The 144,179-nt window shown below is 46.8% G+C and overlaps 1 protein-coding gene and 1 pseudogene across 7 annotated transcripts; both read left to right on the plus strand.

Annotated features, from left to right (window-relative positions):
* The first annotated feature begins 26,375 nt into the window (after positions 1 to 26,375).
* On the plus strand, positions 26,376 to 27,309 carry LOC148119945 (small ribosomal subunit protein uS5 pseudogene; annotated as a pseudogene).
* A 14,735-nt stretch (positions 27,310 to 42,044) lies between these two features.
* On the plus strand, positions 42,045 to 102,365 carry Ctdp1 (CTD phosphatase 1). Of its 7 annotated transcripts, none has more exons than XM_048418983.3 (13): positions 42,049 to 42,508; positions 50,956 to 51,039; positions 51,656 to 51,749; positions 52,131 to 52,259; positions 54,708 to 54,858; positions 58,193 to 58,283; positions 60,172 to 60,338; positions 61,407 to 62,450; positions 64,134 to 64,275; positions 65,630 to 65,839; positions 77,878 to 78,040; positions 88,379 to 88,566; positions 101,562 to 102,365. In XM_048418983.3, exons 1-13 carry the CDS (start codon positions 42,195 to 42,197, stop codon positions 101,701 to 101,703), a joined length of 2,919 nt encoding a protein of 972 aa, XP_048274940.3. In that variant the 5' UTR covers positions 42,049 to 42,194; the 3' UTR covers positions 101,704 to 102,365. The 7 variants fall into 7 exon arrangements, with proteins under 7 accessions (XP_048274942.3, XP_085532497.2, XP_048274941.3 ...); XM_048418979.3 differs by having other exon boundaries at positions 61,425 to 62,450; XM_048418981.3 differs by having other exon boundaries at positions 61,428 to 62,450.
* The last annotated feature ends 41,814 nt before the right edge of the window (positions 102,366 to 144,179 follow it).

Below are 144,179 nucleotides of genomic sequence, written 5' to 3' on the forward strand. Positions count from 1 at the left end.
AGCCTAATCTAGAGCCGAGCACTGGGACTTTCCTGCTGTGAGCATCCCTGAGCAATGCCGACTGTCTCACCCGCAGAGAAGCTATTTCTGGGAAAGGAGAAACAATCAATTCTCTAAAAACACCCAGGATCCAGCCTTGCTTCCCCTTTCAAAGAAAGAACAGAAGTTTCCTCTTCCGTGTTCTTGTGGGAACCAATGCAGGTGCAGGGATGTGCGAGGAGCCCTGCTGGTGGTGACAAGGCCAGCTAGTCTGCCGATGAATAATCCCCAGAGTCACCATGTGACAGCCTGAACCCTGACAGTCCACTACCGGTAGACAGTGGTTAACACTGCAGTGGGTTCTTCCTTCCTATTGGAACTGGGGTTGGGGGCCAATTTTTCTTTAACAAATATCAAGAAAAGCAAGACGAAAACAGGAAGGGGGGTCTGCAAGCCCCAAATCAAACATCCATAGCATATGGGATGTTCCATGTATAGCACGTAAGATGTTCCCTCTACATTGTGTAGGATGTTACTCGAGTAATGTCTTTTAAGGATTCTAGAGGTGGAGAGATGGCTCCATCAGTGAAGTGTTTGCTATGCAAGCTTGAGGACCTAAGTTCAGACCCCAGCTGAAAAGCTGAGCAAAGAAACACAGGACCAGGGAGCTGGAGAGGTGGCTCAGTGGTTAAGAGCACTGGCTGCTGTTCTAGAGGTCCTGAGTTCAATTCCCAGCTACCACATGGTGGCTCACAGCCACTTGTAATGAGATTTGGCACCCTGTCTGGTGTGCAGGTGACCATGCAGGCAAAACACTGTATATATAATAAATAAATCTTGAGAGAAAAAAAAGAAACACAGAACCAAAATCCCCACACCGAGGAGTTAGAGACTAAAGAATCCCTGGGGCTTGCAGGCCAGCCGGTCTAACAGAATCAGGGGAACAGAAGGTTCAATAAAAGACCTTGTCTCAAAACTTCAAGGTGGGGAGAAACTGAAGGAGACAATGTTGACCACCCACTCGTACATATGCCCACGCGGTGAGATTTGGGGTGTTCTCCAGCAAGCAACACAGGAGCCATTTCAAAAGTTTGTTTGGAAGCTCATAGGATTATTCTCATGCCAAGCAGCTAAGATCTGGAGTAACAGGGCTTCCTGAACCTTCTCATTTCTAGATCTCCAAAAGCCAGTGGTATTTCGGAGGCTCATTCCCAGTGTAGGCACAAGACTCTGGATCCTCATTGTTCTTACCATATACTCAAGAGGTAAATACTTACAGAGGTAATTGTCAGTGTCTTCAAGAGCTCTCTACAGCAGCCTTATCACAGAACACAGGGAAGAACCCATGCTCTAGGCTTGCCCACATGAGCCTTGCCCCTCCACATGGACTTGGGTGCCAGCACGTGAGTCCCAGGAAATTTACACCCTGAGCAGGGGCATGCAGGCACCATAACTCAACTCCTTTCTCACCTGGGCAGGTTAGGGACAAATCTACGATGCCTGGAGTCCCATACCACCATTGTCCTAGGAACGGAGCAGGGTCCTTCTGACCATGGCCGGACAGGTCCCCTGCCTCTTACTTTTCACACAATAGCCTGCTTTGCCCATGAAAACCCACGATGCAACAGACCGTTTATGCATTTCCTCTGGTTTTGAGCCTCATTTTCACTCCGTTTCTTCTGGTTACAATTTATTGGGTTTTGTCCATTTGTGTGTTCTGCCTGATGTGACCTATCTCTCATCTTTTCTGGAGTTAGTCCAGATATAAAACATTTAGTCACATTAGTTGACATACATTCTGGTTGTCCCCACCTTGAAACAGTCACTTCAAGCTACCACGTCCTGTGCAGATATTGCCCCGTACTTCAGGAGCAGAGGCTTCTTTGCTTGTGCTCCAACTCACAGAAGGTCATAAAGATGCAGGGTAGCCTCAGTGGCTGAGCCAGTCCCACACCACCTCCCTCCACAGCTGGAGAAGAGGTAGCTGATGCAGATCCCAGCAGTGTCCGCACCATGTACCCTGTGTTGAAGGCTGCCATCTGAAAGCTAAGTATAACCTATTACATTCATGGCCACAGCTGTCAGGGTCTAGAGATTTCCACCCACTTCTGGGTCCACACTCGAGAGAAGCCCTGTGTTTAGAGAGCCTAACAGGCAGGTGGCAGCTGGCTGCCCCTGAGACTCCCAGGCCTGCTCCTAGGGAAGCTGCCTGCCAGTTGCTGTGTCCATTTGCTCAGCTGGCCATGTGGAGGCAACAGAGGGAACTGAGAGATGCCTGATTGGCGAGGTAGCAAGTGCAGTGACCGTCCAGCGGAGGCTCTCATTTGTCATGTCCAAATAAGCAGGTGCCACTCTTCCTAACGGAACCCGAAATCACAGCCTTTCCTCACATCTTTCTTCTGCCTGATTTGTGACAGCGGAGTGGGCCAGTGAGGTTTCTGTGAGGTTATACTATCCTTGAGGGAAGGAGGGCCAGAGAGCAATTCAAGAGATTGGGGCACAAGGGAAAGTCTGGTAACACCAAGAGCTACCAGAATAGGCTCACATGCCCCTTCCCAGACCAAGAGAGTGAAACTTCAGTAGAACAGACAACACAACCTCCTAACAAGCATCCAGTGTAAACTCAGGGCCCCCACCCAGCTCAGGTGTGCCCAAGGACTGTTACCACAAGTGAGCCCCAGACCTTGAGAACAACAGAGGGGTGCAGCTTTCTTCTCTGTCCCATTGAGGGAGGCTGGTCACCTGAGAGACACAGGCTGGAGGCTGTTGCCCAGCTGAACTTGAAGGATGCTGAGCAGACAAAGGGGCAGAAAACCCCAGTCTAGCAGAGATCTCTGCTGTTTCTCTGCCATGATTTCTTTTTTGTTCTTTTGTGTGTTTGTTTGTTTGTTTTTCAAGACAGGGATTCTCTGTGTAGCTCCAACTATAATGAACTCACTCTGTGGACCAGGCTGACCTTGAATTCACAGAGATTCGCCTGCCTCTGCCTCCCAAGGGCTGGGATTAGAGGAAAGCACCACCCTGCCTGGTTCTGTCATGTTTTAACTATCCCAACATGATCACTCTTGCCATGAGCCACACCCTCGGAGCACAAAGGCCTACTTTTAGCTCCAAATATAGGAGTATGTCTCCATGCAAATCTCAATGTCCTTACTTGCATCTAACCAAGGTTTTCTACACCTGAGGAATGTCTCCACAGGCATTAGCATCTGTGGTTGCACCTGTGAAGCCTCTGGGCAAGACTACCCTTAACTTACCTTAATGCCGAAAGTTCTACTAACTGATTATTTGCTGTGGAGACCCAAACTACAACCAGCCTGATGTACGCCTGCCATCACTAAATGGAGGCTGGCAAATGGCCAGACACCCAGGGTGTTAAAAATACCTGTTATTAATGGGCTGGTGTTAATCTGTGTCTTTAAAACAAGTAGTACACTTTTACGAATTTGAAGGCTACGGAGCTTGGTGTGTATATATTTGGGATAGTGATATCATCTTGGTTAACTATTTATTCCCTTGATTAAGGTGAGGTTTCCCTCTTTATCTTTTCTGATTAGTCTGACTTAAAGGATCAAGAAGCAAAATCCTTTCGTCTGTTGTCTACAAGAAACACACCTCAACTTTAAAGGTAGACACCACCTTAGAGTAAAAAAATGGAAACAAGTATCCCAAGATGTGTTTCTTGTAGACAACAGATGAATGCACACTGTTTCTTGATCCTTTAAGTCAGACTGTGCCTTTTGATTGGAGTATTAAAGCCATAATATTTAAAGTTATTGTTGAAGAGCTTATGTTAACTTCAGTCACAGTGCCCGGAGTCTCTGACTCCTGCAAACACCAAGACATCACCTCTAAGCCTGGCCCAGGCAGTCTCGCCAAGCCAGAGCAGCAAGAGCACAGTCAACGGCCCCAGCCTCTTGTCTGCCCCAGGACAGACATTCAAACAAATACAACTTTGTCAAGGAAGCTGGCCAGACCAAATGGAGTCCCGAAATACAGACAGCACCTGAGCAGAGGAAATACAAATACAACCAGGTGTGAGACGTGAAAACCCGAAGCAACTGAAGGAAGCAGGAGGTGTGGGAAGAAACCTTTACCTCGCTGCCCAGATGGGCACCACAGCCGTGCAGCGCGGAGAAAAGGCTGCGCTCTCATCAGAGCGCGCAAACACACACAAGAAATCCCTGAAAGTCAAAGTGATGATGGGGAAAGCCCACAAGAGCTGACACACGAAAGGAAAAGACACCCAGATCCATAAGGGAGAAGCCCTGAGCGGCCATGAATGGTTCAGACAGACATTCCAGGAAAGGCCCAAAGATGGAAAAAAGAAACCACCAACCCAGAAGCCATGAGAAATTTTATGGGACTAATGGGCTCATCCCTTGGCAGAAAGACCTAAAGGGCTCCACTATGGATGAAGGCCACACACTCATTCTTTGTGGAAACCTGCAGATCTCCAGAGACAGTGGGACACACCGTGGCTTCGAACAGCTCCAGAGCATTCCCGGAAGCTAGCAGATGTGGTATGACCTCACATCCCAGATACATCCACCACCCAGACTGTCTGTCTAGCTCCCTGCAGGGCAGGACAAGGCTTATGTCTGTATCTCCTGGAGGAAACCATGAAATAAGAGGCTTTAGCCACACCCAGCAAGCCCAGGATGCTGCGCACTAGTCATGAGATGGGAACATGACAGAGCAGGTCAAACAGAGGAAGTCAAAGGGTGGAGGAGGGTTGAGGCATTGAGTATTGGGATTTGAGGCCCGGGGAGTCTAGGCATATGGGGGGGGGGGGATCTTTAGAGCAATGAGACTGGCAAGACATATTGGACAGGATAAGGGAGGGTTTTTTAGCAAAGAGGTCCATTAGTGCCTATGCAGAAAGTAACATGAACAGGAAAATAAAAATGCTCACTCCCAGAGAAGGAAACGCCATTCTGTTTGCTAAGTATTTACTGTTTACAAGAGGATGCAGACGGGGCAGGAAGAGTAGGAAGGAGTTGACCTTTTCTCTTCAATCAGGGGAAGAAAACACATAGCATTCACCTTACAATACAGGCTATGACTGGGTTGTTTTTGTTTGTTTTTCAGGCAGAGTCTTGCTGTCCACCCTGCCCAAGCTGGTCTTGAACTTGAAATCCCCCCCATCTCAGTCCCAGAGTAGCTGAGACCTCAGTACTCGACTTTATGGTCAATTATTAGGGACCCCAACTGTTAGAAACGAAACAGCACAGACTCAGGAAGAATGTCCTAAAGGAGGAGAGCCGAGGCTGCTGATGCAGAATGTTCCATAATAAAGACTAATCACAACATCCAATATGGCCCTTATGAGGGCCTGTCCCAGCAGAGGGTGTGGGCCCAGGAGAAGGGCGTGTTCCTCGAGCACCATAGGCGCTGGCAGTTCCCAGTACGGGTAGCAGCAACATGTTTCTCATGCCAACTGTGGGGCCTTCGTGGAAACTGTGATTGTCCTCACTGCTTTCTCACAGTCCCTAGGAATGGGAGGTGCTGCCTCCCTTGTGTAAATGTAACCTTGGTTTCAAAGTCCTGCTCGGTCACAGACTTGGTTTAGAAAAAGCATCGTGTGAACTTTGTGGGATCTGCAAGCCTTCTTCTGGGGCCACGTCCTTATCAGCAAGGGGTTTAAAGTCCATAGTTGGGGCAGGAAGGCACTTTCTTGAGATTCTACAATGTGGGCAAAGTGGATGTGGTGCCTCGTCTTGGCCCTATTGTGCCCCTGGCATCAACCATTTGAGCAAAATCCAAACTTAGGTTTACGGCTCACACCCACCTGGAGCAACCACTTCTGGCAAATCACAGAGCATTTGCTGGGCAGTGCCTGAGTTTCCTAGCGTTAGAAGTGAGAGCAGGTGCTTTAGGCCAACAGGAAATAAAAGGAGTTGTAGAAACAGGCAGTGTAAGGCTTGAGCACTAAGTCTGAGGCTTGGAGCACTGAGAATCTGAGACCTGGAGCACTGAGAATCTGAGACCTGGAGCACTGAGAGTCTGAGACCTGGAGCACTTAGTCTGAGACCTGGAGCACTGAGTCTGAGACCTGGAGCACTGAGTCTAAGACCTGGAGCACTGAGTCTGAGACTTGGAGCACGGAGAGTCTGAGACTTGGAGCACGGAGAGTCTGAGACTCAGTAAGTTCTAGCTGTAAGTCACCCTTCACTAGGGGAACCAGGGAACTGCGTCAGGACACAGCCTATGCTTGCTGTCTTGAATGCTTTGGGGCCATCTTCACCCAGTAAACTCACTGGGACTGACACTGAGTCACACACAGTGGATGGGTGCACCACGTGAGCGTGACCTATTGTGCATACGTGCCGTAAGCAGTTTGCTCAGGGCAGTGAAGTACTTCTTCCGGCAGCACCTGGCCAAGTCATTCCATGAGTAAAGTTCCCTTAAGTCACAGGTAAAGCCTCTGACTGTGACCTTTCAAATCAGGGAACACTCAGGTAAAACTATTAAGGAAAGAAGACAACGTTTCCTTGGGTGTCTATGACCTTAAAAATGGAATACAAAATCAAGAAGTCATTTTCTTAATAGGCCAACCTGTCGCAGGCTTGGGAATGAGCTGACTGCAAGCCACATCCCATTGTGGGTGCCCTGAATGCTCGGGGCAGCCCATGTTCTCGGTTCTTGAAGGATCTGGTGCCCACACGGCATCGGATGTGGCGTGCTGGCCACTGGTCTGGTCTGATGGCTGAGAGCTGCGGTGTCCCCATCGGGTCTTCTTCTTTGCTCTCAGGAAACCCTGCAGTGGCCAGAGACTATTTTTACTTAAGAGCTGACTCACAGAGAATCTAGGCCACCTAAAACGTGCACTAGTGTGGCTTTGGTGGTGGGATGACCCCCAATCAAAGACTCAGCATAGCCAACCATAACTGTGCCACGCAAGTTCCCATTAAAACACTTTTTCTGGTTTCCTCAGAAAAACCAAGCCAGGTATGATCCAAATTTTGGGAAGCACATGAAAAACAGAAAAATGAAAAAAAAACTAGGTGCTGCCCGCTGAAACATAGCTCATGTTGCCATTTTATATATGCACTTCCAAATGTGTGAGTGTGAAGATGTGTGTGTGTGTGTGTGTGTGTGTGTGTGTGTGTATGTGTGTGTGTGTGTATGCTGAAGTCAGACGGCCAGGGTCAGAAGCCAGCCAGAGCCTAAATGGACTTAGGTGAGATGGTTTCTCTCCAAATGCTGGTCTCCTGAGTGTCACTTGGGGAGATAAGGGAACCTCTTTGTGACTTCAATGTGGATCCTACACATGGGTGCCTGCAGCAAGACTCAGCACCCAGAAGGTATAGAGCTAACATACACACTGTATGGACACCAAGCCTGATCTTTTCGCACACAGTCTCATCATATCCCATGATAGTACAGACTTTAACAGTGTGTGCATGCAGTGTGGGAACATGTACACCTGCTCCTTTATATTTGAGTGAACATATATGTATGTCTGTGACATATGGAGGTCAGAAGTCAACATCAATCATCTTTTTTCGGTCACTCTCCACTGAATCAGTTTCTCCAACTGAATCCAGAGCTCACTGCTTCATCTAGACTGGCTGGCCAGTAAGCTCTGGGGATCCATCCACCTCCACCCTTCAGTGCTGGGGTTACATACGTGTGTCATACCTGGCTTTTTATGTATGTAGTGGGCAAGTGAACTCAAGTCATCATGCTATGGTGGCAAATGCTTTACCAACTGAGCCTCCTCCCCAAATGGAAAACATGATTTTAACCCGTGATATTCTTTCCTACCTGTTGGAATTTCATGCTGTTTCTAATTATAATGACACTCTTAGAATGAGGGGTAAAAATCCTGTTGTGGATAAAGCATGCATATGTAGTTGTGTGTGTTACACCAGCCCTGGGACCCCACTGAGGAGCATCCTTGACGCACTGCCTGCCCATTCTTGCCAGCTCCCAAAGCTAACAGAGCTTCATATTCAAAAGCAAAGCCAAGTATTAGGCAGGGAGTTTGGGATCAAGGAGAGAATTTGAGGCAGTGTTGCTCATTCTCCCGGGAGACTGCTCCTGTGTCTGCACTTGTCCAGTTCTGGAGCACTGGCCTCCTTCCCAGGACTCTTCAGGGAGCTCTCTCTCCTCAGACAACAGTCCTAGTCCTTTAGGACCAGAGTACAGCGAGACACCGTTCCTTGCACATCAGGAACTCAAACAGTACACAAGGACACAAATCAAGCAACCTCCGCCTCTTGGCAGCTTTTTCTTCTACTTACTGCAGACTTGGATCTTACCTATGCTGACACATGTCTGACTTAGCTCCTGATCCGTTTTGGACTCAGGAAAAATATAAATTATTAACACAAAATAATTTTGTGTTAACAAAATTTGTGTATTAACACAAATTTTATTAACACAAAGGTAGTGGGTGTTAGAAATGGTGACATGTAGTGGCACTCACCCAGCTGAGGCAGCAGAGACCTGCAGATTGGGGGCCAGCCGAGGAGGACAGTCTGGGCTGGGAACTGAATGAGTGTGTTTCATGAGTGAGCGGAGGTCCAGTGTGGCATGGACCATCTCTGAGCTTTAGTCCTCTCCCCGTGGCACAGTTACCATCCTCGGGGTGCTGAACCATGGACTGTCACCTTCACAGAGTTCAGGGAGATAGTATTATATTATCTTGGAGTTTGATAGGAAGTTAACACTGTGTTCCATATTTCTACTTAGACTTCAAACCTTTAAAAAAGGTTAACATTGCAATGAAATCTTAAGTACTTGATGAACTTTCATAAGCATAAACTACCTGAAATAGAAAAGTAAAGTATAATAAATTACACAAGAATTCATCACAAAAAAAATACAGTTCTAAAAGAGGAAACCTAATATGGCCCACTTGGCCTCAGTCCTCTGTGAGTGACCTGACCTTTGCCAGCATGACCTTCCCACAGCTAGACACCACAAGATGAGTAGATGGAACCCAACTTCTGCATGAGGCAAGTGTGCACCTACTCCAGCACCTACACAGCTCGGCTCACCAGAGAAACAAGACCTACTCCAGGGAAGGAATTCCAGACCGCTTTCCAACAAGGCAGCCAGAAGTCAAAGCATGAGGAGCAGCCTTGGTACAATGGTAGGTCCCTTCAAATGCCATTGTGGAATACCGCCTCTCCCTGTGTTTAGAGCAGGTTTTCTTCCTGTAAGAACTCAATCACACACAGGAAGTATGTGTTCCTTCTCGCTCCATTTATCCTTAATCAACCAGTCACTCAACAACTACTTGCCATGTGCTTTTTAATGTGGATCTGGAAAAAAATGCAAAAAAAAAAAAAAAAAAAAAAGATCACTTGTCCTCAACCTTTTTGTCATCAGGTAGACCCTGATGGCAGAACAGAGTGTTAGGGGGCAGCTTAGAACGGCACGCCTCTTTCTGGAGTACTGGGTGTACCGGTAAGTCTTTATTTGTAAATACCTTCTTTATGCTTTCTGTGAATGAGGAAACTGTCAAGAGCTGACTCTTCCACAGGCCCTTCCCCTTTGCCTGGCAGCCATGATCAGGGAGTTGTCAGCCAAGCAAACCTATGACTACCAGCCAGATTTCCCTTGTGACACCCAGATTGTACTGAACACAATGTAGCTGTGGTTCTCAACCTGTGGGCCGTGACCCCTTTGGAGCCAAAGGACCCTGTCACAATGGTCACATACCAGATATCCTGCATATCAGATATTTGCATTATGATTCATAACAGTAGCAAAATTACAGTTATGAAGTAGCAATGAAAATAATTTTATGACTGGGATCACCACAGCATAAGGGACTCTGTTAAAGGTTGCAGCATCAGGAAGGTTGGGAACCACTGCTCTGTGGTCACTCTGAGGTCACTCCTGCAGTTGTAGAGGACAGCTGTTCTGTCTGCTGGAGACAGCTCCAGAGAGCCCATACTAGCCTTGGAAAGAGTGAGCTAAGCAAGATGGGTCTCAGAAAACTCTAGATGGCCATTTCCCCCTGGCCAGAGGAGGGTCACTTTCCATTGTGATCCAGCAAAAGCCTGTGATTGGTGCAAACACAAACCTTCATTTGCGTGAGGGACTTGCCATGGGGGTGTGGTGAGACATTTATACTTACCCCGACGTAGCAACTTCAGGCCCAATGAAAGGTTTGTCTAGAGTGGTCTTTCTTTCATTGCATTTGGTCTTTATCATTTATAAAGACAACTGACCCCATAACATAGGGAAAGGACTACACAGATAGCAACCCAGCAGTGAAGGGGCCAAGGTGGAAGCAGCCTCTACCCCAGAGTCAGCAGCAGTAGCAACAGACAAGGTAAGGGCAAATAAAGAGTTCTGGAAAGTGGCCGGGGCAGAAACGATGAAAACAAAGGCAACAGAGCCAGCCAGATCTGTGAAGAGCTAAAGTCGAGAAATCTCAGGCCCAGGTCACTATGAGTGCCCACACCTTCATCGCTGATGGTCTCAGACACCATTGGCTGAGAGTTGTGACGCTTGTCAAGAGCCGACGATCCAAACACTTGAGCCTGACAGTTGGAATACTGGCCCTGATGGAGCTGAGTGGAGCAGCGCCTGATGTGCAGGCAGTGCTGGTGAGTGGCCTTGCTGCAGAGACAACTGTCTGATAAAAGCATTTTAAGGAAGGGTTTGTTTGGGGACACAGTTCAAGGGTACAGTCTGTCGTGATAAGAAAAGTGTGGTGGTCGGTCCATAAAGCATCTGGTCTCATTACATCTAAGCACAAGGTGTCTCAACTCACTTCCCAAGTTGGATTCAATCCAGGACCCCAGCCTGTGGTATGGTGTCTCCCACGGTGAAAGGGAACCTTCTCATCTCAACTAACGTAACGTAGACAACCCCTTACAGGACTGCTAGGCGCTTGTTTCCTATGTGATTCTAGAGCTAATCTTGTTGGCAATCAAGATGAACTACTACACAGGCCCTCTATGGAAGAATAAGGGTGTGGAAAATGAAGTTTGGGTGGTGCAGGTCAGCATCAGGCACAATCGTCAACCTCCCCCTTTCAATGACCATCCTTGGAGCCATTATGATTAAAAAAAAATTCCCACAGACTTCTCTGTTGAGGAAACTGAGTCTGTAGAAGCTGGTTCAACATCTGCACCATAAGATGGGGAAGACAGATACTAACCTCAGCATCTCAGTGTCCTTGTGAAGAAGGAACCACACTCTATCCAGCAAAAGAGGAACTGTGAGCTTGTTTGCTTTATATCACTCAAGGGACACCAAGTGGCAGGGAGGCATCAGTGAAGGGTTGAGCAATGAAGTGATTAATATTCAGGTGATTATTCCATGGGGAATAGTAGATCCTGGGAAATGGGGACTCTAAGACCCACTGCAGCTTGTATTTCAGGCTTAGCATGTTGGAATTCCCAGCCCCTGAGAGGTGAATCCCCAGGGAATAGGTAGGATCCCTAGGGGAGCTACAGAAAATAGACAGGTCCCCAGGAAATAAATGGATCCCCAGGAAATAAGAGAATTCCTAAGGAACAGGTATGAGCCCCTAAAAACAGGTGAATCCCCAGATAACAGGTGGGTGCCCAGCACTCTGTGCCAGTTCTGGTTGGTTGAGGGCACTCTGGTCTTGGGACCTGTGTGGCACAGTGACTTTCCCTTCTGGTCCTGCTAGTGAGGAATTTTGATGACTGGTGGCCTCCATACCGCCGCCGACACACACACACACACACACACACACACACACACACACACACACACCCCAAGCTCAGCTTTCTCGTCTTTAGATGCTGAGGGGAAGGAGAATGTGCCCACCCTGTTGGGTCAGGATCAGCATTTCCAGTGTAGCGATAACCAGACGAGCAGCAGACCCACCGTTTCGTCAGTAAAATCAATCATTTTCTTTTTCTGCCACCCCATTTAAAATTTATAGGCCCGAATGAACATTTGAATCAATAGGACAGGCAAACTCAAAAACTTATTTTTACTAGAAAGGTTTCTCGTGGAAAACAGAAATGTCTGTTGTTATTTCCCCATACGCAGCAGCTAATTCTTTCTAATTCAAAATATGTGCAGCTGGGATGTTCCTGGGGCGGCACAAACTCCCAGGCCCCAAGCAAAGCTGCTTCCAAGACTGTCATCTGTAAACTGAGCCCTGAGATGCTGAATCCAGCTCAGTAGAGCCAGGGCTCCTCCCTGGCCTGTGGTGCTGGGACTCCTGCCCTGGTAACCCTGCCTGGTCCACCCTGTTACCCCTTAACACATGCCCACGGACAGCTCACAGATCCCAAACCAGGACTATGGATACCTCAGCCCAGCACCTCCTTAGCCAAGACTTCCCACTGCTGGATGATGGAGCTCAGTAGTGAAAGTCAATGAGAGAGGATGGACCCTGCCCTCTGCCTGCTAGCCCCTCTCTTCAGCCATCCCAGAAATTGTCCCAAGCCTGTCACCACCCCCAGAGTCTCTACCACTAATCACTGACGTGCCCACCATGCTCCCAGTGTGCCCCGTCACACTTCAACCCACTTGTCCTGCCCTGATGGGTACCCACAGTTTACCATGTTGTTATCTTTTTCCTTTAGATTGGGGTACAAGTACCCTTACCACCTCAAAACTGGATGGGCTACTCTGTGATGAGAATCTTCAAAAGGTTGGTTACCTTTTGTATATGTGAACTGAGCTTCTTGTCCCCAGTCCCAAGCGCTGTCCTCCCAAAGACTGGACCCCGATAGAGCGAGGCTGGCGGGTCTTTGGATCTCCCTTTACTCACGTGGTGCCTTTAGAAATGGTCTCTTCTGATGCAAATAGATGTGTATCTATCATCCTGCACGAAACTGAAGTCCAAGTGAATCAAAGACCTCAACATAAACCCAGATACACTGAACCTGACAGAAGAGACTGTGGGGAATTGCTTTGAACACATTGGCACAGGAGACAACTTCCTGAACAGGGCTCCAATGGTGCAGACACTAAGACCAACACTTAATAAATGGGACCTCATGAAACTGAAAAGTTTCTGTAAGGCAAGGATGACATCAATAGGACAAAACAGGAGAATCCCCTTCAGAAAAGTCAGAAGATCTTTCAGGAAAAGATCTTCACCAATCCTGCATCCAACAGACGGCTGATTTCCAAAATATGTAAAGAACTCAAGAAACTAGACATCAACAAACCAATAATCCAATATAAAAATGTGGTACAGATCTAAACAGAAGAATCTCAAAAGGCCGAAAAATATTTCAGGAGATGTTCAGTATCCTTAGTCATCAGGGAAATGCAAAGATGACTGAGATTCCACCTTACACCTGTCAAAATGGCCAAGATCTAAAGCACAAGTGGCAGCTCATGCTAGAGAGGATGTGGAGCAAGGGGAGCGCTCCTCCATTGCTGGTTGGAGTGCAAGCTTGTCCAGTCACTTTGGAAGTCAGTGTGGCGATTTCTCAGAAAACTGGGAATCTATCTACCTCAAGACCCAGCTATACAACTCTTGGGCCTATACCCAAAGGATGCTCAATCATACCATAAGGACACATGCTCAACTATGTTTATAGCAATGTTATTTGTGATAGCCTGAGCCTGAAAACAACCTAAATGTCCCTCAACTGAGAAATGGATAAAGAAAATGTGGTTCATTTACACAATTAAAAGTATTATTCAGCTGTTAAAAACACGGACACTGGGGAATTTGAAGGTAAATGAATGTAATTAGAAAAAAAATCATCCTGAGTGAGGTAACCCAGACTGAGAAAGACAAACATGGCTTGTACCACGCATACGTGGACATTAGTTTTAAATTAAGGGAGAACTATGCTACAATCCACAACCCAGAGAAACTAGGTAACGAGGGGTCGGGGGGGGCACCTGGATCTCCCTGGGAAGGGGAAATGGAAGAGATTTCTTGAGTGGATTGCAGACAGGTGGAAATGAAAACAGGAGCAATCAGGGTGGGTGGAGGTTGGAAGGGGAGAGTACCGGAAGAGATGACTGGAGAGTGGGGGGTGGGCAGGTATTTCAGGGGCAGGTAAAAACCTGGTGCAGGAGACTCTCCCAGGAATCTACAAGGATGAGCCCAGCCAAGCAACAGCAATAGCAGATCCAAAGCCTGAACTGACCTTCTTCTGTTACTAGGAAAAACTTCCAGTAGACAGATTGGGATGCCGGCCCAGTCACATGACCTTCAACCTACAGTCTGCCCTGCCTATGGGATGTACTGCCTATGGGATGTACTGCCTTTGGGATGTGCTCTGGGATGTGAAGATTTGCTAGAGCTTGAGGGAGTGACCAACCAATGACTGATCTAGCCTAGAACCCATGTCAGGAGAGTAAGCTCACCACTGACACTGTCTGGAGTACCAGGACCCAGAGACTGGATGATCCAGAGACCTAGGGTAGAACCAAACATGACTGGAAGGAAAAAAATGTCAATGTAATGCTGCCTAATGATATTCTGTTATACTCATAGACTGGTGCCTAGCCCAACTGTCACCAGAGAGGCTTCACCCAGCATCTGATGGAAACAGACGTAGCCAAATATTAGGCAGAGCTTGGGGAACCCTGCAGAAGGTGCGGGGGGAGGACTGGGGGAGCCAGAGGGATCAAGGACACCACAAGGAAATCCACAGAATCAACTAACCTGGGGCTAACTCATAGGGGCAAACAGAGACTGAACTGGCAACCAGGGAGCCTACACGGGACTGACCTAGGCCCTCTGCATATACATTACAGTTGTGTAGCTTGGTCCTCTTATGAGACTCCTAATGGTGGGAACAGGGGCTGTCTCTGACTCTTTTACTGGCTTTTAGAATCCTACTCCTGCTGTTCAGTCTCCTTGCCCAGCCTCAGTCCATGGGGAGGTGCTTAGTCTCACTGCAGCTTGATGTGCCATGTTTAGGTGTTACTCATGGGGGACCTGCCCTTTCCTGAACAGTACCAGAGGGCAAGTGTACTGGGGGTGGGAACAAAAGGGGTGGGGGCTGGGAGGGGAAGAGGGACAGAAGCTATGACCGGGATGTAAAATATATAAATTTTTTTAAAAAAGAAATGGCCTCTTCTGCTTTGTAGGGTTAGAAGGCGGCCCCACGAAGGGAAGAGGAACCACTGTGATCTAAAGCCATTGCCTGTGTGACCACTTCCTCTCCCAGAGAGGACAGATTTCCTGAGTCTCCAATGGTGTCAGGGTCAGAAGACAGAGACACACACAGGGATCCATTTGCCCTCCCCTCCTATAGCAGGGACATTTCCTCTCTGACCAGCAGAGCTGCCTCTAGACAGTCAAGTATCTCTGGTGCCTCATTCTGAAGAAGGTGCCCCTCCTGTCCCCAGCGCAGACAAAGGATACCCACTGAGAATCAGTACTCCACGGCCAACAGCAAGCTTGGAGTACTCCACTGCCTGTGCCTAGGGCTTTTAAAGTCAATGGATGTCGCTGGACCCACCCGGTTAGGCACTCAATTAGTCTCGCAGCCTGGAGCCTAGATGTACCAACATGAACCCTGATAGTTCCAAAGACAAATTCCACAGCCAAAAAGATCGAGCTCATCAGTTCTACAATAGGCAGAGTCCCGAGCTATGTATAGTTAAGAATGTGGCACCAACACACAGTCATTAAAGCCTGCCACCACCTCAGAAATCACCAGGATGTCTTTCTTTGATCAGTTGAGATTCAACAGGTTTAATTCCTGCTGGGGACAGGACACTGGACGGTGCTCCCATGCACTCCTGGCCTACAAAAGCAGTGCTCTTAACAAAGCTGACTCTGTTCCCTGTCCCCAGCCACCACTGGAAGAGACTCAGACACTGGGTGGTGTGCACTGAATCCCTGGAGGGCCCTGCTTTCAATGCCCTGGGGCTGTGAGTACCATTCTTGGTCTTTAAAATGCCGGAGGCTGGGGTTAAAGCACCACCATTGTGGACAAGAGGATGTGGTCCATTGTTCCTCTTTAGGAACAGAATAGCCAGCAGAGACTGGAGCTTGTCCCAGACTTGTGCCGCACAGAAGAAAGAGCCCCTGGTCCACAGCCTCAGCCAACGGGAGCTGGGACGGTCAGACTTCACCGGGACAGGAGACAGCAGTGAGGAGCTGAGGCAGAATGCCAGAGACATCTTCGGGAAGGGCACTGCCTCCTAGATGTGAATTTGGACAATGCGGTCCAGGCTCCCAAGGCAGGGTCCTACAGACGCAGAACGTTGACACGCCAACCCTGGGGCCGCCCGCTGTCAGCCACACTTTCTTTTCCTGTGGCAGTCGGGGTGGTGAAGACAAGTCGTCTCTAGAGACAACCTCAGACTTCTGTTTTCCAATTGGAAACAGCGCTACTGGCTCTAATTTTCTGTGAAATTAACCGACTCTCTCTATTTCTCCTCCAGCGCTCGGGCTGCCATCCTGTGGGCGACAGCGGAACAGGCGCCAGGAGCCGGTTTCCACTGGAGGAGGTGCATCGCTCTGGGAAGGCTCTAAGCACCCATGGGAAGAGTTGCGGTCCTCTTGGGCCCTGTAGGCTGAGCCTGGGCAGAGCATCTCACACAGTGGTGATGGCCTCCGACTGATGTATTGAAGACCCCAGGGGAGGGCTCCCTACCTGACCCTACAGAGTCCAAGTGAACTGGGTTCTGTGGCAGCCCTAGAGAAGTAGTGCGATACAGCCAGGCTCGCAGCCAACCCTTTGAGTCACCCAAGGCTTTAAAGGTTCTAAAATTCTTGGGCAGTGGGGTTCTCATGAGATGTCTGGGAACCAGCTTCAGAAAGAAACAACACCTGCCCGGGAAAGGCAGGCAGGTGTCTTCCAGAGGTGCAAGCCAAGGTTTTGCATGCCAGTCTTTGTGGTAAACTGGAAGGGTTCTATTGATTCGGTTCCACCAGTTCTGTCCTTCTCCGTCGTCCTTACAGTGCAAACTCTGCCACTGTGTCGAAAATTTTGGCTTAAAAGTTTAGGTTTGGGTGTTCTTGAGAAAAAGCATCACAATGTAGCCCTGGCGCCCCTGCGTCCCAAGTACTGAGATTACGGACATGAACCATCAAGCCCACTTAAATCTGTTTATAACCATTAGCTCTTCAGCTAAAACTTCTAAGTAGTTCTGTTTCTCAAGAAGTTTGCCGTGCGGTTTTTTTTTTTAAAGCTTTTAATTTAGTTTAAGAAAAATGAGCCGCTCACTCTGCATGTTCAGCCCCTGCTCCCTGTTCCAGGGTGTACAGAGTAGTAGGGGCTTAGAGTCCATGTTCAGGGGACTATCTGAATGCCTGACCATCCAACAGTCACACAGGCAATTGAGACCCCTCCAGAGGGAGCAGAGCTTACGGACAATCTTTCTGCCTTATTCTCTAACCCCCAGGATTTTATCACTTGGAAAACAGCCAGAGATGGGGGTACAGTGGCTGGTGCTGATCTTTGTGAAGGCAAGAGGATTATTGAGAGATCAAGGCAAACCTGAGCTGTCTAGTAACGTTTCAGGGTAGCCTGGGCTACAGAGTGAGACCCTGTCTCAACCAGAAGTAAATCAATCCTTCTCATCACTGATAGGGCATTCAGGGTCTTTGTTGAGTTTGGTTCAGTGGCCTATGTCTCCTATGGGCCTCCTGCTGGAAAACTGGCCATGACTGTAAGTGTTGTGGGTCAGAACATGGCTTTGATGGTATACGGGAACAGGCCATCCCTTCCAAATGCTTGCCACTCACTGACTTCATCTCCAAGTCCACACACAACGCCCTCCATCTCTCAGAAGCACGTAGGGCAAGCATGGGAGGAAGCAAATATCAGTGCAAAATGGACAACCCCAAGAAGGACCAAAAATGTTGACACAAGGAAAAGGAAGTCAAGACCACAGATTTTGATTGTTTCAAAGTCATGGAAGAAAAGAAACTGATGAACAGAATAATCAAAAATAAAGTTAAGAAATACCAAAAAGAGGCAATGCTGAAAGCTTCTCCTGAACACCTTCCCCCTCCCCGAAACAAAAAAGTGTCAGTTGCCCTATGGTGATAATAACAATTGGCTATAGCAACTGTGGCGGCTGCTGCTGCTCCCACTGCTAGACTATCAAGTGATAAGGGCAATGGGAACAGCAAAAAGGTCCCTGCCCAGAAGGCTACAGTCCAGAAGTCTGTGACTCCTCCAAAAACTCAGAAGGGTCAGAATATTCCAGCTCAATAAGTACCTGCTCTGAAGACATCTGGAAGAAAGCCTAAGACATTTTTTAAGAGGAATGGGGGTTCTTTTGGCAATAATAATAATAATATTTAGCTAGAGTGGAACACTCAGAATTCTAAAACCAAGTCACGAAGGGCTAGCCTTTCCTGGAATGGAAAGATTAACCTTCGGTTGTTTTGAAAACTATGCTAAAATATATAGGCTGTCCGGTTTTCCACCCTAACTAGCTCTAGGCACACAGTTCAGCAGTGGGTGTACATCTACATGACTATGTCACCATTACCGTCGCCCATAGAACTCTTCCTGTTGTGTATAGAAGAAACTCTGTCCCCATTATCCTCTGGCTCCCTGGACCCCTCAGCAGCCACCATGCCACTCTATCTATGAGCTCGGGGAAATCACATATGTGTGCCTTTTTTTGGTCAGGCTTGTCACAATGCTCTCAAGGCTCAACCGTGTGTTGCCTGTGTCTCGTGTCTTTCCTTTGTAGGGAGGAATGCTATTCTGCATTGTGTGTTTGCCCACTCAACCGTCGGTCAACAGTGTTTGGTTGCACCGTGGCTACTGTGAACAGGAGAGTAGACAACTCCATAAACCCCAGGCTTCATTTCTTTGGGTCTGTCCTCAGTCTGCACTGTATCTTAGTAAACGATTTTATCTTTCCTTAAGCCGTTTTGCAAATTCTTATATTTATTTAGTTGAGGTGTATCTGTAATAAATATTTTTCACAGTTGTAACTATAGATACCTCTAAATGAGGTTTCTGCTGATGAATACTCCAGGTCTTAAGAGAAAAATGGAATGGAGGGAAGGAAAAACAAAGGGAGAGAGGCAGGCAGGTCGGGGAGGAAGTGGATGTGTAAAACCCTGACCCACATTCCAAGGCTGAGCTCTGTCAGACTTCTCCTGCGGTGACCCCTCCCCTTTCTCCACCATCTAAAGCCCCTTCCTTTCCACTCTCCTGTGGCCCTGTTAGGACAAGTCAGGTCTGTCTAACTTCCATTCAACCTTGGGCTCCTTCCCTTCTCTGAAACTGTCCACTGATATTTTGGGAACATGAAGGCACCCGCTCTCAAAATCCATCCTCTTCACTAAGTAGGGAGGCACAGGTCTCGTTTGGAGGATGTGGTAAACAGAGAAATAAACTCCACGCTGCCCGAGCAATAGTTGAAGACACAATTGTGCCCCAGTGTGGTGACAGTTAAGAATGCAGACCCGAGAATGCCCATCAGTGCATCAGGACGGGTGTCTGGAGTAAGGGAGTGACAGCCATGTCCCACCAGCTCCCTGAAGGCTGTGGCTTGTGTGGTGCCTAAGATAAGACGCACCGAGACCAGTGCTTGCTTATCCATCGACTCGGTACCTCAGTAAATGTTTCTAAAATGTCTTTTCTATTCGCCCCCAAGCACTGTGGGCAGATGCTTAATAATAGGACAGACCCTCTATGAAATGGCACTGTGCAATGACGTGGCTGTCCACATACACACGAGCGCAGCGTCAGAACTCCTACCCCAGAACCTGCAACTGTGCTGAGGAGTCCCAGCCGACCCACATCCCTTCCATCTCTGCTTCTCCCAGAGAAAGCGGGTGGCCGCCCTGCCTGAAGGCAGCCACACGCAGATGTGCGTGAGCAAGGGCGGAATAATTCTGAGACAGGGTAACCAACTCAGAGAAAATCTGGAGATGACCCAAAGCTGACGACTTTTGGTAACCTCTTTGGTAAGTAGTCATATTGACTGTTCAGACTGTCTGTTTCTTCCAGGAGAAAATGAGAACTAGTAGAATAATATGACCTCTCGTCGCTAAAATCGAACAACCCAAGAGCCTTGGGAGCTCACACATGCACACTCACATGCATGCATACATACACACACACCTTTCCATGGCAAAGGGGAGGCAGTTGGGGTCAAAAAGAGGCCTCCCTGCTCCTCCTAGTCCTGACGTGGAGTGAAACTGGGGAACCCCAAGAGATTTACTAACCTGGCTGTCAAGTTTTGGAGAATCTAGCTAAGCCTCAAGGATGACTGTGTAGCCCACAGATCCTGCACCACCCCCGCTCTGCTCCTACTGAGCCCCCAGTGACACCCATAACTCCTAGCTCCCAAGGATGGGTCCCTAATTCCATAAAGAGCCGCTTCCTGATTGCATTAGCTGCATGATGAATCTCCATATCATCCCGGGGCGGACCTTCCCTTCGCTTATCTGATGGCACGAAGTAAATCAAAGGCCGCCTGCTTCAGAGGTCTGAGAGAACAGCAAACGAGGTGGAATTATCGGCCCCTGGGCGGTGAAGGATTCTCAAATACCACATTAGACACTAGCTTCTACCCATTTCCAGAGACGGAATTGCCACCGCACTGAGTTAAGAGGCTTCTGCTGCCCCTGCCGCATTACCCATCACCAGGACCTGCAGCCTCCACCACTGCAGCATGGCCACTCACGCAGCAGCAAAGCTACCCATCACTCTCATTTCCCTTACATTTGTTTGTTGTTGTTCAAGACAGTGTCTCACCGTGTAACTGTGCCTGCCCGGAACTCACTACGTAGACCAGCTGTCCTCAAACACACAGAGATTCCCTTGCCTCTGCCTCCCGAGTGCAGGGATTAAAGGTGTTCGGTATCACAACCAACCTACAGCACATTAGTGCTTAACAGTGTTTTCTTAAAAGAAATTTAGTCTCACCCTCAGTAAAATAAGTAGCATCACTAGCTAAATATGATTCTTTCTAGCACACATTCAAAAAAATATATACAAAATCAGTCCAGTGTGAGAGGTTTGTAATCAAATAAATACTATGCTTCACACACTCCCTAAAATGCCACCCCAGGGCCACAGCTGCAGGTGTGGTAGGTTCTGGGAACTTGGGAAGACAAAGCTTGCCTTCACTCACCTCCCCAACATGGGACCACAGCCCGGGCCTCACCGACTACAGGGCTATGGAGAGAGGTCTCCATCTAGCGGCCTCTTCTCTCATTACATCGGAGAGGCACATCCTTCTGTCCCCACTGGGGAGAAGGGGTTTTCCTGGAGTCTTTGATGGAATCAAATAAGGGTGATGTTTTCATAAACTTGCAGAGATGATGAGAGGTGCTGGAGGGATCGGTTTAAGGAGGATGCAATATGGAAAATTTGTACTTTGGGTTTTAAAAGGAATATTGTAAAAAGCTTCTAATGAGCAGAAAGGAATGATCCATATTTTATGGCAGACTTCCCCAAACGAGGCTGTTCTCTTCACCTTGTTGCCGGAATGGGAAATTTGACATCCAGGGGCCACAGTCATCTCATGTGTGTTTGTAAACCATGTCTCCGTTTCTGGGGAAGGAGTCCACCCAGGACCCCTGCTCTGATAGTCTCTAGGTTGTTGCTTTTTAAGGCCACCTTCCCCCACTGAGATTCCAGGCTTGCAATTACAGATCTGAGACATGCACACAGGCCTTCGCTCCTGCTCCGCTGGGCTGGTGGGCGTGGTTAAATTATGATGCTTTATTCTAGGGGAGTAAGAAACATCTGCTTCTTGATGGGAGCCGTGTGTTATTCCAAGACACTACGTCAGGCATTTTAACACAATATGTTCCTCGCAATTACACTCAACCACACAGAATACCGAAGCAGGATTCCCACTAATGTTCTCATCACACACCAACTCAGGGATCTTCCTCTGCATCTCCGTGGGATTGATCAGTGCAATTATTCTGTAAAGGTCTTTGTCAGTGGATTCAAAATAACCAGAAACAGTAATTATTATTATTTAGGATTCAAGTGTTAATTTTCCAGCTGAGATGCAGCCTCAGCCACACACACAGCTACAGGTGTAGATAAGAAAGAAAACAAAGTTGTCTGAACCCAGCAGATCCTCACATCTTTGGAAGGGTCCTGGGAAGATGGTTTCACCACTCTATGAGAGCAAGCTGCCTGTGCCAGTGTTGAAGATGCTGCTACGGGGGTCTCTGAGGACCCCCAGGCTTGGCAAGTACACAGTATGTCCATCATAACTGGTCCTCCATCTCTGTCAGATAAGGAACTATCTCCAGAAGCAAACTTGATGTGCTGTCTGAGGCAGGAGGAGGCTGGTACTGCCTCCAGGGCACAAAACCCCAGCAGAGCTGAGCAGGGCTGGAAAGCCGGTGTGAGCAGCAGCTGGGGGTGATTTGGAAAGCCATGTCCCTGAGGAGCCCTGGCCCAGACGCTAGGATGCTCAGTCTGCCTCCACTCTAGCTCCCCTCCTCCCTCTCCCTCTGTTTCCTCGCCTTGCCGTTCACAGCTGTAAATGCATCCCACCCAGAAGTCCACCTGCAAAGCAGACCCAATCTACACAGGGCAGCCTAGGAAGCAAAGAATCATCCGGTGCAAAACACCAACACTACAGAACCTGTGGGAGGCCCTGCAATAGACTGATCAAGGAAAGAGATTGGATGCAAAGGAGACAGGAAAAGAAGACAGGAGTCACGAGGAAATGGGACATCGCCACCAACCGTAACCCAAAATAAAGCTAAAAGGAAGCGAATGATCAGAAGTGACTCGAAAAGAAATAGAAAGCCTAAACAGCCTATAGCAAGCAAACAAATGTAACTGTGACTAAAAGTCTATGCACAGAGAAAAGCTCAGGGGCCGGATGGGTTCAGAAGAGATAGCACCCATCCTACATAACCCTTTTGGGAAAAGGGTTGACACTTCTGAGCTCACTCTATGAAGCAAGTGTCAACCTGACACCCACGTTCTAGTGCCATGAAACAATATTAGAAGTAATGGCCAACTGCAAGACAATGCAAGTTCAGTCTAACGTCTGGAAATCAATCAATCTGTAGAAAATGTGGGGAGAGAATGCTGAAGCTCTACATCTGCTTGTGATCTTTACAAATCTCTCAACAAAGACTGGGGAGAAGCGGGTGTTCTCAGTCTGCGGACAGCAGTTGACATAAGAAGTGATGGTAACAGGCTGAATGCCTCCCCTTGAGATAATAAAGCAAGAAGTCTGTTCCTATCCTCCCTCCCACACTGTGCTGGAAGTTCTGGGCTTCTAGAAAGAGAGAAGGGAACAAAGAAAATGGTCAGAGCCATGGATCATGAAAGAAAACTTAGCAATCAACCCAGTCTACCTACCAGCAAAACCCTAAGGAATTGATAAAAGGAAAAGTCTACTCAACCCAATACACAGGATTACAGGATGCAAAATCCACTGCATTCCGTATACTATCAACAAGCAAACTAAACATCCAGTGATGAAAATAATTTCATTAGAAACAGCCCCAACTCACCAAGGGCCTGGGAGAGCTGACTCTGCTCCCACCTGAGAGGAATGATCACTGCGGCCTGGGCTGACCAACTCAGCTATCACCCAGGCACACATCCAGGGCTTGGAGTAGGCACACCCCAATATCTACCCCATCTATGACCTGCTGGAGTATGTGAAGGGACTGGTCGTGTGGAGCCATAGCAGCAGGATCTCCATGACTCAGAGCAACAGTGGAGTAATAGAGCAATAGAGAGGAGTGTCGATGAGGGTCCAGTATTGATGGTGTGCCAAATCCAGAGACCTTGAACCTGACCAACAACTTATTACATGACAAACATTTGCAAGTAAAGCTGTTTGGACAAAGGGGTCTACAGCATGACACACAGCAGCTCCCAGTGCCACTGGGGTCAATGAAGAGGTGATGGAGAAGTGGAAAAGATGGAGGAGTCAAGTGTTTTTCTTTTTTATCATTACTGTTTATTTTTATCTTATTTTTATTCTTTTTTTAGTTTTCCTTTGTGGTGGGCACTACGAGAGGGAGGGGCAGATATGGAGGGCCTGGGAGATGAGTGTGATCGGAGTACATGATGTGAAATTCCCAAAGAATCATCAACAACAAAACAAATAAAATAAAAACAACCCCTGGAAGAACAGAGTGCCCTGGCATGGTGAGCAAATGCCTTCAGTCTCAGCACTCGGAGGCAGAAGCAGGCAGATCTTTGTGAGATTTGAGGCCAGCTTCATCTGCATCCTGAGTTCCAGTCCAGTCAGGGCTACATGGTGAGATCCAGTCTAAAAAATATTAAAAAATAAAATGCTTTTTATTAAATGTAGCAAAACATGCAACATTTGTTCTCTGATAATTGTGAAAGCATGAGAGAGCTAGGCCTACCACAGCTTTACATGGCAAACGTAGAGCTAAATAAATGGAGAGACAATTTACACCCACAGATTAAAATATTTAATAATGTTTATATGTCAGTTTTCCACCAATTGCTATAGCTCAATGCAGTCACCCCCAAAACGTCTACACGCTCTTGTGGAAATAGGTAAGCCAAGCTGTTCATTTATTTGAATGGAAAAAGGGTCTGGAACAATCAGAATATTATGAGAAAGACAGAATTCAAAGAATGCACTCCTAAAGCTCAAACCCATCGTAAGCTAGTGTCATGGGTATGTGGCCCTGCTGTCAGAACAGGCCTCAGGATCTTAGCACAGAACTCAGCCTGGTGGACGCTGGTCCTGCTGGCGCAGTGTGGTGTTGGAGAGTCACTGGGCTGGGGTGTCTTTGGAGAGAACCCTCTCCATCCCGAAGTGTCTCCTTGCACTGCCCTGCACTGCCTGCCTAGGATGCTAGCCTATTCTGTTTGGAATCACACGACAATGGTGCATCTTGAGACCTACTGTTTATCAGCTCTCCCCAGTGGACTGAAACTCAGAAAGAATGAGATGAGACACAAATTAGAAGGCAAGGTGTTTCTAAGTCGTACGTGAACTTATTCGGTGAGACTCTTTCCTCTGGACCGACCTTTAAAATTGCTCATCGTGAAAAATTTGAAAGACAGGCAAAAAAGATTAACATTCCTACCCGTCCTTCAGCAGTCCCCAGTGCAAATCCTCCTGGCTTCAGCCACTCAACTGTTTTCTGATCCTAACCATCCCGGGGCAAGCCCCACTTGGCTTCTCACTCCATCTGTAAGAGCTCTGGCAGGCACCTCTTCATGACAAGGGTTCTTAAATCAAGGTTTAAGCCACTGTTAAGCTCCCGTTGGCTTTCTTCATATAAACAGACACCCTCCAAGGGCTGCACAGATTATCTAAGTTCAGTCCAGGAAGCCAGAGGTCTCCAACAGGGCCTCTGCAGATGGCCCATGTGAAAAGAGCAAGCAATGGGGCTTTAAACCACTTGTCCAAAACCTGTACCTGTCCCAGCTGGAAAGCACACATTATCATACGCAGTGGTCGGTGAGTTTTGGCAGTACACCTGCCAGAATCAGCGGTTAGGGATATCTGACCACTTGTCACATGTTTCTCAGGGACAGGGACCATGTGGGAGAAGCTGAAGGCTACCCACACTACCCTTTAGCCCCACAGGGCTCTCCCTGGAAAGCCAGTTCCACACCTGGCAGAGCATTAAATAAAAGTCTGTGGGCTGCAAGGGTGAATCAAAGTCACTCTGGGATTTCTTCTTTTCTTAAGGCCTGACTAGAAAATTAAACCCAAGCTGAGTGGAAATATTCAGAGTGCAACATTCTCATCCCCTGACCCCGTAGTATTAACATATACATAGTCACGACCCTGTGGTGCAATCAAACCCCTCACCGAAGTGTGACACTAGACTCCCAGTCATGAAAAGGTGCCACTTCGGGGGTCCAGAAGCGCGTGGGTGAATTGTGAAACCTGCCCTGTCGCCCTCTGTCTGCTGCAACGGCTCAGAATTTGCAGAAATGGTTAGAAAGCGATGTGTTCTGCCCTCTACGCACATGAGCCCTGCACAGCACACCAGCTGCTCTCGCGGTGACAAACCCCAACTGTTGTCACATCCCCTCATGGCTCCACCTTCTCTACGGAGCAGATTTTCAAAGTGTGTACTACTGCCTCCTTTAAAAACCACAAGCAAATCAGAAAATGTGGTATATCCCTTTCAGCAAAACTTTGTCTTTGCAAGATTCCTCTGTTTTCCAAGAGCCACTTCCCTTGAAAGTCCCATGCTGTGTGACGCAACCTATCAGGACACACTGTGCCTTGGGCAAGTGGAAAAGTCTAGAAAGCCCGTGTTGTATCTCAGAGCACAGCTATCCTGAGGCTGGTCCATCAAGTGACAACACCTGAGACATAGCCTGCTTGTGTTTGTAGACTCTTACCCTACGGAGCTCTCTCCTCTCTCTGAAACTCAAGCCAGAAGTAGCTCTTCCTCTAGATTGATTTCCTTCCAGCAACAGGAACCTCCTCCAGATCCTCCGTCCTCCTCCAACCCTTTCCTCATGAGAGGACTCTGAGCACTCATGGCCTCAGAGCCTAGGACCATGTCTTAGGAATGAGATCAAAAAGAAAGAGAGAGCTTCTTCTTCTTCTGGAAGACACCAATGGCGGATGACGCCGGTGCAGCAGGAGGGCCCGGAGGCCCCGGGGGCCCAGGATTAGGAGGCCGTGGCGGCTTCCGCGGAGGATTCGGTAGCGGTCTGAGGGGCCGCGGCCGTGGTCGAGGCCGTGGCCGTGGCCGAGGCCGCGGGGCTCGCAGAGGTAAAGCTGAAGACAAGGAGTGGATTCCCGTCACCAAGCTGGGCCGCCTGGTTAAGGACATGAAAATCAAGTCCCTGGAGGAGATCTACCTGTTCTCCCTGCCCATTAAGGAGTCCGAGATCATTGACTTTTTCCTGGGAGCATCCCTAAAGGATGAGGTTCTGAAGATCATGCCCGTGCAGAAGCAGACTAGGGCAGGCCAGCGGACCAGGTTCAAGGCTTTCGTCGCTATTGGGGACTACAATGGTCACGTAGGTCTCGGTGTTAAATGCTCCAAGGAGGTAGCCACTGCCATCCGAGGGGCCATCATCTTGGCCAAGCTTTCCATTGTCCCTGTGCGGAGAGGCTACTGGGGGAACAAGATTGGCAAGCCCCACACTGTGCCTTGCAAAGTGACAGGCCGTTGTGGTTCTGTGCTGGTGCGTCTCATTCCTGCCCCCAGAGGCACTGGCATAGTCTCTGCTCCTGTGCCCAAGAAGCTACTGATGATGGCTGGCATTGATGACTGCTACACATCAGCCAGGGGCTGCACTGCCACCCTGGGCAACTTTGCCAAGGCCACCTTTGATGCCATCTCTAAGACCTACAGCTACCTGACCCCCGACCTCTGGAAAGAGACTGTGTTCACCAAGTCTCCTTATCAGGAATTCACTGACCACCTAGTGAAAACCCACACCAGAGTCTCTGTTCAGAGGACCCAGGCTCCAGCTGTGGCCACCACATAAGGGTTTTTATACAAGAAAAATAAAAGTGAATCAAGTCTGTTAAAAAAAAAAAGAAAGAAAGAGAGAAAACAAAGGCAGAAGAGAAGATGGGGAGGGGAAGAAATCAGTGTCTCTTTGAATCTTTGCAGTCCAGTTCCAGACAGAGAAGGAAGATGAGAGGAAATGTCCACTCTTGACAAGAAAGCACCCTAGACACTCTGACACTCTGAGAGCCCTCACCCAGCAGGAAATGCAAACTCTAGCTTAGGACTCTGTTTTCCATGTCAACATCAGGCTGGAAGGAACAGTGGTGTCTTCAAAACTCCCAACCAAGAATAGCCTTATGACCTGAGTGTCAAGGAGGGGGATGGAAAAATACATGAAAGGACAAGGTGCCCAAGAGAACACACTCTCCTGAAACACTTGGAAGGCTACAGGACCCAGCCTGTCCTATAGGATACAAGAATGCTTCCATTTGGTCCATTGCTCTTGTCAGCAGCAAATGCTACCAAGTTCTCACAAAATAATGTCGATGAAAATGCACTCATAAAGAGCTCCCAGAAATCAGTACTGGTGGACACAGAGAACAGACTAGGACCACAGAAACACCAACCCTTCACAATGTAAGATGTATAACTCTAAAAGCCAAATGTGAAGGATTACAGAAAACAGATAAGATCACCAATTTGGGAAGTAAAAAGGAGTATAAATGAAGAAGCATACTTTTTAAATATCTAAAGAGAAGTTTTATAAATAAAAATTTCAATTATTGAATTGAAATCTCATAACATGAGAAAACATACTGAAGAACAGACTAATAAACCAGTGTGTGGACCTGAGGAACGTGCATAGACTGCTTATACAGAAGTCAGGAAAGGAAAAATAATTCACACAAGACTCGGAGGGATGAGTTAGAGATTCCGAAGTGTTAACAGCTTCCTCAGAGCTCCAGAAAGACCACAAGGGAAGGAGAGCTATTGGTGAGTCCATGCTTAAAGGCTTTCAGGGATGGATGGAATTAATGAACCCACAATATATTCAAGCCACCCTCGGACACATCACAAATAGAAATAAAAAACTAGGTGTTGGAGAGATGGCTCCTCATTTAGGAGCAAAGGCTGCTCTTCTAGAGGACCCAGGATCTAGTCCCAGTGCCTACGTGGTGCAGCTCACAGGTGTTTGTAACTCTCATACTAGCAAACCTGATGTCCTCTTCTGGCATTGCACACAGGGTGCACAGACATATATCCAGACAAAACATCTGGACATAGAATTGAAATTTTAAAAGTAAAGAAAAAGAAGTGTTGAAAGATTAATGGTTAAAAGACCATACCAAGACTTGTGGACTTGTGATTCTAGGAAGGATATTTCTTCTGCTGTAGTTCCCCCAAACAAAAATAAACTACAGTTAAGAACTAAACAATTAATTGGAAATGTAGAAAAGACTAATAATGAAACCTAGAAAGTTGGCAAATTCCAAGGGTACAATTCTCAAAATGTCTTAGAGAGAAGCCAGAGTGTACCTTCAGGAGAAACTGACCAGTGCATTAAAGCTTTCACTATTGGTCTTTCGGCTCTTTATTAGATCATCAGGGTGTTTTAGACAGGCGAGGAATCACAACTTCACAGAATTAAACAAATGCAATATAAAAGAATGCAACACATCTCTGTATCATTAAACAAATGATCTACAGCATAAACAAATGTAACACGTCTTAAAATAATATTCCACAACAGTGGCCTTATTGAAGAAGCTGGGGTCTTGTTTGAAAAGGTGTGTCAGCGGAGATGAGGGCTTTGAGGTTTCAAAAGCTCACACCGTTACAATTAGCTCTCTCTCCCTGCCTTGTGCTTGTGGGTGAAAGCTCCCAGCTACTGCTCCAATGCCATACCTGTCTGCTGCCACGCTTCACCATGGTAGTCAAGGACTCAGGCTCTGAAACTGTAAGCGAGCCCCTAGCTAACTGTTTCTTCTTCTTCTTCTTCTTCTTCTTCTTCTTCTTCTTCTTCTTCTTCTTCTTCTTCTTCTTCTTCTTCTTCTTCTTCTTCTTCTTCTTCTTCTCCCTCTCCCTCTCCCTCTCCCTCTCCCTCTTCTCCTTCTCCTTCTCCTTCTCCATCTCCTTCTCCTTCTCCCTCTCCCTCTCCCTCTCCCTCTCCCTCTTCTCCTCCTTCTCCTCCTCCTCCTTCTCCCTCCTCTTCCTCTTCTTTTATAAGTTGCCTTGGCCAATCTGTCTATTCACAGCAATAGAAAAGTAACTCAAGCAGGATTCTAGTTTCTCTCACTTGATAAATAGCATTGGCCAAATTCCTTAGCAAACATCCTTCATAATAAGGGCATGTTAACATTCTCCGTTAAACATCTAGGATGACATGGGGATTCCACCATGACTAACCCTGATCACTTCTGCATAATGAATAAACTGAGATGGTAGGCCACGAGTGAAATTGGAAAGAAGTAATAAGTGAGTGTTTAAGTGATTATCTGTAAATGACACTACTTTTCATAGAAAATGCTGAAGACTCTACTGACACTACTAGAAATAAAAGATTTTTGTTCTCACAGACCTAGGAATTGACTCCAGGCCTTGCTCAGTAACATTTTACCACCGAGTCTCACCCATGTAGAAATAAAAGATCTCAGTGTGATGATGTTCAGGTCACAAATCTTTATTGACGTTTCATAAACCGGCAATGGTGAGAATTTGAGAGTCCCTATTGCTGTGCTAAAGGCCAGGACCCAAAGCAGCTTTGGGAGGACAAGGTTTATTTCAGCGTACTGTTCCACATCACAGTCCACCATCAAAGGAGGTCAGGGCAGGAACTCAAGGCAGGAACCAGGCAAGGACTGAAACAGAAGATTTGGGAAGCAGTGAGGGTTCAGCACAACTTGGAATGGAAACCCCAAGACTTTGGGGATACCTGGAATGTGGATCGTCTGAGGGAAGCTGCAGACACTGAGTGAAAGCAACTCAAGAGATGTAGTAAGGAACTGGGGACCATTTTGTTTGGTCCCGTCTGCCCGGCTAGCTTGCACCCAAAATAACCACACAAAACTGTATTAATTAAATTACTGCTTGGTCCAAAAGCTCTAGCCTCTTATTAGCTAACTTTCACATCTGATTAACCCATTTCTATTAAATCTGTGTATCACCATGTGACTGTGGCTTACCGGCAAGATTCTAACCTACATCCATCTCAGGCAGGAGATTCATGGTGTCTGCCTGTCTCTGCTTTCTTCCTTCCAGAATTCTGTTCTGTCTTCCCCACCGACCTGAGTTCTGCCCTATCAACTAGGCCAAGGCAGTTTCGTTAATAACCAATGAGAGCAACACAAATACAGAAGGGCCTCCTACACCACTGGCCCATTATCTCGAGCCTATTATTGGCTAACTCACATCTTGATTTAACCCATTTCTACCAATCTGTGTAACACCACGAGGTCGTGGCTTACCAGGAAAGATTCTAACCAGTGTCAATCTCAGGGAGGAGCTTCATGGCTTCTGCCTGTCTGTCCTTCTTCCCAGCATTCTGTTCTGTCTACTCTGCCTATCTAAGTTCTGCCCTATCAAAAGGCCAAGGCAGTTTCTTTATTCAACCAATGAAAGTAACACATAGACAGAAGAATCTCCTACACCAAGAGATGTTTCAGATGCCATGCTGTTCCAGGCAACCTTAGAACCTGGATGGTGCCACCACCTGACCCAGATGCCAGACCTAGAGCTGTGGGGTTTAATATTTGCCTGAGGGAATTTTGCTATGGTTTGGTCCTGTCTTTCTGGCCTGCCCTCCAGTTCTTCCTTAAAAAAAAATGATACAAATATGTGATGGTTATTTTTAATTGTGAACTAAATTGGATTTAGAATCATCATGGAAACACACCTGCGGGTGTGGGTGTTTCCACAGATGTTTAACTAAGCGTGAAAACCCAGACTGGTGGCTGGCGGCATGGTCTCATGGGCTGGGATCCTGGACTGGATAACATGAGAAAGAGCTGAGCACTGACATTCATTTCTCCTCGCCTCTAGGCCCTGGATGCACTGTGAAGAGCTGTCCAGCATTGCCACCACCATACCTTTCCTGTCATGACGAACTCCATTCTCGAAGTGTAACCTAGAAGGGACCTGCTCCTGCTGCAATTGCTCTTGTCAGGTGTTTGTCCCAGCAATAGGAAAAACTACTAATACTGGATGTTTCTTCTGTGCTGTTTTATAATGGAAACATATAACTTGGCTTTGGTTTAACAGGAGCTCATAGTTAAGAATTATCCTTGAGTCTCAGAAAGGACTTTAGACTTTTGAGCAATGCCTAAACTGTTAAGGACTTTTAAAGTTGGGCTAAACACATTTTACATTACAAGGTGCTCATGAGCAAGCATATGGGAGTTCATTAGAATTTTCTGGCTTAAGCCTAAAACATCTCCTAGAAAGTAATGTGTTTAAAGTCTTGGTTCCAACCAGTAGAACAGTTTGAGGAGATTGTGATTGGCAGGCAGAAGTGTATTACTGAATGGGCCATTAATGTTATAGCTTGACCCTTATTCCAACCCAAGATCTTTGCTTTCTAGTTGCCAAGATGCAATCCGCTGCCATGGTCTAACCTACACTAGCTACAAGGCTCCTCCCACCAAGGATAGACTGATAACCCCTTAAAATTATGAGACAAACCAAACTACTAATCCCTGAGATTGTTTCTACTAGGTGTTTTGTCATAACAGGAAAAATAACTTAAATATAATGTGATGTTAGTTCACCAGGCACACAGTAGATTAGACTCACGGGGTCACTGAGGCTTCCACCCAGATTTCAAAGGGAAGGCAGAGATACAAGGCAGTGTACAACAGAATTGGAGGCCCTCTGGGTAGACCCAAAGAGGGCAATATATGAAGCTATGATAATAAATTAGATCTGCAGTGGACACCTCAGGTATTGGACTTTCCATCGTTACATTGGGACTGTTAAAGCCTAGGAACTTCTGAAGTTGGGATGAGTGCACCTTCCATTATGAGATGACCAAGAGCCTGCGGTTGAGGAAGCGAGGGTGCAAGGCAATTTAAATGTAAAATGTCTTCCATTGGCTCAAATATTTGAATTCCTGTTTCCCGGCTGGTGGTGCTGTTTTGGATCATTGTGGAACTTTTAGGAGGAGGGTTTTGGAGCCTTTAGAAAGCAGAGCCTCACTAGAAAGTGGGTCACTGTGAGTGCCCCTCTGGGGTCTGGAGCTTTTAGGAACTCAGCCTACTTTCTGTTCTGCTTCCCAACTGGAGATGCAATCTGACCACATGCCTGCCCCGAGAGCCTTCCTCACCAGAGTGTCTCCCTTCTAACAGTAAGCCAAAATAAGCCTTTCCTCGCTCACATTGCTTCTTGTTAGGTATTTGGTGACTGCAGCAAGAGAAGAAACTAGCACACTGGCATTTAGGGAACATCAGGAGCGTCACACACAAGTGTGGCGGAATAATAGTTTAAGATGTGTTACCTTTGTTTATGCTGTGGAACATTTGTTTAATGATGCAAAGATGTGTTGCATTCCTTTATGTTGCATTTGTTTAACTCTGTGAAGCTGTTTCTTTGCCTGTCTAAAATACCTGATTGGTCTAATAAAGAGACGAACAGACAATAGCTAGGCAGGAGAGAAGGAGGGCTGACAGGCAGAGAGAATAAATAGGAGGAGAAATCTAGGTTTGGGAGTAAGAAAAGAAGAAGCAGAGGACACCAGGGGCCAGCCACACAGCCACATAGCCAGCCACGGAGTAAGAAGGAAAGAAAGGTATACAGAATAGGAAAAAACCCAGAGGCAAAAGGTAGATGGGATAATTTAAGTTAGAAAAGCTGGCTAGATACAAGTCAAGCTAAGGCTGGACATTCATAAATAAGGATAAGTCTCCATGGATTCATTTGGGAGCTGGGTGGCAGGTCCCCAGAGAGGGAAAACCACACACGGGGTTGCCCACAGTCTGTAACTGAGGAGCTAGAAAACAGGAGCGGTGTCCCGCATCAGTGGTGGTGAGGCACAGCGAACTCCCTTACAAAGCTGAAGCTGTTTCTGTCCCGTATTAGCTGCTCTTCCAGTTACCGTGGAAAAAGCATCTGGCAGAAGCAATTGAAGGGAAAGAGTATTGATTCAGCATCACAGTTTAAGAAATGACATAATCCATCAGGTCAGGAAGGCATGGGCAGGAACGTGAGGTGGCTGCTCACATCGTCCTCCACATCCTGGTGTTCATCTAGACTGTCCCCTTTACCCTAACCCAAGGGACAATGCTGCCCACATTCAACGTAGATCATCTATCTGAAGTTAAAACTCTCTGGAAACTCCACCAAAGGCACACCCAGAGGTCTGCTAGGAGGAGATTCCTAATTGTATCAAGTTGACAATAAAGACTGATCATCACAGATCCATCCCTTGTCAACCTGACACCCAGGCACATCACTGTTTAACTTCCTACCCAAGGTCCTCCAAAAAGTTCACGGCCATTTCATGCTATAAGCGCATTTAGTTCCATCTTCAAAAGTCCCCAGAGTCTTAACAATTTCAAAACTGTTCAAAGGTACAAAGTCTCGTCAGAGACCCAAGGCAACCTCTTAAGCATGAACACGTTTAAAATGTCAAAACTAACATACTTTCTAATGTGCAATGGCAGAGAACAAACACTGTTATTCCAAGGGAAGAAAGAAGGACTGGCGAAGAGAGACTAGCCCAGAGCAAGCTGAAACCCTACAGGGAAACGGCAAACTTGCACTCCACGGCCAGCACCTGGAACTCAAAAATAATCATTTACTCTCCACCGGCCTTTGGGTAGAGCCCACCCACGGCTCTACCGCCGGTAGCACAGGTGTCCTCTCTTCTGAGCCGGCTTCGCTCCTTGCCTGTTGCTTCCCTTGGTGGCTGTCTCATGCTCCAGGCATCTCTACCCTGAAGAGGTCTTCGCTGCAGTTTAGGCTTTCCCTTTGCAGGCTTCACACGATGGTCTCTCAAGGCCTCCTTGTGGGGAACCCTGTCAACGTTGCCTGCCACCAGTGACGTTGTGAGACCGTGATGCAAGACTCCATATCCTCTGACTTTTGCATTTTGGATGCCTGCAAACCAGCGTCACGTGGATGATACTGGCAAGTTCTGCTGCCAGCTCGAGATGTAGCCTGACACCCTTCGACTGCTACTATGATGCCCTCTGTGTGGCCTTTTGTGGCCGAACCTGGGAAAGCACTCCCTACCCAGCTGTTTGAAAACAGAACAGCCCTAGCGGCACTGTCAGTTCAGGGTCTCTCATTGAGATGGCTTTGTGTTTGCACAGGGCAGAGCCTTCAGTAGGTGGGATCAAAGCCCCGTTGTTCCTACTGTCTCAGTACTACAGAGCCCAAGGCTTCCTCTTTAATGACACTAATGTCCTTTTCTCCCCACCTACTCTGTCTGCAACTTTAAACTCTCTCACCTGTCTTTCCTTGTCAAACTGCAGAGTTCCCAGAAGTGCCCTCTCAGTTGACACCAGAGCACAAGTTGGCAATTAAGGTTAGTCTTCACATGTTGTGACTAAAGTCTAAGGCTATTTATTATTTGGGGGGAAGAATTAAAAGAAATTTAAGACAGTATAAAAGTAATCCAGTACACTGGAAAGTGGCATTCGTTGTCTTACTTTCTTGCTTAGAAAGTACTGATTTTCAGGAGTAAAGGTGGCAGGAAGTCACCTTTAAAGAGCAGCTAGGGTCAGCCAGATGGCCCAGCACGGGAAGACACTTGCTGCCAAGCCTGCTGACTTTTCATTCCTCGGGACCCAGATGGCAGAACGAAGGAATCAATTTCCTGCAAGTTGTCTTCAGGCCACCATGTGTTCCCAGACATACATACAGCACACAGTAAATACATAACGCTTTGTGTTTTTTTAACTGACAAAGGATCAAGGCTCTAAACAGAATCAGGCTTTCTTTATTCTATGGAATTAATTCACCTTACCTATTTCCATGCTTCCAAGCAATTCTAGTTTATATTATGAAATAAGAACAAGTGCATTATTAGAGTGTTTGATTCACAAGACTCATTGCTAACTTTAGGGGCTATAGCTCGATGGAGAATACTTGCTTAGCATGTATAAAGCCCTAGTTTCCATTCCCAGCACAGCCAAAAAAATCCTGCAATATCTATTTTATTATGACAAAAATTAACTAAAACCAGGCTAAGTGATTTTCTAAGCAGTCCCTTACTTCCCTTTTTTTTAAAAAACTGTAATTGTGGTTATAAAAGAATCCACATTGAACTTCCTATACACACATGGTAAATTGCCAGACACTGTGGTGCACCTGCTTGCTGAGGGACCGCAGATCTCTAGACCTCTGTATCTACTATGCCACACCTACTTCCCTTCTTGCAACCACTGACTCGTCAACTTTTCTTTAAAAATTGATTGCTTTAGGCATGTCATGGGTGGATTCACGCAGTAGAAGTCCTTTGGTTTGTTTCATTTAATTCACCACATGATAGTTTGAGCCGGAGCTTCATCATTTATAAGGCTGAATAGTGTCCCATAGAATGTGTATGGCACCTTTGGTTTGTCATCATGCAGCCGTGGGCTCTTTGGTGGCTTTTGTTTGGCTGTTACAGATAATGTTTCTATGGACCTGGACATGAAAGTGTCTCTTCTAGATAGTGCTTCTAATTCTCTTTGACAAATACCCTTCCTGACCCTTACCTGGGATTGTTGGGGTATATGGCAATCCCAAATACCTCCAGTGATAGCGTTTTACACACCTGCTAACAATGGAACAGGCTTTCAATTTATCGTATGTTTGCCAACACTGGTTTGTTCTTATTGTGATCCTCCTAATGGGTATGAGGTGATAGTCCAATAAAGAATTGTTTTGCATTCCTCTAATTGAGGCTAGCAAGTTAGCAATCTAATAGCCTGTTTGACTTGAGCTACACACACACACACACACACACACACACACACACACACACACATACCTTTCTTAACAATACACATAGAAAGTTCAGATTTCTCCTTCATTGAGCTGTATGCACACTCCTCTCCAAGGAGAAGCAATTGGAACAGTCTATGGTGTCTTGAATGAGAAACGTACCCCATAGGCTCAGATATTTGAACACCGGGCTTCTGATTGTTGATGTAATTTGGAGACTACGATGTGGAGCCCTTACAATGTGCAGCCCTGCTGGAGGATACACGCCACCGCAGGCAGGCTTTCATTAGCGCCGTTTCCCATCTGAGGTCAAGATGTGCTGTCTCAGTGTCCGGCTCTGGCTACCTTCTGCCACACCTCTCCCACAACTATGGAACTAGAAGACAAAATAAACTTCTGCAACTGTAGGACAAAACAAACCCTTTCTTCCATCAAATGCTCTGGGCCATGGTATTTTATCATGGAAACAAAAACTAACTAATACACATTCCGGCCCAGGGCTCCCTCGCCAACTTCAATAACTCTGTCTCTCTTAGTTGCTGTTCTATTGCTGTGAGGAGACACCATGAGCAGGGAAACTTATAGAAGAAGGAGTTTATTGGGCTTACAATTTCAGAGGGGGAGTCCGTGGCCATCATGGCGGGAGCATGGCAACAGGCAGACAAGCCTGGTGCTGGAGCAGGAACTGAGAACTTACACCTTGAGACAACAACCATGAGGCAGAGATGGAGCTAACTGGGCAATGTTGTTGGCTTTTGAAACCTCAAAGCCCACCTCCAGTGATACATCTTCCCCAAGAAGGTCATAAGTCCTAATCCTTTCCAAACAACTCTGGACCAAGTATTCAAACTTATGAGCCTCTGGGGCCATTCTCATTCAAACTACTACATTCTACTCCCTGGCACCCATAGTCTTGTGGCCATATCATAATGCAAATTTGATTAAGTCCTAAAAGTCTCAATAGCCTTTCAGCCTCAAGACTTTCTAAAAGTACAAGACTTCTTCTGAGACTCAAGGCAATTCTTAGCTGTAACACCGTGCAAAATCAAAAAGCTGGGCAGTGGTGGTGCACACCTTTAATCCCAGCATTCAGGAGGCAGAGGTAGGCAGATCTCTCTGTGAGTTCGAGGCCAGCCTGGTCTACAGGAGCTAGTTCCAGGACAGGCACCAAAGCTCATAAAGAAACTCTGTTTCAAAAAAAAAATTGACATACTTCTACCATCCAAGACACAGAATATATATTACCATTCCAAAATGGAGAGATTGGGGCATAGTGAGGAAATACTGAACCAAAGAAAGATTGAAACCCAGCAGAGCAAAATCCGAATCCTGTAACTCCCATTTCTTAGGTCAGTGACCCGAGATGGCTCCATCCTTCCAGCTCTGCTGACGACAGCACTTCTCCTGGGCTGGTTCCACTCCCTATGTGCTGCTCTCTTGGCAGCCATCCCATGGTGGGGACATTTCCAACACTTTGGGGTCTCCAACATAATTCAGGCTTCACTTTCACTGCTTTATTCAATGGCCTCTCAGGGTGTCCAAGCAGCGCCTCCCCAGGCACATGCCTGGCCTCAGGAGCTTTCCTTAACTGCGAAGGAAGAATTCCACAACCCCCTTTCTCCTTCATCCTTTATGACTCTAAAGCTAGAACCACCACACTCCCTTGTCTTGAAACTAAGGGTAGTGGCCAATCCAGCCTTGACTGGTTTGGGGTATGTGTAAAGCAAACTCTATCTTCAAAATGAACTTCTTGGGGGGGGGGGGGAAATCCTTTACTTACTATCTGATGCATAGGTGCAACTAAGACATTAATTAGGATGTTGGGGATTTGAACTCAAGCCTCATGTTTGCATTCTAAATGGTCTTACCTAGTGAGCCATCTCCCTAGCCCTACTAGGCATTCATCTGATTAAAATCAGCTGTATCACAAGAAAGGGCATGCACAGGGTACAGAGGCATCCAAAATTTGAGTCTGTCAGTCAAAAAAAACAAAAAACACCTATATGTTACCTTTAGTATCCGATGCTTCCTTTTAGACCCTATAAAAGAAAGGTCCAAACAGTAGCCTGGTATTCTTGAGTACTCTAGTTCAAGTAGCCTACTGCTCCCTTACAGTGTGTCTGTTCTTTTGTTTTGCCTTTGAATAAAACCTCTTGTTGCTTTCCTATTTGTGTGTTCTTTTGAATAAGATTTCAAGAACCTGGTAACAGTCAGGACAACTCCCTGTGACATCATTAGTAATTGTGAGCACCTTTTCATTTATTATTATCTTGGTTTTTTTGAGACAGGCTCTACATATCTGTCTGGCCTTGAACTTGTAATCACCCTGCATCCACTGGAGCACTTGGATTAAGGGATGTGCCGCTCAGTTCTGGAGATCAAACCTACCTGCCCATTTTTAAATTAGGTTGTTTGATTGCCTTTAAGCTATAGAAATCCTTTGCATGCTCTGGATATTAGCCCCTAATCACAACCTTTCAAATAGTTTCTTGTTTCGCAAGCTGCATTTTCATTGTTGAGTCCTCTGAGAGCAGACATTTTTGAAGCTTGGTATCATTTTGTTTGTCTGTTTTTACTTTTGTTGCCGGTGGAACTGTCATATCAAGAAATCAATGCTAACACCAATGTCATGAAGCTCTTCCTGTTCTAGAAATTTTGTGGTTTTAGACCTGTCGTCAACCCAGTTCAGGCTTATCTTCACTTACCTTATAAATATGTGCCCTCACAGTTCTTCTGGAAGCCACAGTTTGTGCATGAAACAGGTCTTTGGCACGGGCATACAGACATGCAGATGAAAGTCTGCAAGCCTGAGAATCTGGCCTTGTGGAGGTGTTCTTGCCCTGGCAGCCCTCTTATCTTTCCTTTTAACTCCCTCTTAGTTTTGACCTCACTAGCATTGACCAGTATCTGTCCATCAGAGAACAGAGTCTGAACCGACAGTTCTCAACCAGGAAAACGGATGAGGTCATGCTCCGGCTTTTGAAAACCAGTCTAGGTAAAGTAAGTCAGGCTGGATTCAAGAGAGGTGAGGCCTTCATCCCCTAGGTCATAAAGATTAATTCATCACCTACATAGTATATCAGGTCTCAAACCCAGAATAAATGGCTAAGGTGTTGATTAGTATGTCAAAATTGACACTGGCTACCAGGTTCTCCCAACATCCCTCAGCCACTACCTGTTACAAGGTCCTCCTGGTTGGCATTCCCAGCCCCCATCCTAAACTTCTTCAGCTCAGGCCTTGGTGGGGTACCCTTCCCCCAGCTGCTTTTTCCTATATAACCCATTTTGGTTACACTAGCTCTTTTTTTGACCTCTTGCCCTCTTGGCTGCTGCTCCTGGTTCACCTCTCCCTAGCCCCTCCCTGCTCCTCATATGGCCTGGTTCAGTTGGCTGGTCTTCTGTCTGGACCTTTCCAGATGCCTCTGGCTACGCTTTTCCTCATATCTACCGTAAACTTCCTCCACCATACTGAGGGGCAGTCATGGCTTTTTCTTCTTTTCATTCATAGTACTCATGTCTTTCTCGATAGACCTCAAATTCATAGTTTAAAACACAGCAACTCTAGTGTGACTTACTTGATGGCAGAATCTGACATGATTTGCATTTCCTTCCGCTTACATTTCTTCTTTAAGGTTTCATGACAGTGCTATCTCTACTTGCAGATGATTACACGTACACATCAATTTTTTAAAAATCTGAAAAATCATGTATTCAGAAACCCACCCATTTCTAAGATTTTAGGATAGAGGGTTGTAGCTTATGATAAACTTCCCTGGCTATGGCCTCACCTTCTGCAGACAAGTTACCTTTCTTTCTAGTGAGTAGCAATTCTTACTACCTGTGTGAGGCTCACGTTCGTCTCAAGCTTGTATAAACAAATAACTGCCTGATAGGTTTGGGCTGTAGAACAGAACTCACATCCCCAGGGACCTCAAGTCTCAAAATTTGGCTACACTATTTCAATTTACTTCCTTGTACATTTACTGGTGGACCAGTAGTGAGTAACTTGAAGATCTTTTTGCTTCTGCACACTGCAATCCTTACTTGGTGTCTTAGGGATGCTACTGCTTCGAGGAAACATTGTGTCCAAAAGAAACTGGGGAGAGAAAGTGTCGATTTTGCTTACACTTCCACATCATTGTCTTAATTTGGCTTACTATTGCTATGATGAAACAGTTTGACCAAAAGCAAGATGAGGAGGAAAAGGGTTTATTTGGCTGGTGCTTCCACTTCACAGTTCATCATTGAAGGGAGTCAGGCAGGCACTCAAAGCAGGAACCTGGAGACAGGAGCTGATACAGAGGCCGTGGAGGAGTGCTGTTTGCTGGTTTGCTCTGCCTGTTTTCTTTTAGAACCAGCCCAGAGGTGGCTCCATCCACAATGGGCTGAGATCACCCATATTAATCACTAATTAAGAAAATGCCCTACAGACTTGTCTACTGCCCGATCTTATGGTGGCATCTTCCTCTGACAACTCTCATGTCAAGTTGCCAGTACGTCTATCAAAGAGTCCAGGTAGGAATTCAATTAGGGCAGGAACTGATGCAAAGACCACGGAGGGGTGCTGCTTATTGACTTGCTCCCATGGCTTGCTCAGCAAATTTTCTTAGACACTCCAGTACTACCTGTCCAGAGGTGACACCACCCACAATGGGCCGAGCCCTTCCACATCAATCACTAATAAGGAAAATGTCATACAGACTTTCCTATGAGCAAATCTTATAGAGACCATTTGCTCAACCGAAGAACTCTTCTTCCCAAATAACTCTTTATAACTGCAATGTATAATGTCGGTAGAGGAGCTATCAATGAACTATGCCATTCCTTGAAAACCTATTCAATATAGCAAGCAGTTTTAAGCATTTTTTTTTTATTATTCTCTTGGGTTTTATCTAAAACAACAGACTCCTCGGACGCTATTCGCCGCACTTGGGGCAATTCGTTGGAACACGGCCCGTAGGAACAAAGGCCCGGCGGTTTTGCAAAGATGCGGTAACAAGTTGTAGGCACCTTTGGGACATGCGTGCTCACAGCCCGGGACACCTACTCAAGCTTACGAGCATGATATTTGATAGGATTCAGAGACTGCGAACTCTCCAGTCAGAGAGCCTCCCAGCTCCCACTTGCAGGCCTGATGAGTAATCAGCACACCGCAGCCTGGGAAGGGCGAGCAGGGGAGGTAGACACCCTACACCAACCGCAGTCCCACGCTAGGACCTCCACTCTGAAAAGAGCGCCAGCCGTTAGCGGCCACTGCGCACACTCCACCGCCGTGCACTAGACGAGGGCAGAACCGACCGGGTACAGGCCCGCCGCCGCTCCGCCAGCAGAAACTCAGGCTCGCCACCCCAGCATCCACGGTGCATGACGGGGTGAGTGGGCTAGAACGAGGCTGGCGGTCTCGGAGCACGCGGGCAGTACCGCTGAGAGCGATTCCGGAGTTTCTCCACCTCCCACCTCGCAGTGCACGACGGGAGTGGTGGGATAGAGGTTCGCATTGCATGTTGGGACTGGTAGTCTCTCGCTCCACCGGGACTACCGAGCGCTATATTGCACAGCCGTCCGCACTGATACTAGTATCCGAAGTCTCCCGTAGTCGGAACTCGCAGTGTGTGCCGGGAGTAGGCACAAGGCTCGCGCTGCATGCCGGGACCGGTAGTTTCGATGCGTCGGACTTTGCAGCGTGTGACAGAAGTCTTGTGACAGCGATCCGCGCGGCGTGTCTGTAGTCTCAGTACCGCGGACCAGCGTCCGGCGGGTGTTGACCGGCGCCACCCGGCTTCGCGTGGGCCGACTGTTTACCCGCGGCCTGAGAACACGCAGTCACGCGGCTACACGTCGCCGGCCCCGCCCCCGTGACGCAGCACGCCTCCCGGAAGTGAGTGCGCAGCGAGCGGCGGGTGAAGCCGGTGTCGGAGCGGGAACCGCAGCGTCGCCGCCGCCCGCGGTGGGCGCCGCGCCCTGACCGCCTGTGTTTTCGTTCCTCACCTCCGTTGTCCTGACCGCCCTTGCCGCTCGCCGGGTCGCGATGGAAGCGCCGCCCGCAGCCGGCGTTCCCACCGAGGGCGCTCCGGCGACCGCCGGGGCAGAGGTGCGCTGCCCGGGCCCCACACCGCTGCGTCTGCTCGAGTGGAAGGTGACGGCCGGCGCGACCGTGCGCATCGGCTCGGTGCTGGCAGTGTGTGAGGCCGCTGCTTCCGCGGAGCCCTCCGGGCCAGCTCCAACTCGCACCGCTTCTGGGGGCTGCGTGCGCGCTGCGCGGGCCGAGCGCAGGCTCAGGTCTGAGCGCGCCGGCGTGGTCCGTGAACTGTGTGCGCAGCCAGGCCAGGTGGTGGCCCCTGGGTGAGTGTGCGGGGACCCGGTCCCCAGGGCTCTCAGGATGTCGGGAGGTGTCTGGGCTACACCTGCGATCGGGCGTGAAGGGACGCCCGAAGGTGCTGCGGGGTGAGAATGTAGGAAGAATGGTCGCCGTTTGTGATCGTATCAGACCCCGAGATACTTTGTATTTGAAAAGTTCTCGGTGACCCAGGGTTACCCCTTTGGGAAATGTTTTGCAGTCGTCCCTCTTCTATAATTGATGGACTCCACCTTTGTAAGTGAAGGCAACTTGGGTGGCTGTGGCCGCAGGACTACTCAGGCAGGTTCCAGACTCGTTATTGAAATAGAAGCTGTCGGGCGTGTGTGTTTCTTTAAACGCTTATAAAACTCTGTGAAACGCGGCTGTAAAACCCGGTGGCTCTGCATCATAGCCACGGAAAAGGCAGAACCCAGGCTGCATCGGTGATGGGTACTTGGTCCTCAAGTCATGCGAGGACCCTTTAGCTGTCATTCTTGTCATTCTACAGGATCTTGAATTGGTTTGATCTGTCACTGTCTGGCTTTATGTCTGATTTTACCAGTGTTATGTGTTGAACCTGAGTTAACACGTGGGCATGTGTGTCACATGGCCGTGATTGTTTTGATTGTAAAGAACAGAAACTACTGGGGGAGGTGAGTGCTCCTGCCCACAGTGGGTTGGGCTGGGAACTTCCCACTGAAAACATCCTTTCTATCCCTTTTCTGGTGTTCAGTGCTCACCTCTTTGACTTGTACCAGTCCTGCCTTTATTGAATATTTGCTGTCCATCATTCTCCCTAAGGAAATTTCCATTTTCCACCTGTCTTGTCACAGGCAGAGAACCCTGCCTGGCTGTCTTTCTGGTCACTCCCTATTACATCTTTAGAGATGTTGCCTGGGTTCTTGGCCTGTGGACCTTGCCCCTACTCCTGCCCACTGTATGCTGGAGGGTGAGGTTGCACAGCCAGCGGGAACTTGCTTCTTTGGGGCTGACAAACCACCCCCCACCCCCGAGGGAGCTGTCTGCTTGACTTCTGGAAGGACAAGGCTGTGGGCTTGGTAGGCACTGTTCCTACGTCAGAGAAGCTGCTCTCTCAGCTTCACCTGGGCCCTCCCTAGCAGTTTCTCCTGTGGTAGTGGTAGCCTGCTTTTGAGTTGACTGGTAGAAAACGCCCACAGTGAATGTCTCATTTCATTTTGGTCCCCTTTGACAGAATCACTGAGGCCTAAACAGGTACCATCAGTCTCATAACAAGTATACATACTCAGGCTCAGATCCACCTACTCGGGTCATTGACCCAAGGAATTAGCACAGTGGCCACTATGATGAGTTCCCAGCTGGTATTTGGCTCTTCTCTTTGATGTTTGATATCTTAGAGCTTAAAGCAGTGACTTGTAGCAGGACTCTGGAACTGATGAGTTCGCTTCTCAGATGAAGCATCTAGGTGTCCTTGAAATAACTCTTGGAATCCTGGACTGCTCAGGGTACCTGTACCACCAGTTCAGTGATGTCAGGTGAATTCCTAGTTTTGGGAAACTCACTAGCAACATCCTTTTCATTTGAAATGCTTCCTTCCCGTTTCCTGTTGTGTGCATTTATGGACAGCATTTTGTCAGTGTTCTGGGGAGTACTGCAGCAAGGTGGCATGCATGTTTCCCATAGTATTCCTGTATGCCTGTGTGTACACGGGTGAGCAGTGTGAAAGAACCAGGAAGAAGCAGTTAACAACGCCTTTATTTAAAGCTCCCTTCATTCCTTCCCTCTGTCAATCCTTATGGTTTCTTTGGAATAAATTTCATGGCAGCGGGTTGCCTTTCCAAGTTGAATTCATGGAGCTGGGACTGATAGGTGTGCAGTACTTTTGAAACTACTGGCTCTTGAGGACACCATTTAGGACTCTCCCAAAATGCCTGCTATACTTTCGTGGAACAGAGTTTTTTGTTTTGTTTTGTTTTGTTTGTTTTGTTTTGTTTTTTTTAATCGCTGGGTTAAGTCACTTTGTACAAATACCGCTTAGTAGAGAATTGTCTTCATAAGGCATCAACCTGGCAGAAGCGGGCTCCACTGAGAATGGATGCCTGTGCGGAGGATGCTGTGGGTAGCAGTCAACAGAGCTCTTCGTTTGCAGTCTGTACAGACTTTTGTAGCACAGATTTCGGCTAAGTGGGCCTTTGCCCCACATTTTAGTTGTACAGATTGAGTATCTTTAATTCTAAAATCCAAAGTATAAAATATTCCAAGATCCAAAACTAGGGCCTATTTACTTTTGAGTTTCCAGTGCTCAACAACATGTGAGGCCTATGCAAACCTACCAAACTCCAAATGGCCCCCAGAGCTGCAACATTTCTGGTCTCTAGCATTTTGAACGAGGGAGTCTCATGTTAGGAAGACTTTCTAAAGGGCATGCACATTCTCCTGTTTGAGAAAACAGAGAATAGTAGATAGCATTTTATCTGGTATTGAATGATACTTGCCAGGACTGTCAGACCTTGGACAACAAAGAACTGTCTGGCTCACATCAGGTTCCCAGAGTCAAAGCTCTCTGTTTTTAGAAGGGTGTCTGTCTCTGGTTTTGGTGCAGCCGCATCCAGGAGCAGTTCCATCTCAGCACTGGCTTCACCCCAGGTGGGGACCCTGGAAGGGAGGGCATCAGGAAGAAGTAGCCGTGCCTGGTAACCCTAACTAGATGCTTACTTCTTTCTGAGTACATCAGAATCACACTTGACGGGTTTATCAGAGCAGTACTGGAAGTTTACCTATGATCTCAAGTTCTGGTCATCCAGCAGTACCTCCTGCCTCTTCCTCAGTACTGGGATTACAGGTGTGTACCACTGAGTCTCACTACATAGTCTTAAAATCACTTGGACGAGCCAGCGTTTCCTGACATTTGCATTAAACCTTTGTAGAGTGATTATTGAATGGTGGTCCTTAGAGCCCCCCCCCCACACACACACACACACATGTCACAGCCACTAAGATAGACTTAGGATCAGTGATTTCAGAACTGATTTGAGGCTACTCTTGCCCATCTTCAGCTTGCCTGTTAGCAGAAGAGACATCTGTTGATGAACTTTCCTCTCCTCTGCTTGAAACCCCCCCACATTGGAATCTGTGCCTCTAGTTGATCAGCAAGCTCCGCACACGGCTGAGAAACTTGGTGTTAGAGTGTCAGTCTTATACAACTGCCTAAACAGTACACAGCTGCGTAGTCTGCCAAGCCAAACATTGCTTCTGAGCCAAACTGGACCCTAGTCTTCATCTGTATGCCACAGTTTGGTCCTTTACTGGTGTCTCTTTTGACATCAGGCCACTCTAAGCCCCTGAAGGCAGCATGAAGAGGTTCTAAGCCAGCCATCTTTGTGGTTTTCCTGCCCATTATTGTCATGACTTCTCCCAGGGTTGGCTGGCACCATACTTTTGAAGAATGAGGGAAGAGAAGATCACCCACTGCCTGAATGGTATGGCACAGCTGAGCCCTGATATGTGCACTTGGGGAGAGTAGACCTCATTGACCGGTTGCTTGATATTAGCTTGTTTTTGCTGAGACCATGAAGCTGGGCAGAGAAGGTGACTTGTGTGTTTAATAAAGACTAAGAAAAATGAGACACCTGTGGTTGTAGTTGTCACAGTTGTTTTTGGTCATTAGCACCTTCCTGTCATGAAACATCTGAGTTTGTTCCCAAAGATCCGTGTCTGGTTGAAGTGGAAGTGCAAGGACAGTGTCCACAGCATTTCATCCTCTTGGGTGGAAGGAGGCACTCTGCCGGGCAGGTGAAGGGAGGAAACCGAAGGTGTTCAGTGGCACACTGCCTGTAGGCTGCCGTGTATAAGGTGTTGTCAGTGAAAGGCTGCTTAGTATACTCCCTAGACCTTATCATGGTGCTAGAGCTCAATAGAAACTGGGAGAATTTTACTCTAGCAGTTTATAGGGTAAGTGATTCTCTATCGGTTTGCCTCTTTAGTGTTTACCTGGTTACAGTTAGTGTGGTCAAAAACACTGGTCATTCACCATCTGTCAGAGAAAAACCTCTGAATTGCTTTGTCGTATTGCCCTGATCCTCTCTGCAGGACTTGTTTGCTTGTTTCTGTTTTTATTTTGTTTTTGTTTTTCTGGACAGGGTTTCTCTGTGTGACCTTGGCTGTCCTAGACCAAACTGTAGACCTGGCTGGCCTGGAACTCCCAGAGATTGGCCTGCCTCTGCCTTCCCAAATGCTGGGATTACTGGCTGCAGGACTTCTTAAGGTTCCCAAAGAGGTTTGAGCAGAGTGGGAGAGTGGGATGGAAGAGGGTGATAAGAACCCTGCATCAAGTTGACTTCACTTTGCAACAGAGCGGAACCATTGCAGACATTATATATGTTGTATTGTGTTGTGTTCCTGGTTTTGAAGGAACTCGTCAGGTCTTTTTGGCTCCTGAGTTTTGTGTGCAGGCTTTTAAGTAGCTTGACGTGATCATAACGGAGGCCTCAGGTAGGCGGGCTTTGAGGTGTGCCTACTTAGGGTCAACACATTGGCTCTAAGACTTGTATGTGCACTGTGAAGTGAATCGCTAGCCTTATGCTTTCTTTATTTCATTTTAGAAGAGATTAAACAAGGGGCTTCAGAGGTTAAGAGCACAGACTGCTCTTCAGAGGGTCTGAGGTCCATTTCCAGCCCCTCATGGTAGCTTGCAACCTGTGACTCCAGTCCTAGGGACCCAGCACCTCTCTGGCCTCTGCCAGCACCGGGCATATATATAATATACAAACATACATGCAGGCAAAATCCCCATACACAATAAATAAATCTTTTTTAAAAAATGATTAAATGAAATCCTCATATTGTTGTGGAGGAATAGATAAGTCAATTTCATATATATTTAAATTATGCATAAATACTTATGTCATTGCCAAACATAACAAGTGATGTATGCCCATTGTCTCAGGAAAAGTCTGTTTTATTTGGGGGAAGACAAAATAGAACAAATCAATTTTGAAATGTTTAGAAATACTTTAAAGATACACATCTTAAAGTTTATAAACCGAGATCTTAATTGGATTTTTAAATGTTATGTATACACATAATTCTATTTAATTAAAAAACTTGAACTACTTATTTATTTTTTTTTTAACTTATTCATTTATTTTACATAGGGACCTTAGTTAGGTCCCCCTGCCTCCTCTCCTCACGTCCCCTCCCACCCCGCTCTCATCAATACCCCTTCCCCATCCATTCCTCCATACTTGAGTCATTTTTAAATTTATTTAATAATTTGTGTTTTATGTTAGTTTTTAAGTCTGTTTTCACGTGGCACATTAAATTGTGGATAATGTTGATCTCATTTATGCACTGTGCCCGTGTGTGTTAACTGTGAACTGGTGGGGATGGAAGTCTTGTGCCTTTAGATGGCAGTGCATTCTGCAGCTTTGGAGCTTAAGGAGCATTGGTGGCTTTGTGCAGCTGCAAGCATTTAACCCTTGACTAATGAAATTCTGAGACAAGTTTGCTGGTACATCCATCCTTGGAGGTCTGTGTTCCTACAAAGGTCATAGGACGAGTGGCAAGTAGATGCAGCTTCGTGCTTTTCGAGACTAGCAGTTCTGGACCAGGCAGGGGTGTCTTTGTGTCGTCAGAAATCAATAGAGATGTTTTGAGTCTTAGCTGACTCTTGCGAGATTCTTAGATGGTTTAAGAAATTGGACTTCTTAATTTAGTCTTTCTCCAAATGTTTTAGACTGTTTTTTATAACTGCTGCCAAAGCCTGACCCGTCGAGTTGTTCCAGACTTTGTCCCGGCCCTGTGTCTCCTAAGGTCCAGCACAGCTCTGGCTGCAAGTTGGCGTATGAGTATATATTCCCCATGTGGCACCTCCACCCCTACGGAATGACTATAGAGTAGGAAGTGTGGGCTGGTAACTATTGGTTAGGGTGGGTGTCTGGAGAGCACTGACAGCACGAGTAAACTAGGTGAGCCCAGACAGCGTATACTCTGGTGACGTTGGTCTCATGCCTGTGTCTTCACTTCCAATCTGAGCCCTGGGACATTCTGGATCCTGTGACTGTGCTACAGGTATTCTGTGCCCTATGAAACAATTAAGCAGTGATATATGTATTATCCAGAGTGTCTTTAAACATGGGCGAGTATCCCAAGGCAAAAGCTGCCTTCTAGAATAAGGTGGGCAAAGCCTTTTGATTCTAGTACAAAATGTTGCATGATTTACTCCTACAGTGAGGATGTTGGGTTCACAGTGCCCAAAGTATAGGAGGTCAGGCTGTGCACTACACGCACTGTACCCTCACTCTAGCCTCACAACCTTGCTTTGTATGCTTTTGTTTTCCCTGCATCGCTCTCCTCTTGCAGAGTGTCTGCAGAAGCACTCTTCACTTCCACGAGAGGTCACCATCTGTGTTGGTGGAATTCTTTCTTCCAGTGCTTACTGTCTTTGTTTAACTCATAGCAGTTTGACTGTAAGCTTCCCTTCTCATCGGGTACTTGAGAACAAGGTTGTGTAGCCCACTGTTAAGATTATGGCTATGTTTCTTTTGTGTACGAAACTGAGCCTATTCCCTGAGGAATCTTTGCCAGTGGCTTTGATGTTGGGCCCATGCTCCAGGGAAGACCAAACTGAACAGGTTACCCACCAAGGTGGTTGGCTTTGTTATCAGCTCTGTCCTCACAGCAGACTTCTCTATAACTTTACCCCTGTCCTTGATGGTAACTCAGTGTGCCATGTAAAATGTCACATAGTTTCTAGACAGGCACAGGAGGTAGAGAACCAGGCTGACTCTGCACATAGGCTGGAGGGCAGGTGTCCTGTGTCTGAACTAATACTAGTAAGGTCGGACTTGGGTGATCTGCTGCTGGTGGGGGGAGGAGGTTGCGCATCACATGCTTCCTTGTGTGGCCTGTGTGCCATGTGGAAGATACTGACTTCTTATTCGAGTAGAATTTAGCAGCTGTGCTTATGGAAAATGCTGAGCTGGTCCTGATGTTTGTACAGAAAAATACAGGAAACCTCAAGCAACCACTTGGAGAAAGAATAGTTGAGAGCTTTTGTTAACTGGTTTGGAGACTTATTTTCCCATTCAATTTTACTGTTGAGTTGTGGGGATTCTTCATGCTAGATGGTAGCTCTTTGTTCAGACTGTGGTTAACTTTTAGGGCCTCCCTGACCAAAAACTCAGAGAGATCCTGCACCTGGCACTGGGCTTTGTGTTTAGCTGTAATCTGTTTTAATAAGTCAGGTTTGGTATAAGGTATGAGCCTTAAATCAAAGGTCCTCTTTGTCTTGTTTTTTCTTGCTTATGGTATCCCACAGTGCAGTGGAAAAGACTCTCTTGTCTCCACTGGGTTGTGGTGTAGACCTCTGGGCCTATACCCAGCTCAGGGGAATCTCTCTCCCAAACCTCATGCACAAGAACAGAAATGGGTACAGAGACCCTGTCCAGTGAGTCTGAACCTGGAAATGTGTGTCTTGGGTCTTGGCATTCTACATCTTGTGAAGTACCAGGGAAGTGTCCTTTGTTGGTCCTGTGTGGCCAAGCTTTGGTCTAATGTTTGTCCTGCTCTTCTTCTCTTTCAGAGTGCTGTGAGGGGGGCAGTGCAAAGTCTTCTCTGGCCAGGTCCCTGGGAGGGCCAAGGGCTCTGGCTTACAGTATGATAGAGCAGGCCCTTGGGAGCTCCTGCTAGTGACAGGCTAGACCAAGCAAGAGGCAGAGTGCTCCTGAGTGTAGAGTAGGGCGGGACCAGTTTTGGTTTCTGGAAGATGACCCTGCTTCTGGAGACTGTTAATTTCATGACAAGAAGAAGCATGGGCCTGACAAGCGCCCTACTGAGCCTCTTTGAGAGATGTGAGTCTGTTGGGTTATTAGAGTGCAGCCTCTGCTCCTACAGTCCTGAGATTTGTCTATAGGAATCCCTCCCTGAGGCAGTTGTGTGTGTGGACAGAACAAGAAAAACAGTTTCTGTTTACTTAAAATTAGGAAGTGGGCATGGTAGCACACCCCAGTACTTGGGAGGCTGCTGCAAGGGGATGGAGAGTTCAAGGTCAGCATGGGGTACGTGGTCAAATATTGTTTTAAAGGAAAACACACAAACAACTGGGGACATTGTGATAATTCTGTCAGAAAAATATCAGACGAATATGAGCCGGTCTAGACTGGGAATCATCTGTGGAAGGGAAAGGAATTAATTTTGGGATTATACCAGCATATAAAGCTTTTGATGTGCTCCCTCCCAGATACATGAGAGGATCGTGTGCAGATAGTTATTGAGACCATCTGTCTGTCATGTTGTCTTTTGATTAGACCTCTGCAGCTCACTCTTGCTCTTGCAGTGTCCTGGCTAGAGTAATTTGAGAGTCAGCTGGAGCCAGCCTGAAGACGCGTTCCCATTCAGGTGTCCTTTCTCAACCATGTGATACACCGAGAGAGTTTTAAACATGCATTTGTTAATGTTTGCCTCTATCCTGCAGAGCACTTCTGGTGAGATTGGAAGGATGCAGCCATCCTGTTGTCATGAAGGGCCTGTGTGCCGAATGTGGCCAGGACCTGACCCAGTGAGTACACATGGGGAGTGAGGCTCCAGAGTCTTTGGCTCTCGGGTGGGTGAGTCCATGGGTACTGAGGGCAGTGGTGTGTACAGCAGAATATAGGATCCTGCTGCCTTTGCCCAGAGTTGGGCCCAGGACCACGGCCAGTTTCCAGGAAAGAATCTTTTTTTGTTTTCAGCTTTCACTGCCTGACTTTTCAGATTATGCGGGGTACTTCTCTGGTATTTCTGAAAAGGCATATGCTTTCCTACATCTGGAGCACACCCCCTACCCCAATGCAGGATGTGACACAGCTTTGACACCGAACCTGCTTTTCTAGTGCTCTGTCTAGCTGACCACTGATGCTAAGTCATTCAACAGTATAGGTTGTGGGTGGCTGTCACTATTATTATTTGTTTTCATATGACTGTGGTTGGTTTACATGGAGAATTGACTCTTGCACTGAGCCTGTGATTGGCATATCTGGCTGCAGGTGTGATCTAGAGCATGGTTTCTCATGGTTTCCTGTTTTTAAAGACAGGCAGCATTCACTTGCTGTGCTAGGGTAGGAGTGTTGGTCACCTCCTGCTGAAGGCACGCCACTCCCACCTACATGTGCCCTTTGCTCTTTCCATATTTCCAGATTGCAGAGTCAAAATGGAAAGCAGCAGGTACCGCTTTCTACAGCTACTGTCTCCATGGTTCACAGTGTGCCGGAGTTGATGGTGAGCTCTGAGGTGAGAAGAGGGGCAGCTGTTGGGCTCTTCAGGGGAACCCTGGAACATGTATTGGTAGATAGCATTTTATAGGCACCCCCATCTGCTTTCTAAAAATGGAAGCTGCCATTTTTCTTTTCGTTCATTAACAACTGTGTCTACTTGGATGCTTTCAAGCCCCACAGCTCTTAGTTCTGTGTTGGTTTGCCAACACAGCAGCAGGGGTGGCTTCAATTCCCCTTGAGCCAGACTTCCTTAGAAATGTGCTGATAGGCTGCTAATGTGGAGGCAGTCGTGGTGGCTAGGAACTTGTCTGTGTGCTTTTCTTAATAAAATTAAATTTTATTTTTAATCCAAATATACATACTTTTGTCATTTTTCTCTCTTCCTTTTTATCTTTAGCAAGCTGAAAAACTAGGAAGGGAAGATCAGCAACGACTACATCGAAACAGAAAACTGGTCCTCATGGTTGATTTGGATCAGACCCTGATTCATACAACTGAGCAGCACTGTCCCCAGATGTCCAACAAAGTGAGTGATGCCAGCTTTTCCCATGGTAGCTTTCACAACAGCCTTAGACTCCACGATTCTATTTTAAAGTACATTATCTTGTCTTAAGTGAATTCCTGTGATCTCCTAGATATGGGAAACAGGCTCATCACATACCTGTGTCTGTGGGCTGGTCCAGGTGGCACTGAAGGTGGCCCCTTACTGTTAGCTTTGAGCGCTTGTGTGAGGGTCTCACTTGCTATGGTCATCCAGGCTATGAGAGTTCTGAGACCTGTGAAGACAATGAGTGAAGACACAAGGAGAATGCTGTTAGGGACATGGTCTTGGGAAGAGCTGTTATGTGGAGTTCCTTATATCTGTGTGTCTGGAACAAGAGAACGTCTGGGTTTGTGTTGAAGAGAACCTAGGAATCACCATGAGGAAATTGAGTTCTCCAAGGTGACAAGAGAAGTGGCTAGGTATGGAATCACATTCAGGTTAAGCCTGAATAGGAAAGCAGTCACTTGCTGGGAAGTTCAGCTTCAGGAGTGGAAAGCTTTTAGGGTTTATTAGAGAAAGATGGCGTAAAACCTGTAGTCGTGCATACTATAAACAAGGAAGTCCTAGCTAGTGTCAGGCTGCTAGTTTTTAAAATACTAGCTGTTGGGCATGTGACACATAGACTTTGGGTACCATTGAAGCTTTGTATGTTTCCTACTGTGCCAGGCCTAGGTGTGAGAAGATACTAGAAGCTGATCAGAGCCTTGGATATGGGTCGCCATAGAGCCAAATTCCTTTACATGAGTGAACTGCTGTGGATATAATGGTGATAGTAATAGTGGCCAGACAGGAGTGTGGGTTGAGTTTTGTGAAGATTAGCCTACTATGACTGGAGGTTTACCTCCACAATACAGCTTCTTCAGGGGTTATATTAGTTATCTGTGTGTATGCACTGTCCTGTGTACAGTATTTGGTTTGATAGAAGTTCTTAGTGGATAGTGCATCATTTCAGTCACACCACAGTGAGGATTTGGAAGGGCACACAGATGGGAGGGGCTTTGCTCTTGTGCATCTCAGCTTGTGTTGCTGTGGATGTTCCTTTTATTGTTCCTCTGCGCATTTCTATTAGTTTAGTAAGACAGCTTGAACCAGTTCTCAACTGTATGGACCTGGAGAACTACAGTGTCTCATATCTGTATACGGCAATGGTTCTCACCCTGTGGGTCACAGTCCCTTTGGGGGTTGCCTAAGACATGGATATTTACAATATGATCCACAACAGTAGCAAAATTGCAATTATAAAGTAGCAGCAAAAATAATTTTATGGTTGGGAGTCACCACAACATGAAGAACTCTAGTAAAGGGTCACAGATTAGAAAGGCTGAGAACACTGGTACAGGATGATTTAGGCAGAACTAGCCCTCTACTAATATCAATACTGCCAAGATGCCTCTAGTCTACATCTAAGGTCACCTCTGGCCAGGGCCTGGGCCACTACTGAAAATATTTGTAGGCCTTGGGACTCAGCCTCTTGAGTTCAGTTTCGGATGTCTGGACACTTGGGGAAGGGCTATTTATTCTTGCCTGTACCATTATGGAGACTGACATTATAGCTATTGGACTTCTTACTGTTGAGACGGGGGGAAAGCTGATTATAGAATCTCTCATTGTGTCTTTGACAGCTCACTTTCATCATCCTGGTGTATTTATATTAGAGCTAGTGAGTATCTGTCCTAAGTCGTTTACCTTTTTAACTGTTAAAGAAGTCAATATTTTTGCTGAGAAAATAATGGTAAATAGAAGTAAATGGATCATAGCTTCGTTTCCTAAGGAAAACACGCTTATCTGCAAAATAGTAACCTGCCTGCAAGGTGATCTAGAATACTAATTCATTGTATCTGAGTGAAGCTGTGTCAAGCCATTAGCAGAAGCCCAGGAACCACGATGGCTGTGTTCAGAACGGTGGCTGCAGCTCTGTTGTTTGACCCATAAGAACATGTGAAGCAGCAAAGAAGTAGGCTGTAACGAGATAAGATAATGCCACAGATAACTGCACAAATGGGACATACAACCTAGCACCGACCCCAAGACTATCCTGGAGTGTAACGTGACCGGATTCTCATGAACAGCCCTCATCAGGCTGCCCTGGTTGTGGTTGTCACAGGGAGTTATCATGGTGGTTGATCCTGCATAGTCAGAAGTGGCTATGGTGATTACTAGTTGGCAGATAGTTTCTATAGTAAGGAGTGTCGTGGACAGTAATAATTATGAGAGGTAGTTATTGCAGCTTGTTATTACAGTGGCTGTTGTCATAGCTAGTGGCATTCGTCATTGTGGACCTTCCCATGCCTCACTCCTGCAGTATCTGGATCTCATGTGCCCTGTACAGACCCTCCCCTGGCTTGTATGTCTGCAGACCCTTGCAAGGTCTTAGATGCCAGCTGGGCAGTTCTCCCTGGTCCTCCTCTCACTCTTGCCTGTTCTCCACAGGGCATCTTTCACTTCCAGCTGGGCCGGGGTGAGCCGATGCTGCACACCCGCCTGCGGCCTCACTGCAGGGACTTTTTGGAGAAGATCGCCAAGCTGTACGAGTTGCATGTTTTCACTTTTGGCAGCCGTTTGTATGCCCACACCATTGCAGGTCAGTCAAGCACAATATGTGGTCCACAAACGAATAGATGGCAAGTTGTTTCCTGTTTTCAAGTGCGTTTTCTTCAAAACAAGGAATGGTGCAGAAGCTCAGGGTTAAGACTGGCGGTTGCAGTGGGGAAGTTGACTGGTACCATAGGTGGATGAAAAGGGAGAACTTACATGGGTCTCTTTTCAGAGGTAGTTCCTTAGCTGACTAAAGATGACTTTGGAGCTCTGCTGTCCCACGTGTGTACCAAATGCCATCATGAGTTACTTAAGTGACTAAGAGTGACCTTTGCTTGTCTTGGGTGGGCATGAGCTGCTGGCAGTCTTGTCCATGAGCTCTTAGTGTGCAGTGGCCACCAGGTGGCAGCACTGCCTGGGGAATGAGTTGTAGCTATCTCCAGCTAGGAAGTTACTACTGAGCCACTGTCGCTTACAGTCACTTCCTGAATCCCATGCCAGCAGGCTATCGGCTGTTGCAGAGCTTGTTCAAGTGAGCACTTTAATATTCAGCGTCTTGAGGCTAGGGAGCTGGTTGCATGGGTACAGCTCTTCTTGAGCTTGCGTGAAGACCCAAGGGCAGATCCCCAGCACCCACTAAAAATCAAAATGGCCAGCTGTTTTCTGAACCAGTAGGATCAGATACCTTGTTTCAAAACAAAACAGAAAACAACAAAGCAAAAAGTGATACAGGAAGAAACCCACTGTTGACTACTGGCCTACATACATGCATGCATGGGTGAGTATATCCACCACACACACACACACACACACACACACACACACACTTCAAAGATACAGATTGATCTGTCTTTGTTGATGGAGTTGTTAGTTTATAATCTCCTTTTAGTCTCTAGTTTCTTTGTAGCTTATGTTTTTAAATAGGCTTTTGTATTTTAAGTCAGCTTCAGGTTCGCAGCAGAATTACAGAGATTTCCATGTACACTCTCTGCTCCACAGACTCTGCCCCTACTGCACACCCTACCCTAAGCACATCCTGCCTCCCCGTGGTCAGAAGCTCACACTTTGACAGTCTGCACTGATACTGTGTTTGTCACAAGCATTGAACCCACATGTTAAAGCTGATTCCTATTGTTCACGTCAGAGTTTTAAGGTTGTGACTCCTGTGTACCTAGGACATAGGATTTAAAGATTTGTATGATTGTGTAATAGGAAGGTAAGCCATCTCAGACCAATAAAGAACCCCGTGCTCTGCCTGCATATTCTAACCTTTAATCAGAAGGTGGTTATTAGGTGGCCTTGGGAGGCTATGAAAGTGGCCTCAGGGCACTAGCTTGTCCTTCCCACCCTTGGAAGCTATAATGAGATGGCACCATCAGCAGAACAAGTACCACCTGTCACTGGAGCTGCTGATGCCTTGATCTTGGGTTTACAACCTCCAAAACTGTGATGTGAAGATACCTGCTGGCTATAAATTACCCAGCCTGCAGTAGTTGGCTGTAGCAGCCCCGACAGCTAAGGCATCCCTATATAAAAGTAGATCCACACCCAAGTTTGTGGCTTTCCCATTGAAACCTTGCCTCTCTGGGTGGTAATTAGTGACTCATGGGCTAATAGTGATAATGGGGCAAGCTGTAGGTAGGTGACTTGGAGAGACACAGCAGAGTTTAATGAAGAAAACATCCCAGTTAAATGAGCACTTTGGTACTTTTAATTTTTAAGTTAAAGCTATTAGAAAAGTTAAAAATTAGAAAAATATTCATCACTATCATCATGCCAACATGTATTCCCTCTTCTCTTGCTGGGTGTGGATGTGTTTGCATAGTCTTAACATAGTTTGTCTAAGTTTACATACACATTCAGGCCATGTTCTTCTCACATAAGATTCTTACATCCTTGTGGTTGTTAATAAATCTGTATCGCATAGCTACCTAGTAACTATTTCTTTTTGAATAGTTGCATTCATTTTGTTCTTTCTTCATAAGAAAAAATGTTTATTCATTCAACATGAATAAACTTTTCTTGCTTTGGATTGGTTCCTGTGAGTGAGCACCTCAGCACCTGTGCCTCCTGTCTATCTAGTAGCAACGTCAGTGTTTCTTATTTGGGGTTCTTTTAGATCTCACCATAGTTATTTAGGACAGTTGCTGGACAAATCCTAGAGCAGTAGTTCTCAACCTGTAGATCAAAACCCCTTTGGGGGTGGAAGGACCCTTTCACAATGGTCACATATTAGATACCCTGCATATCAGATATTTACATTACTGTTCATAACAGTAACAAAATTACAGTTAGGAAGTAGCCATGTAACCAATGTATAGTTCGGGATCACCACAACCTAAGAAACCTTACTAAAAGGTCACAGCATTCGGAAGGTTGAGAACCACTGGCCTAGAGTCACTCCTTGTAGATGCTGTTTTATTGATCTGACCATATAGACCCAGCAAGGACCAGAATGAAGGAGGATTAGAGACTGACTGTGTCAGTACTGAGTAAGAGGACATTTGCTTAAGCAGTCACATCCTGGGTTTCACCTGGGTCACCTTATTAGTCCTTTTGACACTCAGTCACTGTGATACTATCAATATAAGTCCCTGTCAGTAAAGCCCCAGTAATAAAGCTAAGGGAAGAATGGATGTCAGGCTGTTTCAGACCAGAAGCAGGAGAGTGTGGTTGCCTGCTGCTTTGATGGTGTCTGTACTGATGGTGCTGTTGACAGTGCCACACGTCAGAGCCAGCTAACAGCCCTGGCCTCTAGGGCTGCCCAAAACCAACGCTACTGTGAGTCTTCCTGTGCTAGGCAAGTGCTTGAAGCCTTGGCACCTATCCCATTTCTAGCAGTGACTCTAGGGAAGAATTCCAGTATCTAGTACACCTGAAGCATGTTGGACAGAATCACACAGCAATATCAAATAGAATTGTAGGCAGTATCTTTGAAAACATAAGTGTAAAAAATTCTTCCAGGAACACCGCATGCCAGAGCCTCAGCACAGCTGTGGACAGGGTGTGACCTCTCACGGCAGCTATACCTGCGGGTCCAGTGTGCCGCACAGTGCACATCAGCATGACTGAACACCAGTGACATTAGTGGGAGGTAGTTCAGCCTTTAGGAAGTGGGGTTAGTGGGAAGCAATGAGATCCTTAGGGCAGTATCTTTAAGGGAATACTGGGATCTTGCTTCTCCTCCTGTGCTGAATGTAGCACAATTGCATATTACAGATTACTTCAAGTTAATGTTACTGTAGACAGCAAATGTGGTTTTGTTTTAGAAATTCTGGTGTGTGTAAGAGAAGAGCAGACCCAAATGAGCATGTCTCAGCTGTACTGGTCACAGTGTGGAGTGCTGTGCACAGCATGACCTTTGTCTTTTCTATTTACAGGTTTTTTGGACCCCGAGAAGAAGCTTTTTTCTCATCGAATATTGTCTAGAGATGAATGTATTGACCCGTTTTCTAAAACAGGAAACCTTAGGTATGTATTTGGCTGAATTACTATGGCGACAGTTTACTATTCAGTTTCCTCTTTCAAATGTGAATTTTGAGCCAGGCAGTGCTGGTGCACGCCTTTAATCACAGCATTCAGGTAGCAGAGACAGGTGGATCTCTGAGTTGAGGCCAGCCTGGTCTACACAGCCAGGTATACACCGAGAAATTCTGTCTTGGGGAAAAGAAAGAAAGAAGAAAAGGAAAGAAGGAAAATTAAACTTTCAGACTCAGCTTCAGAGGATTAGTCCCTGATCATCATTGTGGGGAACATGAGAACTCACATCTGATCCACAGTGAAGCTGGGCCTGGGTCTAGATTTTTGAAACCTCAAAGCCCACCCCCAGTGACATACCTCCTCCAATAAGGCCACACCTTCTAATCCTCCCCAGACAGTTCACCAACTACGATCTAAACATTCAAATATAATATGTGATCCTAAGGGGTCTTTTCATTCAAACCACCATAGACCCTTACGGTACCCAGTCCCAGAACCCTTTAGTCCTATTCCCTCCTCTGCACTATACAGTTATGCAATTACTCTGGTGGTTTTTTTGTTGCTGTCAGAAGTAGTGCAGTGGCCATCTTCCTCTGCGTGGCTAGATGTTGACTTGCTCTTCGCCTCTCACCCATCTATCTGCCTTCCATGTCTCCCTTCACCAGCTGGCCTAGGAGAATAGACCTTGAATTTCGGGCCTATGTAGAGAGAGGCCTGACTAGAGTTCAGTATTGCAAAGACAGGAAGCACTGACCTCAAAGGTGCAGGTTTGGAACTCATAAGGCAAAGTAGCCTAGAGAAAGTGAAGGGCCTACAGGAAGCAGCAGTGTGACCCCAGCAGCGGCTAGAATGTCACAGTTTTTTCACATGGCTTTCTGAGTTGAAGGATGATGAGGACACCAGTGCCAGCATCTCAGAGATATAATTTCATAGGAATTTGCTTGGTTATTCATTCCACTAGTATGTAAAACCCAAGTTAAATAGCTGAAGTGTGGTGTCTTCCCTCTTTCCTTTTGTGTTCTCTTTCTACTTGTTTCCTGTCATTTCTAAGCTTTTGTGACAGGGCTAGCATCACCTCAGTCCTCCTTAGAAAGCAGTGTCATATATGAAATTTTCACTTTGCTCAAGATAATTTCCCATTTTACCAAGAAAGGACTGTGTCTGCCATTCTTATGTATCAGGTGGCATTTGTTCCTATAGTGTGTTTCTTTTGACCTGGGCCATGGCAGTTAGGGGTGTGGCTTGTGCAGGCATCCTCTTCTAAAGTTTCATATGGAGAAACCCACAGAGAAAGCTGTGCGCGTTGTTATTAGCTAGAAGAGAATGTGGGGTGTTTAGGTGGAACAAGACTTCACTTTTGCTAGCTAGCATACAGGGAGCAAACTGAAAACATGAGATATCATTGGTGAGTTACTTCTGGAGGGATGGTTGCTAGACTCCAGTGGAGCACCCTGGACAGGCACATGCTGGCACCTGTGCTGTGCTCAGCGGCAGCTGGAGGTCCACTCTAGGGAGCCAGATGAACTCTTGGCTCTATGCCCTGACTGTGTTTGTGAATGTGGTCTGACCCATTGGCTTACAAGAACTGCGTTTTCAGAGTTGGTTCTGACCTTTGACTGCAGAATTTACCATTTTTTAAAGTTTTTTTTTTTAACGGAGGAGCCCTAACAGAGAAAGAAAAAACAATTTAACATTACTTTCTCTGGACAGAAGAAAAGCTTAAATTGTGACATAAGCGAAAGGCCCTGTTATAGCTTCCTTCTTAAGGCGTCTGCTGTCTGCTGTTAATATAGAGTCAAGAGTCTGTTCTTTTTAGCAGAAGAAAAGATTAGTGCAACTGGCAGATTGGTATGTGTAAACTGCATGGTTTCGCTTGTAGAAATCTCTTTCCCTGTGGAGACTCAATGGTTTGCATTATTGATGACCGGGAAGATGTCTGGAAGTTTGCCCCTAACCTCATAACTGTGAAGAAGTATGTCTACTTTCCTGGCACAGGCGATGTGAATGCACCCCCTGGGGCCCGGGAACCTCAGACAAGAAAGAAAGGTGAGTGCTCTCCTTCTCACTGTGAAATTAGTATTTTGATAAATGTTTATCTCTTACTTTTTATTTCTATAAAGACTTACAAATTCAATATTCACTTTATTCTTTTTTGCTTTTTATTTGTATTTCAATTTTCCTGAGGAAATTGGATTTTGTCATGAAAAGTGGGATATTTAAGAATCACAGTAGGGCTGATGATATAGTTCCATGGTATACTGCTTACACACCTTCCACAAGGCCCTGGGTTCAGCCCCCAGCTCTGGAAGAGGAAGTGGAGGAGCAGCAGGAGATACCATACAGACTGCTCTACGTTTTCGCTGACCGAGTAAAATTAAAGATGCTGTCTGAGTATCCAGCTGTGGTGCTGCCGCGTTTCATCCCAGTTTTCCTTAAACAACACAATCTGGGGGTTATATGTCTCACAGAGGAAGTGCCCCCCACCTCATGTGAGATAGAGTTGTTCCCCTTGTAACACAGCCCCAAGCAGGAACTCTGCTTGGTCTATTTCTTGGTTAGTTGCCTGTGTAGAAACTGTTAGGCACATGTGAACCAGAGTGTCCAAAGGAAATTTACATTTCTTTATCCTTTCTTCCCTTCCTTCCTTCCTTCCTTCCTTTTTTTTTTTTTTTTTTTTTTTACATAGTCTTTTTATGTAACCCAGATCCTCTCCCTCAAACCGAATACAGGAATTAGAGGTGTGCATCACCAAACTCAATTTAAACGTTTGGTTTTAAATTTTTATGATGAATTTCAGTTTTGAAACAAAATATATAAAGGTATGCCATTACTTTTATAGTCTCTAAAGTAGAAAAAGAAGGTAAAAATTCTGTTTTAGGACCTTGTAGAGGAGGGCATTGATTTGGAAGACCATGCCCACATGGGCTATAAAGTCAGTAGATTTGTGCATGGCCACAAACTTGAGCTACTGATTTGTCCAGCTGTTGGATCAGAAATTTCTGAGGCCTGAGCTAGAGGGTGGGCAGTCCAGACTATCCTGGAGAGGGTACGGTTCAGTTTTGAAAGTCATTACCATTAAGTAGCAACAGCTTTTCCTTTTGTGTGCATACTTAGTAAATCATTCTTCTAAAGGAGCTGGCGTCTTGGAACAAACAATGTCGGTGAAGGGTCCTGAGGAAGGCAAACCTGCTCCTGGGCTGGAGCAGAGTAATGGCCTTGGGAAGGCCTCCCGGGAGCTCAACGGTGGAGAGGTTGTACCAGGAGCTTTTCCCAGTAAAGCAGATGAGAAGGATACCTGGTCCCTCACCCGGTCCTCTTCTCCCAGCAACCCTGGTGGTCATGAGCTGACAGAAGCTTCAGAGCTCCCGGTGTCTTGTGAATGGGATAGCCAGACCACACCGGGGGCACAGCCCACTCAGGGAGACTCTGCCCAGGACTTGGACTTTGACCTGTCCAGTGACAGTGAGAGCAGCGAGAGCAGCAAGTCAGACGGCCAGAAGTCCTCTGCTTCCGATGGGGAGAGTGAGGAGAGAAGTGGCCGGAAGTCTCCAGCCACCCAGGACAGAACCAAAGTTCCACAGCAAGGGGGGCCCCCTGGTACAAGTGGGGGGAGACCTGCAGCAAGCCCTTTGGGAGAGTCTGGGCCTAGCACTCACCCACATGACAAAGCATCAGACCTGGATACACAGGAGGAGGGTGAACGGGACAGTCTCTGTGGCCTGGGGAATGGCTGTGTGGACCGGAAAGAGGCTGAAACAGAGTCACAAAACAGTGAACAGTCAGGTGTGACTGCGGGCGAGTCTCTGGACCAGAGTGTGGGGGAGGAGGAGGAAGAGGACACAGATGATGATGACCATTTGATACACCTCGAGGAGATCCTGGTCCGAGTGCACACCGACTATTACACAAAGTATGACAGATACCTCAAGAAGGAGCTTGAGGAAGCTCCAGATATACGAAAAATTGTGCCAGAGCTCAAGAGCAAGGTGCTTGCAGATGTGACTGTGATATTCAGTGGGCTGCACCCAACAAACTTCCCTGTGGAGAAGACTCGTGAGCACTATCATGCCACAGCCCTGGGAGCCAAGGTCCTCACTCAGCTGGTGCTGAGTCCTGATTCCCCAGACAGGGCCACTCACCTCATTGCAGCGCGAGCTGGTATGTGTCACCGTCCCTGATCCCATGGGTAGGGCTGTACAACCAACAGTGTTTCCGGGTGGGCATACACCTTCTGTGCTTTGGCGTGCTCTCTTTTCAAGACAGATCATAACTCAGGTATAGGACCCAAGTTGGAATATCCAGAAGCCATGTAAAGCCAGGCTCAGTATATATGTTTATGTATCATGTATGTATGATACAGTATGATATAGTGACAGACACAAGAGAATCCCAGAAGCTCGTGAGCAAAATACCCTGGTGTAAGCAGACAACAAAGACCCTGTTTCAGGGCGAAAAAACAAAAACCAACATCCAAGGTTGTCCTCTAGCCTCCACATTCACACAGACACACTTACACAAACACACAGGGTTGATAATTGAATTTGGGTAAAGTTTCCAAAGATGTCGTCTGACCTCTGCATTTGTGTGTGGCACCTGCACACACAGAGACACACTTAAAAGCACACATGCAAGGTTGATAATCGACTTTAGATGAAGGGTGGGCTTCTTTTGTTTGTTTGGTTGGTTTTTCCCGTGCACACTTCACCTGTCGTGGGTCCCTAGAGCAGTAGTCACTTATGTGCTTTGTATAACATGGTAATGGATGTTGCTTTAAGAAAAGTTTAAAGAAAACAAACAACTAATTACTATTTTAAATAGTCTTCATAAGCAACTTGACTTTTCCTTAATTAAGATTGCCCACGTTCTCTAGGGACTCCGTGTCCCCTTGCTGCTTCTCAACAACAGTCAGTGAGTTAGGGCATGTTCCGCATGGCTGTCGAGGTGGCTCATTCCAGAGTCTCCCTGAAGCTTACAGTCTTATTTGCCTCTGGCTTCTGACCATACTCTCATTTGCTCTGTAGAGCAGTTACCACAGATTAGTGGGGATCAGACAAGCTTTCTGGCCCCAGCAACGTCTTCTGTCTGAGGAGGGAATGTCGCATCAGCCTTCCTCAGGAACAAAAGGGGTCATCCTTCCAAGGCATTGAGAGCAGAAGTCAGGGCCCTCCTTGGGTTGTGTGTCTATGTGTGCATCTGCTTGTGTAGGGACTGTCCAGTACTTGGTCCACATCTCTATTTTGCCTGATTCTGAAGTTCTCTTCTCTTTGGAGACTTCAGCCATAAGGACAACATGAGATGTGACAGACATGTCTTCATCCTACCTTTTCCTTTGAAGACGACAGAGTTAGCCAGGGACTCAGTTGACCACCTTACAGCATAGGGTCACTGAGCTGTGTACAGAATAGCTATAGTATACCAGGACAGGGCAGGATCAGCTGGAGACAGAATAAGGAAGCACTAGGTGGGTGATAAGGAGCCTGCAGGGGGCCCTTGGCACACACAAGAAGGACCAAAAAAAAAAAAAAAGGTAGGCAGGGGACAGGCCAGGCACCAGGCTGCTTAAGGAAACCTTAGAGTTGAAAGTGTAGGTGCCTCGGTGTCTTGTCATGGGTAATGCCAGAGCCCAGGTAATAGACAAGCCTAGGGGGCAGTCCTCAGGCTGTCTGCAAGGATAAATTGAGGAGTAGAAAGTAGTTTAGGTACAGAAATCCTGTTGGAAGAAGTTCTAATTCCCAGTGGTGAGGATACTTGTTTGTAAGCCTGGTGTTCAGCTCCATCTTAAGGAATATGTAACCCCCACACTGGTATACCAGGGCAGGCAGTGACATGTTGTCTCTGCAGGCACAGAGAAGGTGCGCCAGGCACAAGAGTGTAAGCATCTACATGTGGTCAACCCTGACTGGCTGTGGAGCTGCCTGGAACGCTGGGACAAGGTCGAGGAGCAGCTCTTCCCACTCATAGACGACGATGCCCGAGCCCACAGGTAAGCTCCTTTCCATCCATTTCACCCTGTTCCACGCTGCCTTTCTTCCTGAAGTATCCAGCCACAAGCAGACACATCTAAGTGTGGCTCCCATGAACTTCCCAAGCGGGGCCAGGAGTTCTGTGGACTCCATTCTACTTCATATTCAGCAGTGTTTCAGGTGGAAAAGTGAGTTCTGGCTGGAGACAGTGAGGAGAGCCTTGGTGCTTTAGGGTTTCCATTCAAGATTCAGGACATACTAGTTACTTGTCCTGCTGCTGTGACACGGGACCCTGACAAACAATTTAAAGGAGGAAGGAGTCTATTCTGTCATGGTAGGGATCTGGTTGCAGGAGCTTGAGGTAGCTAGCCATGCTGTTTCAGCATTTAGAAAGAAATGATAGATGTTGGCGCTCAGCTAGCTTTCTCCTTTCCGATTCATATAGGACCTAAGCCCAGAGAACCCTGAGATGGTGCCCCACATTCTTTTAGGGTGAGTCTTTTCCTTGGTTAACTTATCAGAATAATCCTTCACAGGCATGGCGAGAGTCTTCTTGATGGTTGTAGACCTGTCAAGGTAGGCATTATTAACTGTTAGAAATGCCACCCAACTCCCAAGGCTGTTCTGTCCACCCTGGCCTTGACCTCTGCAGTGTGAATTTCAACTCCTCCTTCCTCTGTGAACTCAAAGATAAGCAGCTGTTACCATCCAGAGAAGTTTCACATCTGGGTTTTCTTTTAGTACAATTCAGTGTGCGATTCAGGAGTATATCAGTATATTCAGGAGTATATTCAGGTTTGCATAGATTTCTGCAGGGTTTATATTGTCATACAGTTAAATAAGGAAACCAGAGGAAGGAGGGTGGGATGAGGGCCATGGAGCCAGTCTGCAGAATTACTCCAAGAGGGAGGTATATGGAAAATGGAACTTCCCACAAATACACTTTTGTATATTTGTGATGAGAAACTTGGTTGTTGGGGGCAAGTGGCAGTCCGTTTCTGTTGAGAGTATCCTGGTCATTATCAGCTCAAGCAAATATCAGAGCGTGAAGTACAAAGAACTGAAGTTGTCCTACTGAGGTAAAGCTTCCAGGCGGGTCCTGCTTGGTGATGCTGGTGGTTGAGCATCATGTGATTTTTACACATAGTTATGTTCTAGAATTTTGAGTTGCAAATCTTCCATCTTAAGCATTCAGTGGAGAATTGAAGAAGCATTTTATCTGGAGCCTAGTCAGTAGTTTCTGGTTGTCTCTGGTACTTATTGCTACATCCCTGTAGCTACATCCTTAACACTGTTGTGCTTCTCTTTGATCTTGTGTCCCTGGGCCATGTGTTATTGATAATACTGTTCATGGCCCTTGCTCTCATCCCACAGGGATAACAGCCCTGCAGCCTTTCCAGACAGACAGAATGTGCTCCCTACAGCCTTGTTCCACCCAACACCCATCCATTCCAAGGCCCATCCTGGCCCTGAAGTTCGGATCTATGACTCCAACACAGGCAAGCTCATTCGAATGGGCACCCAGGGTCCTGCACCAGCTCCCTCTAGTGCCCCACTAATCCACGGGGAGCCTTCCTCCTTCAGGTATGTTGTGGCACCTGTAAACTTCCTTTGCTGAGAACATAGGCATCTCAAATGTTAAGTTTTAGTTTTTGAACTTGTTACAATGGTTATACTGGACCAAAGTGCAGACAAGTGACATTTGAGGCTTTGTTCAGTCCTGAGTTTGTGTTGGGCTACCTGTCTGACAATGGCAATTTCCAGGGCATAGAACTCCTCCCCTGCTTGCCTAAACAATGTTTATTCTGCCTAGTCTTGGGTTACAAAACCAAAAGTACAGAGACTCTTGCTTTAGTTCTGCAGTATCCTTTATGAGTCATGTGTCTCTACAGAGTGCTCCGTGCTGGCAGCATACTCAAGAGTATCCTGGGGTACCCATCAGAGGAGGGTCCAACAGGTGCTCTAACCTCCCTCCCAGATCTGTCCTGCGGCCAGGCAGTCTTGGCCGCCTGGACTCTTCCACATACTGAGAGAAGACACTTTGTCAGAAGGGTGTGTGAGAACACTCAGCATACTAAATGCCGTGTGTTGGCCAGGTTGGTGGTGCCCCACACATGACAGACCCTTATTACCCTCTGCTTTCTCTGTGCAGTCTTAGTCACCTCCGTCCCTGTGAACCCCTCAGGCTGCCCGTATATAGCTGAAGCACATTCTGCTTGTTTAAATAAGGAACCTAGAGGTTTGGGGCAGCAGATACAGTGTGCAGCTCGCAGTCGGCATGCCATCACCTGCCCATTCCTTTGTGCTTCTCCAGAAGCCCTGAGATCATCCCTGGTAGTTGAGCTATGTGATCAACAGCCCAGAACTATAATGGTGTTAGTTCTGCTCTGATTGCAGTGGGCTCTGGAGGCCTGAGCAGTTTGCACGTTTTCAGCAGAGTAGTTTTAGGGCTGAGCAAGAACTTAGTCCTGTGTGGCCCAGCCTCAGTGACACATGGCAGCAGGGTTGGTGCAAACAAAAACGCCCAACTACTACTCATTCAGGACGGGTGTGCAGTGGCGCTCTCTGCTTCCTCGGTGCACCTCGAATGCACCTGCTGCTTTGCAAAGCAAAAAGTGTCATCATTACTAAAACTTGTTTCCTTCTAATTAGTTACTCACGTGCTGGAATGTGTCCACTTGCTGCTGCTTCTAGTCTATACCATCATGTTACCAAAGTCAGGTCTCTAAGGTCAGGGTTACGAATATTTTTAACTGTGGTTCAGCATAGCAGCTGTTTTGCAAAAACATGCTGCAGTTTGCCCTGATACCCAGAAGAGTAGATTTGTATGCCCTAGTGAGATGTTTGAACATATCCAGTAGCTGTCCTTGGATGCTAATGGCTAGCAGGAGCTTTGTGAAGGCAGCCTAGCCTCTCTGTGGATGTGGGCTCACTAGTAGAGTATACTTCAACCAACAGCCTTTTATGTCCTTTCCGTCCGTTTCTTTGCTGGGTTCTTCCTTTGAGAAGGGGTATAAAGGGTTGGTTTGTCTTGTGAAGGTTTGTCAAGTAAAAACTTAGGAAGCCCCCTACCTGCTTACATGAGAGATGCTTTGATTATTGCTATTCTGACACTGCTTCCCTTCCTAGGCATGACTTCATTGTTTGTGTGGTGTGGTACTAGGGATTTTCCTCTGTAGCAGGCACCTATGGCTCAGACATTTATTCACTGTCTATGAAATTAAGTTCAGTGGAGATACATTATTTTTCTTGACATTTTCACAGTTCACTCTGAGCCTCCTTTCAGATTCTCTTGTGATTAATACCATTTGGCAAATTCTCCAGAGCACAGGGACAGCAGAAGTTTTGGCACCTCCTGCCATAGCCACAGCCAAGCTTGGCTGCTATACAGAGCCTAGCGGGTATGAGGTTGCAGTCACACACATGATCCCGAGTAATTTGTTTGTGTGAGAAGTCTGCATTTGGTTCAGAGCACTGCATATATTTTACTGTCCTAAAGTAAAACAGTTACTCTTCTGTCAAAGTGTCCTCTAAAATGGTGAGGCTGTCCTCGTTCTTGAGGTCTTGGTTCAGGAATAAAGAGGATGAATGTGCAAGGGCACAGCTGGGGTGGGGTTTGTACTCCTAGTACCCACATAAATGCTGGCCTCAGTGGTGTGTATCTGCAATCCTGCCGCTGGGCAGGTGGAGACAGGCATGAGCCAGCCCAGCTGAATCTGTTAGAGGCCTTGTCTCAGACATGTAAAGTGGAGGGTGATTGAGAAGACACATGATGTCAACCTCTGGCCCACACACATGCACGTACATGTATGAACATGTTCATATGCATATCACATCAAAGTGTGAAAGGATGCTGTTAGCTCATATGGGCAGCAGCGATACCTCTATTCCCCACTCGTGTCTGCATCTCACTGCTTTCTGCTTCTGTGACACAGCGTGACGGAGGAGAAGCCAGAGGGCACAGGCACCAGCACTCGTGTGGAAGGTTGGATGTTGGAGATCGGGGTGGGATGTCCTAAAGAGTCTTCTAGTAAAGCTCCATGGCAGGAAGTGTACTAGAACAGAAAAAGTAAAATCACATGGTACAAGACAAGAACAAAAAAAAGGAAAGCCACATGGAACCAAAAGCTCAACCCCAGGTGAGGTGACGTGAAACTTGTTGGCTGTAGGAATGTGCACGTCCTTCATGTGGTCACTGAATTGGAGGTCAGGGCAAGTGTGGTCTCAGGGCTGGGCTAGATACTGGAGCCCAGGTGCTCAGTGCATGTGTGCCTGGGCGATCTCAGGAGGATACTCTGTGGCAATGGAGAGAGATTAGCATTCAGCTTGTAGGAATTGGGGGTGTACAGTGAACACTAGCCTCCACACAGCACTAAGTACAAAGGTTTCATTCCAGTGCTGCCTGTCCACGCCAGCGTGAAGTGTGTGAGTGCACTTAGCATTTGGCTGGGCTCCGGCAGTGTTTACTGAGAGTGCGTGCCCTTTGACCCAGGTTCTACTTTAAGAACTGGCAGTAGCTGAGGACAGTGGAGTGGGACATGGGATTTGGAACTCCGATTTCTTTCTTGCTGATCATAATCCTAAAGCTGTCACATGGAACAAGCAATGGAGCAGCCCCAATGACCAACTGGGCTATGGCTGCGTCCACACTGGTGTTCTTCTCTGGGGCGCCTGTACCCTTCTGAGCTGAAGAGACACAGTGGAGAGTTGAGGCCGCCACAAGCATCCAGGATTTGAGAAGCAATGCTGAGAGAGGGGAGCCTGGTGACTACAGACTACCTCTCTATTCTGGAGCTCTGAGTCCTTCTAGATCCTCTTGCCAACAACATCTGTGGTGGGATTGTGCTGGGGTGGGATTATGTCATGGTCAGCCCAGAGAGGCAGATGGGTATGGGAAAGAGGTAAAAAGATGGAGAACTCAGGCAAGATTCAGAAAAGGTGGAGACCTTTCCTGGAGTAGTGGACCCTGGACACAAGAGCCTCAGTCCCTATGAAGTTAGGACACACCCACTCCAAAGCTCTCTGTACCCACCCTCTGGAGGTTTTGTGGAGGACACTTCACATCACATAGAAGGTTAATCACTGGTCCTAAGTGATTGACTCTGGAGGTCAGGTTGGGGTTGGGTTTGAAGTTTCAGGTCTCAATCTTTCTAGGGATCAGCCCTGTTCTGAAGCCATCTCACACTCGATGGACATGCCAAGGTTTTGACTTTTGTGTCAGGAACTGGGAACACCCTAAGATTTTCCCCTGAGCACAAAGTCTCGGTGGTCAAGGGGTCCACATTTCTGTTGCTGTCTGTTCTGCAGTATTATTATAACCTGATAAGGGGCAAGAAGGATCTGTGATTGAAGGCTATTTCTGAAATTCAGTTTCTAAATTGCAGTTGGACAGCAGTGCTTCCAGAATTTAAAGCAGCCACAAAGTCAGTATGTGCTGGTGTGCACCTGCGCAACACCTGTGCAGTCTGCTTTCCACGCTGCGGAAACCAACTCAGCCTCTCATTTAGTTTTCCTTAACTAAAAATCAAAGGCACCTTGTCTTAAGGTGAGTACAGTGTTAGGTACAATATTGTTTTTTAAATTATCTGGCTTTGTTTGAACTGTGTGTCAGTAGATTAGGGATATCCAAGACAAGTGAAAAGTAATTGTTGTCTGAAAAATAATTTGAGAATGGTAGGCTGAGCCTCAATAAAGCTTTTAATACGGCCGCAGAGAAAACGAGTTCTGAAGTGTGGCGTCACCCCTGTACGGAGCTGGCCTCTGGCAATGCATCCTGGGAGGTGACTGTTTTGGTGATGTCTTCTTTTGAACCTGGAGGTGTCTTGTGTACCCTGTGCCAACTTATCCTGGTACAGTAGAGGGTAGTAAGGAGTCATCAACTGTATTGGTTGTAGAAACTTTATAATGGAAAGTGGCTTTGTATACTCACACTGACACATCTTCTTAGCATAGTTCACTTTGGAAGCTGCCAGGGAACCAGGCAAGTGCCATACTCCTGCTGTCCACACTTGAGTGCACAAGAAACCTTAAAGTACCACGAGGTCAGCAGGTGTCAGAACTACTTATTCACGGCCCTGACCAGTGTGCATAAGGAAACATGGAGGTCCTGCCCCTTCCTCTACCTGCTTGTATGTCTGTACCAGAGAACTAGATGTCTGAGGGGCAGGAGCATCCAAATGCAGAAGAGTGCTCTCCTTGTGGTGTTTGTGTCCACTAAGGAGTGTAGCTGAGGGTCTTGGTCCCACTTTGATCAGACCCACTCTGCAGGGAGCTCTTGTTTGCTGAGTGGAGAAATCTAGCGTGTTTTCCTAGCCCCACCTTGTGGAGTACTCCCCTTTGCCTTCCTTTCTGCTGAGTCTCATATGCTGAGCCCTTGAACAAGTAAGTATGCTCTGGTTCAGCTCTCTGTGCTGGGGTTGGCACCTGGTGATTTTGTCTTTTATACTCATCCCCACCACAATTCCAGACATCCACAGTACATCCTTGGCAGTAGAGAGTCCTCTCACCCATCTCAGCATAGTGGAATGGCCCACTGCTCCAGCCATCTACAGCCTATGTAGCTCCTGCTTTGTCTGTCACAGGGCTCCTGTGCCTGCTGAACTTCTGAGAATTCAGCCTTGTCACCTCTGTGAGATGGCAGTTAGCCTCATCCCGGGCCTAGAACTCTATGCAGACCCATTGTGACAGGGCACTTGGCAACAGCACCGAGCACTATCCTTGATGATCATTGTCACCCAGGCTGTGAAGTTGTAAGTTTTGCTTGGTACTTGGTGGCTAAGAGTATAGTGGAGTCCCCCAGACTTGTCACTGAGTGAAGTCAGGGACAACTGCAGGCACTCCTCAATGACACTCAAGCACAGTAAAAGTGAGAGGCTGGAAAGCAGGCTGTGTCCTGTTGGTAGGTGATGTCCATCTGACCCCACCTAACTCGATATCTGAAGCAGGGTGAGGTACAGGTCTCCTCTGGCCATGTGAAGAGGCGGACCCCTCAGCCTGACTGAACTTACTAAGATGACAGGGGTCCCATCTGGAAGCGTGAGCCCAGGGAGAAGCCAAGCATGGCTCTCTGAGGGACACTGAGCTATGAGCATTCATGGAATATGCTTACTCTTTGGTGAAATGACCATGCCATTGCCATCCTCTGCTTGAATTGTGTGGTGGTTGCTGTAACGTGTCAATCTTTGTATGTTTTCCCTTACGTGAGCACTTTCTCAGTCCACTGTGGTTGTCTTTGCACCTTTCAACTGGGCCTTTGATAGAGCGGTAAGTGTTTTCACTTTGTGAATTTTGTGAAGTCTACTTATCAGCTTTTCTTGTTGTGAATTGTGTTTTCATTTTTGAGTTTATTACTGATAGCCCAACCCTCAGATTTTTCTGGTGTTTTATTCTATTTCATATTCTAAAATATGATCTGTTTTCAATCAGGTTTGGATTTTTTGGGAAAGAAGGGTGGTATGAAGGGGTGTGTGGGTGTGCACACACAGATGAACATGGAGGCCAGAGATCAGTGTCCCATAGCATCCTCATTGCTCTTGACCTTATAGTTTAAGACAAGAGTCTCTCACTAAAGATGAGCTCACCAATTTAGTAAACAGACTGATCAGTTAATTCCAGAGAGCTGCCTGCCTCTGCCTCTTGAGCACTAGGAGTGAAGGAGCTTGTGTGACCGTACCAGGCTTTTACAGGGGTTCTGAGGATCCCAACTCAGGTATTCAGGTTTGCATGGCACTTTCGTGAGTCACTTTTTCTAAGAGTGGTGAGAGGTCCTTTTCACCCTCCTACCCCAGAGGTGCATGAGGATATGGGGATTGAGTGGTTAGCATTTTGAGACAGTCTCACTTTTTAGCCCATTGTGTCTTGGAACATGGCCGTCCTCCTGTTGAAGCTTTTCCGCTGCTGGAATCACTGCTGTGCATCCCACTAAGATGTGAGAGTTTTTGCTTCTGTCGTTTTTTGAGCCCTTTTCTCCCTTGACCTCATTTGCAGTTCTCAAGGTCAAGTGGGCACGTGACTGTGGATCTGTTTCTTGGTTCTGTCTGTTTCTGTTAACTTGAGGATGCAGCACCTTTCTCTCAGTCTTGCTGATTGGTTGTTGAGAGCTGTGGGGTTTGCTGCATCCCCCTTGTCACACGGGGGAGGGTCTTACGAAATTTTCTTAACTGGTGGCTGTGATGTTTTGAATGTGTATGTATATTGACTAATAGGAACATGTAGTTTCTTCTTGACCTGCTTCTACATGGGAGAGTTAACCTTCTTTGCTTATAACCTTTTTTGCTTTTTTTTTAAAAAAAATAATTTCTACACTTATTTCTTAGAGGGAAGTTTTGTTGGCTTGTGGGATGTGCCACAGATCAAGTGTGGAAGTCACAAGAAAACTTAGAGGAGTAGTTCTCTGCGTTTACCATGTAGGTCCTGAGGTCAGCAAGCTCAGCAGCAGGTACCTTCACCCAGAGCATATCCCTGGCCCACTGATTGGTGCTCTTGGAGTGGAGCTGTGTTTATAGGTTTGTGTGTGTTGTCAGGCACACCAGCCACAAGTCTGTGACACATTTCCCGCTTTGTGCATTTCCACAAGCCCTGTGTGGCTTGTTTCACTAAGTGGGTCAAGTAGTGTTCTCTCCTCTCCCTTCCTTTGTTGAGCCTGAAGAAAGCTGGTGCCACACCTTTGAATGTCTGGATGTTTCAGTGATATCAGCTGACCCTGGGGTGACCCTCTTTACCCTAATACAAGGAATCTTGTCGGGTTTTTATTTTTCTTTTTTCCAGTCTTGCTGGAGACCTCGTTCAAAAAGCAGTTATTTGCACTTGGGAGGTAGAGAGGCAAGTGGATTAGAAGTTCAAAGTCTTCTTAAGGCAGCCTAGACAACATGATCCTCTGTCTTAAAAACAAAGCAAACAACAGTTATTTAATTTATTGACTTGTGGTTGTTTCCTGCTGTTCAGCTCCATGGTTTCTGTTCTTTCTCATCTTCCTTTTGCTTGCTTGCCTTCTTATAATTATTTTTCTGAGAGTTGGCTGCTGTCCAGAGCGGGGTCTTCTGTAGTGCCCTCACCTGCTCTGTCTGTGTGTGCTTCAGTCTCCGTGTCGTTGTTCCCATGCCATGAGAGAGACCCATGGTGGGCTCTGTTCCCTGTGCCTACAGTAGTCTTGGCTTAGCTCCCGTCCTGGTAGTTTTCTATTCCAGTATAAGGACCCAGGCTAATAGTTCTGTTTCAGTCCCTTGGAAGTATCTGTTTCTTCCTGAATTTGACAGGCAAGCTCTCCTGTTGGCTTCCTTTTCTCTATAGCAATAGGTAAGGCTTTCCTTACTGCTTCCAAGACACTTTAAACAAAGAAACAAAAAACAACCTTTAATTGTCCACTCCATTGGCTGGTGTGGATTTTGAGAATCTGTGGAGTAAAGGATTCACTCAGGCTTTTAGACCAGAAAGTTTTATGTCTTTTGCTAGATTAGGGACATTTTCAGCCGTTCCTGCTTGGGTTCATCCCTGCCTCTCTTGGGAGTCTGAACCATTTGTTCCCTCTTCCCTGAGTTCCCAAAGCTGCGTTCATCTTTTCCTCTCCAGTTGTATTTGCTCTCCGTCCAGACAAAGTGATGTCTGTGAGTTTGCCGACAGCCTCCCCTCTCAGCTGCTGCCGAGCCCGTCCTGTGTGTGTTCTTGTCGTGCTCTCGTCTTAGACTTCCCTCACTGCCTGCCAGCTTCTAGTCTTTGCCAAGGGTTTCTTTCTTTTTTCTTTTTCATCTCTTTCAGATATATTTGTAATTGGTTAAAGTCTTTTTGTTGTGGATGCTTTAAAGTCTTTGAAAGATAAAAAGTCACTTTGGAGTTGACAGCCCTGTTAATTGTCCTTCCCACCAGTTGGAGGTTTTCCTGGTTCTTGCACAAAAAATAATTCAGATTGAAGCCTCATCACTTTCCCGTCACGTTAAGGATTTGGGCCTGGTTTATCCTGCCTTACCTGACAGATGATATTGGAGTGGGGAAGGGGTCTTGGTGTTCCTAGAAAATGATACCAAGTCTCCTCTCTCCTGTGCCTCTGCTGCTCCTTCCTACCTGTCTCCTGTCCTCAGTAAGGCGGCACAGGCAACACTGGGTCTTTGTCTTGTTTGGCTAGAGTAGAAAAGTTATTGTCTAAAGATTGATTTATCAACTCATTTTTAAAAGAACATTAAGTCATTGTTAACACACATTTTATTTTAAATACAAAGTTGCTTCAGATTGAGAAGGAATGTAAAGAGAGTACCCTTCTTATGATTCTGTCACACTTTGTCTCCTGGTGGCTTCTGGGAGTAACTGGCCTCTTGCCCTGGGGCTTCCCTAGGAGAGCAGGGCTCACAGGTACTCCAAGAGGTCCTTGGAAGCTGTCGCACGGGTCTCTATGTAATGTCTTACGGGCCAAAGGTGTTTGCATTTTTTCATACACATGGAACCTGTCACCCTCTCAGAGCTCTCTTGACGCCATCAGACCCAGGATAGCTGTGAGCTGGGCATGGCGTGAGCTGGGCATGGCGTGAGCAGTGCTGCCCTCGGAAGATCCACACGCGGCTCTAGTAGAGAGGTCTTTCTTTTCCTTACACTTCAAACTTGGTTGAAACATTAGACAACCTTAAAGAGAAGGAAGCATAGTACACTTGATTTTAGTAAAACGGAAACTCACGTGAGCTTTGGAGCTGCGGGTGTTGGGAGCAAACAGCAGTGGCTGTAAATGTGGTCAGCCGGGTTTCTGGGGTCCTGTTGCTGTCCCTGGATAGGAAGCACAGCCACGGGAGAAGACACTATTCAAGTGCTTGTTACTCGGCATTGGACAGCAGCAACTTGTGGCAGCAGAGGGCGCCCTGCTGTTAACAGTTTTCCAGCCTCAAGGGTCTGGGTCTTTGGGTCTCCAAGTATTTACAAAGGTTCTACAAGTGAACAGCCCCCTGTAGGCCTAGGAGATTTAGAATTCCTTAGATGTTGGCATCGGTTGGCATTGGAACTTCTGTTCAGGCCTAGATGCCATGATTTCCTAGCTCCTGACAGCAGCTAGTATTAGCGGTGTCCAAGCCTGGGGTGACTTAGTAAGGGCCAAGCAGCACCATGGAAGACTTCAGCACCGAGGTCCATGGTTTTCTTCTATTTCTTCAGCCTTCTGTTCATCAACCTCAGTCTCCCCTTGGTTTTATCCCAGCTGTTCTGAGCTCTTCAGTTACCAACCCTGCCACTTTGGCACCTCTGTGTGCTGACTGGTCAAATGTCACTGCCGCTCTGCTGCCTCTAACGTGACTGTGACTCTGCTGCTTTCCTCATCTTGCCACTTAGCCCACTCTACTAAAAGTAAGCAAATAAAGATTGAAGAGAAGCCTAATGCTGCAGAACTAGATGGGAGAGCATCACAGAAGAGCACTGCCCACCTAGCTCACCAAGTGAGCCAATCAACCTGTCCTGTTGAGCTGGAGGATGGCGTTTTCACGGTACTCGTAGCATTGCCCTTTGATGCCAGTCAAAGGCAAGTCTCTGGTAGGCCCCCAGGGAAATGGTGTCCCTTTAGTCTAGGTGGAAATTGTTTTAGGGTCTTCTGGAGCTTGCCACGGCTTGATGTATGATAGCAAAAACTCTAGTCCCGAGAGTTTGAAAGAGCCCTGAGGCAGGCAGCTTTCCAGCAGTGTCCATGGGGTTCAAGAATGGCCAGTGCTGCATAAAGATAGTCCAGCTGTCTGTTTAAGGCAGCCAGGACAACAAGGGAAAGTCCATTTGCCTCATCCCCAAATTCTTTGCTTATATATAGGAAAATAACATCTGGAGTGTTTACTGTAGCAAATTTACTAATAATGGTATTTCATTGTTGATTTAAGAGTCACCTCCTCTGTCTCAGAAAGGTAGTATTGAACCTTTGCCACACACATCCTGATTGTACTTTCTGCTGGGCTGTCTGACTTGATGAAGCTGAATTTTGCCAAGGATAAATGTAACATGAATAATAAAAATCCAGAAACAGATATGGGAGTTCAACCCGAAAACCAGAAAAGCAAAGCAACCAAACCATTAGAGAAGTCTTACTCTACCAAGGATAGGTGACTACAGTCAAATATTCTCTCTTCCCATTTTATATTCCCTCTAGTGCTGGGATTAAAGGTGTGAGGCACCACCACCTGGATTTGTATCTGCATTGTTCTTGTGTAGCCCAGAGTGGCCTTCCACTCACAGAGACCTGTCTGCCTCTCTCTCCCAAGTCCTGAGATTTAAGGTGTGTGCCACCATGCCTGACATCTAGTGGCTTAGCTTTGCCCTCTGATCTTTAAGCAAGCTTTATTTATTAAAACATAAATAAAATAGGAATGAACGTAGAGTCTTAACTTTGAAAAAGCAGAGACGGCACTTTTAAAGGTATCTAGGTAGAAAATATTTTGCCCTCATTAAATAGTATTTAGTTAGCCTAATACAGTTGCTTTTTAATTTGTGACTTTGAGTTAATGCTTCATTATTCTTTTTCCTTACATTTTCATCTTTATGTATGTGTGCATACTCCCATGCGTGTATTTGTGTGGGTATGCATATGCTGTGGCATCGTTGTGAAGGTCAGAGGACTTGAGTCAGCTCTGTTTCCACCTTGTGGGTCCTGGGCATCAAATCAAGTGGTCAGGCTTGGCTGCAAGTACCTTTATCAGCTGTGCCATCTTGCTGGGTCCCAGATTTTTCTTCATGGTAATGGGGTCTTATCACCTTATCTATAGTGTCTGTGATGGCCAGCCTGGGAAAGGACCTTTTCTAGAGACAACTGTCTTATACTCTAGCACAGGCTGGCCTCAGATGCACAACTGTTTTTTCTGCTTCAGCCTTCCAAGTCCTAGAGTGTGTGTATGAGCCGCTGTGCCTGGTACGCCTTAAACATGCATAAAATGTCTTCAGTGAGGTCTGGCACACCTAGGTGCACATTGCACACAGACGCTGTTTGAGCAGAGCTGCAGTTTTTGCCATTAAGAATATCAGCTTTATGTTGACATGTTGGGGTCACAAGTAGGAAGTGTCTTTGAGACTTCAACTTGGTCCTTGTAGCTGATTGGTTACTACAGTACTTAATGAAGCTGGCACAAGTAATCAAATGTTTCTCCCCTGGCCTCTGTCATCTGATAATTCGCTCTGTTGATATCCATCTCTTAATTCACAGATCCTGTTTGGGTTCTCTTTTGTGCTCTGAAGAGCATGTAAACATCACTTTTGTTTTCTATTGTCTTTATTTCTTTTGATTGTGACTTTATTCGGGGGTAAATGACATCTCCTAATGATTTCTAGCAAACCATTTGTCTTTAAGTGTTGTGCTGAGGTCAAGTCAGGTGGACAGGGTGGATTCTCTGTAAAGCAGGTGAGTGTGAGCCTCCACAGGGCCAAGAACATGGCTGAAGAAGAGCTGCTGGGTTTGCTAAACAAGCAGAGATAGCAGGTGGGCACAGTGGACAGGACACCTTTTCTTTCCCTCCTAATGTTCTCCGTGTGTGTCACCTAGTTCAAGAGTTAGCACCTTTTCTTTCCCTCCTAATGTTCTCCGTGTTTATCACCTAGTTCAAGAGTCAGGGGTCTGCTGCAGAGCTGGCAAGGTGCTATGGAACTGCTTTCCTCACGCGGGACTGTAAAATTCCTTTCAGAGCTGTTCAGCCACATCAGCAGCAGATGTTTGGTGAAGAGCTGCCAGAAGCTCAGGATGGAGAGCAGCCTGGCCCTGCTAGAAGAAAGCGACAACCCAGTATGTCAGAGACAATGCCGCTGTACACTCTCTGTAAGGAGGACTTAGAGAGTATGGACAAAGAGGTGAGAATGTGATGCAGGCCCCAGGTCCTAGAGACTTGTGTGCACCTGCACATCAGAGTCAGTGGATCCGTGCAGAATAGATCAGGTGTTGTGAGGCAGTACATGTTTTCCTACTCAAGGGTTTGTAACCATGTGAAATGATGGGCACAAAAAGCCCCCACTCCCAGAGCTTCGTGATAGTGTCTGTAGACATTCCGGATTGTCATAACAAGAGAGTACTTCTGGCATTTTGTGATATAGGAGACACAGTGCTTTTCAGGGTAACCTGTCAGGGAACAACAGTTCAGACAGAAAGTTGATGGAATTCAGGATGAGATAACCTAAATTAGTTTGCATTCAGTTGAACATAGATTTTAAAACCATGGATTCAGACAAATTAACACCAGTTTCTTCTGTCGTTTTTACACTACTAAATAGTTGTAGATACATAAGTAGTTAGTTCTTTCAAATGCTCTGTTTGGGGAATTGAGTACCAGGACTAGAGGTGTGTTTTGTTTACAGCCTAAATACAGGGTGCGTATCCTTTAGAACTAAAGCAAAACTGACTCAGAGGTCAGTAGTCTATACTCTAGACTCATGTTCTCATATAAGCCCTGGCTCAGCCTTGGGCATTCCTGTGACCCTTGGCCTTACACATCTTCCCCCGGCTCTCGGGCTAGCCTTCTTACAGAAGCTGCTACTCCAGGGATTTTGTTGTGCTGCCTGCAATGTCATTGCTTTGCAGACTGCTTTTAGGGGACCACGCTAAGAGATGAGCCTCAGGTCAGGTGGTCAGAAGTTATCTCTCCACATTTTCTGCAACCGTAGTTGAGCTCAGTTACCTGGCACGCTGTGCTATGGGGACAGGAGTGTTCTGTTTCCATTGATCATGCAGCAGAGAGATCTTGAGGAAGAAACGTGGTTTTCATTTATTTTTAGCAAAAGCAAGAAAATGCAGACAATATTTTCAGGGAGGAATTCCATCCACAGCTCAGATTTTCTCTCAGACAGTAACTTACTTCTGAGCTCTTTACCATGTCTGTGTTCTTGAACATTAAGTGTTTTATTTCATGAAAAGGTTTTTCTCAACCACTGCTTCCTTGTCCTCAGGGTCAGCTGACTCTTACTAGAGAAGTTGCCTGCTCCCTGCAAGCATAGTTGGCTCTCCACCCTGCGTGGTTTCCATGCTGCTGTTTCCCTTCTGGCTTTCTGGCCTGTCGTAGAGGGCACAGCTTGATCACACTTGTGGTTTTATTCACTTGATGTCAAAAGACCTCAAATTATCCTGTGAAACAGCAACTTTGAGTTGCTCCAGAGTCTTACCCTTTCTGCAATAGGAGCCAGCCTTAACCCCAGCCTTCCTTTCTCAGAAGCGTGCTCCTAAGAAGGAGGGGCTGGCGCTGTGGCGTCACATACATGGGTGTTTGCTCAGGTGAGGGAAGAAAACTGGAGGCTTCACAGCCCTCAGCACCCTGCATGGGCCCAGAAGAGCAAACATCCTGTCCTCCAACAAAGATAGCAGCCAGGCTTCCCCATACATAGGCATAGGGAAGTGTTCTTGCCTTTTGCATGCCATGGGCCACTGATCAACATGGACTCTTTCCAGTCTTCAGGAGAAGAAGAGGGCAGATAGTCAGCCACACAAGATGTAAGCACCAGGCTATCCTCACATGCCTCTGGCCACTTAGGATCTGCCTGAACCCGTCCACATCCATCCGTTCAGTGTGCTTGCACATAGTGCTTAGATTCAACACTCTCTTCTTGTCAGGGTCCGTGCTCTCAGCAGACACTGGTCACTCTAGGACCACCCTGATCCAGGTGACCTCATCTTACCTAGCACATCTACAAAGACCCTAGCTCCATTAAAACCATAGACACAAGGACCAGAGCAGGACTTGGGGGTGCAGGTCAGAACTTGGGCCTCTCTTTCTGGCAGAAACACACATTCACATCCCTCCCTGTGGCTACCTGGGGTGCTTCCTTGAGTGAGTTGGCAAGGGTTTTTTTTTCCTATACTACAGATCAAACATTTACTTGCAGTAAATCATGAAGAAATTTATTTTAAAACACTTATTTGATAATAATTTCATATATATGATAATATATTATTATAATAATTTATTATATAAATTATATTGCATATAATTATATTATTATATATTTATAATATATTATTTATATTTGTAGATAGTATATTATAATAATATATGTGATATGATAATGTATGGTAATAATTTTATATATATGTATATATACATATATATGAGATCTTGTCATTTACTGAAGATGAAAGCAAACTTGCATGCTACTAAGGTGAATTTGCTTATTTAAAGTATTCATGAATACGTGTGTTTCCATGCCTGTGGAGGCCAGAGGACAGCCTCGGACATTGTTCCTAAGGTACTCTTCACCCTAGTTTTGAGACAGGCTCTTTCACCCACTAGGCTAGGCTGACTGGCCAGCAAGCCCAGAGGGTCCACCTCTCTGCCTACACAGCTGGATTATAAATGTGTGTCGCTATGCCTGACTTTTTTGTTAAGTTGTAGGGATTTCATTCAGATCTTCAGGTCCTCATGCTCACATAGCAGACACTTTACAAATTAAACTGTAGCCCCAGCACTGTTTTTCTTGATTGAATATTTGATACTGCAAAATATGGAGTGTCCTCCACATTTTTCATAGTAGTTAATATTTTGATTTTTTTAATCATCAGTTCTTATAATACTATTTTACCAAACACACACACATACACACGCACGTTCATGAAAGAAAGAACTGATGGAGGAACGAAGGAGGGAGGGAGGGAGGGAGGGAGGATGGATGGATGGATGTATTGACACATCATATAATGGCAGTAATATGCTTAGGGCCATTTCAAAAATTTTGGGGAAATTTTATGCTAATCCCAAACCAAAGTTCATTTGATGATTTTTTTTAAATAAAATTTTAAAAAGTCAGCAATTCAAACACCATGTACAAAAATCAACATTCTAATGCAACCAATATAATTGAAAGTCCACTAGTTTCATATTTGTTTCCTAATGGTGGAAAAACATTGTTTCCTGAAAATAGCTCTCTGTGTATGAGCAGAATGCTTGGTATACACAGCAACAGCACTGCCGTTCAGAGCTGTGGTATTTCAGGCAGTATTCATTGGCATGGTGTATTGTGGCAGGGTACAGATGTTCAAGTTGTATGTATAACTCTGCTAGTTAAACTGTCAACTTGACACAATCCAGAATCACCCAGAAAGTGAATCTTAGTGAGGAATGACCTCCATCAGGTTGGCCTGTGGGCATGTCTGTGGGGGGTTGTCTTGACTATTAACTGAGTTGGGAAGACCCACCCTGAAGAAAGTCAACTGAGCATAGTGCTATCAAGCAGTATAGGCGCCCTCGTCTGTCCTCTTACTGGATGTAGTGTGCCTAGCTGCTTCACCATCTGCCATCTTGCCTTCCTCAGTAACGGACTGACCTGAATTGTAAGCCAGACAAGCCCTTTCTCTCTCTTATGTTGCTTTGGTTGGAATGGGGGTTTTGTTTGTTTTGTTTTGGGGTTTTTTGTTTGTTTGTTGTTGTTTGTTTTATCATGGGAACAGAAATGAAACTAGAACAGAGATTGTTACTAGAAAAGTGGGCTTGTTGCGTCTATGAACTTGACCATGTGCCTTCTTGCGCATTGTACTCTTTATTGGAGGATTGTGGAGGATTTCGGAACTTCGGACCAGAAAAGCTTTTGAGTGCTCAGAGCTTACTGGCTTTTACAGCAGGAGCTTAGAAGATTGCTAAGAATAATGAAGACAGTGGAGGAATGGTTCAGAGGGGAATGAGAATTTTTGTCTTAACTCAGTTGGGGCTATTTGTGGATATTTTTACCAAAAATCTGTGTGCCTGGGGCTGGAGAAATGGCTGTGATTGTCCGGGCTCAGCACCACTGAGACAAAATTATCCATGCCTCACTGGGACAATAAAAACGTGTTTCCTCAAGGTCAGCAGCACATAGAAGCTGCCAAAGCCAGGCTGCATCTTGGCAATGTATGACCATTGTCCACATGGTACTCATTTTGAAGGCATAAAAGATGCAAGATTGAGAGAGTCATGGAGAGCAGTGGCTGAGACTTGGTGCCTTGTGGCGGGGTCCTGCTTAGGAGAAAGACTCAGATGAGCAGCGCTTTCTCCTCCTCTCCACCGTGTCTGTGCTCCCTGAGCTGGTGAGCAAATCCCTGTCCTTGTCACCCTCTCATTCCTGTCTTGCTTCACAGCGGTTTTGATGACTTACTGCCCAAAGCCCAAACACCTAATAGAGGCTCCAGTGCCACCACTATGAGCGGGGAAAACCAGTGCTTTCCTGAGCACAGCACTGACAGTGTCATTCCCTGTCCAGAACCACAGAGCAGGTCCTCATTGCCTAGAAAGCAAATTAGAGATTGGGGTGGCCAAGAAAGGTACAGCAGAAACATGCATAGTTAGCAAAAATCAACATTGTGCTTTAGTCTTAGCTGCTTTGTAATCCTGCATGTGTTTCTAGAAATATGTTGGAGCCAAAGATTCTAGTGGAACCCCCAAGGAGAGGGTCAGGACTACCTGCAGGCTGATTTTCTACAAAGAAACAAGTGGGCTTGAAGGATGTAGGCGCTCCATCACTAGTAGCATGGGTAGGTAACTAGGTTAACTAGGCTGTCCAGGCCTTATCACTAATAAACTGCTCTAATAGTTACTTGTTCTGTACAGTTCAGAGAATGAATGTTGATAGCCATACTTCTGGTTTTAAATGGGTGAATTTATTAATTACACAACAAGTAAAAGAAGAAAACTAAATCTCATAGCAGATAGAGAGCAGAAATGGATAACCATCTAGCAGAGGTGACAGGAGTAGCCCACTTGAGAGGACAAACAAGAGGTAATGTCACCAAAGCAGGGGCGTGCACATATCCGGCAGAAATCATCTGGGGAGGCCCTTGAAGGCAGCCAGGCAGAGGTCCTGATCCAGAGCTGCAGGCAGAGCAGAGGGTCCCCTTGGGTGAGGCTTCCAGGGGCGCACATAGCAAGCAGCAGTAGATGATGTCATCAGTCCAGGCGGAAAGAGCAGGCAAGCTGAAGCTGTCGGCTAGAGCTCCTGATTGTGCTTCTCTGGAAAGGCTTCCCGTGGCTGGACTTCCAGCTTCCCAGTCCTGCTCTAGACACCTTTTATACAGAGGATAAATGATGCTAACGTCTGCTAGGATTGCTTCATCTTCTGCCTGTTCTCAAGGACATGGTGTTTGTTGTTTTGTTTTGTTTTTCCCGAGATAGGGTTTCTCTGTAACAGCCCTAGCTGTCCTAAAACTAGCTTTTGTAGACCAAGCTGACCTCGAACTCAGAGAGATCCACCTGCCTCTGCTTCTGTCTGCCTCTGCCTTCCAAGTACTGGGATTAAAGGCAGGCACCACCACCACAGAGCAAGGACCTGGTGTTTTAATTCTTGAGCTGTTTGTTCTCTTCCCTCCCTGTTACAGAATTGAGCTGGGAAGGCCCCTGGGGGCAGGCGTGGAATGCGTGTGTATAGTCAGCATTGCTAAAAGATGCTTTTTGTAGTATTAGGACTAACCCACACTACTGCGACATCACTTTTTAAGAGTCCTGTTCTCTGGTTCTCTTAGGACACTGTATGTGATCCCATCACTTGTACATGAGGGTGGGAAGCAGGTATATTATTCCCCGCCTTCTTTTTGCCGCTTTATGGTTGTATCCTGTGACTGGCCCACATTTCTGTCCTGTGGCCCTATCTGTTGTTTACCTATCTCTTGTTTACTGTCTTGGGCAGAATGTATTTGGTTAGCCATGAAAACCAGGAGATTCTCTGACTTATGCAAGTTGCAGACTTCCTAGAGCTATGTTCTAAGAACAAATTGGGGCTAGAGATTCTGTGTCTCCCATGTCTTTCATCTTTCCATCTTAGGAAGCTAGTTATTGTTACTATTGTGGACATTCTGTTTATCCTCAGATAATTAGCAGATATTACCTTTTTTTTAAGCCAAGTGATAATACCTGAAAAGATTTTATATTGTGATAATGAAGCAGAGACAGGTGCAACATTGGATCTCCTTGCTTGCCCACTGCTGCTCTCAGTATTTGAAAGCTGTTACTAAGGAAAGCTAGTTAGCAAAGGAAGCAGGGCAGTGCCTTCACCGGCTGTGGAGAACCATTGCCTATGGCTCTCCTGGGCCCAGTGGCCACCTTCACTCCCACCTCTGACCTTGAAGTCTTGCTCCTCCTACTTGAGGAACCTAAGAGCGCTTGTGATGAGCGCTTGCTGTGAGAGCTGCGTGTGTTGCTTTATACACACTGTGTGTGAATTACCTCCTGACTTTATACACACTGTGTGTGAATTACCTCCTGACTTTATACACACTGTGTGTGAATTACCTCCTGACTTTATACACACTGTGTGTGAATTATCTCCTGACTTTATACACACTGTGTGTGAATTATCTCCTGACTTTATACACACTGTGTGTGAATTATCTCCTGACTTTATACACACTGTGTGTGAATTACCTCCTGACTTTATACACACTGTGTGTGAATTACCTCCCGACTTTATACACACTGTGTGTGAATTACCTCCCGACTTTATACACACTGTGTGTGAATTATCTCCCGACTTTATACACACTGTGTGTGAATTATCTCCTGACTTTATACACACTGTGTGTGAATTATCTCCTGACTTTATACACACTGTGTGTGAATTATCTCCCGACTTTATACACACTGTGTGTGAATTACCTCCCGACTTTATACACACTGTGTGTGAATTATCTCCCGACTTTATACACACTGTGTGTGAATTATCTCCTGACTTTATACACACTGTGTGTGAATTACCTCCCGACTTTATACACACTGTGTGTGAATTACCTCCCGACTTTATACACACTGTGTGTGAATTATCTCCTGACTTTATACACACTGTGTGTGAATTATCTCCTGACTTTATACACACTGTGTGTGAATTATCTCCTGACTTTATACACACTGTGTGTGAATTATCTCCTGACTCAGTGTAAGAGTGGGTTTGTTGTTGAATTCAGCACTCGTCTGTCTGCTCCCGTTATCTTTGTAACAGAAATTAGTCCCTCTTAGCGTTTGGGCTAAGACCAACTGTGTAGCAGTGATCGCTGTGGAATTAGAACCCCTACAGGAAACTGAAGAGACAGCCTGACCGCGGCCGTTCACTGTTGACACATCTGAGCTGTCTGACCAAGCGCAGCAGACGTGAAGGTGTTGGGGATGCTCTGTTACTGAGCAGTAGTCATTTTTGCCTCTTGTCAGCTCGTGACTGGATTTTAGCGATTACCTAGAACACGTCATTTGGTCAGCTGTTTAGTCAGTCGAAGTTATCGAGCCACTTGGCAACAATGTATCCTACACAAAATGTTATTTGATGGTGATTTAAAAGTTCCTCATCATATGTTCATTTTTGCTTTTTTGTTTTGTTTTGTTTTATCAATGAGTCCCATCTCTCTGGTACTTTATTTCCTGGAAGTGTTGATCACTGAAGTCTTAGTGAGATAAGGTTCATTGCATGTGAAAATCTATGTTCGAGGAAGAGTTTGTGGTTATCTTTTGTTTTCAGCTCCCTGGTGTAAAGAACTTTCTTAGGGGTTGTAGAGTGTAATTTCCATAAGTCGTTTTCAGAACATATGTGCTGCCTACAGCCAGCGTCTGTGTGACAGCTTTAAACCCTCTTGAGCAGTTTCAGAACGCCTCAAGTTTGTTTTCCAAGTTTGGGGTTTTTCACATGTCGTTAAAGTTTCTCTTTGGCCTTCAAAGTGTTTTCTGTTCATGAAAATAGCTTCTCAGTTGACATCATTCCCCTTAAAATACATCCCACCGCTGTATTAGTTCTGTGGCGCATAACAAGTACCACAGATGCAGAAGCTCCGAGCAAACTCTGACTTTCCTTTGTCCTGTTCCCGAGTCAGGAATCAAGTGCAGGGAGTAGCGTCCCCTGCTGGGCCAGAGCCTTCTGCCCTGCATCTTCCCAGCTCCTCGTAGCTGCAGGTTGATTTCCTGTTGCTGTAGGACTGAGGTCCTGAGGTCATGGGCTGCCTCTCTGGCCTTGGCGTGACCACTAGGCCCCTGGATCCCGATAGGAGTCTCTTGTGTGGGAATAGCCGCCATAGGGATGGCAATCTCCTCTGTTGCATTTGCCCGTGGGTGAGTTACAGCCCCTTTGGCTTAGTTGAGTGCTTGACTCCCAGCCGACTTTCAGATACCTACAGCTAAGAGTCCCAGAAACGTCCTGTGTGTAAAATAGAAGGCTTCATCCAACAACAGAAAGCCAGCCTAGTTACAAAGAAGAATGACATATAAACAGGTTTTGAAAGTACCGTGAGATGGTACCTGTTTATGCCGCTAAATCATGGTCATAGGCATACGTCAGGGACTGACTGATGGGCATTAGCTTTCAGGAGGAAACCAGGACAGTCTCAGGAAGTTAGCATGTTCATCAGTGTCCTGGAGGCCCTGACATTCTGTGTGGAGTCCCCTCTGTCCTTGATAACATCATCAGGACCCTTGCAGGCAAGACTGACCTAATGCATCTGTAAATACATTGAGTTGGTTCAGAATGTTGGTTCTTTGGGACAAGGAAGTAAATACATTTATTTGGACTCCAAATCAGTTGGCACAAGTTTAAGATTCAGAAACTTGTTCCTTGAAGCTCTTGTTCTCTAGTCAGTTGTAGGAATGATGGTGCTTTTGAGGCAGTGCTGGTCCTGTTTGGTGACATGAGTGTGGGGCCAGTTCTCTGGCAAGTTCTGCACCAGGCTAGGGAGAGGCTGTCTGTCTGTCAGTGTCCTTCAAGGCGCTTCCATGACAGAAGAGAAGGAGGGGCTGCATTGGACTCCGGGCTTATAGGCTAGCTACCATATCTTGTCCCGTGTGTCCAGATGTACTGTCCACCTCTAGCCACACCTCCTGACTCTATAGCTATGATGATACAGATTCTCAGAGAGCTTGTCTGCCTGGGGGACCCTCTTGTGTTCTGTATGTTGATAGACACAGGAGTGTTTGATGTGCTGTGTGGCCTTTTGTGAAGATTTAGTACTTAATTTCGTATCTGAATTTTTCCATGTCACATACTTGTTTTTAAGTTTTTCTTTAACATTTAACAAAACAACTTTCCTGTTTTGTCTTTTAAATTAAGTTCATTACAGTTAAGTGGTTTTTAAAAGGCAGTTGACACATTTGCACAAGAAAACCTCTGGAAAATTCATGTCATTTCCAAACAGAAGCTTGATTGAAACAAGGCCAGACTTGGTGTATGCCCACATTTTGTTTTGGCTTTTAAGATGTTTCTGTAAGTCTTTGGCCAGCCAGCAGAGCTAATGCATGTTCAAGTCAGCTGTCTGCCTCACAAGAATGCTGGCATGGATATAGGAACTGCTTTTCTGATCAGGATATAGATGCAGTCAGCCACACAGAGACGCTGGTGGCCATGTATCTCACCCAAGTTGCCTAATGGAGTTGCCCATTAGGACTATGGTGGGCAGAACCTACCACATTATCATTGCTGAAGCTCAATAAATCACTGCACTGGCAAGCAGCTGGCTGCAGCCCCCTTCTGCCTTGTTTTGCTCATCCCTGCAGTGCAAGATAAAAGCTAAGAACTCGAGTTCTTGGGCCAGAATGCCAAAGCCTGGGGTTGCCTTTGCCTTCTCTGCACAGCATATCTCCTACTTGCAGTAGGAGTAACAACAGCTCCTACTCTCAGTTACTCAGGTACAAGGTAGCTCAGTGTAGTGTTGGACCCCAGTGAGGTCACCTGTATTCTGTTTGCGGTGTACCCCCGCCCTGTTCTCTACCCTCTGCCCACCCTCAGATCTCAGGAGCAGCCAGTTCCTCCTCCCTCACACTGTTCTCACGTCACCTTCATGCTGTATTCTCCACTTGAAGCAGAACAACTGCGCTCTAGGCTCCAGTGTCTAGGAGCCACTTCCTCCTGGGACATGACGTCCTCAGGCTTTGGGTCTCATGGATCTAGAAGATGTTAAGTAAATGTCCAGCTCACAGAAAGTCCATCAGTACAGTATGTGAAAACTTAAGCCATAAACGAAAATCACCATCCCTTCCTTGGGACTCATGTGCATGCTCCATGGGAATGTCTGGTCTTCTGCTGTCATTTAAGCATAGCTTTTGACCCCAGCATTCAAGTAGAAATAGAACTAAACATCCGGGCCCCTGCAGAATGCTACTGAGTATGCTCTTATATGGGGATGCTGTGAAGCTATTGTGGTTCTTCCTGGGCGAGTGGATCATGTGATTCCTACAGAAAGCTAACTTGCAAGACCACTGACTCTCCCCCTTTTGTCAGGTTGATGACATCCTTGGAGAAGGCAGTGATGACAGTGACAGTGAGAAGAAGAAGCCAGAAGACCAAGACAATGAGCAGGAGAGAGCATCAAAGCCCCGGAAGCCCAGAGCCCCAGGCGTCCGAAGAGAGCAGCCCCTAGGGCTGTCCCCATCTGGAGAAAGAAGCACCACTGGCATGCGTGGGCCCAGGTGAGGGTGGGCGCCTGAGGGAGGCAGTCCCAGGCCTGCACCTGCCTATCACTTAGGTCTGCGTTCTGTTTTGGGTGTCGGTGTCATTTTCACAACAGTGGGAAGGGAGAAGAGAACCCTGCTTGGCCTTTTTTGTTTTGGTGACAGTGAAGCATTTCAGACTATTCATGGAAACTGTTCTGACTGCATGTGGTCCTAGCTCTACTGAAAGGTCTGACTGTCACACCTCAGGTCATTCTGTGGGGATTAGGGAGTGGCCTGAGGTCGCCTTGGCATTGCTTGTGGGAGCACGGTCTTTATGCTCCTGGATCCTATCCTTGAGCCTGTGCGGCATCCTCTTGTGCCAGTGGTTGCTAGTGGGTGTGTACTTGACTCTGATAGCACTTCCAGAAGCTCTATCCTGGGGAAGCTACCTTACCCTACCTTCTCCTTTGTGTGGGTATAAATACAGATAAGGTGTTGCCATGGGAACTCTTCCTAAGTGTCAGGGGTCACACTGATGCTGAGTTTCCAGCTTGGCATTGGGTGTCCTGTCACTAGCGGGCAGTCAGGTGGTGGAGCAAGACTCATGCAGCTCCATCTGCGGGGCCTTTTCAAGGGTTGGCGAGCATGCGCATCTTTTCCCTTCTCTTTTCAGCTGACGAAGGTTCTCCTCACTACGGTATGTTCTTCCAGCCTCTTGTCTGTGCCGTGATACTGTGTGCACAGTTGCCAGAGCTGCTGTGCATCCTTGTGGAGCTAGGTTTCCTGCCTCAGGAAATAAGGGACCTAATAGTTCTGTCGCGATTTATCCAATAATATTCTCCACTAGTTTGAAATTAGTCTCTGGATATATGGTGGGTTTTCTGTTTTGCTCTGTTGATCCCTATGTGCTGTTATTAAATAGTGGTATGGCATTATAATATCAACACGCTGATTTGCCTTTAAAAGTTTGTTTTATCAACTTGACATGAATCTATTTAAAATCCAGAAAGCACTAAAAGGCATAGAATCAAAGATAGCCAATTCCAGTGTCTGCCCCAGCTACGTTCTGACGCCTTTATTGCATATTCACTGTTACAGAGAGAGACCCTGCCTTACCCTGCTTTAGCCTTTTCCTTGCGCCAATTCTGCCAGTGTGATCTTTCGGGTTTAGGTTATGCAATATTTTTGGTGACTTAAATCATTTCACTGAATCTAGAATGCCATATGGTTGTATTTTCTTTCATAATCATCTTTGGTCTTTTCTTGGCTTGTTAGTTATCTCATCTTTTATTTGCTTAGTGTTTGCTCCTACCTGCCTGTCTGCCTGTGCAGTGATATACAGAGGGTATATGGGCACAAAGTAATATGTCTTTGTCCTCTCAGATCTCTCAGCAGTGGGCAGGATGCAGAGCTCAGGAATAGTGTGTAAGGGCCCTTTTAGAACAAACAACAGAAATAATGTGGCTTAATCAGTGTCGATATATACAGCCTTATGGCATTCCTGTGGCCTCAGTGTCAGGCAACCTTACTGCATCCATGTAACCTTAGTGGCTTAGCCCTATGGCAATAAAATAACATCCACTGAAAATGAATGTTACCATATTAGGGAGACAAAGGACCTTAAAAAGTACATAAGACAAAGCCCCACTGCTCTCAGCACTCAGCCTTTGGGTGGGAATCCATTGAGCCCACATGAACACAGCTGAAACACAGCTGCTTCCTGGCAAAGGAAACCCTGGTGTCCCAGTGTCCCCGTCCAGAAATTCCATTACAGCAGACTCCGTTGTCTGCCTTGCCCGATGCCTTCTCTAGGATTTGGAGTCTTGTCTTATCCTTGCTATCGCCCCTTGTGTGGTCCTCACAGCTCAGAGTGGGTTATGAACTGTACCTCACAGCTGTGCGTTTTCTCCTGCAAACCTTGCACAGCTCATCTGAGAGAAAACACTGAGCTCAGCAGTCTGGCAGAGCCTCAGTTTACAAGGAAATGCAAACCAGATCCATCCTAAGGGTCCTATTTAGAACCCAGGTCAACATGCACTGTATGATGTGGGAGAGTTGCTCTGCTTCCTGGCATCCACCTGAGAAACATGAATGAGAATAGCGACATGCCATGGTCAGGATGAGTCCTCTGAGCAAAAACCACCTGACTTAGCCAGAAGAATTGGGGTGTAGCTGTCCTGGGTGCAGAATAGGGGAGCATTCAAGATGGGGTAACCTGGTATGTGCCCACCCAGATTTCTAGGTGACAGCCCTGTCCGTCCTCTAGCGCCTCGGATAAGAAGTCATTTCTATGATTGTTACTGTAGTTTTGACGAATTATTTTGGAACTCAGGAACAGAACGAAGAGCCCACAGGCTGGTGGAGAGCCTTGTTAGCAAACACATAACACAGTTCTCACCTCCTCACATTTGCTCTTCACCTCTAAGACCCACGACAGCCACAGCAGTTCTCACAGGGAGCTTGGCAAGTTCCCGCGGCCTTTCATGGCATGTTTGAGGTTCTCTGATAGCTGTCCCAGCCAACAGCCAGCACAGCCTCTGTTGGAAACTGAATAGGAAGGAGACATTCTGGATAGACCCAGCTCCCATCAATTCTGTGTCTCTTAGATTTGGAGGTCTCACGACTGCCAAGTTTCTTAATTCTGTTCCTGAGTGTGATGAAGCTTCACAACTGAGGTGCAGGCTTGGATTGTCACGTGGTGCTCTGCTTGGCAGCACATCCTGTCAGGTTCACACGGCCAAGCTGTTCAACATCTTAGTACACTTGAACTTGAAAGTGACTAACAGGAGGGGGAGCCCGGCTGTATTTGTGCTTTCCCACCAAGAAGTGATTCAGGCTCCTCCCAGCAGCACAGCACTCTGTGCACAGCGCTTAGGTAAGAGACCCAGCCCAAGAGGGCAAGTGCCTGGCGCCCAGGTAGAGTGCACAGCTGTATCAGACTTGGTCCTTCATGCCTACCTTACCTTCCAGCAAGAACTTTTTACGGGGAGGGAGGGGGAGTATGTGTCACGGCCAACAGCTGTCAGCTTTGAAATACAGTATGACTTTAGTCTGTTCCTAGAGTTAGTAAAAAAAAAGTGAAAGCAAGAGTATTGAAATGCCAAAGCCCGCAGCAATCTTGCTGATACTTGTAACTCTTGGGTGACAGAGAGCTTGATGAGGTGTCTGTCCTTCCTTGACTGTGATAGCACGAGATGGCACTTTTGCCCCATTGGTACTCCACACATACTGGCTTTTAGAGGACCCGCTGAGTGGCAGCCTGAAGGCATGCTAGATGGGCACAAAGCCCCCGTGCAGGCTCTCCTGCTTATTTAGCACTGTCCTGGGTATGGGGACATGGAGTGAACAAGGAAAATGTCACTACTGATACAAGTTCCCTCTCCCGGCCCCAGGCTCTCTTCTGTTGTATCTCCGCACAGAGAGTGAGAATGTGGCCACCCAAACCTGCCCCATCCCTCTCTTTCCCTGGAAGCGTACATTAGCCCCAGCTCTCATAGCTCGAGCCTCACTAAGTAGTACTGCAGAGATGCTCACGTAGAAATTAGGTTTGGCATGATAATTAACTTTAGGAAAATGAAAGCAGAAAAAATATTGTAGGGGACAAATGGCCAAAAACTTTTGAAATTTGATGGCCTTGATTTTTATGACTCAAAAGTTCAACACACTCCATGTCAAAGAAGAAATCCACACCAGACCCAGTGCAGGTCAGTTGTGAACATGAAGATGAGAACACTTAGCAGGAAGAGAAGCTCGATGTGTTTCCAAAAGCTCTGCTGAGGTGAGCCTGCTTTCTAGTGTTCCAGGTGCTCACAGAGCAGTCACCTGCCAGGACTCCTGCACCAACAAAACTGTGCCTCACATGTGGAGGAAGACGCCTTCCAGGAGCCCTGACACTTTAGACTGAATGCATTCCACTTGAGCAGCATTGTGAAGCTCATAGGCAGGAGATGTCCAGCAGCAAAGGGAAAGCGTGCTCTGTGTAGGTAGTTTTCCCTTCTTCTGGTTGATTCATGTTGTGGTGCTGGGCTGCACTGCTGGGCCTGGGACATGCTCAAGGCTGGCTAGTGTTTACCAGCAACATTGTAGAGGAGATTGGAACAGGCAGTTAGGAGCTCACAGCTGTAGCCTCACATATGGTGCTAACTTACCCATGTCGGTCCTTGAAATAGAGGCTGTGGTCCGGAAAGAAGCTCAGGATCTTTGGACAGCTGGTAGTGTATGGAAAAGTCTAGCCTGAGTCAGCATATCTGAAGCCAGGGGAGAAGGGCAGGGAGAGCTCAGAAACAAACACTCCTAGCCGAAACTTACATTACCTGTATCTATGTATGAGCTTGCAGGCTTTTCAAAAGCTGCCGAGACAAGTATTTTGAAAACCACATGAGCTCTGTCAGCACATTGTATGTCCTAACTGAAAAGGTAAAAATAAAATGCTGCAGGATCCCTGAATAGCTGCAGTGGCAGAAACGCTGCAGGTCCCTGAGTGGCAACAAACAGTGGGCCATGTGGTTTCACACAGGGAGCAACGAGTCCCAAGAGCTGCCAGTCCCAGGCAGGGACAGCGCATGAGACCATGCCGCCGTTCTCTGAAGGCAGCTGGTCCCCAGCAGCAAGCCACGTGGCAGCAGCGGGCTAGATTGGATAGGCATGCCATGCAGAGTGAGGTTGAATATTTATTTAGTGGGTTATGGAGGGGGAAGGAAGAAGAGAAGGGAGAGACAGATACTACCTCTCTGAGAGGGAGACAAAAAAAAGGAAGAGACTCTAAAAGAGACAGATCTTTACATCTCTTTTTTTATAATAAAAAGGCGGGAGGTTAGGCATCACAGATTAAAGGAATTGGGACAGTGGATTCTCAAGACTGCTTCTGCTTATTTATGGGTGTCGTCTTTGTGGGGGGGAACCTTAGAAAGCTGAGTGTTGGTCACATCCTGGCATAGCTGGTTTGTTTGTTCCTGTCCGGTGTTTGTGGTATGGAAATGTCTGGTGTCTCTTATACCTGTTTAAGGTATTGGCAGAATAGAGGACAAAATTAAGTTAAGGGAAAAAAAAATGTAATAGTCATAGCCATTGTATAAGCAGTGGCGTATTTATGTCAGAATGACCGTGACAGATATTTTTGCACAATGAAAAGTATTTTTAAGACTATGGAAGGCAGTGTGAGAGAGAAATTTGATAGCTTGTATTTGTCCTCACACCTTTATAAATTGCAACTCTTGTGTTTGTGTTTCATTGAAATTTGTTTGGTGAGGTTGTCCTTTTAAACTGACAAAACCTCTCAGCTGTCAAACTGCATCAGAGATCTTTGAGAAGGATGAAATTTTACTTGAGTTACTGATTAAAAAACAGCAGAGAACTTACTTGGTTGACACCTAGAACTACTCCTCAGGGTCCTCCATGATTGCTGAGGGTCCTATTTGACTTTTGCTGTTTAGTATAGGACTTGCCAGGCTCCAGGACTTCCTGTGGGCTAAGAAGTCTATAGGAAGACAAGCCTACCTTGACCTGAGCAGCTAGGCTATCCAATTCCAGTGATTCTGTCTATGTCTGGAGATCTTTAGTTTATATGAAAGGCAGTTTTGCCCAGTGGTCAGCGCTTGGCAGTTAAAGTGAATTGTGAATGGACGTTGTTCTGTGCCTATTTGTCTTCTGTCTTCTTTGGAGGAAGTAGAGTACTGCTAGGAGCCAAACTATCTTTTTGTTATGAAAAGTTTTTAATAATTAAATGTTTAAATGCCATATTCCCAGATCTCTGAACAGTTGAGGGCTATTTATCAGGAACAACTACAGTATAGAATCTGCCTGGAGAACTGGGTCTGAGCTTGTTGTACTGGCTCTTAACTTAACAGGAAAGATTTACATTCGTAAAAAGTCAGAAGAAAAAACTGCAATAGAAAGAAAGTGGCAGAACTGACAATAGTAGAGAACAGCTTAATATATTATTTTAAATGAGGGTTGAATTAAATATGAAGTATTTTTGTAAGAGACTTAAAAGTACAGCTTAAAATATGAGACTTATTGTTTTTGTAGTCTGAAATGAGGTGCAATGAACAGACAATTATAACATTTAACAGTAAACATAGGTGCATTTAAGTTACATGTATAAACACACACTCACAGTGTGAACAGGAATTGGGTAAAGTGAATATTCTTGGTGGGCCCTACCAAAGGCTTGCCACTGCAGAAAACACATGCAACAGAGTCAGCAAGAGAAATTTAGAGACAAAAACATAAATAAACCATGGTACTAGACAGGATATACTTCGGTAAAGATGACAGGACTTGGTTACCTGACCTGGCTCTCAGTTAAGATGGCGGTGAAGTCACCTGACCTCAGTCAGAATGGCAACAATCACATATTACATGAAAAAGCCACTCAGTTAAGATGGCAGTGAAGTCACCTGACCTCAGTCAGAATGGCAACAATCACATATTACATGAAAAAGCCACTCAGTTAAGATGGCAGTGAAGTCACCTGACCTCAGTTAAGATGGTGGTAAGATCATGTGACCTCAGTCAAAATGGCAGTGGTCACATGTTGTATGGAAAAGCCACAATTTTTGAGCTGCAGGGATTTTAAGTTTAATAATAAGAGAGACCTAGAGTCATGATCTGCCCTGTCGCTGAGCTACCGTGCCACAAAACGCATCGGGGAGCAAAAAGCTAAAATTGAAAACAGCTGCCCAGTGGGTCTGACCAGTCTTATTGGCAGTATCGGTGGCAGAGGCAGTCTGAGGAAACTGTTTCCACTCGCCTGCGTTCTGACAGTAGTTAGAAAGCTCCCATAAAAGTGGAACTGGCAGGATACCGGCGGAGTAAGGGTAGAAGAAGGGCAGTAAGGCCTGGAGTTTCAGGGCCTCTAAAAGGCATTCATCCCAGGGGGAAGGACATGGATGGCTTGCTGCCCACAACTGAAATTGTGAAAACCCATGAAAACGGTGACGGGGTGTAAATTGGCATGAACACTGCAGGACCCATGGGAGAGTGTCCTCCGCTCCCTGGTGGGGTACTACAACCTGACTGGATTCAGTTGGGGCGACTCGGAAGCCAGAGAGGCAAGAGGCCGCTCCGAGTGACCTTTAGCAGCAGGTGTAAAAAAGAAAAGAGAAAAACTGAGGGATCCTGGGTCCCCAGTCAAATGCACCGCACAGAATGTGCAGTGTTAGTGCAGGAGGACTAACCCCAGGTCAGTCCGGTCACAATTTTAGCTAAGGGAAACAATCCAGAGATGAATATCAGCAAAGGGCTCAACCCTCCATGGTTGGGGGCTGTCCCCCATTTCTAGGAACACCAGAAGATTGCCGGGAGCTCACCAGTCAATTCCTCTGGTTCGGAGAAACGTTTAAGCTGACCAGAATAGGGGAAATTCACCAATTGAAGCTAGTGGTGTATGTAGAACTCAAAGTGTAGAAATCGCACTGAGGTATATGGAACACATGATTGTTATGGAAGAAAAAATACCTGGTTCCGGATCCCAACCCCAGGAGAGGGGGTCAGGACAGGAGAGCCTCCCGAGTTTTGGCACCAGTGTAATGGATTAATTAAAAATGTTGTGGATCCCCAGATTTTCCGAGTAGCTGCAATGGCAGAAATGTTGCAGGTCCCCGAGCGGCTGCAGGCAGAGGGCCATGTGGTGGCAGGCAGGGGGCAGCTGGGCCTGAGAGCAGCCAGTCCCAGGCATGGCCAGTGCACGAAACCATACAGCTCTCCAAAGGCGGCTGGTCTCAGGCAGCGAGCCACATGGAGGCAGCAGGCAAGAGACAGACGGACAGGCACAACATGCAGAGTGAGGTTGGATATTTATTAGTGTGTTGTAGAAGGGAAAGGGGAGAAGGAGAAGCACAGAGAGAGAGAGAGAGAAAAGTAGGAGGAGAGACAGAAGGGAAGGGGAGAAGTGGAGAGAAGCAGAAGCTGCCTCTTCAAGAGGGAGGCTACATTTGCATTTCCTGTACTGTTGCCTGTTCAGATCTGGACACTAGAATGTACCTCACAAAATGTGTGCATGTGTATAAGGGGAGACACAACATTTTTCTACATAGTTTTATCGGTGTGCAAAGTCACACACTTTAATATGTGCAAAGCCACACAAACACAAATCTTTTGAGAAGTATTTCTCCATGCCTGTGCAGCTTACCCAGACCCGTCCGTGTTCAGCGAAGTCAGTGGAATAAAGCAGGGTTGCCCCATATAATGCTGGTCTTTTCTCTGCTTCTACCAAACAAACCGCACAGCTGTAATTGGCATGTGAACAGTGCACACGGGACCTGTTGGCTTTTACTAGATTGGGTGCTGGTATAGAACAGCACTGTGTTTATTAAAATAGTTCTGCACTTTTTGAATAATAAACCTTAGGCAATGTTCCATGTGTGCTGTGACAACAATGAGTTCAGAAAGCTGAAATATTGGGGAGGAAATTTACATCTATAATTCATGTTTATATCCTTCTACCACATTGAATTTAATATGCTTTTTTTAAGCTTTCAGATTTTCCAAAATTAAATATGCTAATATTTCTCTGTGGAGTTGTGCAGCTGGTTGTGAGAACAAAATATAAATACGTCATGTCACACTAAGAGGGAGGGAAACAGCAGTTGCAGGCACTCATCACTATGGCCTACAGCGGTCTGTTGCTAATTTTCAAGGTAATTTTTAACTGCCTACATTTACTCATGGTGTATTTTAAACTGTACTACTGCAAATATTGTTTTATCCAAGAGTGGACCCTGTGCGTCGCTTTCCGTAAAGCTCTACCTGGCTTCTTACAGGCTGAGGCTATAAAGGGCTGCGCTAGTCCAGTTGTCCGCAGTAGGAATTGTCACTAAAGAACTCTCCCAATTCTTCTCATTATGAATCTGCTAGCCCTCTGTCCCGTCCTGCCACAGACCTGCCCTCTTGTCTTTCCTTTTCCCGTGGTCTTGCTGCCCCAGTCCGTCTGTTCTCTCATGGTCCTACCATCTCTGTGGAGGACGTATGCTCTACTTCCTCCTTCCTTGGAGTCAGCACAAGTTCCCGGCCCAGAAACATGTCTTTGAGTTTCAGTTTGAATCCCATATTTCTAACATTGATGAGCACATGCAGTCCCTCTGCTCTATCACACCGTGGGTCAGGACCTGTGAGACTCAGCTTCTTGAGATTCAGACAGATAAAATACCATCCACCAGTGGGTTTCCTGTGAACATAAAAGAAAACAGCATCCAACCAGCGATGCAGTGGTCACTACTCTGTCTCACCTGGTGGGGCTAGCTGGATGGGTGGAATTGCTTAGGCATCCCCTCCCTGTGTGCTGCTCAGAGGCTGTGTGGAAAGATTCTGTCAGCCTAAGGATCCAGGAAATGCCAAACCTGTTGTAAAATTCAGCTGTGATAGTGTCTGTTCTCTCTCTCTCTCTCTCTCTCTCTCTCTCTCTCTCTCTCTCTCTCTCTCTCTAGAATACAGTGTGTCATTTGACTTTCTGTCCAAAACGGTGCTCCACCTTTACCTTTCCTTTTACTTACGTTACACACAAGTGTGAGAACTGGTTTAAATTTTAAAAACTTAAAAAGCCAAATTGACCTTCAAAGGAGTGTTTGAAGACCAGAAAAAAAATGATATTTGTATTTTCCCTGTTGTTTTCCAAGAGTTAAAGCTTGGTGTGGTGGTATAGCCTGTAATTCCAGGGAAGCAAAAGCAAGAGGACTAAGAAATCCAAGGACAGCCTTGGCAACTTGAGACCACGTCTCAATCCCCTCCCCACAAAGAATTTAGGTTTGTAGTGAAAATGTGCTTGAGGAAATTCATTCTGCATAGAGTAGCCAACTTTTGTGTGGCTGAGCTCTGTGCATCACACCCTAGGAAAGCATCAACATTTGACAGTAGCGTTGCCTGCCCACCAGCTAGCCGGTACCCAGGATAGGCACATGTGGCTGTGCCATCCTCACCTGCAGTGTCTTCAGGTCCTGGACTGTAACCGTGGAAATAAAGTTAGGAGGTGCCTTCCATATTGTTAACCTTTAGGTCATTTTGTCACTATCTTTGATGGGGTTTTTTGTAGGATTCTTGGTTGGTTGGTTGAGTTTGGGTTTTGTGACAGGGTCTTTATTGTATAGCCCCAGCTGGCCTTGGGATTCACAGAGATCTCCATATCTCTGTCTTCCAAGTGCTGGCCCCCTGCCTGGCATCTTTGATTTTTTTAACTTTAATTTTAGCTAGTAAAATGTTCTGTCTTTTCCTGTATAATATTATAATGGTTTCTGGTTAAGCAGAATGTTGTTTGGTTGTTGTTGGGATATGGTGTCTCCAGAACAGGCTGCTGCAGCTTTTGAGCCGGTACAACAGGTGTCAGCCTTGGAAAGGCTTCTGGGGTCATTTTTCAGTCTAGATACAAAACTTCTGATGGTTAGGACATCAGCTTCTTACTGTAGATTTCTTCGCAGTCACTCTGTGGTTTTCTAAACATACCTGCTAAGTTCCAGGACAGCCAAAGATATAGAGAAACCCTGTCTTGAATAATCCAAAAGAGAAAGATAAAAAGAAACAAAGACATGTCTGGGTCTGTCAGGCTAAGAGTTGCCTCCCTGGGGTGTCTTCCATTGTTTGTTCTTTCGGGTGCTCTGCAGGCCACCGCTAGGACACTTGTCTACCATGAGGTGCGGTCACTGCTTGACTGCAGAAGGATACCGTGAGGACCCGTTACTGTGCCACTGGCTGTATTTCTTTGACTTTTTCCCACCTGCTCTTTCCGGGTCCTACCAAGCACCTCGTCCCCAATATTTCCTCTAAGCTCCCAGCTGCAAACCTGTGCTCCCTCTGGGCATCAGTGTTAGTCCAAGGCAGGCAGTTGTGCCACTTTTACACCAATGGTGTAATCAAGTGTGCACACACGTGCTCCTACATACTCCAGAACGCAGCATCTTTCTCAGAGCTTCTTGGGTTCCATGTCTGCCCAACATTTTCTTCTCCTGCCCAACCACTAGGCACTGATTTGTAACACATCATAAAAAAAAATGAGCCCACATGGAGCCCAGTCTTCTGGGTAGGGAGGCTGGCTGGCTGTGGTATTCATCCATTGGCTACTCGACTGTAGTTTGGGTCTGCCCCTGTCCTTGGGCTCACTCTATTTGAAGATATTGTTGGAGACAGAAGTGTAAGTGGAAGGGAATTTTGAGGGTGGACAAAATTTATTTAAAGCCCTTTGAGCATGGATAGCAATCACTAGTTAAAAATGCATTTCAGAATCTGGTGAAAGTTGTCCCAGGTTCTGCCAGCTTTGAACCTCAGTACCCTGGGGTCTATTTACCCCCCTTCTCCTGTCACCACAAGGTTGAGTGACATCTTTCTTGGCTTGTTTTCATGTGCACGAGCATGTACACATGTGCAGGAGCTGCATCAGCCTGTGCATGCACGTGTGGGGGTGAGCACTGTGTGTCTTCCTCAGCCACTGCACCTCATTTTTAGATTACGGTCTCCCACCTAATATAGAGCTTGTAGTTTCAGCCAGGCAGCCAGCAGGCACGTCTCCAGGATCCAGTTTTCTACACCCCACTCCTACCTGGGAATATAGATTTGCATGATCGTGTCCAGATCTTACATGAGTGCCAAGGGTCCGAACTCAGGTCCTCCTTCCTGCTCTTTCCCCACTGAGCGTCTCACCTCCCCCCTCCCCCTTCAGCCTCCTTGGTTTTCTGGCAGTAATGTTCATCGTGGACCAAAACAGATGTGTATTTCAGTGTCAGCATGCTGGTGGGCCTGTTTCCTACAGGTAGCCTGAGTTCGACTCCCAACTGAGTGCAGCTCCCAGAATTCAAGGCGTCGAGTTCCTGCACACAGCTATAGGAGGGCATTCCACCTGGAGAGTGTTCTGTACCTCTTTACCCTGACTTGCGTTTTCTAACATTCTGTTTACTATCTGCTTGAATTTGGTGGTTTTGTTCACTTGAGGAATATTTCTCTTCTAGGTTATTTGTTGTCCTGCTACTTTTAGAGCATTTCATACATTGTATCACATACATGGCCAAGTGTGCGCCATCTGTCTTGCAAATCCAGTGTTTGCAACTTTGTGCTCTTTTTGGCTAAATAAATACTTGCTTTCCTGCAGCCAAATACAATTTTGGAGAGGTTTCTTCTTTTGCTTCAAAATTCAGAAGGTTTCTTTGAATAGTGGGTCTTTATATTCTCTCAGGCAGTTCTTAAATTCTCTTCCCACAAATGGTGCTGTAGCAGTGGGCTGTGCAACTGCAAAAGAAATAAATCTCAACCCATCCCTTACACCCAACACAGAAATTAACTCCGAAGACACACAGGCCGACACAGAATTGGAGCTTGGCCATGTGTCACACAGTGAGTGTTAGCAATGAGACAGAAAGTACTGGCCATAAATCTAAAGGTAACTTGTGTTTGTAAAGGAAGCTTAGGAAGATAAGATGGAGTAGTGATGCATGGGTGCACATGTAAGGAGACTCCCCCAGACCTGAGCAGTGAGGCTGCACATGCCCTGGTAATAGCTTCACACACACAGACACACACACACACAGAGACACACACACAGACAGAGACAGTTCAGACTGTTCCTGAGTGACTGAGTCTTTGTAGACTGTGGCATGGCACCCATAGCAGCTGCTCTTGTCACTGTGGTGGTCATTCCTGTTGGCCATTCTCTCTCCTTTACAATCTGGGAGTTGTCCCTGCATGCCTTGTTGGGTCAACCAGCTCCAGTGAGGTTGGGAGCTCACAAGTGTGTGAGTACCCTGTCTGTCACCCACCTCACTGCCTCTTAGTCTCCGGCCTTTCTCCTTTGTTGTGGCCTCTCCTGTTCCAGATGTGTCACCTACACCTACAGAATTCCTCCTTGGCATACACCTGAGGATGGGGTGTCCTCCGCCAGTCCGCACAGCTCTGCCACTCCCTGTCCCTCCAGATGCAACCATGTGTGGAGTGGGGCTGCATCACATGCCCTCCCTGTGACAGTGACCACAGGCTTGTTTTCTGCGCCGAGGTGACCAAGGCTGCATGCTTGCCCACTGCCAGTCTCACAGTGGTCTTGCTTCTCCTCTCTTCAGGGGCCACAAGAGAAAGCTGAACGAGGAAGATGCGGCCAGCGAGTCCAGCGGGGAATCCAGCAACGATGACGAGGAGGGCAGCAGTTCGGAAGCCGATGAGATGGCCGCTGCTCTGGAAGCGGAGCTGAATGACCTCATGTGACCTGGACCTGCCACCAGTCCAGCCTCTGGCTTGGGTCCTCTTTCTCCAGAAAAACGTATATTTTGCAGAGCTCCACATACAGAAACACATTATTTTGCAGAAATAAGTGTTTGTAAGAAGTTTTACTATAGGAAAGTCTACTTTTTTAAGCGACAGAGGCGACAGAGTGTCACGAGGAGTTGGTGTGCTATGCCAAAGAGCTCAGCGGGGCCTCTCGTGGCGAGAGTGGCTGTGTGATGTCCGGTCATGTAGTGAGAGCCTCGGGGGCTTCCCTTCAAATACAACAGCATATTTAGTGTGAGGACTGGGGACCCAGTAAGACTTAGAGAAATGTAGCGAGAACCTAGCATCTTGGGCTTTTTTCACAGCTGACACGATCAGAATCTTGAAGGATTTCTAAGTGCAACAGCAATGTGCATCCACGTGTACAGGACACCGAGACTCAGGCAGGCCTGGGCCCAGCCACCCTCAGCCCCCATGACCTGCTCCCTGTTGCAGGTGCCGTCTGCAACCTGGGCTGCCTGGGCTGGAGCCTACGGCATGGGCAGGGTGACGAGAGCTCGTCTGTGCCTCCCTAAGAGAGCTGATGTAAAGTTTTTGTATATTTCATATTCCACCCACCAGATTCTTCTTCCATTTAATAAAATCCTTTTTGTAAGTTCTCTCTGGTCCATGACAGCAGTACAAGCGGCCCTCTTGGGATTCCCTCAGCCCTGCCAGAGCTTCTAGAGCAGACACAGTGCACTAACAGAGATTAATAGCAATGGAGAAGTAGTTCCCTGGGACTGGATGGTGGAGCCTGCTGTCACCCACTCGTTGCTGCCCCCATCGCTTCCTGTTACTTGGGGAATTTTTTTCAGAAGCTTGTACCAGCACATGAAGAATCAGAGTCGTAAATTCCAGCAGGAAATGGACACCTGGGGAGTTAGGCTGGTGCTTGGGGCCCACAGCTGGAGAGAGGGTTCATCATGAGATGTAGCTACTGCACTTGACTGTGTTGTTGACAGGACCAACAATGTTGTTAGTCAGTCTGCCACACAGGTGTCCTCAGGAAAAGCTGGGGTTGGGGGGCACAGCCAGTAAGAGCCAGTCATTATTCTCTGCTAAGCCGCGGGCAGGGAGGGAAGAAATCTAGAGGCATGCTGGGTGCATGAGGGCACTGCCAGTGCTCCAGACCTGTCCTTGAGACAGTTCATTCTGTCTCCTGCCTGTTCTCACAGACAGCGAAGGGCGAGCAAGAGGAGAATCTGCTTACATGGGATCCAAAAGGAACCTGGTCACCACACAGATGTGACCATGGGATGGAACTTGGGAGGTCTGCAGTCTTGGTTGTGTAGTGTGCTGGCTGAGAGCTGGCCAGCATGAGTTAGGAGGCATGAGCTCCAGGCTGCAGCCAGAGCGAAGAGTCTCTCTGCCTAAGGGAAAAACCTCGGGGGTTGTGAGAGCCCAAGGCATTCTTCCCTCTCTTTCTTCAGAGCCTGTACATTCTGTTCTATAGACTCCATGTGCGCTGATTGGCTGGGTGTGTGTATGCAAATAAGTATAAAATGAAGACCTCAGTCAAGGGAGCTGTCTCCCTGGGGGAAGTAGCCTGCCCAAAGCTTCCCAGTCAGGTCAGCCACCCACCCCCTCCTGGTGGTGTTAGGAAAGCAGGTACCTGATGGTTAAAAGGTCACAGCAGGGCAGTTTATTTCAGGTTGCCCTAAATTTTAACTCAAGGCTGTCCAGAATGTGGGTCTTAGATTGCCTGCTGTCTCCAGCCTGCTTGTGGCTAGCGTTGGGACCTGGGGTTTTGTTGGTTTCCCAGTGGGGATTTTCATACTGCTTTCATGCAAGCTGGAGCCCCTTCTACCAGTATGCCAGGACTGAGGTGCAGCCAGGGTGAGTTTTGTTCATAAAGACACCAATGCCTTATGCCCCCTTCCTGGGTTAACGACTAAATTGGTAGTGAACTCGGGGATCAAGACTGGGTCATCCGTGCCTAGCTATACCTCAGGAACATACTCCAGTGGGCTCAGCTTTGTGATTGGATGGGCTTGATGTTCAGAGACGTTATGGATGATGCTCCAGGTACTGCTGCATCTAGGTGTTAAATGCTTGGACATCATCAGGAACCAGGGCTCCCTTTGGATTACCTTTCTACTCTGCTGGGCTTTCCCATTGCTTGGTTAACGTGATTATACTCTATCCTCAATGGTGTGGACAAGGAAAGAGATCATTGGAAGACCACTATGGGCCCAGAAATGCATGCTGAGCAGGCAAACACCCAAAAGCCAAGCTCACCAGAGTCGCTGAGTGCATTTATTTACTCCAGCAGCAGGAGACAGAATCTCTGCCTTCCAGTCAGTTGGCAGAGCCGCGCTGGGACGGAAGTGAGAACAGATCATTAAGATGAGCGTGGCTCTCCACCTGGCTTCTGAGCAGCGCTGATCAGTGTCAGCGTCTTCTCACAGTATCGTTCTGTCCTGGTGGCATGCTCGTCTGGGTTGTCAGGTGCCCTTCAGCTCCTGTACCCAGACTGTGTTTATGGCTGTCAATCACTGATGTTTATGTCACTATTAACCATGCATTTCATCCCATTCCCTGGCCCAGATGAACAAAACCCTTCCTAACCTGGCCCCACCTCCACCTGCCCCTGGAAGGTGAGTAAGGAAACTGCTGCAGTGGGTGGCCAGTCTTTATCTGCCTCCGAGGAGCTCAGGCTTGCTGCAGATACTGGGTCAGGGCAGGGCGCCTCTCAGACCACCACCATCTGTGTACACCTGTCCCCAGGGCTTTCCTGTCCTGTTTGAGGTGTGACTTAGTCCCAGAGCATCCCATACACAGAGATGCCTAAGATGGACTTTCTTCCCCATCTCAGTGTTGGCTGCCTTTGCACATCAATGTTAGGGCTGGGCCAAGCAGGAAGTGGGTGTTGAAGGCCCTACCACAAGGTTTTTCAAGATTCTATACTGACTCCCACCTGTCAGAACTAGCCATATCCTCTGGTAGGCACTGACTGCCAGTCCCCTGACTGCAGCCCTCTTGAAGACCCGTCTAGAGCTAGCTGCACACCTGTGGCTGTGAAAGCCCTTGCAGCAAACCCAGGTCCTCTGCAGACACAGGTCATAGCTATTCGTTCACAGTTTGTACATCTATTTGAAATTAGCTCATAGTAGGTTTAGTAGCTTGAACTTATTTCTTTGAAGGTTTTTTGTTTTGTTTTCTAATAGTCAAACTCTCTATGTAGTCTTGGCTGTCCTGGAACTCACTCTGTAGACCAGGCTAGCCTTTAACACTCAGAGATCCACCTGCCCCAGCCTCCCGAGTGCTGGGATTAAAGGCATACACCACTGCCTGACTGAAGTCTTTTTTATTATCTAGAGCTCGATGAGAGTTGGGTGAGGTTGTGCACTCATGAAGTTGAGTGAGTCACAGGGCTGGAGAGATGGTTCATTGGCTAAGAGCACTGACTGCTCTTCCAGAAGACTTGGGTTCAGTTCCCAGCATCCACATGGCAGCTCACAACTGTAATTCCAGCTCCAGGGGACCTGGTGCCCATGGCAGAACACCAGTGCACATAAAATAAAAATAAATAAATTTTTAAAAATGCATTGCAAGGGAGTCACGAGGGCTACTGTGAAATCAGGATCAGTCTGGGCTCCATGAGACACTGGCTTAAACCAAGAGAACTCATCAAAGCCCTAAAGAAATCTTTATATGAGTCGGCAATAAACTGACTTACCTTCCAATATTTGAAAATCTGTAACAACTGAAATGGGATGGTTTCCACTTGTTTTCTTTTTTCCAAGACTGTGTCTTACTGTATAATACAGATTTAGCTTATGCTCACGAGTGTTGGAATTATAGCTGTGTGCCGCCATGCTGTTTACTTTCTGGTCTTTTTAGAGAAACAATGTTGGCATTTTGAGTGTGGTTCATATCCAGAGGTTTTTATTATAAATTTTCAAGGTAGCCATAAAACACTGACCTTTGAGTACATTTGCTTCATGTTGCAAATGCAGACCTAGCCACAGGCCTTCCCCAACCTATCTGGCCTCTGAGTCCTTCATGGCTATGTAGCTTATTCTTTTTATCTCTCTGGGTGAAACACTGCTGGTTTAGGTGCTCCCCTACCAAGGGACATTTTGGTTGTAAATGTGAACTGTGATTAATATAGTTGTGGTAAACACCTGAGTGTGGGGTGGCTAGATACCACTGTAAGAGTATTAGGTAGAAGGGGAGAGGGGAGGAAGGGAAGGGAGCAGAAGAAAATGTATAGCTCAGTAAAAACAAAACAAAAAATGTCCTCCAAAGTTGATAAAAATGTGCTTTTTTCATCATGGCAGTGAGCGTCCACAAAAAAGAACCACACACACACACACACAGACACACACACACGAGTACTTAGGTTTGTAAGGATGTGACAGACTGCTCTCCATTGTGTCCTGCCAGCTTGGAATAGGAGTCCTACTGCAGACACCAGCACCATTTCCTGCTGTGCCCTTTTCTGTGTTTTGTGCACAATCATCTATCGGTTTTTCTGGTTTTCAAGGGCTCTTACTTGGTGCCAGGAAATTTCTAATTTTTACATTAATGTGGTCTCTGTGTCCCAAGAGTGGCTCGGAGATCTTCCCAGCCCCTATCCGTCTCTTGCACTTTCACCTGTCTCCATGGTGACCTTCCCATTTCAGTGTCCGACTGGCCAGGCACATAAGCAGAGGCTAGGTGTCAGCCACTGTCTGGGTTAAGGAGACCTTCCCCACAGGTATGAAACTCTGTCACACCCGAAACCTCTATAAACTTGTCTTCATGTCGTTTCGTTGTTATGTTTGCTTGTTTGTATTTCTGCTCTAGCACTTAAACCCAGGGCCTTGTGTGTGCTAGGCACGTGCCCTGCCACTGAGTTACACCCCACAGTTCCTCATTCTCAACTATTTGTCTGGGTGGAGTTAAAAATTATCTCACCAATCACACTGTTACACTTTCAAACTCAATGCATTCAGAATCCCAGCAGGAGGGTTTGAAGCATAATTTTCTCCAGAAGATTCTCAGGTCTCAGAAGTGGTTTTCTTACAAACAAAATAAACTGTTCATCGTTAGGGGATGCTATTGTAATGGTTAATCTTCATTGTCAGTGTGACTGTCTTGATATCTCCCTCCCAAAAAAAGTTATTATTTTAAATATTGAAACATTTATGGATGAAATGTCTGAGTTTTCGTTAAGATACATGGCTCAGGAGTGGTGTTTTAAGATCTGCCATTCTGAAAGTTGGGTCATGAGCCAACCCCACTACTTATTTTTGTCTTTGAAATGATCTGTAGTAAGAACATAATACTTGTGTGAATTTCTAAATACATAGAATTATGCAGGATATTTTGTAATCAAAATGACTTAATTGCTCTGTGGCAGCCGAAGTCTTCCTTTAAAGTCACTGGAACTACATTGAGTAGATACTGAGGACACATAGTGCCACTTTCGGGTGGACTTGTAGGAAGACAAAGATCCACCCAGAGAGGCTTGGGTGCAGATGAGGGTAGACTCAGCAGTTTGCCTTGCTGTAGGGTTCACAATTCTGCCCATAACTGAGAAAATGCTCTGGTGGGTCTCTTTTAATCCACAACTTCTTGGCTCTTGGGAAATGAATTCCACTTCGTCTGCATATCTTGAGAGGATGGTTTGGTCATTCTGAGCCCTCGTGGAGGATCTTCTCAAAGTCAGTAATGACTGGCCCAGCCATCAGCCAGTCAGGTCCTGCTGTAGCACAAGTACCATGATTACTACAAAGGTTCTTGTTCCAGAACGTCTAGGACATTTTTAGAATTGTTTTTATAATTTTATTTCAGGATTTCTTTGGCTTTAATGTCTTTGTGCTGATTTTTGTTTGAGAACAAGCCTGCATACATGAATCCTCTTAGCATAAATTGCCTTTGGTTTTGCTTCCATTTGGGTTTTCCTGGGCCTTCTGGGAGAAGCTCAGTTCCCACTGTCTGTCACTTCTCACATGTTCATCTCCTTGGCATCTGCCCCCAGATCCTGGGAGGACTTCCCAGGACTTTCTCCACGCCCTTCATGGCAGGCAGCTCAGCTGTGAGGCTCCGTCAGGCGCTTGCTCAGCCTGACTCCTCCGCCCTTGTCTTCACGTCGCTCCCGCAGCTTCCTGCTTCTCTGTTTCCTCTGTGGAAGGTGAAATGCTTCTGAAATGTTCTTCAGGTCAGTGATTTTCCAAAAGCATATTTTTTCTTTCAAGACAGGTTTCTCAGTGTAACAGTCCTGGCTGTCCTCGAACTCACTGAGATCCACCTGCCTCTGCCTCCCAAGTGCTGGGATTAAAGGTGTATGCGACCACCACCACCCAGGTATCTGATTTTCTTTTTGTTTAGTTTTCAAAGGCTTCCACTTAGATTTTGTTTTTTTAACCTCAGGAAGAGAAGTATACTCAGCTTCAAGGTCTTTGCTTTGACGCCTGGAGTTGTGACTTCATGGTAGAGAACTTGCCTGACATGCAAAAGGCCACGGCATGCACACATGCACACACCATAGGTAAAAAGAGTAAGCCCTAACTGTGTGACTAATCTCTGGGGCAGTTCCTTACATAGCACTAACCACTCTGTCCGCCTCTTAACTCTGACAAGGTGGCCTGTTTCCCTGCCACGGCCTTTGCAGCTGCTTCCTGCTTTGATCCCTTCTTGGGCATGGCAACTCACCTCAGACGGTGTCCCCCAAGTGTTGCAGAATATCCCTTTACACTGTGTGAGGATGTGCCACTGTGACTGCCTTAGTAAAAAACTGAACGGCCAAAAGCTAGGCAGGAAGAGGTTAGGAGGAGCTTCCGGGGACAGAGGAAAAAAGGCAGGGTCACCGGCCAGGTGCGAGAAAGCAGGTGCGCAGTATGGAGAGATAAGGGAACAAGCCTCGCGACAGACTGTAGATTAAAAGAAATGAATGTAAGTTATAACAGCTGGCAGGCCAAGCCCAAGCTAAATCCAAGCTTTCATAATTAATAATAAATCCCCATGTCATTATTTGGGAGCTGACAGTACAGAAAAAGACTTACTACAACCAAGTCTTAGCACAACCCCCAAGCTCCCCCTATCCCTACCCCAAGAGAGCTTCCCTTACCAGAAAAGATTCTGCCCCTTATTTAATCTTTGTTAATTGGTTGTTTGGGGCTCTTTGCCCCGACCCCCTTTTCTTGGCTGACATCCCCATGCTATGCTCCATGCAGAAGGGTGGCAGTTTGGCTGTTGTCGCTTTGCAGCTTCTGTTCCCACCACGGGCCTCATTTCTGGTACCCGTTAAGTAGACATTTACCACCTGGTGTGGTTCAGGTACCCACAGCTTGCTTTACCGGTTTCCTTCCCACCTCGTGCTGGGGCTCTGAGTTACTTCTCTATCCCCAGTCACAAGCCAAGGTGACACTTGGTAGATGCCATTGTCTGTCCCGTGTGAGAGTCAGAGGAACAAGAGCCTGAGGTAAGTGGGTCTCTCAGACCTTGCCAGGGGCTGGCATTGGGTACCCCAGCTTTCTCCCTTTGTGTTGTAGTGAGAGAGGGAGTATGTGAGGTATGGCTGCTATTTGTAAATGGGACTGGGCAGTTGCTGAAGGAAAAGTCTTCCAGACTGTATATAAAACTACCTTCCCAGCTAACACTTCTGTATAGGAGAAATCCTGAGTAACTTCCAATGCTGTTGACTGCAAGTTCAGCAAGGTTCATAGAAGCAGGCTGTGGCAGGCAGCTGGCACACATCTGTAACCCCAATGCTCAGGCCAGTCTGAGCTGTGTAATGAATTCCAGAACAACCTGGGCTACAAAGCAAGACCCACTAAGAACAATGTCTTCGATAAATGATCCTGGGAAAATAGAATCACACATGAAAAACAATTAAGAGCTCTCATGCAAAATGGAGTGAAAGCCTAAACGCAGACCTGAAACAGCAGAACTCTCGGAGAGGAACATAGATATAAGCCTTCATGTACTGGACCAATCAGATGTCTCCAGTATGGTAGCAAGGGTACAAGCAACTAAAGGACTGGTTAAGTGGGACCCTACCAAAACTACAAGACTTTGTACAAAATATACTAACAAGAAATTAAGGTGAAGTCTACAGAACAGGAAACTGCAAAATATATCTTTGATAAAACTCTAGAATGACTAGAACATGTAAACTACAACAATTAAAAAGCAATCCAATGTAAAAAAAAATAGCTGAAGGACCTAGACATTTCTCATATATATGACTAAGGGACAGATTAAACAAGGCTCAATGCCATTAATTCAATAAAGCTACAGGACTGGAGAGATTGCTCAGTGGTCAGGGCTACATGCTACAAAGTTACAAGGATGGGGTTGACTCCCACTTAATAAGCCAGGCATCCCACAAACACCTACAAATCCAGTTCTTAGGAATCTGAAGCCATTCCTGGGCTCTATCGCTATATGCACATAAATGAAAAAGAGAGAGAGAGAGAGAGCACTTAAGTCACACCCACAAGAGCTGACAAACGGGGCTGCATGGAATATAAAAGCCTCTGCTCAGCCAGTGGCAACCAGCAGAAAGAAAAGTGCCCGCAGACTGGGAGAAAATCTTTGCCACTGTACATCTGGCAGGATTGGTATCTACAATATATAAAGAACTCAAAAGAAATATATACCAGTGAATAGACAGTTCTCAAAAGATGGAGTACAGATGGCCAATAAGTATATGGAAAAAACATGCAGTGTCTGAAGCATCTGGACTGGTGCAAATGAAACAACACTGACTGTGCGTGTCACCCTCACTAGATAGCTAATGACAAGAGAACGAATATGGGCTGGGACTGTGCCTCAGTGGTTGTTTGCCCAAGGAAAAACAAATCTGAAAAGCATGTGGAGAAAAAGGAACACGAATCCATAACTGGAGAGAATGTGAATGTGTGTGGCAGCTGTAGCAATCACCATGGAGGTCCCTCGAAGCCCTTACAGGAGAGCTCTTCTTTGCTTCTGCTCGCCAGTCCTGACTGAAAGCCCTAAAGAATCTAAGCACACCATAAGAGATACTCGCACGCATCCATGCTCAGTGCAGCACTATTACAGTACCAGAGCAGGGCATTCACCCTGGCTATCCATCAACAGATACACAGGCCCAGCACGTGCGATGGCCCCGAGGCTACAGTCGGGTAAACAAAATGTGGGTGTACCCATTAGTGTGTCATTTCACCATAAGGGAGAATAAATGTTGCCATGAAAGATGGAAACAGATGGAAGTGGAAGCCATCGTAGGATGAAATAGACCAATCTTAAGAGTGTCTCCTCTTTGTTTCCCTCATATGCATATGACGTCACAGTACCTTTGACCAGGGGGAGTGCGGAGAATGGACCAGAGAGAGAAACGGGTGAACTGGTCAGTGTAAATGTGTAAATGATCTATTCAATTGATGACAAAGCCATGACTGTACAATGCACTTGTACTAATAAGAATAATGATGGACAGTCACTGGTACTTCAGAGAAATGGAATAGGCTGCTTTGTTTCATTTTAATTAGAGCATTATGTGGCTGGTGGCTTCATTCTAGAGACTTTAAAGTTTTGTTAATGATGATATTTAAGTAAAATCTTTTTGAAGTACAACTCTTTTTTTTCTTCCAATTTCCAGCTCCCAGTAACCATCTGCTTCTGTCTCTATTGTTTTGATTTTTCCAGAAAGTCATATAAATGGAATTATATGGTGCACTTGAGATTCCTTTTTTTCAAGAACGATGGCAGAGAGCAGAGGGTGTGTCCTATCAGCCTCTGTGTCCCAGACGTGGGTGGCTCTCCCACATCCGGATCTTCTGCAGTAATGTGAACCAGGCACTGGCAACATTTTAACTCCAAGATCGTTTTGTTGTTACTAGTTTCTAAAAATGCATCGTTTGTGTTTTTCCACTGAAAACGCAGGAAAGCTGGCAGTGGACACTCCACTTAGGCCAGGAGGCCCTGAATGTCTGTAGCCATCATGCCTGGGAGCCTCACAGGAACTGCAGAGTCCCAGGGAAGAAAGGGGTTCCCTTGAGGAGTGGTACCAAAGTGGGCAAAGGCAAACACCCGCAGGGTTACCATAGAGTCTGCCAAGAACTGTTCACAGTTACTTTCTTAAATGGTTCAATTCTCTGGAGAATGTCAGACATTTACAAGTCACTGAAAGGGAAAGTGATAACTCCCAACCTGAGCCCAAGGCAGGAAGAAAGTGCAGGAATGCCGCTTCAGTCTCTGTGCCGAGCAGTTCCCGGAAAACACACCTTGATCATCCACAGCTGCTGTCTCAGTGACAGTCACCTCATCACTTTTGAGCCACCAGACTGCTGAGGCTTTCCAGCTGCCTGTCTAATCAGAAAGAAAGGCTGTCTCATTCCACTCTGCATTTGCCAGAGCAAGAACAATAGCAGTCATGCAAGTGGATACTCACTAAATAGCACAAGCCCTCTGTAGAGATCTGAGGCTTGTGCTACCCAGGCTGGGCCCCTGGCTATCCCCAGAGCCCAGGTGTACCCAAGCACTAATATTTGTTCTGGGGCAGGAAGAGTTGTCCATGCAGCCTGGGAACCTCCATCTCTGGGCCAAGTGGGAGGCGAAGATATGCTTCCTCCCTCAGCATAGCATGGGTAACGAGGTGCTCCTCCTCCCTGCCTCTTATGCTACCAAACTAGTTTATTTCCCCTTCCCCAGTAATGGAGTCTTTGCTTCCATCTCTCTCGAGACCAGAAGTTCTGAAAGGACATCGTCTCCCAGGTTCTGTGCCAAAGGTCCCCCCAGGTACTTGGGTGGAACTGGGTGCTGAATGACAAAGGCTGGGGCATATGGAGAGCAGCACCATGCTGGACATGTCCGTGTGTTCTTCATCTTCTTCTTCAACAGAAGCTTTCAGCTTTTTTTGCCGGAAAAAAAAAAATCATGCAACCTTCTCACCAACATGAGGGAATATGCACTACCAGAAAGAGTGAAGCAGCCCCCTTGGACCCTTCTCTTGGGCCTGGCTGGCATGCCCAGTCTCCCATGCCAGTGGAGGTCTGCGACTGGTCTGCAGAGCAGAGCTGACACGAAGAAGAAGGCCCCCATTCCCTGGGCCTCTCACTGGCCTCTTCCACTTCACCTCCACCCACTCCCCTGAGAACAGTGAAATACATTGGCATTTAATAGCTGCACCAGTAAGCCAGTATTCATCCATATGTTTTTGAGAACATAAACAGGTCATTAGGAACTTGACAGGCCAGGCAAGTGTGGCATGGTGTTCAGAAGGTGAACAGGTAGTAAATAAGAGGTATAACCTTCTGCAATCAGCATGCTCACAGGGATGCAAGAGACACCGAGGCTGGTGAAGGTTTCCTCCTTCCTCAGTTCAGAATCCTCAGACACTGACGTCACCCTGAATCATGTGCACTTAGTTCTAATGGGCACCTGTCATAGAGACAGGCAGAGCACCCTTGATTGTTAGAGCATCAAAGTTTTCCTGAGCATTCTCAATAACCACTAATCCATAACTACTGGGGTGTTGACCAATGTTTCTGTCCTACCTGGTTCCTGCAGACATTAAGTCCCAAAGAAATCACACAGAGGTCTACATTAATTATAACTGATTGGCCTAGTATCTCAGGCTTCTTATTAACTTATATTAGCCCATAATTCTTGTCTGTGTTAGCCAAGTGGCTTGGTACCTTTTTCGGCGAGGCAGTTACATCTTGCTTGCTATTCCTTAAAGATGCAAAGCGCATCACAGCTTCCCCATCTACAGAATGGACATCAAAGCAGCAATGTTGGTCTGTTCACTAAGTTCAGGAAATGAGGCCACCCATACAACCAGTAGGGAGCAGAAGAAGCCCTGAGTCAGTGATAAAACCATGGATAAAACCATGTCAAGGACTCCAATGCATCAGACCCCTGGCAAAGCCTTCCCCAGGTGAGCCTCCAGGATAACAAGCCTTCCTCTGGGGCCCACGTGTGGACTGACCAGTTTGTTAAGTACTAGCAGCTGCAACTCCCTCTGCTGTGATGCTTACAGCTCGAGACTGATCGCCTACAGACCAGGTGACTCCCCTCCCTGTGCTGCTCCCAATAAACACACTGAAGTTCTGGATTTTGGTGGGGCTTGGCGTCTCTAACAGAACCCACCTGACCCCAGCTTTTCTATGCAGGCGTCTGTCCTTTCTTCCTTCCCTCACGGTCGCAATCAGCTTATCAGACCCCAGTCCTGTGGGTCATGGCAGGAACCAAGGGGAGAGCATGTCAATGGCCAGCTAGCTATGAATCTGGGGTCCTAATGAGGCAAAATTGATTTCTCATGAGTGTTCAAATCTGTTACCTGCTCCCACTACTCACAATCATGTCTGCTGTCACTAATATCACACTCAGGGTCTCCATGTCACCTCACCTGCCCGAGACCGCCTGTACCTCATCCCGGCCTTCTCTGTCCTCAGACTCTGGTCTGTTCCCTGAAGGGCCACACAGCTGTGTGTGTCCATACTCTCATATGCATGGTTATCTACTGAGATGCACTATTCTTGGAATCAACACACAACATACAGATATGTCTATATCTTATAACGTTTTCCATCTTAGGCTGAGTTCTTGGAGAGTCCATGTGATTAAAAAATGACATGGAATTGTGTTCAGAGCACGTGCTCACAGCACCCCAGTACTGACTCTGAGCCCATGGCACCAGCTAGGGCACTATGTCCTTGAGTGCCCTCTTAGGGAGGGTATAGGCAGGTGATACCTCTCCCATGTTCTTCTAACCTCAGAAGTTCTGGTTGAGCTTTAACCCTGTGGCCAAGACTGATAGGATATAAGTGGACCAGTATCACTCCCCAGGATGCACCGCCTGGAGCAGGCTGGCTCCTCCTTCTCTGCAGAAGGCAGTCAATTTCCACTAACAGCTGGACTGGAATAATGTATGTGAAAATATTATGGTCTTCCTAGGACCAGCATGCCCCAGTGTGACATGACAGGTGTGCTCCCATAAGCTTGTCCCTAGAGAGACACTAGAAAATTCTGGTCACTTTCCAGGACTCCGCTTCCTGACTTTCCCATCTCCTCGGAGATGCTGGCATGTTCCAGAAAAGTCAGTCTAGATTTGTGACTGGGGAATGAAGAGATGGCGTGACACACGCTTCCTGCTTTCCTATCCCAGTCACCTGGGGCTCAAGGGCAGGGCTGGCCAAGGATGAGGCCTGGCCTCATGTCACCTTGGGAGAGGGGCCTTGGGGAAGCCTCCCCTACTTCCCTTCTGGAGGGGGCCCGTATGCGCAGTCAGCCTGAAGCCGTCTACAGACACCCCTGTCCCAAGATATCTGGGTATCCATGAGGTACAAGGGAGAACTCTGAACAGTCCCTGCTTCCAGAGGCTGCTGGGGGTGGAGACACTGTGGTCCAGTTGCCCGTGGAGCAGTGGGCATTTACATTCTTACTGAATTTATTTTATTCTGTCCATGAGTGTTTTGCCTATGTGTATGGTACATGAGGAGGCCAGAAGGCAGCATTGGATCCCCTGGGACTGAAGTTTACCATTAGTTGTGAACCTCCATATGGACGATGGAAAGGAACCTAGGCCCTCTGCAAAAGTAACAAGTGCTCTCAACCACTGAGCCATCTCTCTGGTCCTCCTCAGACCTCATGTAGTGTCTCCTTATGCTGATGGGCTATGGGAGCTCAGGCCAGTCACTGGCCCCCACCTCTCCCTTTGCCCTGAGTGGTCCCATACCTAGAAAGGGGACATCTTATTTTCCTATGGCTGGGCCAGGTACATAGAGCTGGCTGGGGATGAAGCACTTGGGAACCACATGGCTGGGTTGCATTGAGAGAGAAGCCAGCACTGATCAGAGAAGGAAATGGATCACTGGCAGCAAATAGCCCCAGAGACCTCAGGCAGGGGCCAGTTGCCTCCCAGCAGCTACACCCTCCTGCTTGAATGTCCAGAGAGAATAGCTAATGCTGAAGGGGGTCCTCTCCAAAAAGGACCTGCTAGACTGAGCATTGCTTCTGGCTGTGAAGCTGTCTCTCTCCAGTGACTCACCATGTGGCTCTGAAACTCCGTGGGCTCAAGTCTCTTCACCTTTGTGGAATTCTCACACTACTTCAGTCCAGGGGTTTATGGGACAGTTGTTAGGTGGAAGAGAGACCCTTCACAATGTTTTGGACTGTGGCCTCCTCCCCAGACTGGGCTGTAGATATCAGGCTGAATGTCCCCTGAGCCATTGCAGAACTTAACCACTTAACATCCCCTCCCCACCTCTTCTCCATCTCTTCCAGCCTTCCAGATGAGCATCCTTGACCTGCACATCCACAGCAACCAGTGTCTCACCCTGGTACAATCAGTCACCTGCCCCACTGTTTGGATCCTCTCCGCACCGTGAGGACCCTGCGCTGGGTCCTTTGAATCTCATTGGGGCTCTGACTGCGCACAGGCAACTCATCACCAAGAGGCAGTGACCTTACTTGGCCAGTGTTTCTCAATGAGCATCAACACAGACATTTTGTAGGGCGCCACGTTCTGTGAGCCAGATGCCACCGCCCTCCCACGCTGCCCTCCCAAAGAATGTCTTCTAAGTAACCAATCTGTGGCTCATAAGCCCCACCTGGTAAAACCTCAAAAGCAATGCTGACACATGTGACTGACGATGAGGGCAGGAGGGGGTGAACTCTTCTGCTGGGGGGGGCTCCATCATCTCCACACTCATTTCCGTTTCCTTTGAGGATGACTGTGCTCTCTTGTGGTTATTTGCTCTTTTGGCTTTTTTTGACCCAACATTCAGCTCCCAAATAAATAACACACAGAAGCTAATCCTTAGCTTGGCTAGTTTCTTGCCAGCTTTTCTTAAATTATCCCATCTACCTTTTGCCTCTGGGCTTTTATCTTTCTCTATTTCTGCATACGTTTCTTTATTTCTTTCTCTGTGGCTTAATGTGTGGCTGGGTGGCTGCCCCTAGTCCTCCTCTCCTTGCTCTCTTGCTCCTCCCTCGTTTCCCTTTCTGTTCTCTGCTTTCCAGCCCCACGTACCCTTGCTCTGGCTATTGGTTGTCCAGCTCTTTAGGAGACCATCAGGTGTTTTAGACAGGCAAAGAATCACAGCTTCACAGAGTTAAGCAAATGCAGCATAAACAAAAGTCACACACCTTAAAATAATATTCCTCTACAGTGTTCAGTCACCTGCTCGGCACCCTCAGAAGGAGCAGCAGTTGCTATCTGGCATTAGGAACATCTCTGCTGGCTATCACTATAATGTGAGGAGAGGGACATGAACCAGAGCACTTGGGGATGCTGAGCGTTCAAGTAAGAGAAGCAGATCTGTCAAGAGCTCCCTTGTTGCATGAGTTCTAATTGGCCTTAATAATAAAAACCCGGAGCCAGATGTTGGGGCAAATGTTGAAAGATCAGAAAGAGAAAGAAGCAAGCCACAGCCCACTCTTACCTTGCTAACTCCTCAATCGAAAAAGGCTGACCTCATGTCTCCTCCCATTTTATATTCCTCTCTTCACCCAACCAGATCACTTCCTGTCTGTCTGTACAGACCTCCATACCTCTATGGTTAATGAGTGGCTGGCTCCGCCCTCTGATCTTCAGGCAAGCTTTATTTGTTAGAGGACAAACAAGATACCGCCACACTCCCTTCACCAAGAAGAGTCACCTGGACCCTGGAGGAGCTACAGGTTTCAGAGCCGGCCCAGTGGGGACCAATGGAGCTCAGTGGGCGTATTCACGGAGTAAAATCAAACTAAAACCCTGTGCGGCTGTCTGACATCACAAAGGCTAGGTGAAGAGGGTATAGCGTAAGGACGGTTCTCAGCTTCAGGACCCTCAGGCATCCCGAGGTCACTGCCTGAGTGCAAGAAATGTATTTCTGTAGCATCTGTGGCTGTGAGCAAGTGTTCAGAGGGATCCGTTCAATTAGTGCTGGCATCAGAAGCTGCAGATTGTGCCATGCATCAGCTTCGCTCACAGAACACCGTGTGGTGGCATTTGTTCCCTTCCGTGGGCTACGCGAAGAGCTCAATCCATGGCCCCACCCTGTGGCTAGCCCTGAAGTCCTCAGTGGAGATTTGACTGTGTGTCATTTTACAAATGCTCCCCTGGAATTCCAAACCTATTGGAACAAATGCGAGCACAGCAGACATCAGCAGGAAGTGGTGGGAGCCCACTTCGGTGTGCAGGTCGCCCGCAAAGCTGTTCAGTTTTCAGATGTGCCACCTGGCTTGGAAGATGTTGGTTCTAATATGAAGTTAGACAGCCATGAGGTACCCTTTCCCAGCTATGAGCAGGTGGACAAAGAGGTCTCAAGCCCGAGGTCTTGCCTCCCTTCTCCTCACTGACCTTGGTAGCGATGAGCACCGCTCTTCACCATCGGGGCAGGCTGGAAGCAGCTAACTTCTCTCCCACACACCCCTGCATTCTGAGCTCTCACTTCCCGTGGTAAAGATCACCTGAGGGACAGATGAGATGGCACAGTTGCTAGAGGCACTGTCTTCCAAGCCTGATGACCTGAGTTTTATTCCTGGAACCCACATGGAGAGAGAGAAATGACTGCCTCAAGTTGTTCTCTGACCTCCACATGTGTGCTATGGCATGTGTAGGTGTGAGCATGCACACATGTGTACACACATACACACATTTAATAAATGTAAAATAATAATCCTTGCTATCATCATCATTATTATTTGTTTTTTTTTTTTGAGATAGAGTTTCTCTGTATAGCCCTGGCCATCCTGAAATTCACTCTGTAGATCAGGGTGTCCTCAAAATCAGAGATTCGCCTACCTTTACCTCCAAAGTGCTAGGATTAAAGGTATGTGCCACCACCACCTGGTTAAGAAAAAATACTTTCTAAAAAGAGTAGCTGGGGCCCACTGCCTCATTCTCACTCGAAAGTTGTGCTTCCTGCCATTAGGTGACTTGCGATGCTAAAACTCTAGCAGATTTGATTTGCCGGGGTCAGTTCTTCCCCTAATACTAGAACTGATGGTTTCTAAACTTGGGAAGAAAAGGTAACTTCTATCCCTGTGTAGTGGCTCCCCAGCCAGCGTTGGCATTGTAGCATGATACGGCAAACATGGGCTGTGAGAAAATACTAAGGTCATTCTCCTGGTGTAGCCCCAGGACCTGTCAGCTCTTAAAGTGCTAGGGAGGCTTCAGGGCATAGTGGCGGCTGTGTCTCCAGCCGAAGCTGACAGTAGGCATGACCCTAACAGCCCAGTGCCCAGAGAGCTTGGCTATTCCAAATCCAGCAGGCTGCAGAGAGCGAGTGTTTGGAAGGATAGCGATTGCTCTCCACTCTGCCCCTCCCTGCGAAGCTCACTGGCTCTGTCTTCCCTAGCAGCCTGGTCACCTCACTGGAATAGCTGTTCCACTCAGCACCCTTTTTTTCCTGTGGAGGCGTGGCGGCCTCTCTGGACCTGCACATGATCCGGGACAGAAGTGGTAGTCCTGGATGTAAGAGAGAATGAAGGACCTGGAAGGGGCCTCATTTATTATCTCCCCGCCAGGCTCAACCCCAATGCAGCCTCCACATGCTGGATTTCCACATAGGATGCTGCTTGCATCAAGAGTTTCCCTGAAGATAAAAGAAATAGTGACAGCAATGGTGAAGGCAGCAATACTTGGAAGGCTGATGGTGCTAAATTTGCCACTTCTAACACCCAAAAGGAAAATTAATACACACACACACACCACAGATAACCCCTTCCTTGACACGAAGAAGATGCCAGTCTGCCTCCGCAGGTGCCCTCCTCCACAGCACACAAACACTTGGGAGCCTTCCTGTAAACAGTAACCAAGCTAACCCATCCCTACTCAGGATGTCACAACACATCTTAATGAATGAGGAAGGAAGCATCCCACGCTCTCCCTCAGCCTGAGTCCTGGTAGAATTAGGAAGCCTGTATCTGGGGAGGGAGATGCCTGTCTGGAAGTCTGGGTGCCACCTGGTGGGGACCAGCCCCTTCTGCATGCCTGTTCTTCAGTGTCACAGAGTGGATGTAGCAGTGTCTACCCAGAGTTACTTTGTTCCTCGGGGGCATCTAGTTTGTTGTATAGATGTCTGCTGGTCTCATTTTAGGGCGAGGGATACTGATAGCCCCTGGGGTGCAAGGCAGGAGTACTGTTGAAAACCCACACGCATGGAACACCCCCAACAATGAATGGCACATGTCAATGACCACAGCTAAAAAGCCTGGCTCGGCTCCAACACGGAAATGGGATCTCTAAGGCAGGCGGTGGGAGAACACGAACCTATCTTCCTCCCTTCCAAATCTCTGAGGGTCTGTACTTGCACAGTAGGGATAGTCGTGAATATGTGCTGGCAGGGGTGGGCCACGTGGGAGGGACTCAGAGACAGGAAGTATCCTGAATTTAAAGCTGTTTTTAACTGTGTACAGCCTCCCCTGCTGTGCTTGGGAATGTATGGCCTGTGACTTGATCTATCCTTGTTCATTTTTAAAAATCAGTTATTATCCACTGGTTGACTTACTCAACAAAACCATAGGACCGCCTCTCCAGGAGGGCAGTGTGCTGTGCTCCCCCCCCCCCCAAACATCAGACACTGGACCTAGACACCTTGTCCTAAGATGCTCCCAGGTCAGATGTCAGTGCAAAAATATCACATCTGTCACGCAAAAGCAACAAGATAGCTTATCTCAAGCCAAATGAGAGCAGCCATGGCCAGAAACCCAGATTCAGATTCAGATAGCACCAAATAACATAGCCTAACCTGGAAGTGGTTACAAAACAAGAATAATAAATCAATGTATTTTCCAAATACATGTGTGGGGACGTCAGGCGGGTGGTTGCAGACAAACTGGGAACACTCTGCTTTAGGTCTCAGACACTTTATCTAAAGACACTTAGCATTTGGGTTGGTGGAAGCTAGCAGCCTGCTAAGCTAATACATTCCAAAAGTTTTACCTGACAGCTGACAGGATGCAGGTCAGACACTGAGATGTGAAATGAATTGTCAGCAGAGGGACTAAAGACAGCCCAAGGTAACTTGGTTCTGAATCTGCAATATCCCAACTCTCCACAATCAGAGTTCTATCAATCAGCCCCATGGAATCTTTCATACAGGTGTGTGTGTGTGTGTCTGTGTGTGTGTGTGTGTCTGTGTGTGTGTCTGTGTCTGTGTCTGTGTCTGTGTGTCTGTCTGTGTTCTGGGAACTTCAGTTCACCTAGGTCTGCTTACCTCTGAAATTCTAGGTAGCTTTCAGTAGAGCAAGAGTATAGTCAGAGTTTCTTTAGATCACCAGCTCCCAAAAAATGACATGGAGACTTCTTATTAATTATGAAAATTGGGCCTTAACTTACACTTGTTCCCAACTAGTTCTTGCTCTTAAAACTTAAATTATCCAATTTATATTAATCTACTTTCTGCCATGTGGTTTATTACCTCTCCTCAGTACCATAAATCCAACTTCCTCTGCATCTGGCTGTTGAAATCCCTGCTTCATTTTGTTCCCAGAGCTTTTGTCTCTGCCCAGAAGTCCCACCTCTCCTCTCCTGCCTAGCTATTGGCCATTTAGCTCTATATTAAGCCAATCAGAAGTTGCCTCAGGCAGGTGGGCTAAAACAGAGGCACATCTTCACACCATTTACAAAAAGATTATCCCAACATCTCCCACTTTGTGTCCAATAAAAGGTTCTTTCTCTAACATCATTAAACTCTATAAAATAAGAACAATTATCAGGTAAGAATTATATTCACAATGTTCAGTCCATTTGTATTTGGCAACTTTGCAGAAAGTACTGTCTATCTTGTCTTGGTAAGTCCAAAGTTTTGGGCCTAAATAACTCTCTGTCAAAACTTGTATTACTGGGCTGGAGAGATGGCTCAGTGGTTAAGGTCATGAGTTCAATTCCTGGCAACCACATGGTGGCTCACAACCATCTGTAATGAGATCCAATGCCCTCTTCTGGCATGTGGGCATACACGGAGGCAGAATGTTGTATACACAATAGATAAATAAATAAGTAAATAAATAAATAATTTATAATTTATTATAATGTATTACCAACCTAAAAATATTTTTTAAGACCTTAAAACATTTTCTTAGATAAACAATTTAAGCTTTTGTCTCTCAACCTTTATAAACTTTATACGTCTTTTGTAAGTTTCTTTTCTGAATTTGATAGCAAGGAAAACTGTAAGACTATAGCTATATAGTCTTCAACCCCATCAGAGACCTGAGAAGGATAAAATATTACTCAAGTAAATAGGAAGTGCAAAAGAAGCAACTTCCAAATCTGTAGAAATGACAAGAGACAGATGGCTGTCTAGACAGTCACCCAAGGTTCCTTTGCAACATTGGGGCATCTATTTTTGACCTACATAACTAGAATATCCGACAGACTTTTCTGTGAAGCAGAGAATTTTGAAGGACTGGCTTGCCTTGTCTCGGCCATGCTTGGCGGTCACTTTCTTTTGTGTCCTGCTTGTCCAGTTTGAACAGTCAGCAGTCGAGTCAAGGGAAGTTTCTTGCTCAGTGTCTCTCTTTACCACATTGAAAACAAACTCCACATGGAGGTTCTTCAATGCCCATCATCTTCTTTGAAGTCAATTGGTGCTATTAGGAGCAGATGTGCCTCACTGTCACGAAAAACCTTATGCTAGTAAAGCATCTTAAATACCATATTCTGTAGCTATCTTAAGTATTTGAAGGTTACCTGTTCATCTAAAATATATCTGTTTAACCTATTTAACATGTTAAACATATTTAACATGACTACAAATCTGATTGTTATAGGTAACTAACTACTAAGCTGCCTTTCTTAATTATCCTAGATAGTTTGTAATAATAGCTTTTAAGGACTAGACTTTTACATTTTTAAATTATCTTTATAGGCAAAATACCTTAAACAAAAGTAGAAACGTGTATGCAGTGTGTATAACAAAATGACCTTAATTTTGTATCAATATGCAAAAAATCCATAACAATGTAAATATTTAAGACTGGTGGTTTCTTTTTAGTTTACAAGTAGACTCAGTAATTTACCCTTTCATCATCATTTCTAAATCCCTCCTCTTCTTTATTTTCATCCCCCTTTTAACACTAGATAGGATAGAGGTAAGAAAAAGAAATCTCTTAATCTTACTTTGTTCAGTTTCCTCCCTGACCATGGCCAATAACAACTTTCAACCAATCCCTCTAAATGGTGACAAGCATTCATAACCTGCTGAACAACCAAAAACCACCCACCCAACCTCTAAGGAATGTGGGTGTCGTATTCTTAAAATTGCTTTCTGCTGTCTGGGGGCAACAACATCTTTAGGGACCCTGAGAAAACTGAGATAACAGTCAAGTTCTGGGAGAGCTAGCTGTATCATTTGTTGTCCAGTCTGTGTGATGGGAAAGCGCAGGGCTTATCTGAAGTCCTGACCAGAGCAGTCTGTGAGACTGGACCTTCTTAGTTAGCAGCTTTGAAATTGTTCTTGGTGCCCATTTCTGAGGAGCGGCTGGATCAGCTGGGCTACGTCTCCTCCAGTCCCAGAGCTGTTCCCATATAGAGGGGTCAGCGTATATGTCACCTGTCCTGTAGTTCTCAGCTCCTCCCATCATGTCTGCAGTCAAGATTTTCAGAAGGTCTCTGCCAATCAAAGATGGTCTTAATTAATTTTGAAGGAATCCATAGCTTTTTGTTCCCTGTGGAAACAAAGACATAACCTCTTCCCAATGCAACACATTTCCTGACTTCCATTCTAAAGTCAAGACTTCCATAAAATATATAGGCTGGCTTAATTCAACAGTTTTCTCACAATCCAATGCCTCCCATCAGCTGTTATGTTTTCTTACGAACATTTAAAAATTTCAAGTTAATGAAGCACTATATAGGGCTAGAACACCCTGTATTTTGGTATTTCCCATCTTTACATGGCTTATTCTTTTATAATACTTTACTCTCTCTTTAAAGACTATTATTTCCAAACTGTTTGTTTTCTATGACTGTCTAGACCCATTTTTCTTTTCTTTCTTCAGTACCTAAGCACATGATCAAGTATACTGTACCTGTCCAGAGATTTTCTCAGTCTGTACCTGGCTTTTTTCATGCCTGCGGCATGAGCCAATCCATAAAGGGTCAGGCCACCCTTTGTGACCAACCCAACAGGAAGGGGAGGTTGCATGAACATTTACAAGCTTGCCAAAGAGACTGGAGCACACTGTGGCTCCTCTGGGGAAATGTTTTTGCATGTCTGCAGGCTCCTTCTGTGGTTCTGTGACACTGGTAGCTGGCTCCGCCCACAGGATACTGGCTACCCCACAGGCTACTGGCTACCCCACTGGTTCTGGACTGCAGCAGTTGCTTGCCTTTCCCTGAGAGCCTAGCCTCACACCCCCAGGCACATGCCTGCTTGAGAGACTGTGGTTGCTAGGAAGCTGCATGCAACTCAGTGTCCAGAACTTTTCTCAGCTTTCTCAGGCCCTATGTTTGGATATACATGCTGGACACCAATAATAGTTGGGCTTTCTTTAGATCTCTAGCTCTTAAATAATGACACAGACTTTTTATTAATTGTGACAAAAGCTTGGCCTTAGCTTAGGCTTGTTTCCAACTAGCTCTTAAAACTTAATTAACCCTTCTATATTGATCTACATTCTGCCATGTGACTCATCACCTCTCCTCAATTCTTCCTCTACATCTGGCTGGCGAATGCCCCACCTCCCAGAGTTCCTGTCTCTGCCTGGTTGTCCCGTCTATCCTCTCCCCCTAGTTATTGGCCAATCAGCTTTTTATTAAACAAATGAGAAGGTTCCTTAGGAAAGTGAGGCAAAACAGAGACACATCTTCACACAGTTTATAAAAAGATTATCCCAGCACAGGAGCCCTTCCACATCTTCCAGCAGCCTTGCTATATAGTGAGTTAGCATTGCATTTGTAAGACCTCACCAGCTACAGCCTTCAGTCATATTCTGTGCTTGCAATACTTTTGATAGTACCAATCAAATGGCAACACATTGTATCAATTCACAATAATAGTAATAGTACAGTAGTATCAGCAGTGATGACGATTGGCCTTACTTTTTTCTTAAGCAAAGAATAAAAGCTATCTGTTCTAGTTTGTTTTCTGATGCTGTGTTAACACTATGGTGAGCTGCATGGTTTTTTATGACCACTTGACACAAGCTGGAGTCATCTGAGAGAAAGGAAGCTCAATTGAGAAAATGCCTCCGTAAGACCAGGCTATAGGCATTTCCTTAATTAGTGATTGATAGGGGAGGGCCCAGCACATTATGGGTGGTGCCATCCCTGGCCTGGTGGTCATGGGTTCTATAATAAAGCAGGCTGAGAAATCCAGAAGGAATTGGTCAGTAATCAACACCCCTCCAAGGCCTTTGCATCGGCTCCTGCCTCCAGATTCCTGCCCTGTTTTAATTTCTGCTCTGACTTCCCTCAGTGATGACCAGTGATAGAGAAATGTAAGCAAAATAAACCATTTTCTCCCCAAGTTGCCTTTGGTCATGGTGTTTCATTGCAGCAATAGAAACCCTAGCTAAAATAGGAATAAAGGTTTTATTTCAGTATATATGTCCAGGTCATAGTCTATCATTGAGGGAAGTCAGGGCAGGAGCCATGTAAAAGCCATGTAGGAATGGCTTTTACTAGCTCTCCTCCAGGCTCATGTTCAGTTGGATTTCTTGGAATGGCACCTCCCACAGCAATCAACAATCAAGACAATTCCTCATAGACATGGCCATAGGCCAGCCTGATCTGGGTACACTCCCCATTTAGACTCCCTCAGATAACTCTAGACTATGTTGAGTTGGCTGCTGAAGGTAACCAGGACACGGTCGGTTCTTTGCATTGTGTGGAGGCCAGTGTGATTCTCTTGAGGGTACTATGCCTCTCACGTTGAGCCATTGGCACAGCTTGAATCCCAAGACCTATCATGATTGTGGGCACTGGACATTTGCTTGACTGGACCACAGAAGCTGTGTCAAATACGTAGACTCTTCCACAGCTTCTCTTTAATCTTGCCCCCCGCCAAGTTCTTACTCAGTCTGTGGCAGCATATGACAAATCTACATGGTGCAATGCAATAGGCTTGTTCTCTACACTCCCTGAGACTGGCACACACACACACACACACACACACACACACACACACACACACACACAGCAACCTGTAAATCCTTGGCCCAGCATGACATAGTTTGTCCTTCTCCACACATTTAAAGATACTCTCTAAAACAACATTAGAGCTCAACTGGGTTCCTGGTGCCTTGGATCCCTCCTTTGACCTCTGCAACTAAGAGAGAAAGAGTGTGTGTGGGGGGGGGGAGGACTAGAGCATATATCCTGCTTTTTGCACACGTGAGCAACTGATGGAGTTTGGATATATGCAGTGTCCATCCTGTACTCCCAGGAGACACTGCTTCCAAAGAAGTGATGTATAGGGAGTCAGAGTGAGCTGGAGAAGGCACCTGGGGCAGGGAGAGCTCCAGACTGGGGAGAGGTTATGGCAGGAATGATCTAGACTGAAGAAAGTTTAGAATAACGTGAGGCCAGGTAAAGTCCATGGGTCCATCACAGCTGAAGGCTCCCTGGCCCTGCCACTCAGTCATTGATGACAGCCCTCTCTGGTGTGGATGTGCAGAGAGCAAATAGCAAAGATACCAGTGGGGGAGAGTGGGGTGGGGCACGGCATCCCAGTGGTCAACCCCGGGTGGTGCTCCTTAGAAACCATTCACCTTGATATTTGAGAACAGGACTTTCGCTGGTCCGAGGCTCACAAATCAAGCCAGTTTGGATGGACAACAAGCCCACAGATCTGCCTATCATTGTCTTTCCAGGGCTGGATTTATGAGCCCATGTTTGGGCTTTCTACATGGGTTCTATAGAGTGAACTCGGGTCCCCGTGCTTGCGAGGTAAGTACTCTGTCAACTGAGAAATCTTCCTAGCTCATTAAATTCGTTTTAAGTCTCTTTTACCCTAGGAAGTGACATAGATGAAGGACTTTTAGGTAATGATTTACATAATTGCTCAGAAGGCCCGGCCCCACCACCAGATCAGCCACATTGAGAATAGGTGGTCTTGGAGGGTAGAAGTGGCCCAGCATGGGGGCCTATCACGAAAGACAGACAGTCCACGGGAAGGCCTCTGTGGAGACGGAGACAAGACAGTTCCCACAGATTTGCAGGACATTAGCTCTCAGAAGAAGCAAGAAGGGCCTGTAAATTCCACCAGGTGAAGAGTCTGAGAGACTCAACTTTCCGAATCAGTGCTGGTTGACAGGGAACTGGCCTGCACGCCTGGAATGTTTAGGCCTGCCTGCTTCTGATGTGGAGGGTTGGAGATTCCCAACATTAAGGTGGAAAGTAGACCCGGTACAGCTGCCAAAAGCACTGTTGTCCCCTCATTCCTGCTCCCCCACCCCCACCCCACCCGCGCCAGGCCCCTCCCACTTATCCCTACAGCCTTTGTGCACCACAAGCCTCCAGGGTTTAGAGCCAGCCTCTGCCCAGCAGTGACCCCGTGCTGAGCCCTTACACTGCAGGCGGACCTGAATGGGGTGTTGAGGGACTGAAGACAGACACACACACAAAAAAAACTGGGATCACATGACCTGGGCATCATGATGGAGAAGCCACAGGACCCAGAAGCTTAGCGTGCTTATTATACACAGTTGAGCAGAGACGGGGTTACTGCACACAGCTGAACGAGGAAGCTGTTATTACAGATAAACAAGGAGGCGGGGCTTATGGTACACAGCTGGATCAAGGAGACAAGCTTAGTGGATCTGAACAGGCGCCTTCTCTGTAGGGGAGCCGTCTTCAGGCTGCAAACATGGACAGGCAAGCTCTAATGACATTTTCTGCACATACTATCAGCATCCCCACATGGATCAGAGGAAAGCTTCGTCAACCCTCTGAATCTCCGTCTCTGGGAAGACTGCCATTTGCCCATGGGTCTGAGGTGATAGGATCCTTGACGTGGCCGTGCTGTGTTGACCGTATACATTCAATCAGGACTTCACTCACGCGGGCCTTAAAGCCTCCTGGGAGGGATTGGTGCTGTACAGTGATCTCTGCTTCCTTTGCTTTTGTGTAATGAAGTGACTAGGGCTTCTGAGCAGCTCAAAGGATCAACCGAGGGCAGACCGATGCAATTACGCTGAGTTTCTAGGGTCGCATTGCCGCTACCGTTGAGTACGGAGTCTCACGTGACTGCTACCTGCCATTCATGAAGTTTACTGCCGGTGTGAGTTTCTCACCACCTTCCAGCAGCCATCACCCAGCAATTGGTAGCTCAGGGGCTTCTCTATCCTGGCTGGAACGGTGGCCCTTGGTCTTTTTGAAAACATCCCGCAGGGAAAGGTTTCTGCCGAGTGCTGTACCCTCTATTTGCCTTAGACAGAGGAGGTGTCCACTCTGGGAACCACAGAGGCTGATGACCGGGAAAAGCCAGGGCTGAGGTACTCGGGAGCTGAGAGAACGAATAAGGGTGTGTAGCAGCAACAGGAAGGAACAGGAAGGGTCCATCGCCGCATTCGCCAGTGAAAACATTCAATATTTGAAGCATGTTTAGGAAATTGAAAGTGAAAATATACACTGTATACAATATAAATATATAAATCATACGTGTATATTTGGCTGTGTTTTTCCTCTTCAGTAACAGAAAAAATATAAATACAAAATCCACACGCATGTGAACTTGGCTTTTGCTTGCATTCATCCCATTTTAAATACGTATATACACTTGGCAGAAAGCATCCCTGGATCTGGCCATGCTCGGCACCTATATGATCCATCACTTTGCCCACATTGATTCGTCATCTCCTACAACACTGAGGTAGAATACAGTGGCCCTCCCGCATCCTGCTGACTGTGAGGCCTTTGGCTGCAGGTGGTGGGAACAGTGTAGGACTCCACGCTCAGCTCTAAAGAACAAGCAGTGGAGGGCTGGGAGATTACACCCCTCCCCCGGGTAGCACAGCACATTTAGTTCCATGACCTCCTTTCCTCTGTGACCCATTTCTGAAGTGTCCCAAGTCACGGGGCTCAAATGGTGAATAGATAAAGCCTGGGTGCAGACAGTCATGGCAGCCACACCAGACTACAAGTCCCAGAATCCCCCACTGTGGATAAAAAGCCCTAGTCCCATCACCTGCAGCTGACCTTCAGGCTCTCCTTACAGGAAGTGGTGTCCACCCACGCCAAGCAGCGTGCCTTGGCCCTGAGTCACATGGCTTCTACAGGAGGCCAGTGCTGAGAGCAGGTGCCAAGTGACCCCTCTGGAGAGGGTATACCCTCTGCTCCATTGGGGACAGCCCACAGTGGTGAAGGAGTCATAGCCGAGGCCTGAGGTTTGAAACTGAATACAACCAGGAAACTACTGGCGTATTGAGGTGGCTTGACTGCAGAGCCCTCTTACCGTCTATGACCTCCACAGGGAGAAGTGTGTGCCATCATGGAGTTCCATATACTCAGGAGATGTTTGTCGGACAACGGCATTTATCAGGCGCTGTGCTAGGAGCCACAGAAGTAAGCTACAGTGGGGAGCTGAGACAAAGGGAATTCTTTGCATATAGTGTCCAATGCTAACTCTACAAGTGTGTTCTGGTGTTCACTTCAGAGTAAGGACGTCAAATGATGAATCCAGATACAACTTAGTTAGCTGAAGCCATGAGAGGCTCTTTTTTTGTGACAAGGACAGAAACGACAGAAATGGAAATGATGAGGGTATTTGTGAGTTATTGTTTTTAGACAATTATATTGGTATCGATTCTTGTATATTGATACAAAGTTAAATTATATTGAATATTGTATGCATGTATGCTTCTACCTCTGTTTAAAACATTGTTTATGTATTGATATATATATTTACCATGTTGCACTGTACATTACTACCTCTGATTAAGATACATTTGAAGGTCATTGTCCTCATTTATTGCACAGTTGTTTATTGTCTTAGTCTTTAAGTTATTGTGAATTATAGATCAATAGTCATCTATGTTTGTCATATTTATAATTAGACTAATCAGGTTCTTTAGATAAATAGAGATTATATTCAGTATAGATAGTATAATCGTCAACCTCTTCAAAGAGCTGTAGAAAATGGCCTTTAATCTAACCTAGAGTTTTGTGGTAGTGAGACACAATCGCTCCTGGCAACACTGATCTATTCCCGAGAGAATGTTGAGCATCAAAGACACTCCACCTGGAGCCTTTCTTCTTGGCAGAACTGGCCTTTGCGTAAAGAAATGCCCATACCTCAACCACTGACAGAGATACAGAGTATCCGTAAATGGATAAAACAGGACTGTCATATCCTGCCAAGACAGAGTAAGATAGTTTTGAAAAGTTTCTTGCCTTTGAAAATGGTATGTCAGTTATGCTAGGCCTTAGCCAAAGTTGGTTGCTTCAACATTGCAAATGAGACTTTGGGTGATTGCCCAGGTAGTCAGTTGTCTCTGTCATTTGGTGCACATTTTGGAAGTTTCTCGATTGCATTTTCTGTTTACTCAAGTAATATTGTTTCCCTTCTCAGATATTTGATGGAGTTGAAGATTAGATAATTGTAGTTACCTTCTTCATGATTTAACCAAGCTTAATTTCTATGCAATAGTTAGACTCCTTGAAATAGAATGTTTAGTAAAACTTTCGTTATGCATTCCTTGCTTAATATCATTTATTGCTTGTAATTTTATATTTGGCATCTGTTCCTATTGTATATAGTTGTATTGGGTTTGGATCGATCTTGTTCAAACAAAAGGGGGAGATGATGGGGAAACTATCAACCAATCACATCTACTTAGGGTGTGGCTACCTGTAGTGCAGGTAGCAAAACTGGTAGGACACAGGCGCGTGCGCTCTCTCTCTGCTCTGCGCGGTGCCCGCCAGACCGATTGGATTTCGGACATCCCACTCTTGTAGCGTGAGTTTCCCCCTTTTCAACTACTAAAAAAATAGGTGTTATTCTTGAGCTGGTCTGGTTCCGTACTGACCTAATTTGGCAACATGGAAAGGCTGAGGTAAGTATCAGGAATGGCTGTACCCAGCTCTAACAAGCCCACTGCCACTGCCACTGATTCTGTGCCTCCCCACTTCTTCCAGGGTACAACAGGGTAGAGCCAAGCTTCCAAGCCATACCCCTCTGACTGGAGAAGCCAGTTTGCTTCCACAGTGATGGTGTGGAAGCCTGCTGTCTGGTCTTTCACCATAAGTCCAGGCATCTATGAAAGAGAGTCTCTGCCAGTGTAAATATTTGGTTGAGAGAGAAGAGAATCCCTGGGTGATGAGGCTGCTACAACATAGGGGTGAGGAGGTCAGAAAAACAGTTTCTCTCCCCCACACTCTGCGCAACCAAACCTTGGAAGTCAGAGGGAAAAAATCCTGAGTTGAGTTTTTGCTAAACAAAGAGAGTCCACTTTGGGACACATAGAGCCAGTGACCCCGCAGGATTCCCAGTCGGGCACCCACCCACCGGAGTACATTGGGATTCCAGCCCAACTCAATGACATTTGGGAGGGTGGAGATTAGCCCAAGGAATGAGCCTGCGCAGTGGTGTTGCACGGTATTGCATGCACCAGCTCCCGTCTTGATGCTCAGCACCCCTGGGGCGGTGGAAGCCCTTCTGCTGGTCCCATCTTCTGGGTCTGGCTCGGGCTCCACCATTTTTGTGTTAGATTCTACTGACCCTGACCTGCTGCCAGTCCCAGTGTGTGCTGGGTCAGTGGCTTCATGCATTACCCATTCATACACCCTAAGTTCCTATATGTGATATACGTCAGACTATATGCAGGTTTCTGGCATTTAAAGAAGGCCGCTGCCTTATTCCTCAACATGCTTGATCCAGGTTTAGTTGGTGCTGGCTATATAGTTGACCCTAGACAAACAGCAGAAGGAAGACCCAGCCTTCTGGTCATTCTACTGGGAGATGCAGATGGCTCACAAGCCATCTGATTCAGTCTCGGACTATGTGTTTGTGGTCGCACAGCTTCATCATCCCTGCCTTCCGCCAATCAACTCTGACCAACATCTCGTACAAAGCAAGGAAGATCCTCCGGCTTCTGGCGGACGCTGTGGTCCTCACTCTTCCTGGGCACACCGAGAGCTGCTGGGCTCTGGGCCGTGTCCTTCTGAGGAGTTCCAGCTGCCAGTGCAGCCAGGTCATTCTAGGCCCAGAACTTACAGGACATGATTTTCAGCAACCCAGGAATGGACCATGCTGGGACCAGCATTAGCAGTGCTGTATCAAAAGGTACGATGGGGCTAGTTGCACTCTTGACACTGAGGGACACAGAACAATTCCTAATTAGCCCTTGGAGGATGCCTTACAACAGCCTGAGGAGCCTGTGGGTAAAGGATGGGTGAGCAGGCTCTTCCATTGGCAGGTACAAAGGAGGATGCCCGTGAGCCTGCTTCTGTGCTTCAGAGGCACACACTGCCCTGTGTGAGCAGCACCACTCTCCCTGTTGAGCAGCACCTGCCCTGACCCCACGAATCCAAGTGGCCAACTGTGACCTGTGCCATTGGCAAGGCCAGTCTTCTGTTCTAGACATGGGGGAGTTATCTGACATGATCCATCAAAGGTGGGACCATGACATTTAGTATTCACCCACGGAGGTCAGAATATGTAGCACTGATATTGGAGGTGGAGACATGGGTAACATGAAGGCCGGCTTGTTGGGGTTTCTGTCCCGCCCAGTACCCCACAACCAGCAAGTCCCAATGAAAATCAACCACAGAGGACTCAGTAAGTTATAATGCTGATTGGCCCTTTAGGTCAGGCTACTTATTAACTAACTCTTACATCTTGATTAACCCATTTATCTGATCTATTTTTAGCCATGTGGCTCAGTACCTTTTTCAGTGGGGCAGCTCACATCCTGCTGCTTCGGTGGCCTGGGCAGGAATGGGAGGAATCAGCTTCCTCCTCCCCAGAATTCTCCTGCTCTCCTTACATCATTTCCACTTCCTGTCTGGTTTTCCCACCTACACCTCCTGCCTGACCAATCAGCGTTTATTTAAAACATGATTGACAGAATACAGACAATTCTCCCGCACCAGACATGTGACTGTAGATAGCATAAGGTCACATGCCTGGTGTCACCTTAGCTAGAGAGCTCAGGCCTTACTGCTGACCTGTCCCTGGGACCTCCGAACTGCTCTACTGTGGCCCTTCAGACAGTTTCCCAAGTATTCACGATCCTGTCAAGCATTTTCAGAATGTTCTGGGTTGTGTAATGTGCCTAGGCCATGCCTGGGGACTTCAGAAGGTCTGTCTAGAAGCATGTCCCATGGACCTTGAGAGTGCACTGGATGTCTGGTCATTGCTTATATAAATGTGTATAGTGAGATGTATCGACACACAAGATTCACTCATTACATGCTGCTGGGTGGTGCCCCACTTGCCTGTTGGTCCCTGTGGATCCTGCAGCTAACCTCACACCGCATTGCGCTTTCCAGCCTGCCGTGGCTGTGCAGTGACCCCCAGAGTGTCACGGAAAGTAAGTTTAGAGAAGTAATTAGGAATTGATGAGCTCTGTTCTCGGTATATTTAATTTGAAGCTTATGAATGCTCATTTTTAATAATAGCTGCTATCTGACTGGCAAAGCTTCCAACCCTCTGACAACTCCCAGCTGTGTCTGCCCTACGAGCTTACGAGCTTGCGAGCTTGTGCATCTCTTTGAGCGAGCATTAAGTAGCAGCAGCCCTCCCCCTACTGACCTGAGCCATTCTGTGAAGCCTTGCCGAGGTCCCTTTACACCCTTTTAAGAGCCTGCCCCTTCCTCTCTCAAAAATAAAATGAGCCTGCAGTCAGATGAGCCCCAAAGGCTCCCTTGCCCAAGTTCCTCACACCTTAATTACAAGGGATCACCTGGAGATCCAGATCTGTGGGCGGTGGGCTAAGACTCAGCCTGGGTTCCTGGCTGCCCATAGGAGCAGGCAGACCACAATGCAGGTAGCAAAATCAGCTGACCGCCCATAACTGAGGAGAAAGAATCTGAGTCACAGAAAGGTTTCCCACTTCCCCAAACCTCCTTAGCTCATAGGCAGTGGTGGCTTGTCTCTCATCAAGGAGTCTTGTCTTCATGTGTCAATCTGCCTTACAGTTCGCTTGCTATTGAATGTGATGAACATTCTCAGGCATTTCCCTGATACACACAAGCAAACATACATGTTAATCAAACCATAAGGAATCCCTATAGGGACAACATGCCCCTGAATATTTAGGTGATTACATGATGGTAAATACGTAAAGCCAGTTAGAGAGGGAGATCCTCCACGCCTCTCATTCCACAGGCACAGGTTCTCCAGATATCTGTGCATAGCGAGACTCTACCAGCACTGGTAAATGAAGCTTGTCCCCTGTTGGAGGACACCTCTGAGAGAGCTGTCATCGATCCCAAGGCTCATGGCCCTCTGGTACTCATTGTTTGGCCGCACTGTCACCTTAGGCCAACACATTGGCAAGAACAGCATCCTTCAGGGATGACTGCCCCCAAAATATAACAAGGAGCTCCTGGTAAGTGAAGCCATGTCTAACCCGCCACACCCAAGATGCGACTCATTCCCTTTCTCCGAAGGTCCTGGATGAACTGACGTCTAGGTAGCCAGCCCTTGCCTCTGACTCCTCTTTCTATCCAGAGACAACCCCTCCTCCACTGTGCTGTCTCGTGGCTGTGCGTTTGGAGAGCAGGCAGCAGCAAGGAGGGCCAGAACAATGATGGCCGAGCTCCAGAGCTGAGAAGAAGCCAAGCCTGTACTCCAGGCTCGCTCCTCCACCTGGCTGGAGCCTTGTCTTCTGCTGGGGTGCAGGAGGTACAAGAGTGCCTCAGCTGGGGAGAAGCTCCTGTTCTATCTTGGAGGAAACTAGAGACCTCTGGGAGCATCAGTAGCTACTCTGGGCCAATCTGCCTCTGGCTGGAGAGGTGGGGTTTCTGAGCACATCTTCCATTGAGATGACTGTAGCCAGTGTTTCAAGGCTGTGCACTGTGTATCTGGAAAGATGTCGGGATACCAGCTCTGACAAGGGGCTTTTCTCCCTGTTGACACCCACCCTGTCCCTTCGGCAAGATCCACTGCGCACCCATGGGCTGTCGAGTTTCCTTCTGCAATTCCAAATTCGCACATTTATAACTTGGCCAGAGTCCAATTTGACAACAACATGTTAAAGCCAGCAGCATTTGATACCTTTTTCCTCTCGCTAGCAAATGCTTCCCTAATTGCTCTGCCTTCTCGGCGTTCCTGCCAGGCACACTGGGGGAGTCTCGGGGGAGCCTTCAATCAAGGTTGTACCTGTTTGGAAAGCTGTGGGGCATCTTTTTATTTTTGGTCCTAGTAATCTGTAGCTCGTAGGTGTTGGGGGATAAGGAATTTTCCAGTCACTCTGCTGCAAATACAGGACAATTAAGCAGGGCCACAGCCCAAACTCAAGCTCCAGCCTCCTGCCATGGGGCTTTTCCTCTCATGGAAATCCGCCTCTCTAGCCTCACAACTGCTCTTGAATAAACACTGTCAACATCGCACATACTGACCTGTTGTTAGCCCAGCCCATAAGGGCTTATAGCCTGCCCTTTGGTGGCCAAAGCAGTCACAGTAGGTGACCCAGGGGCTGGCATGGTGTGTGTGGGGGGTATGGTTACTGTCCGCTAGAGAAGTAAATGAGCAGGCAGATGAAGGTTCCTTGGCCAATCTAAACAAATGTTTTCCTGGTGTGGGTGAGGGCTGGAGTCTCCAGCCTGTAGTTGCTCCTCCAGTCTCAGTGGGCAGCTTCTTGGGTTCTCCAGACTTCAGCCACTCAGCTGCAGGAACCGAATTCATACCCAAGGGGTCACTGTGGGAACAGTCCTGTCAGACCAAGGTACCTGAAGCTACTCAGTAGGCACTTGTTACTGCTGTCGCTAGTTCTTAAATGGCATTGCGGTAACTGGCAAGGACCTGGCCTGTCCAGGACCTGGAGGTTTGATGACCCCAATCAGCAGGATCCATGGGCCCTACGGTTTATACTGGTCAGGGGCCCTGCTCCCTACCCATTAAAAGTGAGTGTTCCCATTAGTTCTTCCCTCTAGAAAACATCTTCAGAGCAGTTATCATAGCTCAGCCGTTAATCCCACAGTGTGTGTCCTCACTGTGTCTATGGAGCACCAGGACAGCATTCATCACAACACCTATAGGAGATGCCACTTCCTTACAGAGCCAAAGAGCTCTTGCCTTGGGTTTCATGGAAACCACGCCAATTTTCTTAAACATGGTGGTCTTCTAAAAGGGTGGGTTACTGCTTGCTCTGGTTGGCTTTCTTTGCTAAGATCAAAACACTCTAACCAACAGCAACCTGGGGAGGAAAGGGCTTATTTCAGCTTACAGGGTACAGTTTATCATCAAGACCACGGCAGGAACTCATCGCAGAAACCATGGATGAGAGTTGATTACTAGCTTGCTGCCACTGGCTCCCACGCAATGAGCTTTCTGATACAGCCCCGGGTTACCTGCCCAGGAGTGGCACTATCCACACTGGCCTAGGCCTTGCTGCAGCAATCAAGAAAACGCCTCCGTGGGGCTGGAGAGGTGATGCAGGGGTTAAGAGCACTTGATGTTCTTGGCAAAGAACCCAGGTTCAGTTCTCAGTGTCCACATGGAGGCTCACAGACATCTGTAATCCCCGTTCCAGGGGATCTTACCCCTTCTTTTAGACTGTTCAAGTGCCAACTGCGTGTGATGCATTTGCAGGCAGGCAGGCAAATGCTTACACATCTAAAATAAAATGAATAGATATTTGAAAAGAAAATGTCCCACAGAGAAACCCTCTCCCTAAATTAATTAATTAATTTAAAAAGGATATTTATTAAGTTTCTACATGGTGACCAAATCACCCACAAGTTTTAGGAAGTGAGGGAGGCAGAGGGTTGGGGTATGGAGAGATCCTGCAGTCGCCCCCAAGGACAGTCTGAACCCCACAGAAATGACTGCCTGTCCATGATGTTCCAGGAGTCATGTCATACAGGATGATGTCACACAAAATAGCACCACACAGGATGCTTCAGGTAAGTAACATCACACGTGATGAAGTCACAGCAGATGGCATCACACAGGATGTTGCCATGGAGATGATAGCAAATGGTACAGCACCACATACAGTGACATCCTAGGGTGGTAGCATCACACGTGATGATGTCACAGCAGATGGCATCACACAGGATGTTGCCATGGAGATGATAGCAAATGGTACAGCACCACACACAGTGACCTCCTGGGAGGTAGCATCACACGAGATGACGCCACAACTGATGTCATCACATGGGATGACATAGTGTAGGTGATGGAGCACAAACGCTCGCTGTCTAGTGCTTCAGTTGTAATCTCTCAGACAGTGACAAGAGCAGAATGACCTCTGCAGCTGAGAGGGTCCAGAGGACTCTCAGAAGCCCCTCCCCCACCTCTCTGTCCTGGCTTCCCAGCTCTGGACACAATGTTCCTGGTGCTCTGGAGAATGTGGGATTCGCCCATGACTCTGACAGGACCATTGTCACTGTCTGCCTAAGCCCAGAGCTAATGCCTATGTTTGCTCTCGGATGTACTGACAGGAAGGGTCAAAATGAGGGAAGTGTTAGGGGTACCAGGCAACAGAGGAGCTGGACAGAGGCCTTTCTGTCTCTTCCTTTACAGCCACTTCACCCTCTGCTTCATCTTTGTACCTGGGTCAAGGCTTGTGTACAGAGAGCACAGTTCATGAATGGTGACCATGCTCAGTGTGGCACACAGTCTCCTTCCGCTGCCTGCAGATCCAGATGCAGAGCTCTCAGCTCCTTCTCCAGCCTCACATCTGCCTGCATGCGCCATGCTTCCCGTCATGATGATAATGGTCTAAACCTCTGAAATGGTAAGTCAGCCCCGATTAAATGTTCTCCTTTCTAAGAGCTGTCGTGGTCATGGCATCTCTTCACAGCAATAGAAATCCTAGCTAAGACAGTGAGTGAACACTTGGAGTCATATGGAGAAAACATTCTCGTCAGACCAATAAATACGGTGAGAGAACTGAGAAGGCAGATACACGGGGATCACCACTGAGCAAAAGAAAGCTGTCCTGCTGTGCACTCTGCTCCCAACAAGCCTTGGGCCCCTGTGTGATGGATTGAAGGTGGTGTTCTTAGCACCTCTTTATAGTCAGCATGCCTGGCCAAATTCCCTGTTTTAGGGTGTAGGGGTCATAGACGGTGATATGAAACTTGAAAGGTCTAATATAGTACATGTGTTTCCATATGCCGGAAGCACAGAGGACAGACCTCAAGATCATACAAGAGAGCTTGCTATGGGATGTCTTTCTGTACACTGTGAATATGTATTGCTCTCATTGGTTGATAAATAAAGCTGTTTGGGCCAATAACCAGGCAGAATAAGGTTAGGCGGTACATACAAACTAAAGATGGAGATGTAGAGGGGTGGAGCTAAGGCAGACTTTAGCCAGCCATCAAGGAAGCAAGATGTGTAGAAAAGTAATAAGCCATGAGCCATGTGGCTAATCATAGATAAGAATTATGGGTTAATTTACATATAAGTGCTAGCTAGTAATAAGCCTGAGCCATTTGCCAAACATTTATAAATATTATTATTCCTCCAAGCCAATTATTTGGGAAGCAGCTGCCAGCTTTTTGAGAACAGGCAGGCAGGAGAGAAATGTCCGGTTAAAGAGCTGCTTATTTAACCAGCGTCACAATACCACTCCCAAGTCCAGGCTCCCATGACCACCCTTAGAGGGGGAATTCATCAGAGTGAGGTAGAGCTCACAGATCATCTTGTATGCATATTAGAAGAGACTTGGACAAAGCGCAGACTATGCCAGACCAGTGGGGAACACAAGAGGTGCCATTCCCATTTTGATCAATGTAACAATATGGTGGACTTTCCTCAGGGTGTCTGCCTGGGCCAGGGCCCCAGATTTATGTGAGGTTTCACCTCAGGACTGCAGGACCTCCTCAAGTACTTTCCAAGTGGCTGTAAGTCCCAAGCTAGTGATGGCTGTGGGAGGTGGTAGTTCTGCAGGTGAAGTTGACTGCAGGGCTCAGGCTAATGCCGAACTGCTATGATACCACATTGAGAATCCTGGCCATCTCTGCAGAGGGGCATCTCACAAGGGAGGTGTGAAAGGGACTTGTCTGTGGTCACACACTGATGTGGCAAAGCTTTAACTGCATCCATCCACCATCTAACCCGGGGAGGTGTGGTAGTTTGAATGTAATCAGTCCCCATAAGCTCACAGGGACTGGCACTATGAGAAGGCGCAGGCTTGTTGGAGGAAGTGTCTCACTGTGGGGGTGGGCTTTGAGGTCTCTCGTGCTCCAGCATTGCTTAGTGTGATCGTTAGTTGACTTCCTGTTGCCTATAAGATACAGCACGCTCAGCTCTGCGTCTACCTACATGCCGCCATGTTCCCCATCATGGCCGTCATGGACTGAACCTCTGAAACTGTCAGCCAGCCCCAGCTGAATATTTTCTTTATTAGAGTTGTTGTGGTTGTGGTCTCTTCACAGCCGTAGACACCCTAAAGAGACAGGAAATATCCCTTCTGCCCTTTGAGCGACCAGAACACTCTGTCCCACTAGGGCCTAGTCAGCCTGGATTGCAGCGGTAGGTGGAGAGGCTCCAGGCTTCCTTCCCAAGGATGGCATGTTAAAAAAAACAGTAGCAAGTTACTAACTAAGATATTTTCCCCCTCAACTGTGAGTCAGTCATAATATAGACGGCTTTCAGACCACAATCTGTATACATATATGCACGCACACGCTTGTGGGCTGAGATGTACCTTCCTTTTGCTTCTGAGAGACGTAACCAACGAGAAGGATCTACAGGCTTCAGAAGGAGCTCAAGTTGGCTGTGTGGGTTGGTAGGAGGTGGGGGAAGGACAACACCAGAGATGTATTTTAAAAACACAGCGCTATTTAAGCACTTCCTTATGGTAATAGCTGACTGCTGTGTAAGGGGCAGGTTTTATGCCACTCACTTAAGCTCCATCTGAACTCCCATAAGCCAGAGAAGCCGAGGGTTGGGATGAGTGCTGAAGTCAGCGATATTTATTTATGAAGCGGCTGGGTCACAGAGGCCTCAAACCTTAATAACTTCCCTGTCGGTTTATCTCTTCTTCAAGGCTGCAGAATGGATGGGCCCCAAAAGCCAGATGACCCAGCTCTGAGCTGGGCCAGAAAGCAGCCCGGGCCAGTCCTGAGCAGGGAGAGAAGTGGTCCTCAGTTGGCCCCCCGCTGACAGGAAGGGAGTTTGGAGAAAGACACTCACAAACGCAGATGTGGCTTTTTCTGATGAGTTGTCACTCGTCAAAGTGGGGCACAGGCACGGAGAAGCTGTCATTGGGCGTGACATTACTCAGTACTTTCTAGATAGAAGTTAAGTGGTAGCCAGGGAAATTTCTAGAAAGACACAGATTGATGGGTGAGGGTTACTGAAAAGGCAGGCCAATGCCTCTGCAAACGGGGCAGGAAAGCCAGCAGGCGGAAAGCCTCTAGGGCCTCTGAAATAGTGAGGGCTGCAGCAACAGAGAGAAATAACTGGGGGAGGGGCGGCGTGTTCCTGAGCGGAGCAGAAGACCAACATCTGTGTGAGAATTTGCCTCCGGGCCCGCCCTTTACGTCACTCAAAGAGTGAAGATACCCAAGGGACACCTCACTGCTGGTTCCCTCCTTCAGACCTCCTGGACATGCAGGCTTCAAGACAGCAGACAGCCCACCCTATAGGAGAGGGATAAAGACCAAACCCAGGGTGTAACAAAAGGGGAACCATCCTGATAGAGGGGTCCTCAGTCTCACCTGCCACTTGTCTGGGTATCTTTCTTGCCTCCAGCATCAGCAGTCTTCAAAGACAGAAACCCCTGACAAAGCCCAGAATGCTGTGTGAAGTTAAGGGAAGTTTTTTTTTTCTCTTGTTTTTTTTTTTTTTGAGATAATGTTTCTCTGTGTAACCTTGTCTGTCCTGGAACTCACTCTGTAGACCAGACTGGCCTCAAACTCAGAGATCTGCCTGCCTCTGATTCCCAGGTGCTTGGATTAGAGGTGTGCACTGCCACCGCCCAGCCATTCAGGAAAGTTCTTGAGCAACTACAGTTATTTTCCAATAAGGGGAATCTACTTGCCGGCATCCATGTCTGTCATACAAGCAGGTGTCCTACCACGATGTCGACATATCAGTTAGACTCACGAAATACAGGAGGTAAATTTGGGGCTGAAACCCCGAGTCAGGGCAATTAAGCTGCAGTAAACCGTCTGTGGAGGACAGAGAGAGCGACACCCTCATCATGCCCCAGTTCACTCCTGCTTGAAGGGAAGAAATTTTCTCTAAGACGTGTTGGTTGGAACTCTGTTGCAGTGCAGACAGACATTCCTACACGGAGATACACGCATCCTCCTTACTATCCAGCCTTGATTCCGACAGGCCCAGGGCTGGGTTGCACTCTGGACCCACAATGCAGGAGAGAGGGGGAGTCTCGGGGTGGGTAATCCACAGCCATACAGGCGATTGCGCTGCTGGCAGATACATCCTAAGAAAAATTGCTAACCGAATTGGAACTCTTTAGCTCGGAGCAGGGGGAAGGCGGGCTGCAGTCATCACCCGGCTGCACTTCACGGCTCTATTTTTGGCTCCTGCAATCCCTGTATTGCAGGTTGGGGAATTTGAGGACTATTAAGGCAGTCACTGGTTAGCACCGCTGTGGCCAGTCCTCAGGCCTGGGAGAGGGACCTCGTGCCTTTGCCCGCCTCCTATCCCTTCCTAGCCCATTTTCTCCTGTGTGCACCATCAGAATCATGTTTCCCTTCATCGTAATGAGTTGTCAGCCTGCAACAACGGACACAAATGAGAGCTTTGTCTTTTTCTTTCTCTAAATTATATTTGAGATGGTTCTAAACTTTGCTCGCCGGTGAAGTGAGGGCAGGGCAGAGCCGCTGCTAATATTAAGTTGAAGTGACATCAAATCTCATCCCGCTCTGGGGTGCAGTATTTTTCTTTTGACTCTACCAGAGAATTCAGGGAAGGGGCATCGCACAGTGTAGAGTTCCCTCAGAGGACATCAGGGCTGCTGCTCAGCACGCAACATTCCAGAACATATCCCTGACCATGGCCACGCCCCCAAGCTCCTGCCAATGGCATCTGAGAGACGGGTGTAGTCATCCCTGGATATTCAGCAGCACTGTGCTGGCCTGGACCACACTCACTCGACAACCTCAGTCCCCTTCAGATCCTACTTCCTCGGAGACCCAAAACACATCCCTTTGCTGAGCTACTTCCCCACTGTCTCTGTGTCCTCCAAGCTTCTGGACATGGTACTTTTGTCCCGGTCAGGGCCTCCTTAAGAGTTCTACCAGATCTTTATGTGGGTAGAGTTATCCCAACAAAACCTGGAGTCGTTGAGGGCTCACCTCTACATGGGAGCATTTGAGAGCAGAGCTGAAAGACACCCCAGCATGCTGGCAATGGAGGTTAGGTCTCTGCACACGTCACATGAATTTGGAAGTGGTTGTCAGTGTCAACCAACAGTCCCAGCTGGCACTCGCCTCTAATAAATGCTGTTAGTGAAAGGCAAGATGCTCCAATGAAACGTGAAACCACAGTTAAAACCTCAAGGGGCAGAGGAGACGATGTTCAGAAAGCCTGGCATTAGTTTAATGTGGTTCAAGCTATTTGCAGACTTCCCCTTCCTTTTCCTTTTTTTTTTTTAAAACTAGGGTGAGGAAGTCTAATAAATTAGGTGGTTTTATTTTTCTGTTTTTCATTTGTTTGTCTTATAGTCACTCAATTGTTCCATGGTTAAGAGTAGTACTTTAAATTCTTCATATTTTACACAATAAGATGATCTGTTAGTAAAATATTACCAAGACCTCTATGCCTTGGGGTCTACTCAACCTTTCAGAAGACCAAGCCACAGGATAAACCACAAACAGCAGCTCTGGGGGATGGACTCAGCACGGGCTACAGAAATGGGCTGACCAGAGAACAGTGAGATCCTTTTGCTGCTGCACACTCATTTTGTGTGGCTAGAGAAGCTACAAAATTCTTTGTAGAAGATGTGGAAAGCATAGAAAAATCAAAAAGGAACAGAATCATTCAAACCCACTATCCCAGAGGCTCCACCATTTCCCTGATCCCCATCTCATGTTCTTATTCACAGAGGGCAGCTCACTGCATCCCTGTCCCATGTTCTTTTCACGTAGATCAGCTCACTGCACCCCTGTCCCATTATCTTATCCATGTAGGGTGCCTCACTGCATCCCTGTCTCATGTTCTTATTCTCATAGGATGGCTCACTGCATCCCTGTCCCGTGCTCTTATCCACTTAGGGCGGCCCTCGGCAGGCCAGGTGCTTCTGAGTACTTATAGCATCCCTTGGGTGCACAGCACCCACACTGGAGTAACATTAAGCTCAGGCCAGGATCATGAAGGTTCCACATAGTCCAGACATTCCCAGACGTGGTGAAGTAAGTAACCAAGCACATGAGGTATTCCATCAGCCTACTGGTTGCTGTGCCTGTTCTACCACAACTTGGGATCTACTCCAACACGCAATGGACATCAGGCCATACACAGCTCTACATATGCCTTTTGTCAGAGTGTCATGAATTATGGCAGTTATTGTTGAATGCGTGGCTGACAGACCAATAGGCAGATCCACCGGACGTGTATCCGTCCACGTCACCGGACGTGTATCCGTCCACATCCACATGGAGCAACCGCTTTGCAGAGCTGCAGGAACTCTTGTCTTTCGGGAAAGTCACTGTCATATCTGTAGAAACCTTGGGAAGCCATAATTCTTCCCTTTGAAATGGGGTTGATTCCCAAACACCTCAGCAGTGTGACTTCTGCACAGGCAGCAGAGTGACTTTGCTCCGTTCCCTCACGCCGTGAGGCCTTAGAGTGACAGCATTCATGCTGTGTCCTAACAGTCAAATTTACATAGAGTCAGTCTCACAAAATTCCCTGCAAACAGACCACATAGAAATTTCTACAGAAGACAGGCACTGAGCAGGAAGGTAGCATGCCCAACCTTTGCTAACAAACAAATCTGGGTGTCCCCAAAGCTGGTTATCACTGAAGAGGTTAGATGAGGAAACTGGGTGGATCCAGGAGTTAGGAATGTTTAGTAACTTTATCTAAGGGTTTGGGACGTCAGGAACTTCCCCTGGAATGCTGCTCTTTCCTGGGTCGGGTCACTTGTTCCAGAGTACTGCTTTGTTAGGTTCTACACGCCCTTTTTGTGATTTTGAGATGCATAGTATCAGTGTCTTTGCTTGTGGAATTTTCCAACTATGCCTGTAAAAACTAGAAACCTGTGGTTTCTTCTCCTTGCTACTTCTATTTCTTCCCCTTACTCTCCTTCTTTCTTCTCTGTCTTCTTCCCCTTACTCTTCTTCTTATTCTTCCTCTCCTCCACCCCCTTTCACTTCCTTTTTTCCCCTTGCATGAAAAATAAAAAAGATGCAGAGATAACCTCCTTGAGTTAATTTTTTTACCCTTAGATCCTCACCTACCATAGACATCCAATTCTGAGCCCTGAGAGGG

This window comes from Myodes glareolus, chromosome 13 (assembly GCF_982192425.1).
Source record: "Myodes glareolus chromosome 13, mMyoGla1.1, whole genome shotgun sequence".
Lineage (NCBI taxonomy): Eukaryota > Metazoa > Chordata > Mammalia > Rodentia > Cricetidae > Myodes > Myodes glareolus.

Bases quoted from the DNA above. Each gene is read 5' to 3' on its own strand.
- Ctdp1 (XM_048418983.3), top strand. From the start codon at position 42,195: ATGGAAGCGCCGCCCGCAGCCGGCGTTCCCACCGAGGGCGCTCCGGCG. The intron at 54,859-58,192 runs GTCAGTCAAGCA...TTCTATTTACAG, and splicing joins GTATGCCCACACCATTGCAG to GTTTTTTGGACCCCGAGAAG. The intron at 78,041-88,378 runs GTGAGAATGTGA...CCCTTTTGTCAG, and splicing joins TAGAGAGTATGGACAAAGAG to GTTGATGACATCCTTGGAGA.